This window comes from Staurois parvus, unplaced genomic scaffold (genome assembly GCF_062004578.1).
Source record: "Staurois parvus isolate SC_StPar_1 unplaced genomic scaffold, SC_StPar_1.0 ptg000303l, whole genome shotgun sequence".
In the NCBI taxonomy this organism is placed as follows: domain Eukaryota; kingdom Metazoa; phylum Chordata; class Amphibia; order Anura; family Ranidae; genus Staurois; species Staurois parvus.
Genome location: NW_028318099.1, coordinates 16730353 through 16874531, shown reverse-complemented (window position 1 = coordinate 16874531; position 144179 = coordinate 16730353). Strand labels below are relative to the sequence as shown.

Here is a 144179-nt window from a genome sequence, read left to right as displayed (position 1 = left end):
AACACCTGAATCCAATGATTTGGAGGGGCGTCCCAATACTTTTGGTGATATAGTGTAAGTATAAGGGGGGGGGGGGGCTGAGAGGGGAGCTGCACCGAGAAAGTTTTTTTTTTTACCTCAATGCATAGAATGCAGTAAGGAAAATAATCTTCTGCCTTTAAAACCATTTTAATGGCTTGTTCCCCCCAAATTAGTTAATAAATGCACTCAAAAGTGAAAAGAAGAAAAGGTGAATTTATTAATGTTTTGCATTTGAGCTTGTAAAACACTGGGTTCTGGATCCTGCAGACTATTTCTTCAGCCGCAAGTCTGTACCGAAGTAGAAATCTTCAGTTATGGAGCTGGAGGAAGTATCAGTGGACTTTTCATTGAGAATTACAGGTTCCTAGTGCTGCAATTACAGATGGGATCTCTGTGAATAGATAGCCATACAGAATTCAAAATTTAAACAAAAAGTCTACAGGAAGAAAAACCCAGCAATTCAGAGAAGTGGAACGCAGTGTGGGGGTGTGGAACTGGGGAACGACACTACCTTACACCCTAATTATGGGTGTAAAACAAATCATGCTGTGAAAGTTAGGCACAGTCACTAAACCCACAACAGTAAAATCAATCTAAATATACAGTAAAGCATGCTTGTTATACTCTCTGTGGAACTTAAGGGGCTAATCCTCTGCATTGTGTGAAAAGGATGTTTGATTCTGTCTTCTCTGATCCTCCCCTTCTTCCACAGTCCCCAATCAATCTGCTGAAATTACAGAGCCTTGGGGGCAAGCTGCACATGCTCGGTGTGTATTGCTAGAGAGTTTTGTTTTTCTTGGGAGAATGCATGTGAGCAGCACAGGGCCAATCAGCTCTGTCCAGACAGAGGGTCAGGATTATGCAGCCTCATAGGACAATCAGGGGAGAATTAAAATTCCTCCTACAAGCTTTAACCAGTGCTCAGCTGGACACTGATAGATGTCACAAGACTGCTCTAACTGCTGATAAAAAAAGGTATTTAGCAGTTTATATTTACTAAAATAATTACATTTCCATGTTCTGTGTACTGTGGGAGACCAGATATAGTGAATGCAGAGGTCATGGGTTTATTTTAGGCAGATATAAAAATGAACCAAATAATGCAATAATGCGTTTAATAAAAATGCTAAATATGTCTTTAAATATAGGTATTGTTAGTACCAGATTTCGATTTGGTATAGGCGTCTCATTTTCTGTGTAGCAGCAATTTGGACAGGGAATTTTGAAGTACACTTGAGCTGACAAAGAACATTGTAAAGCTGGCCATTCACACATAGACTTCTTTTGTTCAGCCTGCAGGCTGAATGCAAAAAGTCAAACAGTATCCTCCATCCATGCTAAATAGTGCAGGTGGGCAAATCTGTGGCTATTGTATTCTGACAGCTGGCACCGCCAGCTCCTCGGGAAGCCTGGAAACCGATCTGGCAGTTGCTGTGGCTGGCCATAGAGATTAGCAGAGGAAAGATGGCCTCATCTCTATGACCTAGGAGGCTGGGAGTGATGGCAGGTTCACAGACGATGTAAACAAGGCCATTTTTTTTTCGGAAAGCATTAATTAGATCAATGTGTTTTTTTTTATCTGATGCTTTCCATTGTAAAGGAGAGATGTGGGGTCTTATTCACCCCAGTTCTCCCCATAAAGAGGACCTGTCATTCTTTATAGTCATCACAAGGGATGCTCACATTTCTTGTGATTAACAATAAAAGTGATAAAAAAAAATTAAAAAATGGACAGTGTGAAAATAAAAAAATAGTAATAAAAAAAAATTTGCTCAGAGGCGAACGCATATGTAGATTACGCCCTCATATATAAACATTGTTTGCACCACACATGTGAGGTATCGCTGTGAATGTTATAGCAAAAGCAATAATTCTAGCACTAGACCTCCTCTGTAACTCTAAACTGGTAGCCTGTAAAAATGTTTAAAGCGTCGCTATAAACGTACATGTGACATAAATGTACAGATTTGAGTAGATAAGATGTGATCAGTAGCAATATGTAATCGTAACCGTAGTTGCATTCACATGTGACGTAAATGTACAGATTTGAGTAGATAAGATGTAGTTTCAGTCCTTGTCATTAAAGAAATATTCAGTCCTTGTCATTGGGGAAATGAGGTACTCAGACACCGAGGCTCATCAATTAGCCAGCTTCCTCTGGATGTGACACCTACTTTCTAATAAGGTTTTGTCACCTTCTGGTGAAACCAGTTTAAAGGAAATGGCTTCCAGACATTTCGGCTTCATGACAGCAGGGGGTCTCCGATCTGTCTGGGGAGCTAAAAGTGTCTACATACATCAAAGGGGTATGTTTAATCTCTCATAAAAGCTAAAATATTAGTTTCAGAGAGATGGAAATGCTTCCTTCTTATAGGGCATTCTGTGCGTCACACCGACACCTGAAAATTATATTTGTGACTTAGGTAGAAGGCCAGGAAAATGCAGGAAATGGTTAGGTGGCGCTGGATCGGGACAGCCGAACAGTGTTTGGTACTGTCGCAATCGGACTGATACGCTGGTTTGGGAAATCCAATCCTCGACTTGGTGTTTCAAGCCGGTCTTGGCTCGATTGAACTTGGGCAGGTCAGCACCCAGAACATCCTGTGGGCTGGGGCAGGAGCAGCCCCCAGGGTCAATTGGCCAAAGACTAATGTCCCGCCTACGTCCATATCCCTATAAATGGAGTACCCAGACATTGGGACATTGCGATTCGCATAGAGCTGGTTGATCGACCAACGGATTGCTGACTTTTCTGACTTGCTCCAGTCGCAGGGTAAATCCTGGTAAAGTTTTACTTCTGTCTTTTATTCCCTTTTTATTTTATAGTGAATAGTCATTTGTGTGTCTTCTTGTATTTTTTGTATTTCTGTAACTTTTTATATTTTGTACATATTTTATGCACTGCCCACTTTCGGGAAATTAAATCTTAAAATTAATTAGTGATTTCTGTGTATTTAAGCATGTGCTCATATCTTCGGAGAGATTAGATTGGAGAGATTAGATTGGATTAGATTAGATTGTATTGTATTTTAGTGCCTTTAAACGCTCGGTCAAGCTCATTGCCAATCTGTATGCAATTGCACTGTGTGTGGGCAGATTGCGTGCAGATTGTAAAAGGTAACAGATCGGCCAGACGGAGATCTGTGTGTGTGGGGTGTCTCAGCAGACCGTTCTGCGGATAAACTGCTGGGTGGTGGCAGGCTACCTTTTGTGGTGTGTCTGGTGTGGGGGGGTGTGGACAGTGGAAGAGTGATTAACACCGGGGTTCAAGCTGTAGGATACCTGGAGGGACCTTAGAAGGGTGTGTAATTACTAAGCTGGTCCTCAACTCTAATCAGTGCAGCAGATTGTATATAAGATTTGTATCTGCCAGTGTGTGGTCGACCAGCTGGATTGGAGCGGAGTCTCCATCTGGTGGTGGCCCAAATGTAGTGTGGGCTGTGGGAGTATATCACGGCTGATCTTATATACGGTTTTATATATGCAAAGTTAAGTCCCCTTTATTCCCTCATACCCCCTGTCTCGGCTGCACGTGTGCATCTCGGTTAGCTAGTCGCTGTGGGCGTGGCATGTGGGGGATCCGTGACAGTCTCCTATGGAGATTTTTAAGTACCGGAGTTTGGCACATTCCATGAGCATGGGCAATTTTAAAGCATGACATGTCAGGTATCTATTTTCTTGGCGTAACTTCATCCTTCATAGTTTAAAAAAAACATAATTTATAACCCAATTTTTGTAAATTAAAGTGTATTTTTTCCAAAAACATTGTGTTACAAAAACTGCTGCGCAAATACAGTGTGACATAAAAAATTGCAATGACTGCCATTTTATTCTCTAAGGTCTCTGCTACAAAACATATATAATGTTTGGGGGGTTCTAAATACATTTCTAGCAAAAAAAATACAGATTTTTATATGTAGGAGAAAAGTGTCAGAATAGGCCTGGCCTGTTTGTAAATTGATAGATAACTGTCTAAAACAGATAAATGATTAATGATTCATACTCTGAATGGTCTAAGTTTATTAGTGGTGTACCCCAAGGCTCAGTGTTGGGATCCTTACTTTTTAACCTAGTAATAAATGATATGGAGTTTGAAATTAAAAGTACCTTTTCAGTCTTTGCAGATGACACCAAGCTGTGCAGTGGAATAATGTCCATAAAGGATGTCTTCAATTTACAAGGCGATTGCAATGCACTGTTCAATTGGGCAGCTATGTGGAAAATAAGGTTTAATGTTGGTAAATGTACAGTTAATGTACTCACTAACTAAATAAATGTGTGCATCAGATGCAGGGCTGGTGCTAGACTATTTTGCGCCCTAGGCAAGACCAGCTACTTGCTCCTCCCCACAAAAAAAAATTAAAAATAAATGTTTTTAAAAACAGTAGATACAATTAATTCAACAAAACATGAAATTACTACATTTCTTTTAATTTACAAAAATGAGTGTCATAAGATAGCTCTGACAGATCCCAGGCTGGAATACCCCAGGCATTGGAGTAGATGTCACCCTGTCACAGCAGGCAGCCCAGCCCACACACACACAAAGAACAGGTGAACTGAGCAATCCCACACAGTGACAGAACCAACACACCACTACCAACACTGACACAGATCAGCAGGCCCAGCAGGCACTAGAAGAGCAGGCTGTGGGATCACTCACTGACACATTGTAGATGTGGTGGATGGCCGGCTGGGTCACACTCACACAAACACAAAACATTAGATTCAGACATTACCTTCCTCCGCTGATGAATGGGTTGAGAAGGGCTGGAACTCCACAGTGATCAGCAGCACTGAGTCTGAGAGGAACACTGGAAGGAGCAGTGGCTCAGATGCTACTCTGGCCACAGACACCTGGCATCCTTTCTTCCTCCCCCTCTACCGCCCCTCTCCTCATCTGAAGGATCATTCATGATGTGGTGGAGTCCCACACAAAGAGAGAGTGCCAGCCTGTGTTGTGCCCAGGCGCCCCTAGGTGGCAGTGTGCCCTAGGTGTCCACCTAGTTTGCTTAGTAGAGGCACCGGCCCTGATCATATGAACAACTTAGAGAGTCAAGCCAAGATGCAGATTCTAAAGTTAGCAAAATACTTGTATGTATTAAAAGAGTTATAGACTCCAGACAGAGAGAGACACCATTTTGCTCTTGTACAAATCATTAGTAAGACCTCATCTGCAATATAGTTTAGTATCTCTCGACCCTCCCTCTTAGATTGTAAGCTCTGACGAGCAGGACCCTCTGATCCCTCCTGTATTAAATTGTTTTGTAATCATACTGTCTGCCTTTATATTGTAAAGCACTGCATAAACTGTTGGCGCTATATAAATCCTGTATAATAATAATATTTTGCACGCTCAAGTTTTAGTAAATCCCCCCACAAAATGTCTTTATAGAATATGATGAATACAAACTAAACAGAAAAAGCTTTGGCTGGACATACACTTTAAAGTGGTTCTAAAGGCAAAAGGTGTTTTTTTTTTTTTTACCTAAATGCATTTTCTGCATTAAAGTAAAACACCTATAAATAGCAGCTCCCCCGCACCCCCTTCACCCCACATACTTGAGTCCAGTTTCAATCCGGCCCTGTCACATCTGCAGCAGCTCTTCTCTGCTCTTCCTGATCTCACAGGCTTTACTGATAGCAGAGGAAGCCATTAGCTCTTGCTGCTGTCAAATAAAATCCTGTGAGAAAGGAGAGGGGGTGGGGCCAAGCTGCACTGTGAGCAGGGGCGGACTGACAACTCATGGGGCCCCCCGGGCAATAAGGGATCATGGGGCCCCTGTGTCCTTGCCCAAACTCAAAAAAGCCTATAAAAAAGGTACCAGGGGCATCTCATGGGGCCCCCTACTGACCCCGGGCCCTCGGGTACTGCCCGTGTTTCCAAATGGTCAGTCCGCCCCTGACTGTGAGTGTCTATAGGTGCACACAGCCTGTCTCAGGATGGAGCCCTCATGAGTGCCCTGTAGCAAGCGGCTTGCTATGGGGCCACTCGCAGAAGAAGAGGAGAGTGCTGGCGAGGAACTCCAGAAGTGGAGGTTTGGGGCCGCTCTGTGCAAAACTTTGTACACAGCAGAGAAGTATAACATATTTATCATTTTGAATAAAAAAATTAGGTTTAGAACCGCTTTAAGTGGCATAACATTGATAGAAATCTGTTTGGAATAAGTTGACTACAAAACCAATATCCATTACATAGACACAATTCAAACTGCCTGCAGCTTTCTGTTGTTGGGATTTCTCCCTTAGAGTTCCTCATCCCTCCACAGTAGGTAGTCTGTTTCAAGAAGCCACACTGTCTGCTGGATTCTCAGTAATTCCTGATCCATCATAGGAAGTATGTTAGCCATATATTAACATTTTGGCACCTGTTTTAGCAGTTGAATTCAAGAAGAGCCATTGACAATCCATCTCTGGTTCTCATTGTGTACTCATTTCCATTGTGTACCTCATCTGTTCACCAGTTCATTCGCTGCTTTCATTTTGTGATGGTGAGAGCACCATCCCTGCAGTCCCATTACTACCCCCAGAGTTCACATTTCAAGCACACTGTTAGTTAATCTATATTGATCTGTCAGTCATATGAGACAAAGAGCAGGAAGCAACTCCCACATGATGTCATCTATGAATAGTTACAGTGATAACGGCAGTAAATACATGCAATGCATTTTTTTCATTCACAGTTGTTATCAGTAGGAAACAGGAGCTTTGCTCTAGGATGCAGCAGCAGGTCAGAGCTCATTTCACTTTTGATCCCGTACTGCATAATCTGCAGACTTTAAAGTGCACCTGTCATTGGTATAGAATAGCACATTGTGTCTGAAACATACGATGAATTCATGCTATACAACTGTGCGTTACAGCTGTACTCCTCTCACATTTGCGAAGTGCACAATACCAAATGGCCAGGGTTCTGTCAATTCTGTCAAAACAGTGAAGGAAATAAGTATTTGATCCCCTGCTGATTTTGAATGTTTGCCCACTCACAAAGAAATGATCAGTCTAAAAATCGAATGGTAGGTGTATTGTAACACTGAGAGACAGAATAGCAACAAAATTCAAAAGAAATGCATGTCTAACAAATTATGCACTGATTTGCATGTTCATGAGGGAAATAAGTATTTGATCCCCTATCATTCAGCAGGATTTCTGGCTACCAGGTGTCTATCATACAGGTAACAAGCTGCAATTAGAAGCAGTCTCCTAAAGGGAGTGCTGCTAATCTCATTTTGTTACCTGTATAAAAGACACCTGTCCATAGGAGCAATCAAACAATCAGATTCCAAACTCTCCACCATGGCAAAGACCAAAGAGCTGTGCAAGGATGTCAGGGACAAGATTGTAGAGCTACACAAGGCTGGACTGGGCTACAAAACTATCACCAAGCAGCTTGGTGAGAATGTGACAACAGTTGGTGCAATCATTCGCAAATGGAAGAAACCCAAAACAACTGTGATATTTTCTTTATGCATACATAAACAGTAACACGGTAGAGAAGTCTGACAATAAAACCCTGTGCAAGTTAAGGGCATAATGTGCTAGAATATGCCATTCATTCAGAGCAGTGCACATGTGCTGCTATTGTCACAGGTTTCTACAAACATGAATACCTCCTAAACGGTGCAGAATTCCTTGTACCTACAGGTAAGTTTTATTACAGGATTGCCTGTAGGTAAAAGAGACCAAGTGGTGTTTACTACCGCTTTAACCACTCGCCATCCAGAGGATTTACCCTCCTTCCTCACCAGGCCACTTTTTGTGATACGGTGCTGCGTTACTGCAACTGACAGTTGCGCGGTCATGCAACACTGCACCAAAATTAAAGTTATGTCCTATTTTTCCTACAAATGGAGCTTTCTTTCGGTGGTATTTGATCGCCTCTGCGGTTTTTATTTTTTGCACTGAAAATAAAAGAAGACCGACAATTTTGAAAAAAAAAACATTCAGTAAAAAAAATTTAAAATTTAAATTTTGTCATAAACTTAGACCAAAATGTATTCTGCTACATGTCTTTGCTGAAAAAAAAATCCCAATATGTGTAAATTAATTGGTTTATGTGAAAGTTATATAAAGTGATATATATACTGGATTTTTGTTTTTTTTATGATATTAATGGCGGCAATCGGCGATTTATAGCGGGACTATGGCAGGCATTCTGACACTGGGGGGAACTGACTGTTACTGACATCCCCAGTGACTCTAATACAGTGATCAGTGCTAATAAAAAGCACTGACACTGTACTAATGACACTGGGCAGGAAGGGGTTAACATCTGGGGTGATCAAAGGGTTAACTGTGTGCTGTGCTTTACTGTGTAAGCATGCTGCTTTGTATTGCTCTGCTATACAAAGCAGCATGCTGGAGCTGAAAGGGGGCAGATCTGTGTTGTTTACATACAGACCTCTCCCCCTGTCAGTGATACTCGGCAATCGCTAGGTGCCGGCTGGGAATCGCCGGCCGGGACCTGGTGATCGACAGCTGTAGCCACCAATGGCGGCGCGGGTAAGGCACGTGTACGCCTCTTACCTGGAAATACATAATCACGTATATATACACGTGACTTTGCGCAGCTTTGCCACCCTGTAGCAGTAGTTCTGCTTTATGGCGGTCGGGAAGCGGTTAAGTAGCACAACACACCCAGGGATTTCTGTGAGGATGGTGGCCTGTTTTCCATCAACAGTTTTAAAATTTCATATCAGCTTTGACAGTTCATGTCATTTTAAAAGTTGTTTTCAATCATCTTAAATTGGCAGCTTTCATTAAATAACAGGCGATCACGCCATTTAGGTGCCTCTTGCTAGAAGGTGACAACTGTTTCCCAATTTTGCTTTTGTCTACATTGTCGCATGTGCTCCTGATGGAGACTACCAGCGGTTGTGCCAACACACATTGTGCAGCCATGATCTATCATTGTCAGTGTATGTTTAAAAAGAAACAACTGTTCATGATATCCAGTGTTTTACAAAATGTCCAGTTAGGAAAAAGATCTCCTCTAGGGTTCAGGGAATGTCCAGTGATAAGAGGCACACAAGCTTTTGACAGAGGCCAGTGCACTAAGCGTTAAAGCCCAACTGCAGCCAAACCTTTTTTTTTTTTTTTTTTGAGTGAGCAAGGATTAGAACTCTAAATAATATATAAAGAAGCCAGTGTCCCTCTTCCCCTCCAATCTGACAGATGTCAGAAAAAGCAGGAAGGAAATCTTCCCAATCGGAACACACAGCAAAAAGACAATTTTCCGAACAGTAAACAGTGAATATAGTTTGGAAGCAGACAGGATTTCATTACTGGGAAGATTTGACCTCACTTCCTCTCCAGGTGACAGGTGTCAGACAAACAGGAAGTGAGGGGAAATCTAAACAGGGATACAGAAATATTTAAAAACTTGTATATGATTAGTGTGCAGGGAAGTTTTAAAAAGCACTCATGGGTATACCCACATGGAAGAAAAATATATTTGAAATATATTTTTAAAATATTCTTCGCAAATATATTGACATATATTTGAAATGCTACAATTTTGGCCATATTCAATATATTTCAATAAATATATATGTATACTGCATGTTGAAATGCGTTTTTATTACAAAATATATCAAGAATATTTTTTAAAATACATTTCAAATATACTGTATGTCTTTAAAAAGCCAAATCTACATTTTTGGAATGCATTTACAAATATCTGTAAAAATATGTTAAAATTACTTTTTTATATGTAAAAAAAAAAAATCAGAAGAATTTATTTAAAAAAAAAATATATATATTAGAAAATATATGAAAAATATTTTTCATATATTCTTATATAATTTATATATTCTTCAGATTTTTAACATATACAAAAGTAATTTTAACATATATTTTTATATATATTTATAAATGCATTCCAAAAATGTAGATTTGTAAATATTTTTCATATATTTTGTAATAAAAAAGTATATCAACATGCAATATATATATATTTATTGAAATATATTGAATATGGCTGAAATTGTAGCATTTCAAATATATGCCAATATCTTTGGGAAGAATATTTTAAAAATATATTTCAAATATATTTTCTTCCATATGGGTATGGCCTTTCAACACAAAACAGCTTCAGACCAGCAGCTGGAGAGGGTTTAGGGGAGCTAGGTACACACATTGAACACTTCCACTTGATGCTTTATTTACTAACCACCTTTTTTGTGAATTCTGTCCATTCACACTTGCAAATAAGGAGGTTTATGATCACAGGTGAGAGGCCCAGCAGGGATCACCCAGAGATTATCTGCAGGTGGCAGCCTTATTGAAAGCAATGGAAGGCTTACAGCTCCCCCAGCTAATTGCGGCCACTCACATGTCATCACTCGTAGAGAGTTTCCTTGCAAATGATTGGGTCTGGATGAAGATTGGGCTGATCATTCCCAGGTTATTGCTCCCTGAGCGATTGCATACAAGCTGCTGGAGCTCTCAGCCTCCCATTGCTTTCAGTGGAGTTTGTGCTCGCAGCTAATTGTAGGAAATTCCCGCAGTTTTTTGCATGTAATTCCTAACGCTAACTCCATTCATAAAGGTGAATGAGTCCATATTGTATCAAAAATGTTGTCTTGTAGGTGTAAGGTGTAGCGCAGGACACAGGACTTGTATTCTTAGACCAGGGGTTATATGCAGGCTAACGTCAGATGATTGGACACTGGCAAAAACAACATGCTAGGGCTCCCCTAGTGCACACTCATAGAACTCTTCCCACTACAGTTTTTTTTTTTAACAAGCATTAAAGAGTGATCAAGACACAGAGTGGAAGGGCCTGTGACCCGTACTGTAGTCTAAGGGAATTTACAAGTAAGCCAATGCTCTTATTCGTACAGAGCGGGACTTGTATTTATAAACCATGGGATGTCCTCAAGCAACAAACGTAAGGGTGGGCAACAATATAACAAATAAGAACTTCAAACATGCCCAAAATAAAAACACGAGGGTTGAAGAACCAAAAACACTCAGGTAACAGCTTGAAGCACCATGAAACCAAAGCACATATCAGCCAAGTTCTGAACAACCATGTAGTAGAACTTAGAGAATATGTGAACAGAAGGCCAGGTGGTGACCTTGTAAACCTGGGATACAGATGCTTTTTATTTTTGTCAGGAAAAAAATGTATTGAAACAAAAATTGAACATACAGAAAAAAAAGACCATACATACAAGACCAGATTACACAGTACAGTGTCTATACACAATACACTGAGACAGTCCAGTGATTGTCCATCCAGCTACCTATAAAAAAGTATAAGAGAGGGGCAGCAGAGTGGCTAATTGGTTAGCACTTCCGCCTGGCAGTACTGGGGCCGTTGGTTCGAATCCCAGCCACGTTCTCCCTGTGCCTACGTGGGTTTCCTCCGGGTACTCCGGTTTCCTCCTACACTCCAAAGACATGCTGGTAGGTGAATTGGCCCTAGTATGTGTATGTATGAATGTGAGTTAGAGGTCTTAGATTGTACACCCCTTGAGGGTTAGGGACTGATGTGAATGTACAATATATATATGTAAAGCGCTGCGTAAATTGACAGCGCTATATAAGTACCTGAATTAAATAAAAAAATAAGAGAGCAGTCCTGCAGTTCTGACTGAAAGCAAGCTATACAGAATATCAAACAAAAACCTATCCATAACCAGATCCATCGTTGCAAGGCCTGGAACTTCCAACCAGCTCCCCCATACTTTGTTAAACTTAATGAAGCATTGCCGATGTTGAAAAATAAGTCGCTCATACCTGAGAGTAATGCCCATATGTTCCACCCACTCTTTAAGAGTGGGAGGGGGAAGTACTCTTCCAATGGAGCAATATCACTTTACGGGCCTGCAACAAAGCTCTAGCAACAGCCTCCCCCATAAACTGATCTGTTATCACATCGATAATACCTAAGATACAGTGTTTAGGGGCCAGAGGAAGTGTAGTAAGAAAAACTTGGTCAATGGTATTAAGTACTGCCTCGCAATACCTATACAGTTTGGGGCAATGCCACAGCATATGGATCAGTGTACCATGATCCCTGCTACATTTAGGACAAAGCGGATTGGCGAGAAAGCCCATTTTGGACATTCGCACCTGAGTGTAGTGCACCCTCAGTAGGATATACAACTGAGATAGGGATACAGATGCTTGATGATGAAAAAGCCCATTAGATAGCAACAGCCCTTCTAGAATGAGCTCTGACGAGGAAGCCAGGGACCCTTTCCTTAAATTGTAGGCCCTGGAAAATAAATTGTCTGACTCACCTGGCAATGATGGATCAGGAAGCACAAAGTCCTTTACAAAGGCCTCCAGACAGAACAAAAAGGGATTCACCCTTGTGAACACGAGCCATGGCTGCTAGATAGACCCACGCAACCCTGACCACATCTAGGCAGCATATAGCAATTTCCTTGTCAATTTGTGGGGCAGGAGAGAGGGAAGGTAGGACAGTGACCTCCTTGAGGTGGAAAGAGACCACCTCAGCTAAAAAGGGAGGCTTTGGTCTCAAAACTACCTTGCCCCTGAGCAAAATTAAAAAATTCTTTACAAGAAAGACCTGCCAAATCAAAACATGCCTAACAGATGTAATGGCTAGAAGGAAGACAACCTTACATGAAAGGGTCTTCAAAGGAATATCTCTTATCATTTCAAAGGTGATGGGCAACTTCCTGAATAAAAGTCTTGATAAGGGATTATGATGCCAGAGACATCTGGAAAAGAATAAATAATGCAGGAATCTGTTCCTTGGGGAGGACTCTGGTCAAGACCAGACTGAACAAAAGCCAAAATACAAGCGAAAGAGACATAAAGGGGAGTTCAGGTTGATGTAAAAAAAAAATAAAAGTCAGGAGCTACAAAAACTGTAGCTGCTGACTTTTAAAATACAGCCACTTACCTGTCCCTCAGTCCAGCGGTGTCCTCACCATGGCTGGTTTCACCCGCAGTCTTCTGCCGGTGGGCACCCGGATGTGACAGCTTGCGGCTTCACAGCCGGGTGCCCACTGCGCATGTACGAGTAGCGCTGCGCTTTGTGAATGTTCCCATAGTCTTCTGGGACCGGTCACGTGTCCTAGAAGACTACAGGGAGGGAGGGGGAGGACAACTTCCACTTCCAATCGCCTAGGCGATCGCAGCGGAAGTGGGAGCGGGTACCTGTCAAATTCGGGTACCCGCTCCTCACAGGTGCCAATCCTTAACGAGGAGCAGGGGACAAAGGCTTAAAGTGGAACTTCCCTTTTTGGGTGGAGCTCCGCTTTAAGCCTTCTATGTGTGATGGCAAATCTTGCGGACATTGTATTTTCTTGTGAGTAAGGTGGGAATAACAGAGTCATAAATAGCCTCATCCTTTAGGACAGAGGTCTCCAAACTTTTTAAAGTGGGAAGTATAGTGGGAAGTATAGTTTACCATGATTGGTGTCAGTAGAAACAATAGTACCCCATCATGGGTATCAGTAGAAAGAATAGTACCCCACCACTGGTGTCAGTAGGAAGAATAGTGCCTTATAGTTGGTGTCAGTGGGAGGAATAGTGCACCAAGGGCCAGTTAAAGGCAAGCAAAGGACCACATCTGGGCCCTGCCTGCAGTTTGGAGACCACTGCTTTAGTACATGGGTTTCAGGATGCAACAGTGGGCCATCAGTCAGTAAGTCTGGTCTATTTGGAAGAAATCAAGGCTCAATCACCAGAAGTCTGCATATACCTGTGTACCATGTTCTTCTGGGCCAATTTGGTGCAATGTGATACACTGGAACCCTCTCCTCCCCTACCATGCGCAGCAGTCAAAGAAGGATCTTCATCAGAGAGAAGGCATAAACCAGTTTGATTTGAGGCCAAGGAATCACCAGAGCATCCACTGTAAAGGCTAAAGAATCCTTGGTCTTGATTATGAGTTTGTTCAGCTTGCTGTTGAACCCAGAGGCCAGGATGTCCACATATGGTTGTCCCCACTTTTGAAGGAGATCCTGTAAATCATTGCACCCACGATCATCAGATCGAGAGTGCAATGCAGGGCTCCTGCAGCCTGTCAGTGTATCTGTCTGCTTATACCTTGTATAGTCAGACAGTTACACTATGACAGGAAGACACAATGAACTACCTAGAGAACCCACTAGCTCCCTGGAAGTTCATTGAAAACTACAAGCTGTCAACCTCTGAGACTGTAAGTCTCATTCACAGATCTCTGTGAATGAATGATGTGGCAGTGTGGGTGGAGTCCCGCATGGGCCCTTTCTTTTCAAATTGTGACAGAGGGTGCGGGGAGAAAATCCCTGGTTCTGTGACACAATGATGGCGGGAGGCTGCAGGAGTGGGAAAAAAACGTATGGAACATGTAACACATTCCTATAGGGGAACTCTTCCTTTAAAAGAGGAACTGTATGTTTATTGAAAACTGAAATTGCAGGATACACTAATGGAATAGCCCATTTCTTTTTAAAATCCTTTTCCATAGGATATATCTCAACAAAAAGCTTAGAATTGAAAGCCCTCTCATGGCTGATCCAGTCCTCATAAAGTGCACAATCAATCTGTATCTGTATAGGAAACATTTTTTTTTCCCTTAGCCATGCTCTTAGTGCCCATGGAGGCTTGTTTTGGCTGTGGAGAGTTGGGTGTTGTTAAGCAAAGACTAGTGGGCACCATGTCAATTATTGTGTCCACAGTAAACAGCATTTGACATGAAGCCACTACTTGTACCTCATAAAATGCATGGAAAGGAAAATCCTCTGCGGTCTCTGCTATAAGATCCAGATTCCCAGTACATTCCTAGACATAGCATTTCTAACTTCTGGAAACTAAAGGTTCTAGAAGCTCTGAAAGTTTCCAAAGAATTCATAGTGGCAGAGAAAACTGCTTTTGTTGTACAGGATGAATGGTGTATGTCTGAGAGGGAGCTAGAGTCAGTTGAGGGACTGGTGTCACAATAGGACATTGCTTCAGGACAGTGGAACAGCTATCACCTTGAGAGGTGTTTTGAGTTTCGAGTAAGCAGCCCAAAAAATGCTTGGTATTTGTCCCTTTTGTCCCAACTCCCTTGCACCTGTTATTCCCCATTGCTAAGTGAAGGGATCCCCAGTAGGGTGCTAACAGAATGGAGTGTGGAATGGATGAGGTTTTTTGGCATGTCCAGATACAGGAGTGGCCTTAACCCAGGCGCTAACTAACTGTATTCTTGTGGCTGTGTCTCTGTAGAACATGGCAACAGAAGTGTAGCAATGTGCTGTGCACATTTTCAGTGGAAAAGGCAGGCAGGAATGTATCGGCCAGGAGCTATGACACACCTACCTCATCCTCCTGAGACTAACTCTAGATAGGAGAAAAAAGCCAAATATAAGTTGCCTGGGCCAAAGAACTTTAGAGACAAAACAGCAGGAGATAACACAATACAGTGAATTACTCCCAACTCCTGTGCCAGTAAAACTGTAGTGTACTGTGCACTGCAGATCATGTTATGAAAGGCCAGGACGTGGTGCCAACATACAGGGAAACCCTGTCTTTCCCTATGCACAATATTGGGCCTACCAGAGGTCCAGGTTTTGCCTGTTATGATGAGCATAAACAATATAAACATGAGCAGTTCTGTGCTTAGATTGGTAACATATCAAAAAATGTGTAAAGCAAAAGACCCCTTCAGGGTCTAGGAACCATACAAATAAACCACAACCTTGGACCTGTATAGCATGCTACAGCTAACTACACACATTGCACTTCGTACCAAGGAAAGCACCTAATGCAGGAAACAGTGACCATAGATGGTCCAGGTATGGTACCCAAGGCAATAAGCAGCCAGATCTTCATTGATGCATCAGAGAAAGAAAAGTCAGAATAGTTTCATAACTTAAGGACACTAACAAAAACTGGAAACTCATGGTGTGGGTGGGATTATATGAGTTTTCACTAGGGGTGGTTCTAGCAACCTTTTTTTTCTCTGCACCTGTGTCCAATCACCTTATGGTAACCTGCATATAACCATGGTGTCCGGTACTGTAAGAATAAAATAACTTCTTATTTATATATATATATATATATATAACTCTGATAAAAGTGAAGAAACGTGAGATGGCGAAAAAGCACTTTTTCATATACAGTATTGCTGAGGATCCCAAAAAGTGAAACGTGAGATGAAGAGAATGTCCTCTCACATATATTGCTGAAGGTGTCCCCACACTCCTATTTCCTGTTAGACAAAACATCCATCCACCACTAAGTGACATGGTTTAAGGAGCCTCTTACAGGACAATGAGGACCATCAAGATGTAAATGGTCAAACATGATTAGACACATCCTTTAAACTACAATTCTACAGGCACAAGGCTCGTCCTCCATACCGGCAGCATTAGAAGTTTGCAAAAAAATAAAAATGGTGCATACCTGTCCCTCAGCTGGAAACGCAGCCCTACAGCGCTCTACAGAACTCAGCACTTTTATTGGCCAGTCAGGCAGTGACATCAGGTTCTCTCGAGATAGTGGTTATAACCCGACTGACCGATAGAAGTGCTGAGCGGTGGTAAAGACTGAGCTGCGTAGCGCCTAGAGAATCACGGTTTAAAGGATATGTCTAAATGCTTTTGACCATTGACATTTTGATGATTCACATTTTCTGGTAAGAGGTTTCCTAAACAATGTTACTTGGTGGAGGATGTACGCTCTAACAGAAATTAGGAGTGCGGGGACACCTTATGCAATATATGCATTGTGAAAGGACTCTCTCTTCAACCCACGTTTTTTCACTTTTATTTATGATTTAATATATCACAGATTTTTCTTTTTGGTTTATGTTTTATTTAGCACTGCTTTTTGATATTCTTTATGTTTAGTTATTGGTATCACAATTGTTTATTGGCTGCTTTATCTTACACGTTTCTGAATACTTAAGTGCATATATGTCATATATATGCCATTAGTGAGACTTCCCATTACTTCCTGTCCTAGAGACTAAGAAATGAGAGGAAATGCTGTACATCATGCAAACACGTGTTCCCATTCGAACATTTCCCATCACCTTCTACTGACCACTTTAAAAATTTAGGTTTGCCATTTCTAAATTAAAAACAAAACAAAAAAAAAACATTTTGCCTCTCTTTCCCCCTTGTAGTCCCTACTGGCTGTAGGCCATGTTTTTTGCTTTTGGATATTCATCTTTTCTAGGTGTCTTCAAGTCAGTCACTAGCTGCCACAGGGCCCTCTCCATCTTTGTTTCTTCTCCAGGCTGGGCAGTCCTTACTGATACAGAGCTCCACTGATATCATAAAGTCACTGCCACTCCCTGCACCAGTACACCATGAATGAAGGGTGCATTGGTGATGTCTCCTTTAGAGTCCTTGGTCATCTGATTTAAGTGATTCTGGACTGCATTCATAGCAGAAGACCAAGGCTATTTTGAGACCAAAGTATTGCAATTGCCAGCTTTGACTGAAATAGGATTTTTACTTGCATATATAAAACGATTGCTGGAGTACAGTACAAGGGAGTGCCTCATTACAACTGGGTTATATGCAGCTTTCTTTAAATGATTGGTTATATGAAGGGACATCCCATTATGTAATGCCTCCTGCAACCAGCTAATCTCAGTTTTGTAGCAAGCAATAGAGAGATTAGAAAAGAGGGGATGGACCCATGTCTTGTACTATATTCCAGCAAATTGATTACTGGTTAGTCAAAAATCCTATTTTCCTAGTCGTACAGTAGAGGACATGGGCTCTTTGATCATTATGACAGATTACCAAAAGCAGTCCAACTGAAGGATGGGCAACACAGCAAACAATGTCCCCCAGGCCCTCAGAAACAAACAGGGGAAAAAGGCTCAACAGATTCAAAAAGCAGCACCTTACACCTAAAACATTGAGAGGCCTGAACATCTGAACCTCTTAAAGCAAGCCTGAACCCCTGGTACAACTTAAACGTGTGAACAGAGGCCCATGCCTTAGCCTTGCAGATCTGAGAAACATACAGTATGTCTGATGCTGAAAAGCCCAAGTAGCACTAACAGATCTGGTAGAGTATGCCTTTAACAGGGAAGAAACCATGCCCTTCAGATTATAAGCCTTGATGATAACTGCAGGAAGCACGACTGAGGCACTTGGAAAGATGGAACTGGGACTTCAGGCCATGTGTTTAGTCCAGACAACAAATGGCTGGCAGTCTGCCATAGAAGCCATTGCAGGTTGCATGGCAGGGCCCACCAAGGAAAAGAGCTTTACAGAGGGCCTCTAACCTTTTATCTACTGGGTCTTTGAACATGGGGTTATCTTCCAGGGGGACACTGAGGGTCTTGTTGAGCCAAGAAATGGTAGTGTCTAGCATAGAAAGCACCCACTTACATAGGAAGCATTCCTCAATAGGATACTGTTGTGTCAAACACGTCAAAGGAGTAAAAACCTTCTCTGGGTAAGTCCAGTCCCCATACAGGACACTCTATACCAGCAAGTGGACCGTGGGCGGGAATACCCTGGCTGGTTTAGGGTAAATAGGGAACCACATACTGGACACCTTAGGGTGAGCAGACTTAAGGATGTTCTAAAACCACATAAAAGTGTTCAGCATCAATAGGGGTATAGTTAAGCTATTCTTTACTTTAGATGAAATCTCTGATATGGGTGAGTTATCCTGATCAAATGCCTCAGAAGGCAGAGGATCCTCAGCTGTTACCTCCTCCTTGGGTACTTTAGCTCAAGGGCAAATTTAAAGACCAAAACTCTGCCCATAAAATTAGACATTGTGGCAGAAGATGATTCTCTAGCTAAGAAAGAGGAGGCTGGTGTGGCTGATGGGTCAGAGGAAGGCAGGGAGTGTGGGCAAAGGGTATGAGGACTCAGAACTATTATGCACAGTGGAGCTAAAACCTGCATGGTTCTGCCATGCTTGTGGTATTGGCCCTAAAGGGGTAATCACAACCACTGAAGCAGTGAAGAGAAGGGGAATGCCAAGCACTTATAAGCTGCAATAATCCGGGTATTGCAATAATTGCTGCTGTAAAGTGCCTGCAGCAAAGAGAAAAAGAACCAGCAACAGTTACCAGCACAAAATCAAGTAGCTTCATATAACTCACTCATAATGAATAAAGCCTGATTTTCTTTTTTTTGCCTTTTTTTTTTCTTTTTACAGCATGATATAGACAGAAAAAATAGCCAAGAGTTGGGCTTTAAAAGCAGACCTGAATTAGATCAAGAATTCCAGACTGTTTAATAAGAACTTCCCATTAAGAAGTCACAGGAGTCCTAATCAAACCAACTATCTTCTGATCTCTTGGTTGTAGCTAGTGCATGGAATGCTAGAGTAATTTTTCCAAGAATCCACTTTCATTTAGTTTACCAGAAGCAGTCACTGGTGTTGCAGTTTCCATTTGCGGCCAGGTCTGGGGGGGATTTCTCATTATTTGGCAGTACCTGATGGGAAATTCTATATACTATATGTCATCATTATACAGGATAATACGCACATTCCAGCACACTTCATGAAAGGACTCACAATCAGCATTCACGGCATGCATGAATTAGCAGAGAATGCATTCTGCATGAACAATTATCTGGCATTTATTGACCGTTTGACAAATGATTTAATGATTGCTGTAGAATGAGAGAAGAGCCATAAGCACTTGCTATTTATTACAAAGAAAGAAAGAAAAGACATTTATATAGTATAGCTGGATTGGAGGTTGATTCCGTGTATTCATGGCAAGTTAAAATAAAGAGCAATTAGCTTTAGGCTTCTTTTATACCTTATGTGCTTAAAAACTGATGGGGGGAAAAACAAAACACATATTTGACTTATATAGACTATTTTGAGCTTGTTGACACTATGAACATGGCTTCTTTTTTTTTTTCTCTAACGCAGGTCTCTGGAGTGACACAGACAAGAGAATAGTTTCCTATGGGCCCTGTTCACACTACTAGGACGGTGTGTTTTCTGTGCAGAAATAGGAATACTACATTTTGTATGTTGCGTTTTTCTGCACAGAAATAAAACCACATGGCCCCAGTGTTATGTGAATACAGCAAACAAAACAATTGTTTTCTTTGCGTTCCTGCAGAGATAGGTTCAGAAATGTGAACAAGGTCTAATGTATTCAGATAAAATATAACATCAGAGTCTATATTGCCATAGTTTTATGTTAACATGGTTACACTGTAACACACTGGATTCTCCAGGGCTGTTACATGAGCATGACAGATCGCTCTACAACCTTGCTTGAAGTAGCATCTTGGTACACCGGAGCCATGCTGAACCCACATTACAAGGCTAAATAAGAAGTGCTCTTTCCCTGTGGCAGAATACAAAATGTTCTACAAATCCAATGTAACAGTGCAAGGGCAAATGCAACCATTCAATAATATATAAAGCAGTATTTCACCTAAAACTGTAATATGCTGCAGCTTACTAACCTTTACATGTGGTGGCTGCATTAGTTTTTATAGGCTCCCTCCCTCTGTTTTCACCTGATGATCAGGCCAACACCAGCCAAGGGGAAAATGCAAATTGCGGTTGAGCATTTTCCCGTGGTCAGAACATTCCTATCCTGAACGCAATTCTTCAGCATTCAGGAGAGGGAGGTTTAACCTCACCTAAACATGGCAGCTCCTAAACAACTTTGCTAAAAGCCCATGTGTACATGGACACACAGACTTTTATGGAGTTGAGTTTAGCTTTGGCAAAAAAAATGCCAAAAAGCACCTAAACTCAAGTTTAGGAGCTGCTTGTGTACATGAGCATGCCTCCACAATGAATGAAGGAAAACATTTGCAGGAGAGCTTGTTATAAACACACACATCAGACTTAATGGCCAGATCACCAGGTGAAAATAAAGAAAGGAAAGCCTAAAAAAGAAGACTAATGCAGCCATCACATCTAAGAATTGGTAAACTATGTTTTGGGTTTAAAACTGCTTTAAGCCCTGTTTCACACTGATGTGGTGCAGAATTCGCACTGCATCAGAATCGCACCCAGTTCATGCGACCCGCTGCGGGTGTGTATGTTAACAACACCCCAAAAGCGGTCTGCAAAAGGCGGTGTGATGTGCAGAATCAGATCGCATCAGTGTGAATACCTATGCGATCCGATTCTAGTGCAGACCCAAAAAAGGGTTTTTGGTGCGGGTGCAGTGCGAACAGAGCCATACAAAATGTATGGCTCCAATTGCACTGCACTGCACACAAATCACGTGATTTGCACAGGAATGCAGTGCAGTTTCTGCGCGAATCACGTGCGATATACCGCACAGATGTGAACCCGGGCTAAAAGTTTACCCACACTCACAGCTATGTTAATCATCTTCATGGATTGCATAAATAAGGCAAAATAGAAGGGTGGAATTATTTTATATTCCCAGAAAATGGACTGCTTTTTTTTTTTTTTTTTTTATAAAAAAAGGTACAAAGATCTGCGGTGCTCTATTACGGAGTAAATGATCAGGCAGATGCATGTAACTATCTACAAGTGCTTCCATCCTAACTACTGCCAGTCTGTGATTCACCAGGCAGAGAAACAAACATTGAATTTAAAACCTCAAAAGAACTCAATGGCAGCCCCCACAGATATGCCTTTTCCGATAACTTGCCAATACTAAAGTGAACCTGGTGCAGCATTTTCTCCAGGAAAGATTTAGACACCATTCACATCTGAGCGTAGAGTTTTTGTGAAGTTTTCACATTTTTATGCACATTTGTGCGCAATTTGTTCAGATGTTTGAGCTTTTTGAGTTCTGGCATTTTTGTATTAGCCAATAAAGAAAAATTTCATCTGTCACATTAAATTGTTGCCATGTTTTGCCTTCCCAGAAAAATGCTCTTGGTTGGGCAGCAAAACACGCTAAAGCACACGAAACTGCATGATTTGTGCATTTCCATGTATTTCTATGGGAATGAAAAGGCGCCAAAAACACATCAATGTGCCTAAATGAAGCTACAAAAGTAACTCCAAAACTTTGAGTTTCAGGCATTCTGCGTCAGGCGACTTGGAGTGGAGGTGTAAACCATCTCCACAGAGTAATATTGATTTTTTCCTCCATGAGTGTTTTGGAGCTTCTCGCTACAAAATTCTCAGGTATGAATGAGGCTTAAAAGTCCAGCTCTCCTCCCATTCTGCACCTCCTCTCCCTCACTTTTTTTTTTTTAATAGGATTTACATGTATTCCTACCTTACATTCAACTATCTTCTGGTCCATTATATGATGCCAGGCATCAGTGCCATTCTCTGGTAAGGCAGGCCAACATGAAGACACACCCTCAGAGGGGTAAGGGAGGTGAAAGCCGCTGGCCATCATTCAACCAACCGTGAGGAGTCGGAGGTCCAGCACTGGAGAGGGGGTGAGTATTGCAACAGAAACTTCATTTTCATCTTAACAGATGCTGGATCTTTTTCCAAAAGCGAAGGTTCCTCAAGTACAGTATTTCAACCCTATTATGCTTGTAAGGGTTCCTATTCATCAAAGTCATACTATACTTTGTAGTAGTCAATCACATTCAACTGGACTTGTTCTGCAAGGTTGAAGTTCAGCGTAGCACCATGAAAGGGAATATAGGAGGCACTGCCTTCAAGACTAGCAAGAACAACTCATCTTTTAGAAGGTGTCTTTTTTAGCAGAAGGATGACCATTCGGGCTCATGTACACTGTAGCTGCTAAACTGAAGTTAAGGAGCAGTTGTGCGGTTTTTCAGTAGCCCCTGAACTCTCCTTTGTTTTCCTAGGTGTCCATGTACACATAGTCCTTTACAGGCAATTGACGTTACAGGCATTTTTTTTGAAAGCACAAAAATCACGTTCGGGAGGAGAGTTTACCGGCGTTTCAAATGCTTGTTTATGCGCGTATGCATTTAGACGTGTTTTTGGGCTGCTCCATATGCAGATGCTGTCCAGAGCCTTTTTTCTTCATCAAAAATGCATGTGCAGTGTTTTCTATGTATTCAAATGGACCTAGTACACCAGTGCAGTCAGTTCCAGGTTTCGCGTGCAGGAAAAAATGGTAGAATGTGCTGCATTATTTCTGCACAGAACTGTACTGGAACACATCAAAACAGCAAAAAAAAGCACAAGGAGTGTTGTGTGCACTCCAGAATGCATCTGAAGGCATATAGCACTATGTAGCTCCTCCCACAGTGGAATGTTTCACAAGCCACTTTTGCTACAGTTGCAACACCCATCAGAAAGTAGTGCTCTCTCTGCTTCTGCTCTCACAAAATGTCTGAAATGGTTAATTATTCATTATTTTTCATTACATTCTGGGCATTTGGGAGGGTCTCCTGAGGTGATCTTTTAAAAAGGCTTCTAAACGCAAAATGCACATAAACGTGGTAGCTAAAACGCGGCTAAACTGACGTTTTTAACCTACGTTTTCAAGCAGTCAGTTTCCAGCGTTTAGAAAAGTTTTTCAAACACTCCGTGTACATGAGACCTTAAAAACTCCTGGCAGGGTAAGAAATAGCCAGGCACAGATCATCCAAACAAATCTCACTAGCAGTAATGAGAAGTAGAAAGCATTGCAGGCCGCAGCTCTTTTGTACAAATACATTTTAATGCATTTAGTTAAAGACAAGGAGAAGTTTAGTGGTTTGCAAATTACAAACAAGTAATTCACAAGCTCATCTACCTGCAATCTAAACCAGTGAGAATGTACAATACAAACTACAGTATACAAAAAATACAAAATAAAAATAAGCAAACCAAAAGTTATAAGTTACAAAATTAGATATGCTAAAAGATTCAGAGATCTTTATATTATGTCCATTTATTTTCTACTGTTGTATACAAAACGGAGTTTACTGAACACCATAAGTATGCATAGTCAGACTGTGTGCAGTTACATGATATTCCTTACAAAGTCTTTCAGCGTTATTCAACAAGGTGCTGCAAAGCAAGTTACTATGTGCAAAGTGTAGACCCCCTGCAGCCAATCAGATTTTCTGCAGTAAGAACAGTGAAAGGTTTTGATTGGTTGCTGTGGCTTACATAATGCTACACATCATGCTACCTCATTAACTTACATAGTTAAATTGGTATTAAACCCAAAGGCAAACATTACATTGCAGCTTCTTAGATGTGATGGCTGCATTAGCTTTCTTTTTGAGGCTTACTTTATTTTATATTCACCTAGTGATCCTGCTAGCAAGTCTGTTTTTCCAACAAAACAAGCTATCCTGCAGATATAGTAGTTAGAGGGTTGAAACAAACCATTAACACAAGGTGCTTACAAATGATCAGCTTTTATTCATGTAAAACATTTATCCCAAAAGGAGCACAGCTGTTGCTGTAACTACATAATAAAGAGTTTACTAGAGTATGGCTTCAATTTCTTTAGTGTATTTAAGTCTGCTAGTATGTCAAACACTCCCCTCTCCCCAAACTGACAATGCTGTTGTCCTTCATTCAGTGTAGGCACTTTAATACAGGAGGTGTGTTACTGGCCAGATTTCTAGGTGAAAACAGAGGGGAAAAAAAATAAAATGCATGAGGCTACCACATCTAGTGTCTGGTAAGCTGCAATTTATTACTTTTTATCCAAATGTTGCTAGAGGACTTTTGTGAAATTTCTGTCCCTACTGTTAAACCCATAGGAGCCCTGCAGTAACCCCCTCATAACAATTTATGCAAAGTAGACATTAATAACATTCACATTTGTATTTGAATGTGATCATTGGCATCTGGGCCACTAAGTAGATTGGGACAATGTAGAATTTTTCAACCAATAAATGAGCTGTGTCTGATGCACAGGAAACTTTTAGGGTAGCAACTGTCTACTTGGATGTCAAACAGCACTGTTGATGCAATGATCCCACCAGTCCTGTGTACAGTGCAAACATCACAACAACATTTTGAGTGAAGTAGTATTTACAAATTATTTATTCATAATCAATACATTACCCTTTATTGATCATCTGAATGACAGCTCAAAGCAAATGTAGAAAATGAGCAAAAAAGGCCACTACTCTTGAGATCTAAAAAAAGAAGTATGGACAAACTGTTTTTTGGCTTTGCCTTTCTTTTGGATCACAGGAGTGTATTTACTAACAGCTGACAGGGTAGAGCCTCAACACATTCAGGAGGGATCCTGACAATGTTGTCGGATCCACCTGGCTGCCTGATTGACCACTGTTTTCTCCTTTCAGCAAATGGCTAAGAACTGGAGCCAGCTGTGACTGACTTCTTCCCAACCTGTCACTCATGTGAGTGTTAGAGGAGCAGAATAGGGTGCAGTGACTGACATTCACTATTCTCTGCTGCAAGCAAACCAGAAGTCATGTGATCTGTCAGCTCTCAGTGTTAGAGCTGGTTTGGGACAGCTGCAGTGTCATGTGGATGCTGCAGTCTGGAGGTGAGTATGTATGTTTTTTTTTATATTAACCCCATAATTATCCTTAACGCTAGGTTCACACATATGCAGGTTGTTTTTGATGCATTTCTGCATTGCATTTTGCGTCCCTGACCCTTTCCAAAAACCGCACCAGGTGAAAAAGGCAGAGATGTGATCCTGTCCCATAGGAAATCATGTTAAATGGACTGTACTGTGTTTTCGCAAAACGCTGCAGAAAACACTTAGGTGTGAACCTACAGTTGATGTATTTCTGACCAATGATCTGTAGAGGGCAGCATACAGTCAAAACTCCATTCCTTTGTATTTCTTTTTGAATTGAAGTGAAACTCTAGCCAAAATGACGGTTTTAGGTAGAGAAGGCTTGGAACATCTCAGGTTTTTATCGGTCTGCGTTTTCACTGGGGAGGATTTCTATTTATTTTTTTTTACTACTAGTAATGGCAGCTATCAGCGACTTAAAGTGGGACTGCGGCGGGCATTCTGACACTGGGTGGGAACTAACTGCCACTGACATCCCCAGTGACACTAATACAGTGATCAGTGCTAATAAGCACTGACACTGTACTAAGGACACTGGGCAGGAAGGGGTTAACATCTGGGGTGATCAAAGGGTTAACTGCATTTAGGGCTAGATTCACAACTATGCAGGTTGTGTTTGAGCTGTTTCTGCATTGTGTTTTTGCACCTGTGTTTGACGCGTTTTTGCTTTTTTAAAATCTTTCTTGTTGCTAGGCACATTTAAACCACAAAACGCATAAAAAAATGCAGCAGAAACGCACTACATGCTTTTCTGTAGCGTTTCCATTGAAGTCTATAGAGACAAAAACGCAACTTTTTGTGTTAAAAAAAGTCCCTGACCCTTTCCAAAAAATGCACCTGGTGAAAACGCGCAGATGTGAATGTGTCCCATAGGAAATCATGTTAAAATGGACTGCACTGCATTTCTGCAAAACGCTGCAGAAAACACTTAGGTGTGAACCTAGGGTTACTGTGTGCTGTGATTTACTGGGAGACAGGCTGCTTTGTATGTCTGCACAAAACAGCATGTCCATGTTGACAGGAGAGAGACCTGTGTCGTTTACACACAGGTCTTTCCCCTGACGATTTCCAAGTGCCGGCCGGGAATCGCCGGCTGGTTCAGTGATTGACATCCCTATCTGCCAATAGCGGCGCAGGCAGGGCAGCATGCGTGCCCCCTACCCGGAAATGCAAATCACATATAATGTGTGATTTTGTGCAGCCCTGTAGCAGTACTTATACAATGGGGTGGAGGGAAAGTGGTCAAAGAGGAATTATATACTGCCATCAAAATAAAGGGAGACAGTATATTTATGATACAATAAAAGACAAGCGGTTAGGAAGAGCCTTGGATTTGAGAGCTTACAACCTAAAAAATATACCACCACTGAACACACAAATCCCTCATAACGAGCTACTACATAAAGGGGAGCTTAGCGCTTATTTCTGTCTTCAAGATACAGACTAGTGTGGGGCTATTCGAAGGCTCATACACAGCCATGAAGATCACTGTACCTCCGATTGCATTCTTATGCCCCCAACCCCCTCAATTCTACTGCATCCCATAGTGCCTTACAAACATAGCCATATAAGCTGTGGGAGGTAATCCATTACTATTTAACAGTTTGACATTCCACTGAACAATGTAGTGTTATATATAATAATACTACATTACTCTGTGCACAGTGGGCATTAGGAGGGTACCACCAAAAGCTGACCTAGGTTAATGTTTTATATGGACTATGTCTACCCATAACCCACACTAGGGCAGCTGTTTCATACCTCAAATATTTTTTTATTCTGGTGGCAAGCTAAATTTTTGTATTGAAACGTAGCCAACAAATATACACCACTATGGTTCGAGTGTTCCTAAAGTACTCCTAATGTGTAACCTTAGCCAGGTATTGTATTGTGGGGAGGGGCAAGAATTTCAATTTTTCTTTAATTTCTGTGTCCCCAGTGAGATTTCCCTTCACTTCCTTGTGGTGACCACACAATCACTGGATGGGAAGTGAAGAACTGCCCAGCAGGGACATACACCATAATATTAATTTCCAATTCCTTCTTCAACTATTGCTGTCTTTTTACACACTGAAGAATGTCTCGACTTCCTATCCCCGACAAGAAATAAGTAGAAACCTCCCTAACATGAGCACAAACTGCAAAATATGCCTGACAGGAGAGTTCTTACTCTAGTCTGAGCCCTGGTTACATGGATACGTGAGTATTCAAGTGCGCTTTCAGGAGAAGTTGCTGTGCAATTGTACAGCAATTCTACACAGATGTGATTTTTGTTCTGGTTAATTTTGTGACATTAGAAATTGGTGTATCTCGCACAGAAATCACATTGCATTTGAACACCTATCAAGTCTATGGGGCTCAAAAACGTACCGCATCCCACAACACGCAGGACCCTTTTGGAAATCACAGTGTTTGGAACACATAGGTGTAAACGACTTCAATAGAAAGAAATGTTATCTCCTTTGGCATGCGAATTTATACGTTCTGAAACACATCAAATTTGCATCAGTGTGAACCAGGGTTAAAAAAGGAAATATTCTGGCTTGGGTTCCAGTTTAACAGCCATCTTATTATGTATCCAAGTTTAATACCTCTAAAGCTGGCCATACTAGGATCAAAATTTGGCAAGTCCCTGCTGTACTGGCCAGACTTCGGTGTACGGGCAGGGAGGTTGTACAGAAGTCATTCTACCAATTGACTTCTGTACAGCCGCCCTGTGGGATTTTCCCTGCTCAATCAGCTCTGCAGGGTACCGCCTGCAACACTGCTCAGTGTATTCTGACATCGGTAAGTCTTGCTGCTTTCAAAATACAGTATCTTAGTAGGGAAGATTCCTCCATCCACATTGAGTGTGTGGATTGGAGAATAGAGTCTTTTTTTTTTTTTTAATCCAACCAACAGGTTGAGAGGAAAAAAAAAAAAAAAAACTATCTACGGGGTGCCTAAGGCTGCCCATGCACTATACACTTTGTCTGTATAATCTCTTTTAGATCTACCATCATTTATGAAGTACAAGGGCCTATCTGACTAGATACAAATTGATTTCTTAGGTTAGTCTTCTTATTACATATTTTTTTTGTAAATCTAAAATAGGTTTGTACAAACAGATTGTATAGAGTATGGCCAGCTTTAGGCATTTGCACACATTACAAAGTGTTTGTAGAAAGACCAGCACTTGCTTTACAAGAGTCTCCCTTCTGTTCATTTATAGTTATAAGCTGTAAGAACAAAGGAAATATCTGGTTGCAATAAGCAGGAAAAGCCCTTATACCCTAATTGTGGCAATCTAGTCCAGCTCTGGTTACAAGGAACATAATGATCTAGTATGTTTATTCAGAATTGAAGCCATCAGGCTCATCCATCAAGAAAGGGCAGTAACTGAGTAACTAGTCACTGATAGGTCTTCATTTTACCAAGATCCTAGTGGTTTGCTATAGCTTTCTGGTCTTTGCCCTAAACAAAGTAAAATAAGTCTAATGAGGGATTTCTGCATCCTTTGCAGCAATACACATATAGCAGCACTCTGGAACTTGACAGTATGAAATCAAAACAGACCCTATAGAATCTGAATATCTAACTGTAGGCACTAAAGGAAAATCTGAATGTGTGATTCAGACCTCAAGGTTTCCTGATGTGAGTCTATGAGTGAAAAATTAACAAGCAATTTCACCCAGCTACATAGACTTGCTCCATTAGGCACTGGAACTTAATGGTCTAAGAGGCAAATCGAACATTTCCATGGCTCAGCACTACACTGAGGTCCATCGTGGTCCCATTTGCAGAGAACGTATTCTGAGCTTTTATGAGGAAACCAGTCACGGATCACAGTCTGCAATATCCTGCATAATACTTTTATCTGATACTCTATTTATGAATCACAACTGAGAGACCAATTAAAAGTGTTGGGAAAGAAAAGCGATCTCTCCAAGTACTAGAGAAGATCTATGTATTAAATATATAATTAAATCACAATAAAAATCAGAATACTGATAAAGTCCCCCACACATCAGTTATTGTATATATTATCTGGATCACACAGAATCAATATTCAACTACTGAAAAGTAACACTGCGATTGTGGAAAGTCAGTCGATGGAACAATCCTGTAGCCAGCATTGTGACCACTTGCAGGTTCCAGTGTCATACGAGAATCAATGTACTCGGGAAATACAGCATTAGCTAAATACTAACTTGTTAAGTGGAGGCTACCGTCACAAGGGTGTCATTTATGAGCACAGAGAAAGCCATTAACTGACAGAATTGTGTACTGAAATAGAACAGGGTTCTATCAGTTCATCAAGTCACGTAGGTAAGGATATACAGTCCTGGTGCTGAAATATCACAAGTGTTGTGTTATCGGTCTCTTCTAGTGATGATTGTGCAGTAACTGCTTTCCTTTGGTTTACAGCCATAAACGGTGCTGAAAGCGGCAGAGTTCATCATCTTTCTGCTTCTTGGCTGGTCCTGCCCTTTTCCTCATTGTAGTGGGTTATCAAATACGGTATCCGGAAGAATGGAAATCTTTAGCTTCTTCTCTGGCCAGCTGTACTCCTTTGGCAATTTCATCTGGGAAGTGAGAACATTAAAGGCAGTAAGCTACCATTTTAAAAGGTGAGGGAAAAAAATAAATCATAAAGCTTATGAGGTTTAAGTGTTACTACAGAACTCGTGCCCTATTATCCATGGTCAAAGTGCAATGTGTACCTTTATCTCTCTGATATGGTGTGCAGTCAATACAGCAAAGACATTGTCCTTGACAGACAGTTTCACATAAACAACCAGGTTGTACAGGCATTTGGTTCCTAGGGAAATCTTCACTGCAGGGATGCCTGTCCCCTTCCTGTCTCTGAACTTCCCCACTGTATTGATTAAAGTTATAGGTTCACCTTCTAACACACACACACAAAAATAAAATGCACATTATCTGCAAGTAAAAAAAAAATGTACATTTACTATTTTTTTTGTTTTAGGAGCCTGGAAATCATTGCACCCGTGATCAGCAGATTGCTGGTACCATACAGGACCCCTGCAGACTGTCAATGTAATCTGTCTGCTCTTACGATTAGGCAATATTATACCGACAGGAAGAACCAATTATCTGCCACAGCATTCAACAGAGCTGTGGTAGTTCCTTGAGAACATCAAGCCGACAGCCGCAAAGGAGGATGAAACTTGTAGTTTCCCATTCACAGCACTCTGTGAATAAATGATTGAGCCCCGCTTGGCCGCACTTCTTTTTTACAACTTTGAAAGCTAATGGGTGATGGGGACTGGGGTTGGATGAAGATCCTCAACTAGCTGTCACAACAGGAAATCAGGGGGTGTGGGAGCCAGTCCAACAGTAATATGCTACACCCTGAATATAGGTGTAAAATGCAACATGTTACAAAAGGTGAACTTATCCTTTAACAGGTTTAGGTTTTATGCAGAACAGCTGTACAGATGGTCTGTCAGGGATATGTTCCTTCTTTCTCCATGGAGAAAAATGCTTTCATTGGTTACAAGGCTTGTAACATAATCTATGAATGGGGGGGGGGTTCTGATCAGTCACAGGACTGTTTCCCTTGTTCACAAATCATTTTACAAGAAGTGTAATCTATAAAACCTTTTCTTAGTGGAGGAGGAGGAAGAATGAGGGGACCTATCCCTGTTGGACCTTCTGCACTGTTGTTTTGCCTAAAGACCTGGAGCTGTCAACTATTGAAGCGTCCAAAGTACAGAGACAAGGGGACAGGCATCCCTGAAATGAAGATTTCTCCAGGATCCAGCTGCCAGCACATGTGTAGGGCATACTTCATTACAGGTAAGTGATGTGACTAAAGCTGTAAGGATTGTTTTTCTAATTCTTTATTGTGGCAAATCTTGTCATAAACACAGGAATTTTTTTAAAACTAAACCTCAGCTTTAAAAACACAATTTATTGAGGGACACAAATCCAGATGCACTTTGGTTATACTTGTACCTACAGGAGGAATGCACACTGGCACACATGAAACAATTAAGCCAGCCCACGTACAGCTCATAGTGTAGTAGGATTAAAATCCACTGTTTATTTAATAAAAAGTCTAGAAGATAAAAACAGCATATGATAGTAAAACAAATATGGCAGATCACTGACTTCCAGTTTCTGCCCATGCACATGACAACACGTCCCCCACATATTTTGTCATGTGACTTCTTCCAAGAGGATTTTGAAACACTAGTTTTTAATCCTACTAACACTATAAATGGTGTTGTCCCCTACTATTCTCTTGAATAATCTGAGGGACACTGGGAACGTTTGGTGTGAGTTTGCAGCACAAGAAGTGAGCAAGTGTGTCCCTGTGTACTGAGCCTGTTTGGACCCTAGGAGAACTGTGGGTCGCAGATTCTGCCGAGAATCCATCTGCATAGGGTACCAGCACAATGGTGAATGTGGAATAGATTTGCACAGGCATATGTAGCACTATTTTGGAAGCAGTGTTTATAAATACTGTAAGCATAATTTTTTGTTTTACACAGGTTAATATGATATGCTACCCTATGCAGGTTGTAGTATTTTTGTTTTTTGCTGCAGATGCTTAGAATACCATAACAAAAAAGTGTAATATCTGGGGATTTTCGGCAAGGAGGGAGACATCTGAAGACAAGATAGATATCTGCATCGAGCCTGATTTGACCCATTGATACATAAAGGTCAAAATATGTGGTGAGGGTTTATTCACACTGGGGGCACAGAAACAAAGGGAAGATATACGATTTGAAGGAGGAGTCACATGTTGTGGGGACTATAATGTGTTTTGATTTTTTTACATTACACAGAATGTAAGACTAGTTGATTATATTGGGGACAGTGGTTATAGTAAATTTTAGCTTTAGGAAGAGCGTGCCGTATTCTGATTCATTCTCTTATATTGGGACAAATCTGCTCTGCACTTCCTAAAAATCAGTATTTTTTTTCTCAATATTTAAGGTCAGATTTTTTTTCTACCATCACCCAACCAGCTTCTGAACCTCTTCCCAATCCTTAGTAAGAGCAGCCACCATGGTAACATCTGCAAATTTAAGATTAGTATTCGTAGAGTGAATTGCAGTATAATCATAGGTGTACAAAGCATAGAACAGAGGACTCCACAATCAACCCTGTGATGAACCAGCACTTAGCATAAGAGTATAGAAAGAACGAGGGCCCACTTTAACAGTATATGGTTGGTTCGCATTAACTGAAGTGAGTGCATTCAGCCAATAACATTTAAACTCCGTTTTTGGAACCGAGCTGATGCTGGGGGTTTTACAAAGCCCATTAAGTTGGTCAGCACAAGTTTTATCTACTGTCCAGAAACTCCAGGACCAGTAGCCTTCTTTGGATGCACTGCATGTCTTACCTCACGTTATTTGAAATCAATGCTGGGGGTTTCAACAATCCTATCATTAGACCTTCTACATTGGGGCCAAAGTGCACTCTAGCTTCTCATGACATTACTGACTATGATGTCCAACACAGGGTAAAAAAGAGGCAACAACATTTGATGGCCAATCAAGGCAGATGCTCTACAGATAGGTCATCAGCATCTTGATAGCAAAACCACAGTGCCCTGCACATATGATTGGACATTACACCCATGCGGAATATAAGTTTTCATGCATGTAACAAGCCATCTAACTGTAGCATAAGAGGTAATTAACCTATTTTGTCATGATCTGACAGAATAAGATAACTGCCGACACAGGACAGAGGGCAGAACCAACCTGTTCAAACTGGGATTTGAGGAAGGATTCTAATTGCCTGGCAGTAGACTCTTTTAAAGGTGAGCATGTGCCTTCCACCTGACTAATGGCGTTCCTGTTAAAGTGGTACGCAGGTTGACTCACAGTGGAAACAATCCAATGTTTACTAAACATTTCCAGCACACTCATGTGGGGCCCATGATCCCTCAGGGTGCTTCAAGTCAGCACAGGGGAATGCTTCATATAGCAAAAGAAAGTCTTTGCAACTGGAGAAGCTCTAAAAGACACAATACAGGGGACAGCAGACTGATCCTCCAAATGCAGGTTAGTGAACACTGCACCAATAAGGTCCAAGACAACCTCCTGTTAATTCTGAGGTCAGGACCCAAGACTGCAATGCCTCAAAGAGGGTCTCTTTAGAAATAGACTGTTGGAACTCAGAATCGGATATTGTCGCAAGAACCAGTGGTCCAGTCTGATCTTAGGCCTCTGGAATGTCAGAGAGACTACACAGCGAGTGTGTTGAGAGCCTTTACATGAGTGAGCACATTTAGTTAAATAAATCCTTAGTGGATGCAGAGGTCCCTGGAGACAAGAGCAGGGGACTCGGTTTAACCCAACATGATTCAGGAAGACTCCAGTGAAAAAGACCTTGTAACACTAGGGCACCAGGTTCAAAATTACAGGAGCCAGTTCCCTCTGAGGAAGTATGGGCTGGGGTCAATCATAGCAATGGGACTGTTTTGCCTCTCTGTGCAGAGCTGCTGAGGCTGAGCAACAGTAATGCAATTAGGCCCAAAGTTCAGGGCAAGGTTTCAGGTACTAACAAAACCCAAGGCAGCTGGGACTGATGAGGGTCAGGCTGCTGCAGGTGACCGGGTTCACTGTAGGAGGGTCTGTGCAAACAGAATCTGCAGCGGGATTGTGCTTCCCCTAAGCTGAATGATGGGAGAAATAGTGAGAGCATATCACTCCAACCAGTGGATGAGGTCAGTGCTCAGCCCCTCAGTGTTAACCTTTACCATGATGAAACCTGTGGTAGCAGGAGATATGAAAGGATGCCCAATAGTGCAGCTAGAGGCAAGTTCACAGTACTGTACCCAGTCCGGTCTAAATCTCTAACTGAAACTGACAAGGTCCCAATTGGGGCTGTGCCACAGCTCTGTACTTGGAAAGGACTCTGCAGCCAACTTACCCAGTACACTCAGGTCTGGAAAGCACCACAATGCAGAACCCAGTGCCTGAATATCACATTCCAGGCTAAGCCTGCGCATCCAGTCCAGCAGTCTGGGCACAGCCTCCAAAGCCTAGCTGAGAAAACGCTCATCCAGATAGTTGCTATGTAGAGACCAGCTCAAGCATCAGTGTGGTTAGGAATCTTGATTGAAGACAATGAAAGAGGAAACCATGAATACAAAAATGAAGGAAAAAGGCTAACACAAAAACTGCCTAGACTTTTCTCAGCAGTGCTGGAGAAAAGACCTCCACCCTCACAAAATACTGGCAAAAAAAAAAAAAAAATTGGGTAGAGGAGAGGTTATACTATAAACTGTCTATATGTGTAGCCTCCACGCTAAATGAGTGTCCAAAAATAAAATGGTTCAAAAATGCAAAAAAATTATAAATCTGTGCACCACCTTATTTAAATGATGTACATAAAGTGTTAGATGACAAATAAACTACAATTAAAATACAAACAACAGCTGCCACCTTATATAAAAATCAAATTAATACTCTCATGTGAAATGTGTCCTTCACAGTAGCGCTGTAAATAAAAAAACAAATATGCACAAAAACATAAATCATTAAACAATTAGTGTTTCTTAATCAAATATGTCCATTATATCAATTGAATGCAGAATTAAGTGATCCATAAACTTGCCGCATTACATCAATATATCAAATACACTGCTCAAAAAAATTAAAGGAACACTTTTTAATCAGAGGAGTATAGCATCAAGTCAATTAAACTCCTGAGATATTGATCTGGTCCAGATAAGTAGCAGAGGGGGTTGTTAATTTCATTAACAGCAAAGCAGCTGAAACTGATTAACAGGTGCACTAGATGGGCAACAATGAGACAACCCCCAAAACAGGAATGATTTTACAGGTGGAGGCCACTGACATTTTTTTCCCTACTCTCCTTTTCTGACTGTTTTTCACTAGTTTTGCATTTGGCTAGGGTCAGTGTCACTACTGGTAGCATGAGGCGATACCTGGACCCTACAGAGGTTGCACAGGCAGTCCAACTCCTCTAGGATGGCACATCAATACGTGCCATTGCCAGAAGGTTTGCGGTGTCTCCCAGCACAGTCTCAACAGCATGGAGGAGATAGGCAGTTACTCTAGGAGAGCTTGACAGGGCCATAGAAGGTTCGTAACTCATCAGCAGGACCAGTATGTGCTCCTTTGTGCAAGGAGGAACAGGATGAGCACTGTCAGAGCCCTACAAAATGACCTCCAGCAGGACACTAGTGTGAATGTCTCTGACCAAACAGAAACAGACTTCATGAGGGTGGCCTGACGTCCTCTAGTGGGCCCTGTGCTCACTGCTCAGCACCATAGTGCTCGACTGGCATTTGCCATTGAACACCAGAATTGGGAGGTCCACCACTGGCACCTTGTGCTTTTCACAGATGAGAGCAGGTGCTCCCTGAGCACATGTGACAGACATGAAAGGGTCTGGGGAAGCCGTGGAAAACGTTACGCTGCCTGTAACATTGTTCAGCATTACCATTTTGGTTGTGGGTCAGTAATGGTCTGGGAAGGCATATCCATGGAGGGGCACACAGACCTCTGCAGGCTAGACAATGGCACCCTGACTGCCATTAGGTATCGGGATGAAATCCTTGGACCCATTGTCAGACCCTATGCTGGTGCAGTGGGTCCTGGGTTCCTCCTGGTGTACAAGGCCCAGGCCTATATGGTGAGAGTATGCAGGCAGTTCCTGTAGGATGAGGGAACTGATACCATTGTACAGCCCCCACACTTGCCTGATCTAAATCCAATAGAACACCTCTGGGATATCATGTTTCGGTCCATCTGACGCTACCAGGTTGCAACTGTCTAGGATCTTGGTGATGCTCTGGTCCAGATCTGGGAGGAAATACCCCAGGACACCACTTGTCATCTCATTAGGAGCATGTGCCGATGTTGTCAGGCATGCATACAAGCACGTGGGAGCCATACAAACTACTGAGTAACAGTTTGAGTTGCTGTAATGAAATTTCAGCAAAACGGACTAGCCTGCTGCATCATTTTTTCACTTTGATTTTCGGGGTGTCTTTGAATTCAGTCCTCTGTAGGTTGATAATTTTAATTTCCATCAAACAATGGGGCATCCTTTTGTTCTTAACTCATTGCCCAGTCCATAACATAGATATCCAGCATGATACTTTTTCCCCATTGAGATCTGATGTGTTTTCAAAGTGTTCCTTTAATTTTTTTTGAGCAGTGTATAAATATCAATATATCAAAAGTAACACAATAGTGTGGTCCGAATAGGCCAGGGGTGGTGAGCGTTATTACTAGATGACCATACCTGACGCTATTCCATAGATGTATATGAGGAGTGATTTTATTTATGCACTTTATGAGTGGCTTTTTAATTCTTAATAAAGTTTTGCATGTTGGTTTATTGCTAACTGTACCATTGGAGATTATTTATTTTTTCTCTTTCCATGGCTCTATGATGGTTTTATACTTCAGAGATCTTACGTGGAGTTTCATAAGCGATCATGCCAACCATGAGAGTGGGAGGCATGTATGTCTGATGAGTGAATTCCTAAAAGGGAGTTATTTCTCATGAGGACATGGTGGTGTTTTTTGGGATATAAAGCAGCAATTTTATGGCGACAATTGAAGCACTTAATTCTGCTCTCAATTGATATCATGTACTTATTTGATTAAGAATCTCAAATTGTTTAATGATTCATGTTTTTGTGAATATTTGTTTGTTTTTTTATTTACAGCGTTACTGTGAAGGACACATTTCACACGAGAGTATACTATAAACTGGCTTACAATATTTCTGTTTGCTAGTGTCCAATCTTCCTGTAGGTGGCAGTACAACCTGACTATAGGAATTCCTTTGTTCCTCAATGGCCGAGAAAGAAAATTAATTTAATTCAAACACAGTGCCCATTATTCTTGTCACATCCCGTGGTCAGCAAAATGTATATGAAAATTTATACCTCAGACACTGACAATCAAGAGTCCTTCCTAAACATTCTCCCTTTTACAGTATTGGAGAACAAAACCAAATATGTGATTGGCTGCTTTGGGGAAGCACAGACAGAAATCTGTTCCTTCAGACACCTTCATAACATGAATGCAAGAGTTTCAGCACCTATGCTCATAATCAATTATCTCCATGCCAACGCTTTTGTGTGTAACAGGAATCATTTGGCACCCCTTGGGACATTTCAGCACAGCAGTTAAGGGTAAGTGGAAAGGAAAGTGGGGGTTAGAAAGTGGGAACATGTAAACTGATAGCACAGGAAACAAACAGGACAGATAATTGAGATAAAACTGACAGTGTTGCATTTATCACACTAGCATATTAATGTAGTGTTTTATTAATGAAAACAATGTATATGGGGGAGGTTACACACTGGATCAGCATGCATGTCACGCAATTATTTTACAGTGTTATTCATTCTCTAGTTCCTAAAGCACTGTGCAGTTCGCCTTTAGGGTCAAAAAGCTCTGTTATAGGTTTGTAAAGAAATTTGCAATGAATGGATTCACATATTTGGAACACTTAATTTACTTTCACAGGGTGCTCATCTTCAATTGGCAACATGCATTTAACAGGTGCAGTGCAATTTCTGACCGCTAGAGGGAAGCACAGCAATTGTAAGTACATTTGTTCCCTCTCAGTGCATTATGAATCTATTCTGCATTGTCTTTGAAATCCCCACCATCCTCAGGACACATAAATCTGAGTGTTCTCAGATGGGAGTGGATGCCGTTGACACTCTAGTAAGACTCCTTAGAGCGTTCTGTAATTCAATTCATCACAGATCAGCAATGTTATTAATACCCTTAGCAGTAACATCATTTTTCTAAGTTATAATTTCTTTAATAGAGCAAATGAGGCTCTATTACATACCAGGCATCAAACCTTCCAGTGATATTACTACTTTGTTATGTATTCAGCTTGCAGGCTTTCGAGTCTTTAACATGGGTTAATAAATGAATAATTATGAATGCGTGACCCTGTTACTGAACAGGAGAAATGGCACACTCCAGCAAGTTCCCATGTTTGAAGAAAAGGCCTCCGGCTGCAGTGACTGCAGAAAGGCTGGCGGTTTAAAGAAGCCTTTCCTCCCCCTCACTTATACAAATGAGAGCTTACTTCCTCTGGAGAGCTTAAATCTTCTAAGTCTTCCAGCATCCTTTCCACCAGCTCCTCTGTCAACAAAATCTGAAGAGATAAAACAGTTTCAGCCTTTTATTCTCAGGTTTCTATATAATTGGCAACTATTTGATCTAACTTTCAGCAGCAAGGGAGGACGTAAACCTATCTGTGCAAAACTCGAAGATCGCCATAGTTTTTCTAGACTGTACCACTTGTAATTGAAAATTGTTCTTTGGATACATCACTGAGGATTCTTAGTGTTCCAACCAACGTGAAAGACCATACTGTAGCCTTCAGTAACCAGGAACGTAGAAAAAAAATCAAGTCTTGCTTCTTCTAAATTTGCCTAAAAATGCTGCAGGGTCTCATTTTACAACTCACAGCTATGATTAAAGTATACAGTCATGGCCGAAATTGTTGGCACCCTTGATATTTCTCCAGGAAATCATGTATTTCTCACGAAACGTATTGCATTAACACATGTTTTGCTATACACATGTTTATTCCCTTTGTGTGTATTGGGACAAAACAAAAAAAGGGAGGAAAGAAAGCAAATTCGACATAAGGTCACACAAACCTCCAAAAATGGGCTGGACAAAAGTATTGGCACCCTTTCACAACTGCGGATAAATAAGAATGTTACAAGCATGTGATGCTCCTGTAAACTCACCTGGGGCAAGTAACAGGTGTGGGCAATATAGAAATCACACCTGAAAGCAGATAAAAAGGAGAGACGTTCACTTAACCTTTGCATTGTGTGTCTGTCTGTGCCACACTAAGCATGGACAACAGAAAGAGGAGACGAGAACTGTCTGAGGACCTGAGAACCAAAATTGTGGCAAAATATCAACAATCTCAAGGTTACAAGTCCATCTCCAGAGAACTAGATTTGCCTTTGTCCACAGTGCGCAACATTATCAAGAAGTTTGCAACCCATGGCACTGTAGCTAATCTCCCTGGTCGTGGACGGATGAGGAAAATTGATGAAAGATTGCAACGCAGAATAGTCCGGATGGTGGATAAGCAGCCCCAAACATGTTCCAAAGACATTCAAGCTGTCCTGCAGGCTCAGGGAGCATCAGTGTCAGCGCGAACTATCCGTCGACATTTAAATGAAATGAAACGCTATGGCAGGAGACCCAGGAGGACCCCACTGCTGACACAGAGACATAAAAAAGCAAGACTACAGTTTGCCAAAATGTACTTGAGTAAGCCAAAAGCCTTCTGGGAAAACGTCTTGTGGACAGATGAGACCAAGATAGAGCTTTTCGGTAAAGCACATCATTCTACTGTTTACCGAAAACGGAATGAGGCCTACAAAGAACAAAACACAGTACCTACGGTAAAATATGGTGGAGGTTCAATGATGTTTTGGGGTTGTTTTGCTGCCTCTGGCACTGGGTGCCTTGACTGTGTGCAAGGCATCATGAAATCTGAGGATTACCAAAGGATTTTGGGTCGCACTGTAGGGCCCAGTGTCAGAAAGCTGGGTTTGCGTCCAAGATCCTGGGTCTTCCAGCAGGACAATGACCCCAAACATACGTCAAAAAGCACTCAGAAATGGATGGCAAAGAAGCGCTGGAGAGTTCTGAAGTGGCCAGCAATGAGCCCAGATCTAAATCCCATTGAACACCTGTGGAGAGATCTTAAAATTGCTGTTGGGAAAAGGTGTCCTTCCAATAAGAGAGACCTGGAGCTGTTTGCAAAGGAAGAGTGGTCCAAAATTCCGGGTGAGAGGTGTCAGAAGCTTATTGATGGTTATAGGAAGCGACTGATTTCAGTTATGTTTTCCAAAGGGTGTGCAACCAAATATTAAGTTAAGGGTGCCAATACTTTTGTCCAGCCCATTTTTGGGGTTTTGTGTGACATTATGTCATATTTGCTTTTCTGCCTCTGTTTTATATTTGTTCCAATACATACAAAGGGAATAAACATGTGTATAGCAAAACATGTGTTAATGCAATACCTTTTTTGTGTGAAATACTTGATTTTCAGGAAAAATATCAAGGGTGCCAACAATTTCGGCCATGACTGTATGTGACTCGTTATCTTGTAAAACGACCCATTCAATTTAAAATAGAAATGAAAGCAAAACATTTTTGTGTGTGTGTGTATATATATATATATATATATATATATATATATACACACACATACATATATATACATACATACATACACACACATATACATACACACATATACATGCATCCATCTATCACACACACTATATGAAAAGAGATAGATCATCTATTGTCTATCACAGGGGAGGTCGCGTGCTGTGCTGGATATGGAGGAGCACGTGACCTGCTCCCTTGTGATAATGCTTGGGTCTAGTAGCCAGTTGATAGGCTAGAGTATGGTCAAATGACCAGGGGAGTGATATCACCGACATTGACATCACTGATTTCACAGGCAGCTGCTGAACAGGAAGAACTGTGAGGGAGTAAAGGGAAGGAGAGTCTAAGAAGAGCCATTTCAGAGATGCTCTTTAACTTTGCCCAGCTTTGGGAAGATGGCAGTATCTCTTTAAAATAGACATGTTAACTGTGCAATACAACATATTAAATTCAAAACCAAACACGTTTTATATTGCAGCTTACAGATAATTAGATGTGATGGCTGCCTTAGTTTTTTTTAGGCCTTATTCTCTTTGTTTTCACTCAGTATTAGTGTGCCCCCACTGTGGATGAAGTCACAAGGGGGCCCCTTTGCACAGCAGCATTGTGAGGGCCATGTTAGATGTACTAGCAGATTCAGATACAATAACAAAATGAAACCAAACTCCAGCTCACATTTTATAAACCGTTACAGCAACACTTTTTCCTTTTAGGATAAAGGTTTCACATAATTAAAAGCTGATCAATGTAAGCAACCCCGTCGGTGGTAAATAATTTGTCTCATCCCTGCCACTGCTACATTTGAAAGAGAACTTTTTCTGTTGAAAAAAAAACAGACTTGCTGGCCAAATCTTCAGGTGAAAATAAAAAGGAAAGAAAAGTATAAAAAAAACGTAACGAATACAGCCAGCACATCTAAGAATTGGCAAGCTGCAATATAATAAATGTTTGCTTTTGGGATTAAAGTATCTGCAGGAACAGCGCTCATCTTTTTCAGAACAACACTCCAGCCATATAAATGTATGCATGTCACCTGCATGTAACATACCTTAAAGTGGTTGTATAGCTTGCTACAGCTAAAATAACTTTTAGGCAAAATGAAGCTTATATTTGATAGTGTGCTCAGTTTTTTTTTCATTTTCTTCAGCTTCTAAACTGCAGATCACGTGATCGATGTTGCTTCCACGGCAATGCACAGACCTGCTGGTGAGTGTGTGTGTATTGCTGGCTTATATACGTCATTATAGTTAATGACACTGCCACCAAGCTTCTGTGTTTCCATGGAAATGGAACGCAGTCAGTCCCGGCGGCATAATGTCACTTCCCCCTGAAGGGGGATGCGCTGTCAATCAAGGAAGGATGGGGGCGAGGGTATGTACTGACTACTGAAGATATAGCACGCCTGTATCTTCAGTGGGATGGCAGCAGCTCGTAAACTGACCACGCCAGCATGTAGCAGCTGCCATGCTAGCAGGGTCAGTTTGCTTGTAGGAGGAGCAGAGTGGGCAGGATCAACCAGGTAAATTAGTACATCGGCTGGCAGAAATATATCACTGATATAATAGATGACATTTAACTAACTTAAAGAGCCAGTGCTTTTTTTTTTTTCACAACCACTTTAATCTGCAGCTGGCTTTTGCTGTATTTGTTGTTCATCCTAGTAAAAAGAGCAAAATGAGCACAACATTTCCAGCAGCAAGGCATTTCCTGTTATGGAATCCAGTCATCCTAGAAGGCAACCTATGCTTGAATGACCCAATACTTCATTGACCCTAGAAGTTCTGTGCAGGCAGTGTGACATAGTCACTGCCTAAACTAGGTGGTGCCTGTCAGAGCAATACGCAGGTTTTTTTCTGCCTGCCCTCACCTGCTACACTAAACAGCAGCCAACTTGCTCTACTCTGTGCCATAGCCATGTGCACACAGATGAAAGTGAAGCCTTCATGCACTCTGACCCAATGCTTTGTATACAGATAACTGATCAGTGTACTGGGCAGAGCAGGCGAACCCTCCACTGTCAGAAGAGGTACAGGTAGAGGCTTCATTTCTCTTAACATCTAGTGAAACAATGGCTTACAAGGTGATTAATAGGATTCTAAGACACTGTTAGAATCATTAGACTGTTGAAACTGCTGCTACTAAAACTTTTTGCACACATCTATGAGCAGTTTAGCAGAGGCAGAGTGAGAAAAGCCTCTGCACACTGCTGACAGAAAAGGATTCACCTTCTCTACCTGACTACACTGGTTGGATGACAGATATGTGCAGTGTTACACAGTGAGCACATCACACCTCACCAGTTAAGAAGCAGCAATGCTGGTAAGTCTATACTACATTAGTGATGGTGGTGAGTTCTCCCCACCCCTGTCACTGCCACAGCACAGCCAGCTACACTGCCTACAACCAGTCCTCTGCATGGACGGAGAAGGAAAATTTAATTTTACAGTACATGCCTACAAGATACATGTAGAGAGCACTGCAAACACCTTACCAAATTAGTACTAAGAAGAGGAATTTTAAGGACTATTTGATGACATCAGAGATTTCTCCCCGAAGTTCAGCATTAGGATTGTGTAGTTTCTTCTATACATCTCCCTTTATTAAGTTGCCATGAGCAACTCATTACATGACACAGAACGTGATTAAATCTACTTTGGGATCCTTCTAGCTCTTTCAGCATGCTTTATGCCTACCCAGCTGGAAATGAGGTTAAAAACAAACTGAACTTACAGTCACAGCTCGACATGGAAGAAAGTGTCGGCTACTAATTCTCAATAAAAGAGAGTGCTATAGTAATAAATACAGTAGTACAATAAAATGAATTATCTGAATTTTGTAATATGATTAGATGATTGTAGGTATACTTTAACGTGAGAATTTAATCTATAAGGTTAGTAAGGGTGTTTGCTTACTTGCAGCCAAGGCCCGTGTGCTGCATATGGATGCTCTTCTGTAGCAAATGCTCCTTCGACCCCCGTAGAGACAAAAGTGATGGCCGTGTCCCCTGTAATACTTTTATAAGTAAAGTGTCGTCCGTGTAATAATCTACCCCTGGATGAAAACAGAAAAAGAAATCTAAGTAATATTTTCAAAAAATGCAAAAAAAAAAAAAAACACAAAAGCACACACACAACTAGACAAGAAAGAATTTTTGATGCAGGCTGAATATTCTTAGACCCTGGATTATAGGTTGCTACCTTCAGGTTAGAGAACATTAGTAAACAAACAGCATAATGAAGGCCAAGGAACTCACACTCAGGTCAGGGATAAATATGTGGAGAAGTTTAAAGCAGGGTTAGGTTATAAAAAAAAAAAATTCCAAGCTTAGAACATCTCACGGAGCACTGTTCAATCCATCATCCGAAAATGGAAACAGTATGGCACAACTGCAAACCTACCAAGACATGGCTGTCCACCTAACTTGACAGGCCGGGCAAGAAGAGCATTAATCAGAGAAGCAGCCAAGAGGCCCATGGTAACTCTGAAGGAGCTGCAGAGATCCACAGCTCAGGTGGGAGAATCTGTCCACAGGACAACTATTAGTTGTGCACTCCACAAATCTGGCCTTTATGGAAGAGTGGCAAGAAGTCATTGTTGAAAGAAAGCCATAAGTCATCCTGTTTGCAGTTTGTGAGAAGCCATGTAGGGGACATAGCAAATGTGGAAGACCAAAATTAAAGTTTTGCTTTTTGGCAAAAAAGTTCATGTGTGGCAGAAAACTAACACTGCACATCACTCTGAACACACCATCATGTTGTGGGGATGCTTTTCTTCAGCAGGGACAGGGAAGCTAGTCCGAGTTGATGGGAAGATGGATCGAGCCAAAAACAGGGAAATCTTAGAAGAAAGCCTGCTAGTCTGCAAAAGACATGAAATTGGGGCAGAGGTTCACCTTCCAGCAGGACAACAACCCTAAACATACAGCCAGAGCTACAATGGAATGGTTTAGATCAAAGCATATTCATGTGTTAGAATGACCCAGTCAAAGCCCAGACCTAAATCCAATTGAGAATCTGTAGCAGGACTTGAAAATTGCTGTTCACAGATGTTCTCCATCCAATCTGACAGAACTTGAGCTATTCTGCAAAGAAGAAAGGGCACAAATTTCCATTCTCTAGATGTGCAAAGCTGGTAGAGTCATACCCAAAAAGACTTGCAGCCGTAATTGCAGGGAAAGGTGGTTCTATAAAGTATTGACTCAAGAGGGGCTGAATACAAATACACGCCACACTTTTCAGATATTTATTTGTAAAAAATGATGAGAACCATTTATCATTCTCTGCCCACTTCACAATTATGTGCCACTTTGTGTTGGTAAAGCACATAAAATCTCAATAAAATACAGCACCTTGAAAAAATATTCATACCCCTTGAAATTTTCCACATTTTGTCATGTTACAACCAAAATCATAAAATGTTTACACCCCTGTCCTTCAACAGCATTGCCATTAAAGCCACTGATTGAGAAGCAGGATGGAATGGGAAGCCTTGGGAAAGCAGGTGTGGCGAAGTCAGGGGTCATCACCTAAGAGTTTCAGTATGCTTGCATACAAGATTCTTCTGGGTCAGTTTGGTGCAATACGAATATGACTTCTTCCTCTCCTCTATCTTGCAGAGCAGTCGAGGAACATTCCACACTGGAGAGAAGTTTATTATTAACCGGAACGGAGCCCATGGGGCCAGAGCTAGAAGATCCTTCATCTTGGCCATGAACAATAACTTCTTGTTGAACCTGGAGGCAAGGATGTTCACATCTGGGGTCCCCCATTTCTGACATAGTGGATTAAAGGTGTTAGGACCATTCTCGTTGATCCAGACAATGACAAGGAAATCTGTCTTCCAATTATCCACTCCCAGGATGCGAACAGCAGAGATTGCTGGGCAGTGCTTTTTTATCCTAGAGATGAACAGACTTACTTCATTCAAGGCTGGCTGACTCCTGGTTCGCCTTGGTGCATGATATAGTATGGATGCAAAGAAAAAGCCAAATAGTTTACAAATTGGAACGGTTTGTCTCCTACTACTGAGTGTAGAAAGCACCAAAGAGCTGGGTAAATGGTAATGTGGAGGTAGGCATTTTGAATGTCTACTGATGCCAAAAGGCAAGAAATGACCTTGCGGATTCCATGTGAAACTTGTGAATGTAAAATACTGGTTTAGGGATTTTAAGTTCAAGATAGGACAGAAACTCTTGTTGAATTTTGTTACCGTGAACCGGTTTGAATAGAATCCCTTAACCTCCCTGGCGGTATTCCCGAGTGTAGCTCGGGGTAAAGTTTCAGTACCAAAAGCGGTAACCCCGAGCTACACTCGGGCTTACCATGCGGCGTTGCACAGGGATTCCCTACAGCGCTTACCTTGTACTTCGCTCCCACGATGCATCCCCTGCAGCGTCCCCGGCCATCTCCTCCGGCCAATGCCGGCATCCGGCTTCCGTGTTCCGGTCCCTGTGATGTCGGGACGTACGGGCGCCGGAACCGGCGGCAAATTTTAAAAAAAGTCATTTTTTTAAATTTTCAAACGATTATTTCATAGCAAAACATTCCTGTATCAAAGCATTTCACATACATTTTGTCCCTACTGCTTTGTCCTGTGCCCTGTCTGCATTTTGACTGTTCTTTCTGCCTGGAAACCTGGAACCACGGCGTCCAAAAAGCGTCCCTTTAGGTCAAAATCGGCTTTAGACCGGCTAGAGAACAGCGATAGTAAATCAGAACTACTTGCAGAATTGAGTGATAATGATTCATGGGGGAAATTCGTCATCAGACACTGAAAACGATTTTGCGACTTTGCTCAGTGATGTGCGAACTTGGCGCTATATTTCAAATTTCAGTGTTTTTGGTTTGATTATATTATTGAATTAAATTTATTATTATATTATTTTTTATGAGTATTTATTAAATTATAATTTATGATTTCGTGTTTCAAGTTTTATAATATCCGGAATGTTTACTAGACTCTTGTTCGGACAGATTTCATGGAGTTATTCCTAAATTACAGGCCTACAATAAAAAAAATACATATTTCCATGCAAAAAAATGGTACCGCTTTGGTACAAAAAGTCCTGACAATCATACCGCCAGGGAGGTTAAACCTGTCCTCAAGATGGACTGGAGCAACCACTCCCTGATTTGTAAATCTGTATGTCCTGACTGGCAGATTCTGGTTTGTTTGAGAGAAGAAACCAAAGTAGGAGTCAAATTTTAAACTCTATTTTGTACCCTATTGAAACCACCGATTGTACACTTTATCGGACATCATAAGGATGCAAACTGACAGACATCATCTCACTCTTAGGAGTGAGGGCACCACTTCGTTGTGAAGACTTGGTGGGCATTGTGTGCCAAGTCTCACACTGAAAAAAAGCTGAATTTAGACTTTAAAAATGAAGCCTCGAGAAGAGTAATGTGGCATTCCGAGGAGGTAAAAGTCCCTGAAGAGGGGGGATATGGAGGTTACGACAGGTGGTAAAGCAGAAAGCAGTGTTTGCGAGTGTTTCGCCAGAGTTAATTCCTGAAAGTCAGGATTGTGTTGAGTTTTCTTTGCTCTAGTTCAATCAGCTGTGATTTGACAAACAGAAATTGCAGCATTTTCGGGATAAACCCAATTGTCATAAATTGCCCATTCTATTGTACATGAATAGGATATGTCCTTTTAGACCTGCAGGTGTCTTGGTAAACACTGGGGCTTGGCGAGAATGGGGAGAATCAAATGTGACTATTTAAAGGCTTTTGTGCACAGCAGAAATAAACATTTATACTGGCACGATACTGCATGAAGCCATAGCATCAGATGTATGAGAGGCTGAGGGTAAGAAATCGTCCGCTGCGATTGCCTTGCGCCTGGTTTTTACCATTGTGATCATCTTTTTCACTGAGGTTGCACCGATCCAGATGCTACTGTTGGAGTAGAATACATTGAAGAGGTTGATTGAAGAGTTAACTGAAGAATTTGGAGTAAATAAGAACTAATTAAGCATAGAAACTCTCCAATCCCCAAATTGCTTTCCAGTATCCAATCACCTGAAGGTAGCAACCCCTAACCCATAGACTGAGTATCCAGCATTTGTCATGTACAGTTAAGTATATTGACAATAACTTTACATATGATACAGTAAAAATTGTGAAGTTGACAATTTCAAAAAAGGTTCTGGCCGAAAAAGAGAGTGTTAAGTCTGTCTGCAAGCTTGTTCCAGGTCAGTGATTCACTAGGTAGTGGATCAGGATCACAGCTTTGCAGTTTGCCTCTCGGAAACAACAAACCGCAAAGGGAGCTTCCATTCTTCTATCTTTTCAAGTTCTCTTTAACCACTTGCCCTCCTGAGGATTTACCCCCCTTCCTGACCAGGCTATTTTTTGCATTACGGCGCTGCGTTACTTTAACTGACAATTGCGCAGTCATGTAATGCTGCACCCAAGTTAAATTTACGTCCTTTTTTTCCCATGAATTGGGCTTTCTTTCGGTGGTATTTGATCAAAAATGTATTCTGCTACATGTCTTTGCTAAAAAAAAAATCCCAATACGTGTTAATTAATTTGTTTATGTGAAAATTATAGCGTTTACAAATGGCGGTATAGATACTAGAATTTTTTTCTTTTTTCTAACTAGTAATGGCGGTGATCAGCGACTTATAGTGGGACTGCGGCGGGCATTCTGACTTGGTATCACTGACATCCCCAGTGACACCAACAGTGATCAGTGCTAAAAAAAAAAAAAAAAAAAAGCACTGACACTGTACTAATGGCACTGGGCAGGAAAGGGTTCATATCAGGGGCGATCAAAAGGTTGTGTGCAGGGAGTGTTTTACATAGGGGGCGGTGTGTATGGGCTTTACTGTAATCACACTGCTCTGAATGGCTGTGCTGTGCATCCAGAGCAGTGTGCCCAAGCTGACAGGGTAGAGGACTGTTCGTAAACAAAGCAGTCATCCTCCCAGTTGCAGATGCAGATGTAAGGAAACCACTTTTTTTTTTTTCAAAATCTTTGTTTTATTTAGTACAATCTGATGGTTATCAAATGCCACCAAAAGAAAGCCCGGTCTGTCTCAAAATAATAAAAAAAAAAGAAATATACATAAATTATTTTTGTTATACTGTTACTTGAAAACTAAAAATGACCTGTTCATCAAGGGGCAATACAGACTGGTATTCAACAGCGAAACACTTGTCCTTTGAACATTACTGATTGTGACCAGCAGAGGTCTTTCTATCTCCAAACAACAGAACCTAGCTAAACTGAAAAGGCACACAAAAACAAACTAAATTATTTTATTTTTTTTTCATCTATTTTTTTCAGGTATTTAACCACTTGCCCTCCAGAGGATTTACCCCCCTTCCTGACCAAGCCATTTTTTGCGATACGGCAGATGAAAATTCTGCAGTCATGCAACGCTGCACCCAAATGAAATTTATGTCCTTTTTTACCCCCCACAAATGGAGCTTTTTTTCGATGATATTTGATCACCTCTGGGGTTTTTTATTTTTTGCGCTATAAACAAAAAAATACCGACAACTTTGGAGGAAAAAAAACCCATATTTTTGCTTTTTGCTGTAAAACATCCAGTAAAAAATATATATATATATATATATATATAAATCTATATCTATATCTCAAGATTTCATCATAAATTTAGGCCAAACTGTATTCTGTTACATGTTCTGGCTACAAACCAAAAAAAAAAACCCAATACATCTAAATTAATTGGTTTACGTGAAAGTTATAATGCAAATTATATGCAGGACAAAAAAAAGTGATGCAGGGAATACTGGAATCATGCTGAATATGCTGTAAATGGGCAGCACAGTTGCTAAATGGTTAGCACTTCCGCCTGGCAGTACTAGGATCCTTGGTTCGAATCCCAGCCACGGCACCACCTGCCTGGAGTTTGCATGTTCTCCCTGTGCCTGCGTGTGTTTCCTCCAGGTACTCGGGTTTCCTCCTACACTCCAAAGACATGCTGGTAGGTTAATTGGATCCTGTCTAAATTGGCCCTAATTTGTGTATGTATGAATGTAAGTTAGAGACCTTAGATTGTACACCCCTTGAGGGTTAGGGACTGATGTGAATGTACAATATATATGTGTAAAGCGCTGCGTAAATTGATGGCGCTATATAACTACCTGAAATAAATACATCTACAAATGGCGGTGTATATATACTGCAATTTTTTTTTTTCTTTATATACTAGTAATGGCCACGATCAGTGACTTATAGCGGGATTATGGCAGGTATTTGATGCGGGGGGGGGGGGGGGGTGTCTGGAGGTGCAAGGTGAGACAATGCTAATGCTACAGTGTGAACATATCCATCAGCTCCCAATTTTAACAGTTTTGAGTAGCATTGACAAGCGTTCAGGAAGGGGTAAAATCGCAAACCAACTGCCAAATTTCAACGCCTGTGTGAAAGAGCCTTAAATAAAATTACCAAGCTGCATATTTTCAGTAAAATCACAGAAATTACCCAGTTTTCAAGTCACATTCCTGGCAAGTTTTTTCCACCCCTCCCTTCTACCTCTAAACACATCCTACTAGGCACTTTTATTTACTTTGAGCCAGATATATTTCATCAAAAGTTTCCCCTCCAGGTCCTTAACTACAACAGTTTGCAGGTGAAGGGGACTGCGAATCCAGTGGTACAATGAAAACCGAGATCACCAGTGCCCGTGTGACTGCTGGAAATTTATCCAGGAGAAGGGCTTGAAAAGGATAAGTTCACCTCTTAAAATAATAAATGCACTTTTTTTTGCAGGTAAAAAAAAAAAGTGCATTTGTCATTTTTTGTTTGTGGAGCCTCTAAATGCATTGCACCAGTAATCAGCAGATCACTGGTGCCATGCAGGTATCCTCGTGACCTGTCAGTATATCTGCTTGCTTATGCAAGCAGATACTTACTGACAGGAAAGCTTAATGAACTACCAATGGCACTGTGGAGCGCCGTGATAGTTAATTGAAAACTACAAGCCGATAGCTGCAAAGGCTGCTGGGACTTGTAGTTTTCCCATTCACAGAATACTGTGAATGAGTGACACAGCCGGGCGGGCAGAGCCCCACACGGCCACGTTTTTTTAAAATTGTGACAGCTAGCGGGGAGGAGAATATCCCCTGCTAGCTGTCAAAGGGAATCGCGGGTGCAGTCCGATCATAAGATGTTACACCCTGAATATGGGTGTAATATGTAACATGTTGCAAAAGGTGAACTTATCCTTTAAGGCTACACTAGTTTTATAAATGCCCCCAAATTTGTTTACTTAGCAGTTACTGACCAATGCACAGTGTATATTTCTACATGTGGTTAATTCCCTTCTTCCTCTATATGCTGACAATAGAACTTGCAAAGCAAATAAATCTCTCTATACAGCGGTGCTTCTCAACAAGGAGTGTGGTTTGGGTTTCTTTAGGGTGCTGTGAGCACTGGACCCAGTCTGCCTTGGATCAGCATCATGAGTTGCAATGGTGAATATGAGTCAGCTGCCAACACCAAAGCAACCAAAAGGTGGTCTAGGGCCAGGACGCACAACGGCCTTCGTTATTGTGTTGACAGCTAGCCTTTCCGCACCATAGCAATGCATTACGCTGATCCAGGGCCATCTCTATCATTCAGGAGAGAATAGAAAGCAGTTTCTTCCAGACCCACTGCACCTCCCGCCCTCTGTTTCTGTGCTGGAATCAAAACGTAGGGCTGTAATATGAAGAATAGATTGTTTGATTTTGGACGGAATGGGAGGACCTCTGATGCAAAGTGAATTTTCTCAAGGCTGTGCATCATCTCAGCCTTAGGTTTACCATTGATTTAACAATGTAACATTTACGTTTTTTACATTCTGAACTAAGCTGCCTCATGATTCTGCTTACTTTTAATGGGTGCCACAACTGGAAATAGGTCAAGAAAAGCTGCTCTTTGGTCTATGCCTTTATTTAGGTGTAACTAAACCCAAGAAGTAAAATGTAATATGTTGCAGTTCTATTTCAGGCTGTTTTTTTCCTGGTGACCCTGCCATGATATATTTATTAGATAAGTTCATTAACCCTTTCACGCCTAAGGGTAAAACAAATCTAAATGCCTAAGCACAATTTTGCAACATTGACATGTGTAAGAAAAACCGTAAATATCACAACTACTTTGTACATCCAGGTGAATTATACCGCTTTTTTTCAGGACAAATTGGGCTTTCATTTGGTGGTAAATGGTAATGGATATCTCCTAATTTTTTTTTTTATTATTATTATAAAAGGAAAACTGGCCCAAAATAGTAAAAAAAAAAATCTTTTTTTTTTTTTAATTTAGCTGTGTGTTTCTTGTTACTACCATAACCTACCACCAAAAAACAACCCAAAATAAATTCTCTACCGCTTGACGATCGCAGCGATACCATATATGTGTATGGTATTTGTGGTTTGTACCTGTAGTACAGCCCAGAAACAACAGTGCGCATTTTGTTTTTGTCTTTTTTTTTTTTTTGTTTACCTGAAACACACGGACATTGACACTGATACCAATTTTTTTTTTTTTTTGTTTTAATTCTGACCTTTGACCCTGACCCAAACACTTACCCTGGCACTGAACTAGATCAAACCTTGATCTAGGTATATTTTATTTTTTAATATTTATTTATTTTTACAAACATTTTTTTTTCTCTCTATGCGAGGAGTTAGAGATACAATGTATCTCTCTACTCCATTCATAGAGAGAAAAAACAAGGGGGCCAGGCTGCCCAGTGACTGATCACTGTGATAGCCAATCAGAGGCTATCACAGCGATCATGTGACCCCGGAATCGGGAGTCCCGGGTCCCAATCGTTACACTCAGTGACACCACGGTCTTTGTGCCGGGAGTGCACAGTGCGGCGCGCTCCCAGCACAAAGACAGGTACGCAAATATGCGGCCCAACGGAAAAAAGCCCAGTTCCGTGAGGCCGTATATTTGTGTGACGTCGGCGTCAAGAGATTAAGTTATATACACAAAGGGGCATATTTTGAAGCATTAAATGTGATGTTGACCAAACATTCACTGCAAGTGAATCATTCCCTGTAAGCTAAAAACACAAGCACCAGTCAATGTTTGGCGACTGTCACATTCACTGCTTTCTAAATATGATCCCAAGCATCATCCTTAAAGCAGAATTCCAGTCAAATCCTAACTATACCTAAATCTGCTCCCATCCCCATTCTAAGCCTATTCTAACTACTCTGTAAAAGGCAAGTTTTCTATACTTATTCTGAAGGCACTCCGGGCTTGCTACCATGATCTCTCCAATGGTCGTCAGTGAACAGCAGAGATGGCCAATAATGTCTGCAGAGCCTGGGCGATGATGTCACCCATGAGCTTACTATGGAGCATCCGTTGTTGGCTGTCCTTCCCCTACACTGAAGCCAGCGCTGGGAGCCAATTCTATGACTGGCCCGAAAAGTCCTCAGGATAGGCAAGTAGACACCTTTCCTTTACAGGGTAGCTAGAATAGGCTTCGAATAAGGTGTGACCAGGTTGAGGTAAAGTTAAGATCTGACTGAAATGCTACTGTAATTTGTGTTAAGTATATGACAAGCTCATTTTTGCCCCTTAATGGCATCTCCTTACCTCACACATTCTTACCTTAAACAAAGTGGAATGAGTGCGCCAGACTCCTGGTTAAACTTGAGATGGACGCTTTCCAGTTGTCGTGTACGTACTAACTCATGAGGAATTATGGCTGAGGAACTTTCACTTTCTAAACTGTCTTTACGACTCCTTAGAAAATAAAAAGAGGAGAAAGGACACGTTTAAACCTTGCTAAAGAATTATTTAGTACTATATCAGGCAATCATAAGGTAAAACCTAAGAGGAAAGGCTATTGAGCCCATGCACGGCTATGTCATTTAAGATTTATCTACCTAATCAAAGGCCATCTAAGGGATCAATAGATACCATCATGACCAATCGGTATACATGATTGTGAATTTGTACAGCACTATTACAGAGAAATTGGTACCTGCCCCAGTTGAGCTTACAACGTCCCTTCCAGCATTACAATTCACACACAACTATGGTCAATTTATACAGAAACCTATGGACTTGCAAAGCATTTTAGGAGAGAACTGCCTTAGCTTGTGTGGCTATACAGCAGCTAGGTTTACACTTCATTGTTTGGCTATTTCCAAGTGTAAGGAAGATTGAAACTGTTTATACATTGAAGGGCTTGAAGGATAAGCTCACCTTTTGGACAAAAATAAAAAATGCAAATTTTTTTTGCAGGTAAAAAATTTGCATTTATTATTTTTGTTCAAAGGAGACTGGAAAGCATTGCACCAGCGATCAGTAGATTGCTGATGCCATGCAGGTCTCCTGCAGACCTGTCAGAATATCTGCTTGCCATACGGGATGAATGAGCAAGCAGATATTCTGACAGGAAGCTCCAAATGAACTACCACGGGGTTCCATGGCGCTGTGGTAGTTCACTGAAAACTACAAGCTCAGGACTTGCAGTTCGTTCATTCACGGAAGTCCGTGAATGAATGACACGGCCATGTGGGCGGAGCCCCAGCCGGCCACGCTGTTTGCAAATCTGACAGATAGTATGAGGAAACTACTTCCCGTAATATCTGTCAGGGGGGTGGTGGGCACAGCTGCAGCTATGAGAACAGGTTACATGTTCCCAAAAGCGAACTTATCCTTTAAAATGTACGTGTAGCCATTTTTCAAGGTTTCTGATAGATGTGATATCTTGAGCTCTGTTAGAGAGATTTCTCCTCACTTCCTACCCTGGTGGCTCAGTTCTACTAGACAGGAAGTGAAGAAAACTCTCTGAACGCATCACACACAAAAAAAAAAAAAAAACTTTTTACTTTTGTTTGTAAGCTAAACTCCAGGGAAAACAAGAATTCCCCCTGCAACGGTTAAGTGCTCATTTATGTCTAGGGAAACCATTTTCTGAATTTTTAAATTTTTTTCTTAGTACAGTACAGGACACAGGCAAGATATCCCTAGACCCTGGGTTATAGGTTTATAAAGTTTGAGGACATGGCCACCGGGCACCTCCCCTATAACTAGGAATGCACCGAAATGTTGGCGGCCAAAATTTTGTCGAAAGGAAAAAGTGAGAAAATACATTGCTGATAATGATAGACCCAGCCCCAATGAGGAGCGGACTGTCTATTTGGCCAGGGGGTTTTGAGGGGGCTGTGTGTACTACAGATGGGGGGGAGGGCGGCAGAGAAGGCAGAATGAGGTGGTATTCAGTGTATACAGTGAGGGAGCCATGTATACAGACAGGCTCCCTCAATGGCTGCTGCTAAATGTAATTGTCAGTTTTAAATGCAATTACTGGCTTTTCTTTTTCATCACTATAGCTCCTAGAAGGAACTGTCATTTGCCCCCCTGATAAGTAAACAAACGGGCGGGGACACTGGATAATGTCACTGGGTGACCCTGCCCCTTTGTTTACTTTAACAGCCAGCGAATAACAGCTCCTTCTGGGAGCTATAGTGGAGGGGAAAAAAAAAAAAAGCCGGTAATTGAATTTAAAACCCAGCAATGACAATTAGCAGCAGCAAGGGAGGGGAGCCTGAGTGTATACACTGCTCCCTCACTGTATACACTGCTCCTCTCCTGCCTCCTACAAAGAGGACATGTCACTTACAGACCATCACACAGGGGACTACTGGTCCCCTATGTGATAGTAATAAAATCATAAGTTAACCACTTACCCTCCAGAGGATTTACACCCCTTCTTGACCAGGTAATTTTTTTGTGATACGGCGCTGCGTTACTTTAACTGACAATTGCACGGTCATGCTATGCTGTACATAAATTAAAATGTATGTCCTTTTTTTCTCACAAATAGAGCTTTCTTTCAGTGGTTTTTGATCAACTCTGCATTTTTTATTTTTGCGCTATAAATAAAAAAAAAAAAAAAGAACTTTGGGAGAAAAAAAAAAAAAAAAAAAACAAAAAACTATTTTTGACTTTTTGCTATAAAACATGTCCAGCAAAAAAAATTTCTTCATATTAGGCCAAAATATATTCTGCTATGTGTCTGTTGCAAAAAAACAAAAACAAAAAAAACAAGAAAAAAACCAATAAGTGTATAAGAATTGGTTTATGTGAAAGTTATAGCGCCTACCAATGGCAGTATACATACTGGAATTTTTATTTTTATTATACTAGTAATGACAATGTAGCGACTTACAGCGGGACTGCAGCGGGCATTCTGACACTGGGTGGGAACTGACTAGCTGCCACTGACATCCCCAGTGACACTAATACAGTGATCAGTGCTAATAAAAAGCACTCCAACTGTACTAATGGCACTGGGCAGGAAGGGGTTAAAATCTGGGACAATCAAATGGTTAACTGTGTGCAGTTTTACATTATGTGCTGTGTTTTACTACAGAGACATTCTGCTTTTATTTCTCTGCTGTGCGCTATAAACAAAAAGAGCAAAAAAATTTGAAAAAAAAAAATGTTTTTCTTTTTTCTAATTTTTCTCCTTCACTGATGTGTGTTGATGAGGCTGTACTGATAGGCAGCACTGATGGGCACAGATAATCAGTGTTAATCACTTCTCTGACAATTGCTGGTTATCAGCAGTACTTTTCTCACGCTGTGACAGAGTGAGAAAAGTGCAGCCGATAACCGGCAACTGTATTTACCCGGTGATCAGCTGTGTCATTGGACACAGTTGATCACGTGGTAAAAGGTTGCTGTGATTGGCCGTTTACGATATCACGTGATCAGCTGTATCCATAGGACACAGAGATCACCGGCGGCGTGTTCTGGAATGACGTCCATGGACGTCATTTCTTTGCTATAAGCAAGCATTTAACTGAATGAAATCGATTCATTCAGGTTTTCTTGTGATTAGCTGTGATTGGCCACGGCTAATCACATGACACAGATGGGCTGTGAATAGCCCAGCTTGTGCAAGTGATCCCTGTAACCATTCACAGCTAGACACACTTGTATACATTGGATGGCATGAAAGGAAGCCATCCATTGTTTACAACCGTCATGTGACCTGCTGTGATAGGCCACAGCAGGTCCCATGGTACTGGCAACGGGGCCAGTACTCAAATCTGTTATCGGCCGTGTCCGAGGTACACAGCTGGTTGACAGGTCTTGCCACAGAGCAGCCCTGTGGGCACACGCAAGGCACGATCCGGGAAGGATGTCATATGATGCCCTTCCGGATCGATGAGAGTCCCACCCGGCCGTCATTTTACTATTGGCTGGGTGGGAAGTAGTTAATAAACTAAGAGTTGCAGCAGTGTTCAATCAGTGGGACAAGACATTCCTGTCCCACTCCTGCAACAAGTCACTGTTCAGCCATTCACAGAGAACTATGTATTCTATGAACGCATACAAAGCTTTCTCTGATTGGCTGAAGGCACAGAGGCAGGTAAATTACGTCACACATTTCGTCATTCATAGAATACAAAGCTTCTTCTATATGGCTGAGCAGCACTCAGCCCAGCTCAATTTTGTTCTGGGAGCAGGACAGGAAGTTCTTGCCCTGCTGCTGGAACACAGCACTGTGTACTGTATGTAGCTGAGGACAGTGTTTATACAGCGCTCCCAGGTTTGGCAACAGTTAGGTACATCGTTTGTTTGGACTATTTCAGTGTTCCAATGAGTATATTGCTCTGCCATACTTGTGGCCTGCTCATAAGCATCCAAAGGAAGGCTTTCTGCATTGTCTGGGCTTAGTCAGCAGCATTAGAGTGCACCTAAAAGCTATTGCTTACATTAAAAAAATATTTCCTGTTTTTTCTTTACCAGTGACCTTGCAAAGGACATCCTACTTCAAAATTCACCATTGCTCAGTGCATTTGAGCTTCTACTAAAAAAAAAAAAAAAATCCACCTGTGCTGTTACGTGCCCACTCAACCAGATCTGTTGGATTATCCTGGGCCTTCAGGCACCAATCCTCTGTCGTTCGAGTCTGTAAGGCTGCCACCTGGTCCTCAGTTCATACTTTTTTCACCATTTTACCTGGCTGACCATTCATCTGTGGATGCCGTTTTCGGACCCAGGTTTCTAGCAGCAACACTCTGAACCTAAAGTTTAACCTGTTTGTTGGGCCTGTTGCCACAGTTCCTTTTGCCTGGTTCTTACCCACCCCGGTATTCATTGCTTGGGGGCATCCCATGGTACATGAATAGGCTGCCTGTATCTTGTACTGTACTGTACTCCAAGATATGGAATTTTGCGAGTCAAAATTCCTGTTTCCTTTACTGGCATTCTAAATTTGAATAACTGGCTCTATGTAAACTCCACCCACCAGTTTCATACATAAAGTGCTCAGGAGCTCTACACATAAGAGCAAGGTAAAAGAAAGCATTACACAAAGAACATATGTAGCATATAACATCTTGTAACATCAACAGATAGATGCACTTAGAGCAAGTAAAGAGGACTGTAAATCCGAAACGTACATGGTGAAAGAACAATCACATGCTGCATGACATATCAAACAACAAGTAACAATAACATTTGAACTACTGGAGGAATAAAAGATAAAGAGAGAAAACAGAAGGTGGGAAAAAAAAAAAAAAAGGAGGGGCGGAAATGGCCAGGAGTAGGCGAGGATAGGAGAGGGACCATGGAGGCTGCCCTTGGAGGTGCACCCATCAGTTTCTAAAACGGTTTCTGTTTGAAGTGACTTTCTCTAGATCTGTCTGCACAGGCTGAGTGGCTCCACCACCGTTGCTGACAATGCCTGACACAATTGCCTCTTTCAGTCTTTCACATTGCTACAGAGGAAAGCTGTGCCTGGTTCTGCTCATCACGGATTGATATGATTCTGTAAAAGGCTTCTGTAATAAAAAGGTGAAAAAAAAAAAAACAGAGCCAGTCTGTATTAGTGGTTGTCATATCCTAGTGAAGGTTCAAAAGTGCTTGTATAGTGTACAGATTAGCTATATCTGTTGCAAATGGCTCAGTGGTAAATACTTGGATCTTGCAGTGCTGTGGTCATTCCCACCAGGGTACCATCAGTTTGAAGTTCTGTGTTCATGTGGAATTCTTTCCACCAAGTTCTATGAGGTTGATGTAGCTGCCTCAGCAGATGTCAGTTTTGGTTGGAAAGTTTTGTAGGTGGCAGTCTGAGTTCTGCCAGGGTGCAGTTGCCCGTTTTGTTGTCAGTAATTCTGTTTATGGGCCCACCCATCCTCTTTCCGGCACTGCTTTTGGATGTCCCATCCGCCATTAAGTATGACCAAAAGAGGTAATGGAATTTTTTACTAGCTGTAAAATCCCTTTGAGTTCAATGAAGGATACAGCACCAGCACAGTCTTCTTTTGGTCTTTCAGTGTGTATGTCCATGCTTCTGGCTACTAACTGAATTTTTTGCAGCAAATTTGGGTTTGGCAACCTCCAGAGGGTCGCCCCCTGAGTGTGCCATTAGTTTAGTTGCACCTAGCACCCTGCTCCTGTAGGTGGTGACATCAGACTCATCTGTCATGAAGTATGGCTGTGTCCTTCAATGAACTCTGAGAAAAGTATTTCACGGGGAGTACAAAAAATCCCTTTTTTGCAGCTTGATTTTCCGTCATCTTGACATGCCCCTATGGGTGCAAAGAGACCTGTAAACCCCTTAAAGACATGCCCTGTTCGTGAACTGACAGAATGTGCAATCTGTGATGACTGGTTCACTCTATAAAGGATTTTCATTCCTCCCAAAATCTTTGCCAAACTGTCCAGTGGAAAAAGTTCCTTGAACAGTGGTCCATTACTGTAGATGATCCTGCAGTCTCAGTCTTAAACATCCCCAAAGGCCTCTTCCCAATGCAGCAGTGCGCTCACTCCTAAGAGTGGGGGGATGTCTGTTACAGGTTCTCTCTCAGGCTCACAGATGCCCCACACCTGTGGGTTACAAAATAAAACGTACCTCCTAACCACTCTCTCCTCTCAAGTCAACTAAAGACTGTTGAATGACAGCAAATGCCCTGAACCATCTCTGGTCCCAGGGAGTGGTTGTTCAAGTGCCCCCTGCAAGACAGGTTCAACAAATTTTACTGAAATCTGTTCACAGTACCAAAGCCTGGTGGGGGTATTCATCCTATTCTAGACTTAAAATCCAATAACAAATGCCTTCAAATTCCAAACGTTTGCTTGCAACTCACAAGGTCTAGAATTGCCTGATTGCAAACCATTACTTCCAGTCTTTTGCATAGCCCTTTGCTTTATCTTCCGCTTGCAGAATATACCCAACACCTCTTCATGCCCTTCTCAGAACTCCGGGCATCAAGATCATGGGTTATATCTTGACAACTTTCTCCTGAAGGACTCGTCTCCCTTGCAGCAGTTGTTAGATGTCCACAGAACAATTCAGATGCTCCAGGTTTTCAGATGGGTGATCAATTTCCAAAAAAATCTGCTCCCCTGCCCTCTCACAATAAGATTCTGCATGACAGTTATAGGCCTTCAAGGCTGTACCATTGGCACAATTTCAAGACCTCTCCATTGACCTGGAACAAGCATGCTTCTTCTCAACCTACCCATGCTCCTGGTCATCCAAGCAAGGTATTCCGTAACCTGGGGGATCTCCAGCCCAGCTTTAACAATAGGAAGTCTTTTCTTCCCTATCACTGGAAAGTGATAACAGGCACCAGTCCTTCAGGCTGGAAGGAAGTGTTCCAGTCCCTCAAGGTTACCTCTGGAAGCGAAGATCCCTTTAACATCCTGCTGCTCAGAGCAGTTTGGATGGCTCTGAAACACTGAACCACGCTTCTACAACACCCAGCTAGGGCACAGTTAGACAATGCCATGGCTGCGGCTTACTGTACATCAGCCATCAAGGGGTTACCATGAGTCTTGCAGCCTTGAACGAAAAACTAGATAATCTCATGGATGAAAACTCACTATGCAGCGATCTCTGCAGTCCACATCCCAGGAGTGGACAACTGGAAAATGGACTACCTCAGTCACTACAACCTGCATCTGGTGGGATGGGCCCCCTACCCAGACAACTTCAATATGACATATCAAACATCCTGATGCATCCAGATTTAACATCAAATTACTTCTGTTTGAAACGAGGACCAAAGATTCCCTGGTTCTGACCTCAAATAACTTAATTACCTCGTCGCCTTCCCTCCACTGCAAAGTCTGCCTTGTCTGCTTAAAAAGGAAAGACAAGAGAGGGAAATGGTGACTCTTCACATCAAACTAGCCCAGAAGAACTAACACACTCAGACTTCTTGCAGACGACTCTAGGCCTCTTTTTTGAAAGGCAAGATTTGCTGTCTCGGGGCCCTCTAATCCATCCTTATTTTCAGTCTCTGGCTTTAACGACATGGCTGTTGAAGCCCAAGTCTTGAGATATAGAGGGGGCTCTAAAGCGGTTGTTCCTGTCTTGTGGAAAGCAAGAAAAGACACTTCTAGGAAGATCTTCTATCATGCCTACAAATCCTTGTTCTGCCTGCTGCGACCACAGGCACTTCAACCCCATAGATTGCGGTGTACCTCAAATTCTGGCCTTCCTACACTCAGGCCTTGACCAGATCTTGGTCTGTGTCATTAAACCCACAACAGTATAATCAGTCTGTATATGCAGTAAAGCATGCTTGTTATACTCACTGTGGAACCTAAAGGGTTAAACCTCTGCATTGTGTAAAAAGGCCATTTGGTCCTGTTTTCTCTGCCCCTCCTCTTGTTCAAAAGTCCACCTGATAAGACAGACTGAACCCCTGGTCATATGCACATGCTCAGTTTAGAGTGTTTTGGTAAAGAGGTTTGTTTTTCTTGGGAGGGTGCATGCGATCAGCACGGGGCCAATCAGCACTGTCCAGAGAGAGGTTAGGGGTTTTGCATCCTCATAGAGCAGAAAGAAAACTCCTCCTACAAGCTTTAACCAGTGCTCTGCTTAAGTTACAAAACTGCTATATACTTCTGATGAGAACAGGTATTTAGCAGTTTATATTTAGTAAAAAGAATTGCATATCCATGTTCTGTGTACTGTGGGAGACTAGATAGTGAATGCAAGGTCCTGGGTTTAGGAACACTTTAAGCACTCTGAAAGGACAGATTTTGACCTTGTTCATTCTTTTTCAAAATCCTCTGGATTCGCTGAGCCTTGTGTTAAGAAAAAAAAAAAAAAAAGTGCATCTCGCAAAAAGACCCCGATGCAGCACCCTGTACACTCTATAAAACCCATCAGGGATACTTCCTTAGATAACTTCTCTTTCAAAGTATCCTTTTTGGTTGTCTTCACATCTGTCAGATGTGTCTTTGAGTTGGCATCTGTCTCTTGTATGGAGCTGTTCCTCATACTTCACAAAGACAAGGTTGTCTTTCTGCCCAAGACTATCTTTTCTTCTCAAGGTGGTATCAGCCATTCATCAACAGGATGTAGTATGAGCCATCAGAGTCTACCTCAAAGCTACATCTTCATTCGGAGAGACAGATTTAATTTTGTCCTGTCCTCAGGACTTTGTAAGGGACACCCTGCTTCCAAGTCCTGCTTCATAAAATGGAGAAAAAAAATCTGACCGCTAGAGCTTGCACTCTTAAGTAAAGATCTTCTCCTGAGCTTTTAGGTGTCCATTCCATGATATTGAAGGGGGTTTCCTGGGTGTTTCACCACCAAGCCTCTAAAAGCCAGCTGTTTAACCACTTGCCTACCGGGCACTTTTACCTCCTCCTTGCCCAGGCCAATTTTCAGCTTTCAGTGCTTCTGCACTTTGAATGACAATTGTGCGGTCATGCAACATTGTACCCATATGAAAGGTTTATCTTTTTTTCATACAAATAGAGCTTTCTTTTGGTGGTATTTAATAGCCACTGGGGGGTTTTATTTTTTGCACTATAAACAAAAAAAGCAAAAAAATTTGGAAAAAAAAAAAAAAAAGGTTTCTATTATAAGATTTTGCAAACAGGTAATTTTTCTCCTTCACTGATGAGCATTGATGAGGCTGCACTGATAGCCAGCACTGATAAGGCAACAGTGGTGGGCACTGATGTGGAGGCACTGATATGCAGCAATAATGGGCACTGACAGGCCAATGAACAAGGGCATGGAGTGATATCATCTTCTCTTTCAATATAGAGCAGTATATCTGTGAATTCATGACACCATCAATGAAATGCAACTCTCCGACACCAGCAGCACTCGTGCAGCTCCACAGAAGGACACTGCCACCACCATGTTTCACTGTAGATACCATGCATTTTTCTTTGTATGCCTCACCTTTGCGACGCCATACAGTTTTGAAGCCATCAGTTCCAAAAACATTTATCTTGGTCTCATCACTCCAGAGTAGAGCCCCCCAATGGTCTTCTTATTTTGAGGCATGGACCCTAGAAAATTCTAGGTAGGCTTTTTGTGGATGGGCTTTAGGAGAGGCTTCCTTCATGGACGACACCCATGCCATTCCTCTGCAGAATACGCCGTATTGTGTCAAGGGAAACTATCACCCCAGTTTGGCTTTCTACTTCTTTAGGTTCCTGCAGTGAACTTGATTGGCGATTTTCTTCAACCCTTCCCATGAGAATACTCCTGTCGAGGTTTTAACTTTGTGAACGGCCTGGACGTCTTTGTGAGATGGTTGCAATTCAATCTGTGGTAAATTTTTTTTCATCACTTTTGCTACAGTTTTCTGACTGATATGTAAAGGTTTGCTGATCTTCTTGTAGCCTTCACCTTTGTGTTAAGAAATTATATTTTTTCTCAGGCCTTGTGACATTTCTCTTCCATGGGGTGCCATTGCTGATAGCATGAAATGGGAAGGCGTTTTCTTTGTTAAGTAACACCCTTTTATAATCAACTGTCTGCTGGACACCTGTTTAATGAATAAGTAGACTGACCTGTAGTTGAATTCTTGTTAATTAGGATTTTGTTGTCTAAAATTTAGCTTTGCTCCTAAGACTTTCATTGGGGTGTACTCATTTTTGCAACATGATCTTGAATGAATTTGTTAGGAAAAATACATTTGTGTGTGCAAATTAACAAATCTTGTTTGCATTCAATGGCCTGTAGTTGTGGGAGTATTTTATAGTGTAGTGTCCCATAGAAAATTTTGATCCAGAAATGAAAGGAATGTTTTTCTGACCAATCTGTTGGGGTGTACTCATTTATGCTGAGCAGTGTGAGCGTGTTATATATCTATCTATCATGATGCTCTTAGAGATGGGACTCTTAGAATAGCTCAGAATGTCAGCTGCTTTTCAGAAAGTGTCCTTGGCTATAGTTTGGCTATATGGTCAGTTTAGCTCCAAGTAAAATGTTTAAATCATGCCACATAGATCTACTTTGAAAAGATATCCCATAAATAAATGTATGCATAAATGAATCTACTTACGGCGCTCGATCGTGGTTCATGCCATTCTGACGCTGCATACTGATTGGAGGTAGGATAGGTTTACTGTTGATTTCAAGGCCTCTTCGTAACGCCTCTCGGATTTGCTCGGTATCTAAAAAGAATACAAAGAATCAGTTACATTTTATGCACAGTATGCATTTGATGCCTAAACAAACATGAAGTCACAGCCTGTTTAATAAAACACAGTGGTATTTATACTGTATATAAAAACTGGAGGACAGGAAAAGGATCATGTGTTATGGGTGCCATAGATAGTTCGTTATCTCCTGACAAAAACAAGCAGAGGGTTATCTGGCCACCCTTGAATGAGCTGAAGTAGTACTAGACCTGTACTATATATCGACAATGAACCTCCACTCCCTTACATAGAAGATAGTGGGCTTGGTGCTGTGCACACAAGTTGGAAATTTCTTCTGTGTAATAATCTGACTGCCAGAGACATTTGTTAACATCCCCAAAAGGTCAGAAACTGTTCCCATTGAAGAAGCTTCCAGAATGAGGCTTCCTTGTTTAGCAAGTAATTTAAACTGAATAATTATGCCAAACTTTCTTTTCAGTTTTGGATAGTGCATGGAAGGGCTAGAACCCGTTATGTTTTTACTGCTATCTGGTGCTTCGTTAATGAGGTTTCTTCTCACTTCCTGTTTTAGTGACACTGTTTCTGACCAAAACAGATGGCATAAACCTTTTTCCCCCACTCAACAAGAATAAATGGTGGACATTCACTCTTGCTTTCTATCGCCCTGCTGTAGATTTTTTTTTTATCTAGTCTCATAAAAGTGCAAGAGAATCTTTCCAAAGTAGCCCCAGACAGCAGTAAAAACTTGCCAGGTGTTCCAATTTCTCCCCACTCTCTAAAACTAACACCTGACAAGCCTTTACATGGATTAAAAAAAAAAAAAAAAAAAAAAGCACAGAGGGAGAGAGAAAGAGCAAGAAAATAGGAGTCCAGAAGCCATCACATATTTGCTTTTGAAAACCAATTTTTCTAAAAAAAAAGCTACTGTTTTTACAGCAGCCAACACAGCAGCCAATTTTTGCCCCAAACTACAATACAAGGAAGATTCTGACTGGCTGCCACAAACAACCAGTAGTATCTTTTGCAGACATTTTTCTTTTGTGAACCTTAAATTAGAAGTCATCAACTGTATGTATAGTAAACAATCACTAGTATTAATTAGGGTGTAAGCAAACAAGGACCTTTGCCAGATAACCGTCTTGGTTGCGTTCCAATACATATACTCCTACTGTCTTCCTCATCTTCTGGTGGTCGACTCAAATCGTCCCATGCACATTTGGCACTGACTCCGCTGAGGTTCGACCCTTCCGTTTCAATCCCTTTATCAACCCTCTCCTGCTTGAAAATTTAAGAGAAAGAAAAACTCTTTTATAAATATATTCCTGAAAATCAGAGGCTTCATTGATTGTTATTTTGGGAAGCTCGCCACAGCTGACACAATCGTGAGAGGGAAAGAAAAAAAAAAAAAAAAAAGTACAAAAAAAGTGAATAACAATTGTTATTAAAAGTGTAAAACCTGCAGAGCGCATGCACACAGCTTTAGGGGGTCATAGAGCATCCAGAGCCTCCGTAAAAACATTCCCAGTACCCATAGCTGCACAACTATAAGATGTTGCTATATGCAGTTATGCAGGTTGCATAAAGCATCCACACATACATATGTTCCAAATGCACGCTTTCCGCATTCTGGCCATACACCTGTGTACGCAGATGCTTTATGCAACCCCCGTCACATAACTGCACACAGACATCTTCTGATTGATGTCTATGAGCAGCTGTACGCAGCAGCAGCTGGTCTTTAGAAAAGATTTACGGAAGTTCTGCATGCTATATGGCACACTTGTGCATGAACCAAAAAAATTAGAAAAAACAAGGCTACCGTTTCCTGTACTGACAAGAATATGAACACATTTCTAAAAACGCTTGGTATACAGAGATTCACCTGACACTTTCAGTGACAAAAGTATTTCATTACTCAACCTATAGTGCATTTTTAAAAAAAATTGTGTGGATTTAGTTTTAAAATGCTTTCAGCTGCTTACGCAGAATTTACATATACTAAACATCAATTTTAGACCATGCAACTTCCATCAACTTTTAACTTGTAATACAGGTTAACGGATACAGTGCCTTGAAAAAGTATTTGTACCCCTTGACATATTCTACATGTTGTCAAGTTACAACCAAAAACGTAAATGTATTTTACTGGCATTTTATGTAATGGACCAACACAAAGTGGCACATAATTGTGAAGCGGAAAGAAAATAATAAATGTTTTTTAAAATTGTTTACAAATAAATATGTGAAAAGTGTGGTGTGCATTTGTATTCGGCCCCCCAAGTCAATACTTTGTAGAACCACCTTTCGCTGCAATTACAGCTGCAAGTCTTTTTGTGGATGTGGCTACCAACTTTGCACATCTAGAGATTGAAATGTTTGCCCATTCTTCTTTGCAAAATAGCTCAAGTTCTGTCAGATTGGATGGAGAGCGTATGTGAACAGCAATTTTCAAGTCCTGCCACAGATTCTCAATTGCATTTATGTCTGGACTTTGACTGGGCCATTCTAACACATGAATATGCTTTGATCTAAACCATTCCATTGTTGCTCTGGCTGTATGTTTAGGGTCGTTGTCCTGCTGGAAGGTGAACCTCCGCCCCAGTCTCAAGTCTTTTGCAGACAGTTTTTCTTCTAAGATTGCCCTGTATTCGGCTCCATCCATCTTTCCATCAACTCTGACCAGTTTCCCTGTCCCTGCTGAAGAAAAGCATCCCCCCAACATGATGCTGCCACCACGTTTCACAGTGGGGATGGTGTGTTCAGGGTGATGTGCAGTGTTAGTTTTTTGCCACACATAGCGTTTGGCCTAAAAGCAAAAAAGTTCAATTTTGGTCTCATCTGACCAGAGCACCTTCTTCCACGTTTGCTGTGTCCCCCCACATGGCTACTCTCATACTGCAAACGAACTTCTTATGGCTTTTTTTTTTTCCCAACAATTGCTAATTGACACTTTTTCATAAAGGCCAGATTTGTGGAGTGCACAACTAATAGTTGTCCTGTGGATAGATTCTCCCACCTGAGCTGTGGATCTCTGCAGCTCCTCCAGAGTTACCATGGGCCTCTTGGTTTCTTCTCTGATTAATGCTCTCCTTGTCCGGCCTGTCAGGTTAGGTGGATGGTCATGTCTTGGTGGGTTTGCAGTTGTGCCATACTCTTTCCATTTTTAGATGATGGATTGAACAGTGCTCCGTGAGATGTTCAAAGCTTGGGATATTATTATTATTTTTTTTTTTTATAACCTAACCCTGCTTTAAACTTTTCCACAACTTTATCCCTGACCTGTCTGATGTGTTCCTTGGCCTTGTAATTGGTTACACTAGATTTTAGTTAGGGATATCAAAGTAAACAAGGTTGAATACAAATGCACTCCACACTTTTCAGATATTTGTAAAAAATGTTGACTAACATTTATCATTTTCCTTCCACTTAATTATATGCCACTTTGTGTTCGTCTATCACATAAAATCCCAATAAAATTCAAGTTTTTGGCTGTAACATGACAAAATGTGGAAAATTTCAAGGGGTATGAATACTTTTGCAAGGCACTTGAAGTGCATTTCTAATACACTTTAGAAAACATAAGTTAAACATTTAAAGCCTTTAGCGATTTGGATGAGGCAGAGAGCAATCAAAGGTACTTTTTTAGTTAAGAATACATACAAGAATTTTGTTTTTAAAATAGGAGTTTAGTGTTACTTGAAGCCACCACCATGCGATTCTGATAAATAAGGAGTTATCCACCATGCATTAAAGTGGCCCTGTCAGCAATATTTAATTTCAAGTCGAGCCTGCCCCTGCAATAAAGAAAGTAAATAGTTACCTCTCTATCCACCCATGCTGCTCCAATCAATGTGTACCTAAAATCTACACTTCTAGGAGTGAAGATATTCTGTGTCCTCAGCAACACTCAGTGGTTCCTTCCACTAACTCCCTACATCATTACAGGACACAGTGGTCAGTGAAAGGAACCAGTGGCACTGCAGTGGACACAGGAGGCTCCCAGAAATATTAGTTTGTTCACAGACCTCATCCTGCAACGCCTCGTTAGCAGCACAGGCCTTAGAAGCGGCAAGATGTTAAATATTTTTACAGGGGAAGAGCTTATCTGAATTTAATATTTCCTGACAGGGTCACTTTAATAAATGGTGAATAAATAAAAGGACCATTTGAGGGACAGATCAGTCTTTGTTGGGCAAAGAGACCTTTAGACATCTTGATATCGTACCACACCTGGCATTACAGACTTGGTAGCAGCACGAAATCCATTACGTATACATTAAATATTAATCAGTACATGTTATTAAGTACCTTTATAGAGCTTCACAAATCTGCTGTCAGTGGTTGGAGGACCTCTGCTTACACCATAGATACAAAAACACAGTAAATATTTTAATTTACACCACTATTACATTTTTGTGATCTTCATAAGTAGACATACCTGCAAATGAGGGTCAATTTCAAAAATAGTCTCTCCTCTTCTCATATCAGTTATTAACCAAGGTCCTCCCGCTCTGAATAAGGAAATACATTATATTAAAGTTACTTATTCATAATAAAGCAAAAAAAAAAAAAACTCCCTAAATTCTCTGAAACAAGCTGGTCTTGAAGAAAAAACTGGATCCCATCCATCTCTTCTGAAAGTGAGATGAGATGTTCTCAAGAGCCAAGCCTACCATTAAAAATGTTATCTGGTCCCAGGCCACCATAGGATCCCAGAGTTTTCTTGAAGACTGTCAAATGTTTCAGGATTTATGTTAATGCATTTGAACATAACATGTACTGTCTTTCCAATCTGCATGTAAGAGATCAGTTTTGTGCAAACATACGTATTCATGAATGAATACGTATGAATCTTCATACTTCGTATAACAAAAAAACTATGGATGGATGAATAAAAATGTAAAAAGCTTATATCAGACAGTTACTTGGAGATAAATCAAGGCAATAATGTAGTTGTGGCAGCAGCATGGCAGGACAGATTTTACTTTACTTTACTTGGGGGCTGCTTTAAACATGCATTCAGAAGCCATGAAAGTTGTGCTTCAGTGAAGATTTCCTGCTCTTATTAAAAAAGCAAGTGTAAATTAAAACAAACTTAAAAATTGGACTGACAGTCATTATACTACTCAATAAAATGGGTAATTAAGTTGTCATCCTCTATATACCTGACTGCACCAAAACCATAAAGATTCTATGGACCTTACCAATGAAAGTGCCAGGAAAAACTATCCCGGCCGTGCATAGCAACACAGAAAATCTCCAAGTCACTGTCCAAACGTATCAGAGATCGATTGTCTCTGACAGGTTACTATGGGCAACAAGTCATTCCTTGAGATCCTTCAATAGGAAAGACCAATTATATTCTGTTTTACTTTTTTTTTTTAAACTCTGTCTTCTGTTGCTTTAAGGCCTGGTTCACATCTATGCATTTTTTAGTGCTTTTTGTGTTTTGCAGAAATGCACTACAGTTAATTTAACATGGTTTCCTATGGGATATGTTCACAGCTATGTTTTATGGACTTTTTCCCTGAAGCAGATTGCAACACGCCTTAGGTGTGAAACAGGCTTAAATATACATTTCAAGAGCTGAAACAGAAAAAGGTAAGTGCTCAGAGAACATGCCCATGTTAAAGGGAGTAATTTTGATTCTGAATTTATCATTCTGTCATTCCTTCAGCTAACGAATTTGGTTTTACAGAAAGAGGAAACAAAAACCATGAGGATTAGATTAACCTTAAAAAATAAAAAAATGAAATCAAGATACAAAAAGGAGCCCAAAATTTAGGAAAAGGAGGAAATTTCATACAGAGCACACCAGAATATGAAAAACTGATAAAAACAACAGTTATACATTTTATGATTTTCATTTGTATTTGTAAGCTGATGGTTGCCAAGTAAAGCAGATAAGAAGCGCTTACTTTCCAGTGTCATCTGAGCACAACAAAGGAGGTTCATTCTCAAAATGGGTACAGAGATGTTCATTTCATAGATTAACTGTATGCAGTAAGTCACAATAACCAATCAGATCTCATTCTTTGCCCTGTGTATATACTTAATTACTGAAAGGTGACCTCTAAATGTTCTTTAGACTGCACTTAGCCCAGCAGGAAATTCAAAATACGGTTCTATAGTTTTAAAGTATGGTCAAATCTCCTACAAGTCTATACTGCGTTCCCTAATACACAGCTTGCAACAACCTATAGCAAGCAACCAGATGCCAGACCTTTAGAACAGTCAGTAGAACATCATATATGATAACTGATTGCTTGTTGCAGACTGCATTATATCTATTGCCTTGGTTATCAACTTGTATAATGTAGCTACTGAGCTCAAATGTGTAAGCCATGCTGCATTCCAAACATTTCACTCAGGGCTAACAGGAAGTGTGGGACAGATAAATGGGCTTGCTATAAACGTGTAGCATCAAGAGTGGTGTCTGTCCTTCCATTTATGAGTGTTAAATATTTTTTTTTAAATATCATTCTCAATATAATCAATTCTTAAATGAGAATCAGGCCTTGGCTGAAACCGTGGTGGACTTTCAGGATTAAAAGTTATGCAGGTGTTGATTTTTTTCCATTTAATTTTGGTGCAAGTACTGCACATTGAGGATACCCTTTATGAGCAGTTCATGTGCTGTACAATCCCAGGTCTTTGCAAGAATAGCGAAGCAGGACGAAAAAAAAAAAAAAAACTAAGATTTTAGCATTAAGTCAATATCAGCCTTAAAGAGCACCACATCCAAATTAAATCGAATAGAAAATTCCCCAAAAGGGAGGACACTGGAGTCTACTGGTGCGTAAGGGCAACAAACTAAAAATATTTTTTAGAATCTTTCACATACATGGATTTACATCTCTGTTAAAATAAATACCTTAAAGAATCCTTGTTTAATAACGTGGAGTCAGTATCACTTCGTGTGTGGGGCATCCTCATCCACCTTGTTGCTGCCCTGACACATTTCACTGGATGGAGCAGTTTCTCGGGAGGACTTCAAGGGAGTGAAAATCTAGAATGGTAATCAAATATAAGCAAGTATCTTTCATATACATACACAATCCTGGTTGCAGGTCATGTGTATAGGTGTACATCGATAGTTACTTTAGACATTTAGTTCTGTTTTACTCAGTAGAGTTGCAAACTCCCCTCCGCCGACTATCCCAAACAAAGAGAGGGGTGTCCAGCATTAAGAACCCTTTGGGGGCAAGTGCAGAGGCCTTTCATGAGACCGACAGGAAAAAGAGGACAGCAGCAAGGGATGAAACCCTAATCGTTTCAAGCTCATAAATGTCCATTTTGTTTTATGTCCTTTAGAAAAAAATCCTTAGTAATCACTTGAAGAAACCTTCAGAGTCTTATCCTCATGCTATAATAATTTTTGGAATTATATGCAAATGGAATTCCTTTTTCTTGCTTTTGAACATACTGGTCAATTTTGAAGCCTGAATATAGGTATAGATCCAGATATAAATTGAAACTTTGGAGAGGCATGCACACGTACATATTAAGAGTTTAACAGGGTTTAACAGTCTCTTGCCGCTCTCCTTTTTCCCAGTCAGTCTTATGTAAAGCCTCTGTGCGCGACCACACCACCCCACCCCTCCCTGCAGGTTCTTAGTGAAGGACGCCCCTTTATGTGGGAAAGTCAGTAGAGTGGGGTTTGCGACTCTAGTGAGTAATACAGAACTAAAAAAAGTATAAGTAACCCATAGACATGCAACAAGGATTGTGTATGTATATAAAAGATACTTGCTTTTATTTGTGATTACCATTCTAGATTATTACCCCCTTAAGTCTTCCTGAGGAAGTTGGTCCATCTCGCAAAATGCGTTCAAGCAGCAACAAGGTGGATGAGGAACCATCCAGAAACACTATTTGTGATATTGACAAAGGAAATTTTTATTGCATTCATTTTAACAGTGGTGAATATAGATAACATTTTTAAGTTTGTGTCCCTTACAAACCAGTAGAATTCCAGTGTCCTCCCTTTTTGGGATTTTCCTATATCTGACAGTACAATCTCCTTTAGGTTTATTAAAACTTACTGATGAGCTACCTAAACTATCCATTCTATTTGTATCCAATCCAGCAGGTCCTCGCACTACATAGTTGCTAGTAACAGGATTGTTTTTGATCTTCTGCCTGGTTCCTATGTATCGGGATCCTGTATATTATTTTCCTTTTGTTATATTGTGAAAAGAAAAAATTGAAAATCTGAAGATAATCAAAAAAAAAAGTAAAAAGGAGGATTGTATAATCAGATGTTAATGTGTACAGTAAGCTTTAGAACAGCATTATCACACAAAAAATTGTGGGTTCTGAATATTAACTGCAGACTTGCAAAACAATGTTACTTACACTGGTACAGTTCGAAGAAGGTCTAGTATGCCCTGCCCATTCCATTGCTGAGCTGCATGCAGTTCTTCAGTGCATACACCAACTATCTAAAAGAACAAACAATATAAAAAGGTTACACAAATGCAGGAACACCAAAACTGTCCACACACACCCCAACATCTGCAAACAAAGTTACCATGTTATAGAAGTGAGCTCCCACATGAGGTCTAATCAATCAAAACACTGTAGAAGTGAGTATCCATGTGAGAACAAACCATTCAAAGAGTGTAAAGGTGAGCTCAAACATGAAAATTATCCAGTCACAACATTGTAGAGGTGAACATCCACAGGCGAATAAAATAAAACCAACCAATCAGAATATTGTAGAATGAGGACCACACACTTCAAATGCTAGAGATGAGAACAAAATGCTGTAGTGGTGGGTTCCCATAGGATTAACACTTTACAAAAGTGTTAAAAGTGCTTGTTAGGGCCTGTGAGGATTACTTCAGTTTGAGATGCTTCAGAGATCATTCAGAATTCATGACAGGTAACATCTGACCTCCTCCTGACTTGCTTCAAATAGGTTTGGAATTGCTATAGACATGTATGGAAATGCAAAACTCACTCGAAGCAAACAAAAACCAGTCAAATGCAGGTACTAATCGTTTTCAGCATGTTGAAAGTCATCTATTTAACCAGAAAGCCTATTTAAAATGCCAGTAAATCAAAGCAGGCATTTGGTATATGTAAAAATAATATTTACTGTACTTGTGAGAGAATCATTTCAGGAGATTATCAAAAACCTTTGGGGCCCATTCAAATCCAACTATTGTGGTGCTTTAAACCATGTGCTGGAGAAGTGCCTTTTTTCCCCCCAGGCAGTGCATCACACAGTAATACTGTGCGTTAGAAAGTATTTTCTCAGAAGCAGCTCACTAATTTTTATGTACTTTCTGGTGCGCTGGCATGGGCTGCATTAACATAACACACTGGAATATGCACATCTGAATAGGCCCTTTCAATGAAGATGCTATAAAAAAAGAAGTACTACTTACAAAAACAAAGAAAATTTTTATGTCATTTCATTGCTGACATTCACAAGCAAAGCACTCTCGTCTGACCGCACTATTAATTTTGCTTCAGAGGCTGAAACCGGGAGGACCTCAACCATTCAAATTAGCTGTTAATAATAAGGCCACATTGTACTTTTTCAATTTAACAGGAATGAACAACACCGTGGGCACATTTGTCAAACAAAACATCTGACAGTAAATCCTGTACAGCACTTACTTGTAAAAAGGATACAATACCAAACGGCGTCTGCACTGGCTGCATTTGGGGGTCTTCTGTCAGAAGCATGTGCTGAATACGAGACTCACTGTTGTCCAGTGGACTGTGCCATGACACATGATCACCGCTGCAGAAGGTGTTCTCTGTAATCAGCCATATAACATGTAATCACAAAAAAACATCCACCAAGAGTTTGGCTATATATTCAGTCAGCTGTCCTGCCTTACTTAGCAGGGTTTTAAATGGACAACGTGTTGTTGCCTCTAGCAGCTAAGCTTATTTGCCCTATGGAGTATCAGTGAATGAGAACTGTTCTTTTTTCAAAACAAAGCTCAAAACAGTTCTTGGCTCTGTCATCAAGTACTACTAAACACACAGGTCAGGTTTTATCACATATTTTATGGGCCGGTAAGCATTTGCTGCCAAAAAGTTGTTACATCCCAACGGTTTTATGGTTGAGGGAGAGAAAATGTCTATGAGGCTTGAGAGTACCAGGTATACAGATAGTCCACTTGAGGATTTCTAAATAGTTGCATACAGCTAGCCCTTTCATGGGACAAGTTAATTAACCAAGCAATAAAACTCAGAGCCTGCAGTTTATAATACTTTCACCATGAATACAGGCAGCTACCGTCTCCACTATGAAACAATTAATTAGAAACAGAATGTATATACTTCATGCTCAACAAGAGTTTAAGTACTCAAAGGATGGTGTTAAAGACTTTCAATAGTTCCCAGTCACAGTTATCACATTCTTTTAAGTAACAAAGAGCCAGAAGAATCCAGCTTGCTCCAATAATCAGGAGGGTACGCCAATCAGTTGGTGTCCATCGAAAATGTGATGTGACTAGGAATGCAGGCTTCACATAAAGCCAGTTTAAAGAACAAACAGAGCTGAACAGCTGAGGTATAATTCCATAATACAGATAATATCCTGGCTCTGAGGGATGCAATGGTTGGATCTACTGATCTCTGTATGGACAGAGGCGGGATAAATAAAAAATGTGGCTCTTGTCAGAGGCTTCCTTGAATACTGCACTTGGGATTCAGGCTGAGATATTCCTGCTCCTGTAAGCTGCCAATGGAAGTAGTACCACAGATAAGAACACGATACTGTAAAAAGTTGCTTTTACAGCGTTTTCCTCTAAATGGCAGTTTTGTGTACATTTTTAAAGAAAAACAAGGGCATTCTTCATTTCCCTTTCCTGTTTTAAGCTGCACCATACGTGTATAAATGTCTGATAGAGAAAAAAGGTCTCAGTCACCTGAAATCAGGTTATAGATATAAATCAATGAGCTTTCAGCTATTGCTCTAACACAGCAGCATTTGGCAAAGTAAACCAAAATGCTTCCTATGCTGTCACCAGAGGGAGGGGGGGAGGGGGGCAGAGAGAGCGGGGGGGGGGGGGGAGAGGGGGGGGAGAGAGAGGGAGGGGGGGAGAGAGAGGGAGGGGGGCAGAGAGAGGGAGGGGGGCAGAGAGAGGGGGGGGAGAGAGGGAGGGGGTGGGGGGGAGAGAGGGAGGGGGTGGGGGGGGAGAGAGGGAGGGGGTGGGGAAGGGGGGGGAGAGAGGGAGGGGAGAGAGAGAGGGGGGGGAGAGGGGGGGAGAGAGGGGGGAGGGGTGGGGGGAGAGGGGGGGAGAGAGGGGGGAGGGGTGGGGGGAGAGGGAGGGGGTGGGGAAGGGGGGGGGGGAGAGAGGGAGGGGAGAGAGAGGGGGGGGGGAGAGGGGGGGAGAGAGGGGGGAGGGGGTGGGGAAGGGGGGAGAGAGGGAGGGGAGAGAGAGAGAGAGAGAGAGAGAGAGAGAGAGAGGGGGGAGAGAGGGGAAGGGGGGGAGAGAGGGGAAGGGGGGAGAGAGGGGGGAGGAGAGAGGGGAGGAGAGAGGGAGAGAGGGGGGGAGGAGAGGGGGGGAGGAGAGAGGGGGAGGAGAGGGGGGGAGGAGAGGGGGGGAGAGGGGGGGAGAGGGGGGGGGAGAGGGGGGGAGAGGGGGGGGGAGAGAGGGGGGGAGAGAGAGGGAGAAGAGAGAGAGGGAGGGGGGAGAGAGGGAGGGGAGGGGAGGAGGGAGAGAGCGAGGGGGGGAGAGAGCGAGGGGGGGGAGAGCGAGGGGGGAGAGAGCGAGGGGGGAGAGGGGGAGGAGAGGGGGAGAGGGGGAGGAGAGGGGGGAGAGGGGGAGGAGAGGGACGGGTGGGAGAGAGCGAGGGGGCAGATAAGGGGGGAGAGAGGGAGGGAGGGGGAGAGAGAGAGAGAGGGAGGGGGAGAGAGAGAGAGAGGGAGGGGAGAGAAAGAGGGAGGGGGGACACAAACTTTAATGGCATCCCAGTCTTAGTAGGGTTCGATATTGAGTTGGCCCACCCTTTGCAGTTATAACAGCTTCAACTCTTCTGGGAAGGCTGTCTACAAGGTTTAGAAGTGTGTCTATGGGAACGTTTGACTATTCTTCCAGAAGCGCATTTGTGAGGTCAGGAACTGATGTCGAACAAGAAGGCCTGGCTTGTAGTATCCGCTCTAATTCATCCCAAAGGTGTTCTATTGGCCTGAGGTCAGGACTCTGCAGGCCAGTCAAGTTCCTCCACCCCATACTCACTCATCCAAGTATTTGGGGACCTTGCTTTGTGCACTGGTGTGCAGTCATGTTCGAAACGGGAAGGGGCCATCCCAAACTGTTCCCACAAAGTTGGGAGCATGAAAATGTCTTGGTATGCTGATGCCTTAAGGAGTTCCCTTCACTGGAACTAAGGGGCCAAGCCCAACACCTAAAACACATCCCCACACCATAATCCCCCCTCCACCAAATTTGACACAGTCAAATTTGATGCAGTCAGGCAAGTACTGTTCTCCTGGTAAATGCCAAACCCAGACATGTCCATTGGATTGCAAGACAGTGAAGCGTGATTCGTCACTCCAGAGAACACGTCTCCACTGCTCTCGAGTCCAGTAGTGGCGTGCGAAAATTTGCATTGCACTTGGTGATGCAAGGATGGATATTGGATGCAGCTGTTTGGCCATGGAAACACATTCCATGAAGCTCTCTACGCTCTGTTTTTGTGCTAACCTTGTAGGCCACACAAAGTCTGAAGGACTTTAGCTTTTGACTATGCAGAGAATTGGCGAGTTCTGCGCACTATGCGTTCAGCATGTGCTGACCCCGCACTGTCATTTTATGTGTTGCTGTTTTCAGTTGCTTCTACTTTGTTATAATACCACTAACAGTTGACTGTGGAATATTTAGTAGCAAGGAAATTTCATGGATGGACTTATTGCACTGATGGCAACCTATCACAGTACCACGCTTGAATTCACAGAGCTTCTGAGAGCGACCCATTCTTTCACAAATGTTTGTAGAAGCAGTCTTCATGCCTAGGTGCTTGATTTTATACATCTGTGGCCATGGAGGTGATTGAAACACCTGAATCCAATGATTTGGAGGGGTGTCCAAATACTTCTGGTAATATAGTGTATATCAGTCGATCAATCAACCTTGCCTATAAACTAGTTTGTTTTTTTTTAATTTACCTGACTGAAAAACATATCTGGCAAGCCCCTGCATCAGCTCCGCAGGCCATGTTGGTGGTGCAGATTCTTCAGGTTCTCTTTTCAGCCTGAAGGAGAGTTCAAACCCAAATCCACTTGCTCCATCAACTCCTGTGTATCTATAAAAACAAGCATTGCAAATTAGAAAAAAATTACATATCCTCACTAGAAAATCTTGGACATGGAGACTTCAGTAGGAAGCATGTGACAGGTAATGTTTAACACACAATCAGGGGAATTCAGTAAAGCAGTAATGTCACTTTTCTGTTGGCATGGACCCTTTAATATGTCCTGCGCCCAATTCACGAGAGCCTTGACACTTTTTTGGTACAATTACGGACGCCTGCGCCAGATTCAAGTAGTTACTACATCCATTTTTTTTTAATTTGTTACTATGGCTGTGACATATTCTAAAACAATAATCACCAATTCATAGATAAGCAAACTAGCAGTAACCAAAACCAACTCAAACGTTTGCATATGGTGGGGATGGAAGTTGAGTTGCATGCTCATTAAATTATTAATATGTTTAAATGTGTTTTTAATTCATTTTACTTTACTGGTTGCTAGGATGAAGGTCACGCGCATCCTAGCAACCAACGCCGTGGGTTCTCACATAACTGAAGTGGGAGGAGCTTGATGGGAAACTCAGAGACTAGTCCCCTATAAGGTCTGCCTTGCCTGTGATTGACAGCATATGGCAGTATGCAGATTCCTAATCTGCCATTCAGTCAAACAGAAGCTTTGGAATTCATCCCGCCATCTGTTGTCAAAGAAGAGGCGTACCCAATGAGAAACTAGTCTAACAGAGTTGCCCCATCAGGTCCTGCCCATGTCATAACTCAAATCCATGGCTGCAAAACCTGTTTGGTAGGTGGAGCCTGACGGAGGAAATCTGAGACTAGTTCCCCATCAGGCCCGCCTAGCCTGTGATTCATGGCGCAGTGGCTGAGGAGGGAGCATACGGAGGAAGGAGGCCAGTATGGACACTGATTTCATTGCAGGCACTGAGAGATTCATGTACCTGGCTCTGGTTCTGAGTCGACCCTAGTCTGGGGAAAAGGCTTATCAGACCGGGGAAAAAAAAAAAAAGTTGCTCCAGTTGCTTTTTTTTTTTTTTTAACAAATAGCGTTATTAAAAAAAAGTTTAACCTTATGACAAACAACTAAATGTACATTTTGGTATACAGCAGCATCATTAGTAAAGGCAAGGTAGTTCACAGACTATAGACAGTAAACATAAAATCCACACAGTATTCACAGTTGGAGTATATACACAGGTCAGTAAATTTAAAAGACACCCCCAATCTACCAGGGAAGCATTAATGAGAACGGAGGTGAAGGAGATTTCCACTTGAGAATTATTTCCCGTCTGGCATAATACATAAAAGATAAACAGCTTAGTGTACTTGGGTATAGTCAGTATATCTGTAGAACCCAACGGTAAAATTAGAGGGTCCATGGTAAAGACAGTATATTGAGAGCATTAATAGTGTTCACTACTCCTTGCCAGTGTGGTTGTAACTTGGAACAAGACCAAAACATATGGAAGTAGGTACCTACATCTAGATCACAGCGGAGGAAGGTGTTTGACCTATTAGGATATATTACAGAAAATCGTTGTGGGGTATAGTAAATCCTATGGACAAATTTTAGCTGCAAAAACTGATCTCTTGCCAATATCATAGTGGGGGACAAAGTGACTGAGGAGGACTGTCTTCTACAAAGAGGGGAGATCAGTATTCCATCAAATTAATTCAAAATTTTAGGAGTGGATAGTGTGGACAGTTGTGAGTATAAAGCTGATGGTGGTTTAGGGAGGTCCTGACAAAAGGAGCATATTTTCAAAAGGGTCAATCTGGAGGGCATTTGGATTGGGAAATTGGGCCCATTTGCCATTTTTGCTATGATAAGCAAGGGCCACCATCTTCTACTCCAATAACTTTCGCTCCTTCCCTTAGTTTCTAAGGCACAGTCCTCCAAATTTTGCAAGGGTGGTCACAAAAACAATGAGCTTATAATAACTTTGCCAAGCTTCTACTGGCTCACAAATTAATTTAACTAGCTTCTAAACTACTAGCCTGCCCGCCATTGTTGAACTGTATGCAATACTGTGCATAACAAAAAGGGCCTGACAAACAAAAAGTTCACAATCCAACGATCACTAGCAGAAGTATTTACACAACTCTCTTTCCCCTCTAGTGACAATAAAGGCTACCAAGGACAGACCGCTATATGCTGTACAAGTATATATCCAATCCTAAAGCTCAAGAGGTATGAAAACAATCAATGTGTGTGACCACATTAGAAGTTTAAAAAAAAAGGAAAAAACAAAAAAAAGTAGAATACTCTGCCCTCAAATCCCATGCCACCACTACATCCATCAGGGACATACCAATCACATATGTATAAAAAGCTTTCTTAGAGCACTGCTATTTAGCATATACAGTGGCAGGTTTGCACAGCTGCCATAAGCACCATGTACGAGATTGCTTGTGTTTATACATGAATATAACCAGATTGGTCACTATTAGCTTCTCTATATTTACTCAGTTGTTTTCCGCAGTTCCCTAATGTGGGCAATTTGTAAGGGAATGCTGGTTTATTTTTTACCATAATTTTGTTTTCAGGACTGAAAGGGAAAAAAAAAATAATCAGGCAAATATTAAATATTTTGCATTTGCTTTGTTAGCCAGGAGAAGGAGCTTTTTACAAAAAAACAGTAGCCCAAGCTGAAATTTACACACAAAAATGCTTAAAGCATTCGTGTAGCCTTATCAGCACAAGGGACAACTATTATTCTGATGTTTCCCTTGTGCTGCTGGCTCTAGGATTCCTTGAGAGTGCCCAACTATGCCCACCCTTTCCACCCGCTCCATCACTCATAGAAGCTGCACTACAGTATCTACGAACGAAAGGTGATATATGAATGAAGGAGGCAGACCTTGTTAATTATTCTCCATTCAGAGATCTCTTCTCATTCACAGAAGCTGTAGTATGGCTTTTATGAATGGCAGAGCTGGGTGGAAAGGGCAGAGCTAGTCTAGCATTCTTCTTGATCGCCTGTCACAGCACCATCCGCTCTATTAAATTATGCTACACCGGAAGATTACTGCTGCGAAGGTAGGGGTGACCATGGGGTTGGAGAAAGGGGAAGATTTGAAGAAATACAACAGTCACCAGCACAAAGGATACATACACCTGATTAATAATAAATCAGGTCAAGTACACGGATTTCTTTTTTTTTTCCCCACTTGGGCTTTAACCCCTTTCACTGCCAGAGCCGTTTTGCTTTTTTTTTTTTTGTACAGGTTTAAAAAAATCATTTTTCAGAAAGCAGACACCCTAGAGAATAAAATATAGTTCCAATTTTTTAGGTCACATGATATTACTGCAAAGGTCTAGGAAATGCAAAATTTCAGTACAAAAAACACACCAAAGTAAATATTAGGGCAAATAAATACAATAAAATAAAGGCTATAGGCCACGCTTCAAAAAGCCTCTACAGCCAGGTCATCAATTTAATGTTCTGGAGGAGGTTTTGTGGTAGAATTATTGCTCTCACTCCGGCATGCACGGCGATGTGTAAAGTGTATCGCAATCAACGTTTTCATGTGTAGATGCCCATTGCAATACATCTCTCTGAGTGAAGTGACAGCGATGACCCAGAAGTGACAGCATACGCATCGTTTTCCCAGGTCACAATAAGAAGGCGAGGAGAGCATATATGTCCACTCTCTTCTCTCTGCACCCTCCCACACCAGCCATGTCGGCCCTGGTCCCGCAGATGGGCAAGAAAAGCCCAGATTACTTGATGGGAGTACGCGCACACGGGGGGCACATTACTGGGGGTTGTGGAAGCAATGGTGCGGCAGCGCTGCAGCTTGACTGCTTACACCTGACAGGCAGGAGTCTACCTGTCAGTTTTAGACACAATCCCGGTGACTGCAACCACTGGATTGTGTGTAAAACCCCCCACTATCAGGTCCATACGACGTACAGACCTGGCAAGGGTTAAAGTGATTGTAAAACAACATGTCATACTTACCTGCTCTGTGCAATGTGCAACATAGTAGCCAATATCCTTTTCTGGGGTTGTACGCTGGTGCTCCTGGCTCCTCCCCCCTGACAAGTGCCCACACAGAAAGCCACCTGCTATGGGGGTACTTGTCCGGACTCGCTCCTACGACTGCTGTGTGTGTCCACTGACACATTTGGTAGGGCACAGCCCTGCCCTTTCCTCACTGGCTGTGATTGACAGCAACAGGAGGCAATGGCTTCAGTTGCTGTCTGAGCCAACAAAAGAGGGAGAGCATTGAGAGAGCCCCTGCTCTCGTGCACCTCGCTGAATCGAGATTGCAGGTGGTTATTACTTCAATGCCGAGAATGCATTAAAAACGGTAGTAAAGTCTTTTTTTAAAAAAAGAAGAGAAATGGTCCATCTGTGGGTTTAAGTCTTAATGTACTAGTATGCATTGAATATTAGCATATTATGAAAACTTACCTGCAAACAGAGCTCTCCAGCGCTGCGCTGTCACTGCTCCCTCCAGGCATTGGTGTGCCATAATTTCACAGTCTTTCTTCAGGGTTCTTCATCTTTGGCCACTTGAATAGCCAGGCTGTGATGACGTCACTCCCACAAATGCAAGTCACATCTCCACAGCACACAGAGCAGGCGATAAATGTAGTCTGAGCTGCGCATGCACAGCTCAGATCATATTACCACTCACAGGCAGGGGAAATATTTATAATAGAAGGGACTAGTAAGGTCTCTTCTATTATAAAAATCCTGCCTGTCAGCAGATTTTGCATTAACTGGTTTTACTACCACTTAAAAAAAAAAAAAAAAAAAAAAAAAAAAAGGGTAAAAAAAAAACCTATCTGCAGAACCACTTTAAACTTATAATCAGCAATTATATCAATTGCCCTTAATAAAACAGTCTAAAGTTTAAATTTCAACTAAAGAAAGTTTCAAGATAGGAAGCCATAAGAGATATAAAACATTTAAAATCCAATAAGCTTATGTAATATATGTATCTAAATCATTACAGTTTCCCTTTAAAAACCTTCTGTCAAAAAGAAAAGAAAAAAATCCTGGCAACATAAATGTCCATAGTTTAATTCATGTGTTTCTCAGAGACTACTTGTGGCACTTTTTATCCACTTAGACAACAGTAATAAATCATATGGTCAATATGTAGCTTTATTGGAGAAAAATAATCATGAATTCTTGAAAACAGTCCATGGAAATCTGACCAACAAAACACTTTTTTTTTTTTTAAATCAAGCCACTAACAAAAGTCATTTTCCACACCTGAAATAATTTATCAACAAGCCCTATTGGCATTTTGAGGTGAATAATAAATTCCACTGGAAAAGCCATCACATGGTATGTGATGTGACAAAACCACATAACCCAGCTCATCAACAAAGCATCCCTAAAAAGGATTTTGCAAGATTTGTGACGAAGGAAGACAGCATTTCTAGCTTAGGCAAAAGCTGTAGTATCACCGCTGTCACCAATGTAACTGGTAACTAAATAAAAAAGAAAAGGAGTACAGGCCTAAAAGTATATTTAATAATAAAATACCTCTGATCAACAGAAAAACGTTCTTAGTGTATACACTGAGAAACTCTTCCTCTGAGATTAGGGCTTGTTGCTTTTTATAAAGCCAGTCTAGCTCTGTTGGTGGCCTCTGTGTTCCTGTGTTATTGATGGTGTTAACTAGCTCAAACAAATCACAATCTGAAACCAAATACACTGTAGGAAAAGGTTTCCATATGTTAGCTATTTCTTCAGGGGAGGTCTACCTCCAGCACACAAGACAGCGGCTCTCCAGTGTTGCCCCCTCCCTACCCCTCTGTTCCTGGTTTATTGATGAAATACTCTCACATGTTAAAGGCCAACTCTCCTGCAGCAACACCCTCAACAATGCAGAATATAATGCTCACCATAAAAACTCCCCCATACCTCTAAGATGCTAGAAGCATTTTGTCAGCCACACATCATGTTATTAGGTTCGGAAAATGCAAACTTTAGGTCATGTGTATTTTTGATGCATTCTGAAGGACCCCATTTAACAGGTAGATGTGTAAAAGTAGCAGAAAATGTTGCATACACCATCTTGTTCCCAACACACTTTTGAATCAACTGGTTCAAATCAAACAGATTTATTGTATATTGACACAGCAAAACAAATTTAAGTTTATTGGCAAAGTCCTTTACTTGGGACTACATCACAAGACAAAAATGGCCTTTTCATAAGGCCCGAATAACTAACCCAGAACAGGAAATAACTTCATGCAGCTGCTGGCAAAACATGCAATTAAAGGTGGCGCCGTTGGCGGCCCGAACACCCATGTGGTAAAACTTTGCTTACGTTGATCTGAACACCAGGTAGCAGCTTTTCAAAACTGAGCAATCGAAGCTTGATGATTAATAATTCAGGAGTCACAGACACGCCCTGTAGAAAAAAAAATGGTGGAATTTTCCCTTTCAGACCATAAGCTTGAGAAATAAGTTTATGAATCTATTGGGAAATTGTAGATATGGAAGCTGCATGACCCTTCAAGAACCTCAAAGAAGGAATCAGACTGCCGAATTGCAGTAGCCGACTTCAGGTAACACCACGCATCACATCAAAAATGTAAAGAGCCTTGTCCCCCGGCATGTGACGAGTACTGATCACTCTTACCATTAGCTTTTGCACCGTTTCGGCTTCCTTTCGCCTCTCTAATAACTTTTAGGAAAGAAAGCCCGGCGGCTACTGATGTTCCAGCGTCATGGATTTACATGACACCAGCGACCGTCCCAAATCAAAGTGCATGTGCGCACAGCGCCATTGGTGAATGATGTACACACCTCCAGTGGTGCTTGGCAACGAGTACACAAATTGCAGGACTTTGTTTACCCGCTGGGACCTGATGTAAAAACATTTAAATGTGCCCTCACACATTGGATCACCCACACACTGATGTAATGGTTTTTGGATATTTGTGACCATTACCTATTTCTGCAACATTACCATAAATTTAGACTTTATGGATGGCTATTTTGACAAACCCAATTATGAGGTGTTTAGGTAGTTATGTGATTTTCAATTTTATTTTATTTTTTATTTGATTTTATTTGGCTGGCTTATGAGGTCATTATGTCAGGAGAGAGTCAAATCTCACTGACTGGTAGACGTTGAATTAAATAAATATTCTTCTGTTCTGCACTGAACGTATCACAAGCCTGATGAAGGGGTCCTGTGATGCTCAAAAAATGTGACCTTTTGCAACTATGATGTGATCATTTGAATAAAGCTTTGGACCGGTTCTTGAGACCCTCAGTGTTCTGGTTAACACTTCTCACTTTGTAAAAACTCTGAGTCTCGAGGTACAAGATGGGACAACATCCAACTGCCAAAAAACTCAGTAAGGGCCTGCAAATGTCCCCTCATCTGAGCAAGTGCGGCCACTTCATCGTGAAGAGGATTTGTCCCCCAGCTTAGAGGGCTTTGGAGTCCATGGATTCTTGTAGAAGTGGGAATCAGGATTTGCACTTCGAGTCCGAGGCCTGAAATTGGCAAAAAATGCTTCTTGGAAATAGAAGCAGAAGCAAGTTTTTGAACCATAGGCTTTGCTTTCTTTTTAAGGGGTGTTAATACCCAGTCACTTTCTCAATGTAACCATCCAGGACAGAAGAAACATTGCCCATGAAAAGGTAAATGTAAGTGATGCACCGATACATCAGCTGACACTAGGGTTATCAGCATTTTGCCGATAGCAAAAAAAAAAAAAAATATCAACTGACTATTTCAGTTTTCGGCTAAGTGCATCCTGAATTTTCGGTTTCGGTCCAGAATTTTAATTTCTGGTACACCACTAGTAAATGTTCCATATGCTTCTTGCAGTGTAATTCTACAGACCAACACTACAGCCATAACATCCTGTATAGACAACACCCCTAGCCGAGAAAGGTGCTATACAGGGTCCTTCAAGGCGTCCACCCAGAAGCTAAGAGCATATGGGAAACCCTCCAGGTTTTTGTCATATCTGTATCACCACAAGTAGGATCCCTCGCTCTCATTCTGGAACAAGCCCAGACCATTAAACTTCGGCACATATTTACAGCTGCAAAAGCCAGCTATAAGGCTACTCCCACCAGACCAAACGAGGCTTTTAATAAGTTTCTAGACATTTGTCCAAGGCATCTTAAAACATTAAGACCTTGTCCCCTGGACATGTGGGGGTTTTCTCGAGATAAGAATCTGCTGGATCCACAGAAAGCATACTCCATTTTTTGTGAACTCACTTTCATAGGTTATTGCTAACCACACCATTTTGGCAAAACACACACCTTGTCGGAGTAAGCCCAGTCTGTACAAAATATTCTTTAAATGAGGAAAAAGGGTGTTGTGATGCATGACACAATCAAAATCCCATAACCTATGGAGTACAGGACATGGGAAGTGCTGACTTAAAATCAGCTCAGACAACTTTCGCAAGAAAACTAACAAAGGCCTTTTGGGTTTGAGGTAAACCCTGAACCCGGGGTTTTTCAGGAGTAGAGATTCTTTGGATGAAGATTCTACTGTGTCACCTTTTACTGGAATTATCATTCTCCTCTATCTCGTTCTCCACTGGTTCTTGTTCCATTAGTAGGAATGGGCGAGGTGAGAAAGAACACTTCAGCTTGCAACCAAGACAGTCCAAGCTGGCAAGCATTCCTAAGAGCCGCTGTTGTAAACCATAGATAGCAGATGAGAATTCCTCCCTTTTCACAAAAGGAACTGGAGGAAGGTCGTGGACGAACAAATATGTAAAGGGAGTGTCAAAACAACACAGAACCAGCTGACCCCCAACACTGCAAAGGCAGCTACAACCAGGTTCCTTCCTTTCCAGTAAAGGGGTTTTGGGACTCCCAAGCTCCTAAATCCCCACATATTTGTCGTTGCTAAGACATTGCCGGCCAACAGGTACTTTGGAACCCATGCTGCTTAAAGCAGCAGTCCCAGTCAGCTGAAGCAATGTGTATTATATATACCAGCAAGTTGGTTATGTGTAATCATTAGGTAACTGTTTAGTTGCCCCTTTAAGTATAGTTTCGGTGACCTGCAGTCTCACAACGCTAGGTACTCTGCTGCTGCCCCATGTAAAAGAACAGGGTCCTGCAAGATGGTTGCCATATTATTATTATACAGGATTTATATAGTGCCAACAGTTTTCTCAGCGCTTTACAATATAAAGAGAGACAATACAGCAACAATACAGTTCAATACAAGAGGGATTAGGAGGGCCTGATCCTTGGAGCTTACAATCATATACGAGTTTCACCCCCTATATGTGACTTAATCATGCGCTCACAGCATACTGTGCTGAAACAGCGCATGGGGCAGAGAAAACATTTCACCCTCATACTTAGCATGCCGGCAGCTTCCCAGATCTTCCCTAAACACTCTTACTGCTACATAACACTCAATCTACCCTGGAAACTTAATACAGTGATATTTTGAGCCCTAAAAAGATAAAGAATGAATGTGCAAATAGCTGAAGGGAACTCACAAACAGTCATAGTCCTGGAAGGGGGTGTACGAGAATAATAAACAGAAGAGGGAGAGAGGTACTAGCAAATTTAGCAGCCAGGGCACTCACCACTCCTTCTCCAGAACCCCCTCAGAGGTTGCAGTCTTCACCCAACACGGCCCCCTATGGCCCCACAGCCATCATCCTATGCCTTAAAGGTCTTCAGAGACTTAAATTTACTAGCTGGGGATAACTGCCCTGGACATGTGTAGCACCCTACCAGTCTGCAAGGCACTATATCATTGTGCAGGATCCCTTTCTGCAGGATCCAGTGCTGACCGGCAACCTTACAGGCCCATCCCTATGTGTAGTGAGGGGTCCAGGCACCATCCCGCTTTGTGTAGAGAAGCCATAGGCAAGGGATGCAAAGCAAGAAGAGAAAAGCAAAGCCTCTGAGTGTAGACTGTAAAAGGTATTTAATGGTGAACATAATTAAAACCACTCACATGTAGATGGTAAAAAGTGGGCTCATAAGAGGTTAACAATGCACAACCTCTCGTAGTAATCTGGACTAGAGAACAGGAATGCTGGCTGGACAGCAGGGAGCGCAGAAGAGGTGTCAGAGTAGAGCCTGTAGTGCAAGCCTGGCAAGTCTGTGTGAACTCCGGCTGAACAGTAGAGAGCGCTGGAGTAATGTGAGATGAAGCCTGGAGATGAAAGCCTGGCAAGTCCCTGTATACTCCGGAGCAGCGGTGATGGCATGTGACGTCATAGGCATGCAACACGTTTCTGAGCATGTGCAAGATCCGAGGACCGGCGCGCTCCTTTCTCAAGCATAGGATGCGAAGCAGCCAAGTCTTCGAACCCCTGGTAGGACAGTTGAGAAACTAGCTGATTCTGTGCAGAGACTGCGATAAAGTATGACCATTATTTAAGACACTAGGAAAAAAACAAACTTTAACCAAAAGGGGAGAGGTTATGCCTAGGAGGGGACTTTCTATCCATCTATCTAGCCACTATACAAAGCCAAATAACTTCTAAGGTTCAAAATGTTTCTGGGCTACGCTAGTTAACGTTCTCCAGTGTGGCATTAAGTGGGTTTGGATATCGCTGAGCATCTAAGACAACACCCATGTGTACTACCACCTTTAAATAATTCAGCCAAGCTCAGGGTGAAGATAATGAAATGGTTGGATCCTCTGAATTGTTAAACACTAAGGAAAGTAGATAATCCCCCATACCCTCAGAAAACATAAGTGTGCACCAGAGGTGGCAAAACAAAAGATCTAAACAAGCTTTCTGCACTTTAGATTTCCTAGCACTCCTAACGCTAAAAAACAGTAGTCTGGCACCTACAACAATCCAACTCATAAGAAAACAGGCATAGAACATACCGGGGTACCTTGAAAACAGATGGTTTAACACCTTATTCTATGTCTGATCTCTAGTCCAACAATGTCACATTTTGTTTGCGAAAATCATCCAATGTGAATACTCTAAAAGACTTTGTGATCCAGCATTGTGCTTAATACGCGCTTGGCAAATTAAAGTGTTACTAAACCCAGGACCCTGAATTCACTATATCTGGTCTCCCACAGTACAGAGAACATGGAAATGCAATTATTTTAGTAAATATAAACTTCTAAATACCTTTACTCATCAGCAATGTATAGCAGTCTTGTGACTTCTATCAGTGTCCAGCAGAGCATTGGTTAAAGCTTGTAGGAGTTTTCATTCTCCCCTTATTATCTTATAAGGCTACATGACCTCTGACCCTCTGTCTGGACAGTGATGATTGGCCCTGTGCTGATCACATGCACCCTCCCAAGAAAAGAAAACAACTCTCTAGCAATATGCACCAAACTGAGCATGTGCAGCTTTCCATCCAAGGCTCTATTCTATCAGCAGAGGGATTGGGGACAGTAGAAGGGGAGGAGCAGAGAAGGCAGGATCAAACATCCTGTTATTCACAAATAAATATCTATAGACAACTGAAAAAAATAGTGTTGTGCTGTCAGGAAAACTTCTAATTCAATACAATGTATATTGTGATTTATGTACTATATTGAATTAGAAGTTTTCCTGACAGCACAGCACTTTTTTCAACACTCTAAAAGACTTGAAAGGCAAAAAAAAAACATTCATGAGATTCCTGGGTGTTTTTTTTACCACCACCTTGTATGCTTCAATTTAAATCTTCCAACAGTTGTCTTATGCTGTATTACCTATACGGGAAGAGATTTTTTTTTGTCAGATTAATTAAAAAAAATAAAAACATAAAAATTCAGGCTCCATGAACACTAGCGGTTTTTAAGCTCCTAGAAGCTAAATAATGTTATACTATGTGTCCATGCACACCATTTTAGTGCTAGTAGCGTTTTTCAAGCTTTGGCATTTAGCCCCTGGTCACATCGGGTGCAACTTGGCTTGCAATCTGCATGCCCTGCAACTTGAAAATTGTATGCCTAGTCGCACACTTTTGTCTGCTATTTGAGCAGTCATGTCGGTGCGTTTCCGACTTGGTCGGAGCCGCACTGATTTCTTAAGTAGTGCATGCACTACTTTTGTTGTGATTTGTATAGACATCTGTGTCAGATGTCTTTCATATCGCAATGAAATCGGCAGGTCACCCGATTTTGAAATCATGTATAAGTCGCACAATTTCAAAAATTGGCTTTGATGTGACCAGGTTGTTAGAAGCAGAAAAAAAAATGTTTTTGTAGTTTTTGGAAATGCTTTTCCAGTGGAAAAGAAAAACGTTGAATGCTAAAACGCTTCTAACAGATTTTTTTCGCCTACATGTACTGTAAAAAATGTTAATAAAACGCCAACGCTCCTAAATGCTACAAAAAAAACAAACAAAAATACACTAGTGTGCGCGGAGCCTCAAAGTAGAAGTAACCCCAGAGGGAAGCATATCAGTAGCTGGGAGACTGATCTATATTATCGAGTACACGTGTAGAAAACACATATTAGAAGCAGCATGCAACTGTATTATACTGTGCTTTCAATACCCTTTCAATAACACAATGTTTATTATACAGAGCAGCAGCCGAGGATTGTCAGGACAGGCGGTTTAAACAGGTCACTACTCTTGAACTGGTCTGCTGGAACATATACTGTTATTTTTCCCTTTTTTGTATTTTAATATAAAAAACACACAGCAGGAGGCATGAGGCAATATGTTGCAGATATAGCAATAGGCTTTCAAAAAATTGCAGAAGAAAAAAAAAAAAAAAAAAAAAAGAAAGAAGATGGTGTTCTCCACAACTAACCAGGACACACAGACTGCAATGAACACCCGACAGAGGTTTTAATCATTCCCTGCCGTAACCATGACACAAAAAAGTTTTGGCTGGAGATACATTTAGGGGCTTATTTAGAATTTGTTTCCCCCACAAAAGATTATACATTTTTAACATAAGAAAAATGTACGAATCATGTGTGAAAACATTTTTAAATAAACTGTTTAAATAAAAATATCCTAACAAAGTAATGCAGATAAAGTCTAACTCCAGGAATTACAAAAAAAAAAAAAAAAAAAACTACCTCCTGCCACCCCATATGAAATCCAGAGTGGACGTTAGGAACACAACTTTCTGATGGGATTAACTGGCATTTCCCTGTACTTGTAAAAAAATGTATAACCTTTATCTCTTTTGAAATGTTACAATTGTTTTAAGGTCATTTGTATTTCCCTTAATATTGTATGTATGGCCATTTTAACTGCAAGTGGTGCTTAGGGAACTTTTTATGATTGTTAGGTATAATATAAAATAACTTCCAAGTCAGTATATAGAAATTATTATTTTCATCAAACAAAATAAAAAAAGCAGCGCTAACAGGTACTAAATTATAGGGCTCCTGAAGAGCGAGATGTACATTGAGTAGTACATAGCCTGTGTGAATAAAAGACCTAGGAGTAGCCAATTCCTCTCATACAATCCCCTGCAGAGCCTCAAAACACTATCCAACACTTGGCAGACCAGCAGATGGATCCGCTGACATGGCTGCATTGCTGCCAACTTGAGGGGAACATGTACAAGGAGCCCAAACACAGTCCAGAAACTACAAGGGAGGCCAGATGATAATCAAGCTATGTGATCTGGAAAAGCAGCAAATGTAATTTAATAATAGAAATATATTTCTGTTTTCATGAAAATAATGATAGAACATAGCATACACAATTATAGTAGTCATTCACAGTAACAGATGATATTAATGAAAGCAAATTTAAAATGTTTAAGGTTTTTTTAGTTAATATCCCCTAGTATGACCTAAGCCAGTTTACTGCCCACCTGCATAATAAATCTGCACCAAAATTAAGAAAAAAAATACATTTATATACAGGACATAGGATGGCAGTTCCTAAAAAACAGATTTACAAAATGTTTACTTACTGACAAATCAGTTACCGTTCTGGCATCACTTTTTGTTTGTGTTTTGTAAAATCACACGTAGTGTGTAAATTATTTCATTTATGCTTAATCTGAACATTTGTTTACATTAAAGTGTTCCTAAAATTGAAATGTTGGAAATAGGTTTGACTAATTGAACTAAATTACCAAGACAATGGGAAAGATCCCTCCAGATGTCATACCACAAAACAGCCACATGGATAGAGAGGAATGTGCACAATCCAATGAAGGGACCAAATGCAAAAAGATATGTAAACAGCCAGAACAGAATAACAAAACATGAGCCCTACATGGAGGATGAAGAGCACTGCCTTAGATCTATCATTACAATATGATTTACTCATAAAAGCACTTCACATCATTTACTTATGGAGGAAATTTATAGCTGAAATTATAATAGAAACACACGAGTGATTCCATACCTTTCAGTAATGTTGACGTTACTGTACATAGTCCCCTTGCAGTGAGAAAACTAGAAAGGTCTATCCCTCTCATATCCGGTTTACAAGACCAGTGGCTGATATGCCCAATTTCCCCCTGGGCACCAGTCTTGTACATTCCCCACTGCAGTCTTTTGTAAAGCAAGCAGTAATGAAAGTATGTCGCTGCTCAGTGGGCAGACTGGTAGTCTCAGGCTGCTCAGTATAATCTGCCCTCTGTGTAGCATAGTTAAAGCAGTCCTTCACCTGCCTGCAGCACTCTCCAGCTGTCCATTTCAACTGCCCCACCAACCCCCATGCTATCGTTTTTTGTTTTGTTTTTTTCCTTTTGTTTTTTTAGTTCAAAACACTTGTCCAGCCCCTCCTGGAATTTGCATAGGCAAATGACGTGGTGCCTTCTGGGACGAATGACATACAACCCCATTGAGTGAGGAGGGGGCAGGTCTAACGGCACCTGCACTTGGAAGAGCCGGCAGCTGTCACAGGGAACATGGAAGCGACAGACCCATGCAGCAGAGAGGAGGCTCCCTGCAGCTCAACGCTGGATCCACAGACTTAGCGAGTATGTTTACTGTGCTGAATAAAGGTAAGCAGAAGGGGGAAAAAGCTAAAGTTTCTCTTTAAGATTGTTGGGCCAGGAGGTTCCAGGTGTGTTCCACCTCCTAAAACTTAACACTTTCACTGATAGACCAGGAGTCTCAGTCCCTGCTGGTTGTGCAAATCTCATCACATTCATATGTAATACTGGGGGGAGAACGTACAGTGTAGTCGCACACAAAAAGGGAAAGGAAAAAAAAGAGGGTGCCATAATGTGGGTGGTGTCCTATAGGTAGAACACTACTGATCAGCCACATACACATCCATGGTCCTGCCTACGCAAGACTCTAATTCCCAGGACATGATGGGATTTGTAGTCTCAGTGAGCAGTGACAAACACAAACAGGAAGTGATATCACCGCTTTTGAGATACCTCCTCCCAGAGCTCGAGAATCGAAGAAAAAGCTGCATTAGAAATGTCAGATTTTGAAAATGGTGAGTTGTAAACAAAGTGTGCACTTTTAATAAAAATCACATTAACAGTTTTGCTTAACTATCAACACATAGCTATTATACAGATTTTAATACCATTTCGGAGTTCTTTAACATTTGTGTGCAAGCTCAGTGGCAAAAATACTCCAAAAAAAAAAAAATTTAGACATGTGTGGTGTTAAGGGTGATATAAAAAATGAAAGACAATAGTATGTCTGTGGCAGGTGTATAAAACAAGCCATATATGATACAATTTTTTTTCCTGCAACTACACTGTGAATGAATGATGCGGCTGTGTGGGTAAAGCCCTGCATAGCCATGCCGTTTCTGAATTGTGACAGTGGGTGCGGGAAGAAGGGGGGAGGGAGAATCAGGTCAGGGTGTCGGCAGGTACTTTACTCCCTGAATATGGGTGTAGCATGTAAAATATTGCTAAAGGTGAACATATCCTTTAAACTTAAAGGCTTGCCTTTAGCATTGAGATTTTGAGTTGCTATCAAGGATGCCATCTGTAGAGTGGATTGTGGAGTGGAAGGCAAATAGGCACTTTGTTAGGGAAATGATACATTGCATGGGAACATTCCCCAGAACTTAGTGGATGTGATGGAATTTCACTTTGCAAAGAATACCCAATCACGGCTGGATGATGGAAATGCAGCCAAGCTTCCCCATATTCACTAAGTTCTGGGGAAAAATTCCCATGCAAAGTCGCTTGAAATCAAACAGTCCATTTTCTAAATCAACCCCCATGTCTGCAAGATTTTCTTCCACAATCCAAAAACAAGCTAGCAAGTTAGTTTCTCTTTAAACTGGCCTTGTGTATCCATATGACTGTGGTAGGGGTCTTCAATTGCTCCTTCAAAGACAGAAAAAAACTCATCCTCATATAATTCTTGATAGTTTCCACCACAGATTGCCACTACTACTCTAGAGAGGAGCACTTTTGGAAAGTATTTGAGTTTTTGCACTACTATCAAATTACAAATCATAACATGTACTGCTCAAGAAGAAATCATGCTTGTAAAAGCTGGATAAACCAGAGCCAAATATAACCCAGACTCACAGATCGTCACATATAAACTTCAGCAGTTAGCATGCTTCTCTGCAGGTAGCCAGAATTAGATTTTGGTTCCACAGACATCTATGGAGATTTCATCAGTAACCGGATGCCTGAAAAGTGCCAAGATGGCAGAGAAAGCCCGAAAAGACCTTTGGTATAGGAGAACAGAAAAGAAATGCTGCCCCCGATATATACAGCTTTACAACCTGGAGCATTTTTTGAACGCTGCAGAAAGTGTATGCCTTTCCTTAAAGCTGATCTCCACCTTTACATAGTTCATCTGGGCCAGCTTGGCTCAAGCGAACTATGTCCCTCACTAAGCTGTAAGGCTACTGGATGTGTGGTATAAACCAGAGATGCACTGATACCCATTTTTTTAATGGCGAATAAGAGTACTGATACTTTCAGTCAAGCACTCGCCGATACTGAGTACCAATACTTTGCGGAGCGATTTGCGTCACTAAAAAAAAAAAATGCATAAATGCAAACTGCACCGCAAAGAAGAGAATGCGATTTCAACAGGAAGCAAACATTGAGAGATGAGGTGTGCAACTAAGAGACATAATTCCCAAACAAAATGCTTCTGTCAAGTTTGACGCTTTCCATCTCTGCAGAAGTTCCTCCATACACAGACAGGTTGTAAGAGTTTACTAAACAAATGTTTGCAGAGTCCTACCCGGCTTAATAATTGTGTGACAACATTCCAAAGCTTCACTCCACAACTCGAAGAGGTCATCCAACCCACCAGGATGTCAACTGACTATTCAAAACCCTTTACCAAAAAGTGGACAAATAAAAGGATGACAGTGGTGTAAATGTCACTGAAACACATAGAAAAAAAAAAAACAAACAACAAAAAAAACTTACTCATGTACTCTGTTGTCTCCATACAAATCACTCAGCCCAAAACTCACGTAATGCCAGTGCTCAGGAACACCAAGTGATGAATTGCCAAGGTTTCTGTACATGCTCACATAATCTAGGGGGTCAGGTCCACCCAACCTAAAAAGGAAAATAAAAGATAGATCAATTAAATGTATACCTTGTGGCAGGCGACCCAAATTATAAATTTCTGTTTTAGGCACACTGTGGTACATTGCACAACTCAAGTGATTCTTTATATCCTTGGAACCCAATAGAAAAAGCTCTGTAAGCGAACAGCCAGGTTCTCCAAACCACCAATTCCACTAGGAGGGACATCTATACTGTTCCTCCAAGTTTCATCCTAGAGCAATCAAAAGTGAATCATTTTGAATTATTTTTATTTCATGGCATTACAGTACCAGTCATGTAAAGGCATCGGCCACCTAGGAGTTGTGTGCACTACAGACAAATTGGTGCACAGTTCAGGGATACCTATGCAACCAATTTTAAGCAGTTCCAAAGTGAAACAAATTCACACCAAGAGGCGGATATTACTGGGTTAGAGTACCCATTGTAATCATGTACAGCCCCATGCTACACATTTACAGTTAAATGCATAATCCTGTTCCTGCATGATCAGACTTAAGAGGCAAAACAAACAAGGCAACCTACAAAAACTATTACACAACCTAAAGTAGTAGTAGTGTTTTCTTATACTTTATTATTGCTTAATCATCATAATAATGTTAATCTGTAGTGACAAAGAAGAGAGCACTTCAATTTCAAGCCCTAACAACAGTTGTCACAAATAGATTAAACAAGGTTATTACCTAACACTTAACAAAAAAGCTGGTCACATGATACATCAGACATCAGTCTTTGCCTTTAATAACTTACATCATACCCATAGTACCCTGTATGAGCAGGACCTCTATATTCACTAGCTACTGTCTTTCAGTATGGAGGCTTCTGTCAGTGTCTTTGGCTTCCTAGAATTCCAGAATGTGAAATGTCTGTGCCCCTCCAGCTGTGGCTCTTTCTTCTGACTCTCAAGTCACTAGACACAGCATTATTGTAGAGGGTGGAAGGAACAGCAGCACATAGAGGGGAACACAAACATCTGACACTCCCAGAAGTTCTGAATGCCACACTGTTGGAGGCTGATGTACTAGAATGAAAGGGAGGTAAGAGACACAGGCCACCAGAGGAGAGTATAGGGGCTCTTATCAAAACCTCTGAGGGCCACACCCTGATATGCATAACCACGCCCATCAACATTACGCATGATATCATCACAGCCATTTTGTGGGCCTGAAACACTTCCCTGCTGTCCACAGTGGTTCTCATCCATGTAATATACACCCTGCTGGCTCTTCCTGGTGTTCCCCTGGTCACCTGCTGGAGACTTATTGATACGCCTTTTAATGTCTTTTAAAATGTGAGTGCATATTTATTGTTTTTCATTTCACCAACATGTTTTAATAAATGCTACACTTAGGTAGTGGCGCTTTTCTCTCCTTTTTTTCTGTTTATACAATACTGTAAGGAGCGCTGTGTTTTCTGTGCATTCTATACACATCATATCTGTTCATTTTATTTGACAATGGTTTTTTGCTTTAAAAAGGAGAAGTACAGCCAAAGCTCTTTTTGTTGTACATCCCCTGTGGAGAAGTGCAGTTCATTTTGCACTCCTGTGACCCATTTTAAGCTGACAGCGGGCTGAAGCCCTCTGTCAGCTGACGTCACACAGCTGGCCCAAGCTGGGGAATTATCCCGACTTTAAAGTTGGGATTCACCCCAGAGTCTGAAGGAGCACCTGGCTAAGCCTCTTCGCGATCCGCCGAGAGCCTGAGCCAGCCACTCCCTCCACAGCCCAGCGCTCCAACGAGCGTGGGGGGGGGAGAAGACAGTGGTGACTGACAGCCACCAGTCTCTGCCCAAAAAGGCTGTGAGAACTCAGCGGTCGTTGTGATCACCGAGTTCTCACCCTTAGAGCCGGCAGGGGACCAATGCTGCATCCACCTAGGTAAGTATGAAGTATTAAAAAAAAACAAAACACACTTCTTTGAGACTGAGCGTCTCTAGTAGCAAATCTACAGAATGCTAAAGGAAGATGAAAGCCATTACTGGTGGCCACATACAGCGAGAAATCAAACATGTGCACATGGTCCTTTATTCTGATGACGTCTGCAAACACAGCAACCAACTTAAAGGCTCATTCACATTATCACTGTTGTGGTGCATTTCCCAACACAGAGATGAGGGAAACAGCCTTATGTCCTATGGCTTCAATTCACACCAACAGGCTGCTTTGGCGTGCACTGAAAAAGATGTAGCATTTATTCACAGTACGTTCCAACATGCTGCAGCACTTGGTAAAAGCACCGAGTTAAAGAAAAAAGGCGCATCACTGAAATACAATTATATTTAAACTAAGCTGCAGGCAAAAGGCTAAATACACTATTGGTATATAAAGTGTGTGGACTGTTTAAGTTACATCAGAAGACTGAACTGTTACAAAATATTTGGCAGGTTAGTCACTTGTTTCCAACCCTCCGATTTCACAATGATGAGGAACAACACACTTTGCTCTCTTTGCCTGTCAGTGAGCAATTAGTGTTAGACTGACAGCACCAAACTCAGTAACATAATAATATGTATCTTGACAGGTACCTGCTCCCACTTCCACTCGGATCACCTAGGCAACCCGAACAGAAGTTTTCCTTCGCCCCTCCCTCCCTGCAGTCTTCTGAAGACTGCGAGACCAATTACAACATGCAGCGTGGCTCGAACATGAGCAGTGGGCACCCTGTTGTGAACCCGCAAGCTGTCACAGCTGGATGCCCATAGTTAAGACGACGGTCCCTTGCACCCCTCAGGTGAGGACACCGCTGGATCTGGGGAAAGGTAAGCGTCTGTTTATGAAAAGTCAGCAGCTATAGTTTTTGTAGCTGCTGACTTCATTTCTACAAAAATGACTGGAGCTTCGCTTTAAATGTTAAAAAAAAAAAACCTTCTGCCTTTAGAACCACTTTAACCTCTTCGGTCCGCCCATTCTACATCGATGGCAGACAGGAAGCAGTGCCGATGTTCCTGAATGTCAGCCCTCATCGATGGCTCGTGCGCGGCTCACGTGATGTTTTACCATGTGACTGCTGTGACCAATCACAGAGTCACATAGTAAACAATTAAACTGAAAATAGAGATCACTTCTCTCTTATCTCAGTGAGAGCGCAGACAGAAGCGATCCTGCAGTGTGAGTGTACAGCAGCCTGTCAGGCCACTTGTGCAATCACGCACTGCCTTGCCAGCCACCACAGTGTCCCAGTTTAGTGTCCCAGATCACTGCCCCACAATGCCCATAATAAATAATGCAACCAGTCCCTATCACCTGTCCCAGTGCACACAAGACACCGCCATACCTGAAACCAACACCGTGATCACCGCCATGCCCCACACCAGAATCCTGACCACCCCCATACCAGCGTCCTGACCACCCCCATGACCCACACCAGCATCCTGATCACCGCCATGCCCCACACCAGCATCCTGACCACCGCCATATCAGCTTCCTGACCACCGCCATGCCAGCTTCCTGACCACCGCCATGCCAGCGTCCTGACCACCGCCATGCCAGCGTCCTGACCACCGCCATGCCAGCGTCCTGACCACCGCCATGCCAGCGTCCTGACCACCGCCATGCCAGCGTCCTGACCACCGCCATGCCAGCGTCCTGACCACCGCCATGCCAGCGTCCTGACCACCGCCATGCCAGCGTCCTGATCACCCCCATGACCCACACCAGCATCCTGATCACCGCCATTCCCTATACCAGCATCCTGATCACAGCCAAACCCCATACCAGCATCCTGATCACCCCCCTACCCCAAAACAGCATCCTGGCTACTGCCATACCGGCGTCCTGATCACCGCCATACATGAGGCTAATGTCCTGATCATCATCATACCCCATACCAGCGTCATATTCACTGCCATATGCCATACCAGCGTCTGGTATTTTAGGATATCAACAGATCAATTTTCAAATATATATCCCATAGTTTGTAGACTCTATAGCTTTCACACAGACTAAATATTATAAACTGCTTTGGGTTATTGTTATCCCAAAAATGTAGCAGAATACATTTTGGCCTAAATTTAAGAAGAAAAATTATCTAGTTTCAAAATTTTATAACAAAAAAATGTTTTTTTTTTTAATTTTCTGTATTTTTTCCATTTATATAGCAAAAAATAAAAAACCCAGTGGTGATCAAATACCACCAAAGGAAAGTTCGGTCTAAAACAGAATAAAAATTTCATATGGCTACAGTGTTGCATGACTGAGTAATTGTCACTCAAAGTGTGATCGTGCTGAAAGCTGAAAATTGGCCTGGACTGGACTGGAAGGGGATGAAAGCATCCGGACTTGAAGTGGATAAAATATAGGGCTGGATCACACCAGAATGCAAAGAAAAACGTAAAGAGAAGACAAAGTTCATTTTCTGTTTTTAACTACACTCATTGAGAAACATTCATTTTTATTGCCATTATGTTTGGAAGGCATTTCTGCATGTATCCAAACACATCTGGCTTGAACAAGCCCTTAGACATTGTTTCTGTTTCAGAATCTCCAGGAAGTGAAGTAGCATATCAAAATGGTAACATATCAAATAAATTACATTTAAACAAGGACATTCTAGAGAGGTCCATACAAGTGTGCATTTTATGAACTGAAATTGTACAACAGGTGATATGACTACTATATGGCTACATCCACATTCCGATCACTTGACAGGCAGTTTAAACCACGTTTTAACAGCATTTTTCCGGGACAAATGCGCTGCAAATGCACATTTTTGGTTATGGGGGTTCCCAGTCACCATGGAGGTCCCCGGTTGGTTTGAGGTGGTCCCCAGTCACCACAGGGCTCCCTGGCTGGTGCGGGGTGGTCCCCAGTCACCACAAGGGTCCTCGATTGGTGCGGGGTGGTCCCCAGTCACCACAAGGGTCCTCGATTGGTGCGGGGTGGTCCCCAGTCACTAAGGGGGTCCTCAGTTGGTGCGGGGAGGTCCCCAGTCACCACGGGGGTCCTCGGTTGGTCCCCAATCTCTACGGGGGTCCTCGGTGCAGGGTGGTCCCGTCTCCACGGGGGTTCTCTGTTGGTGCGGGGTGGTCCCAAGTCACCACGGGGCTCCCCGGCTGGTGCGGGATGGTCCCCAGTCACTATTGGGGTCCTCGGTTGGTCCCCAATCACTATGGGGGTCCTCGGTTGATGCGGGGTGGTCCCCGGTCTCCACGGGGGTCCTCGGTTGGTGCGGGGTGGTCCCCGGTCACCACGGGGGTCCTCGGTTGGTGCGGGGTGGTCCCCGGTCACCACAGGGGTCCTCGGTTGGTGCGAAGTGGTCCCCAGTCTCCACGGGGGTCCTCGGTTAGTGCGAGGTGGTCCCCGGTCACTACGGGGGTCCTCAGTAACCATACTTACCAGCACACAATCAGAACTCTCCTGCAGAATGAGGTCCCACTGCCCCAACCCATCCCAGCCATTGTAAAGTTGCCTCTGCAGCCGTAAAGTGCGGAGTCCGGGTGTAGTGAGTACAGAGGATCCCGCAGTATGAAGGGCTCACAGAGCGGCTCCCGGTCCTGGAAAGGACACGATATACACACACAGGACAGAGAGGAGGGCAGTGTGGCCTTACCAGTATTTGACTATAGCGGTGACCTGGAGGGGGTTGGGCTGCTCCGGGTACAGCCGCCGACACTCGCCGTAGATGGCATGCAGCCCCGGGGGGAAGATGGACGGGAAGGCCTGGGGTCCGCTGCTAGGCCTCATCTCTTCCATGCCCTCCACACTCGCAGTGTTCACACACTCAGCGGACACCCCGGCCGCCTCTGCTAGGAAAAGTCCGGTCCTCCTCACACGAAGTCGGCGGAGCGCCCCCTCCCTGCCTGCCTCCTTCCCAGCAGCCTCTAGGAGAAATCTCTGGAGAAGCGGCCACACAGCTCGCTCCTGGAGTTAGATGGTGTTCTAGCAGACGAGTCCCATTGGTTTCTGAGTCAACCAATGGATGATGCCCGTAACCACAGGCTTCGTCTCTCAGCAACTCAGTGGCTAGGGTCTCACCCAATCATTGTAAGGATACAAGATGTCGTCAGTAGTGAGCCCTGCCATATTGTTGGTTTGATACATTTAGTTTTGTTTTTGTTACAGATTGCTAGTTTTTCCAAGTCCTCTAGACTTTTGTGATATATAATAAAAGGAGAATCACAATTTCTAACTAGAATTATTAATACCTTGTCATCCAGTCCTCGTCATCTCTTCTCTACTTTTAATTCTACTTTCTCCACCTCCACCCAGTAACTCACTCACTGCTCACGAGATTGCAAATCATTTCAAAAACAAGATTGATGCAATTTGTAAGGGCATCTCCACTGCAAAGACATCCATCCCACTTAGCATACCTTATACTGAACCTCCCTCGGTACTTTCCTCTTTTGACCTTGCTACTTATCGAAGAGGTCACTAAGGTTTTCTCAGAAGCCCGTCTCACCACCTGCCCCCTGGATCCTGTCCTTTCACAACTCCTACGGTCACCCTCTTCTGTCCTATGCTCCCTCACTCACATCTTCAATCTCTCCCTCTCTACTGGTGCCTTTCCCTCCCCTCTAAAGCATGCACACATCACTCCCATACTTAAAAAGCCCTCCCTGGACCCCACCAACCTAAACAACCTCAGACCCATCTCCCTGCTGCCGTTTACTTCTAAACTCCTAGAACACTTAGTCTACAAGCGCCTGAGCTCCCACCTCACCGACAACAACCTTCCTGACCCTTTACAGTCTGGCTTTTGCTCACTACACTCCACAAAAACTGCCCTACTAAAACTCAGTAATGATCTACTAACTGCTAAAACCAATGGCCACTACGCCGTACTCTTACTACTTGACCTCTCTGATACTGTTGACCATCCTCTCCTCCTCAAAAAACTCTACTCTCTTGGCCTCCGAGACTCTGTTCTCTCCTGGTTCTCCTTCTACCTATCGCAGCGCTCCTTCTGCGTTACCTATAACTCTGTCTCCTCCTCTCCACTTCCTTTTCCTGTAGGGGTCCCAAAAGGTTCTCTCCTTGGACCCCTTCTCTTCTCCATCTACACCTCCTCCCTTGGTCACCCCCATGGCTTTAAGTACCATCTCTATCATGATGACCAGAGCTGCTGTTAGAAACCATGGGGCCCCATACAGCCAATCTGATAGCCCCCCCCAAAAAAAAAAGTTTAGTGTGCTTCAGTTTTAATGAACACAGTGGGTGATTGGTATTGATCACTCATTGTGCTCTTGCATATTTACAGGACCCTTTCCCCACTCTCCAACCTGAAGGATCCTATTGTGTGCTTGCAACTGTTGGTGGAAGAGGAGGGAAGCCAGCAGCACTGCAGGGCTGGGGGCACACAGGGGGGCCTGGGCAGCAGGGGGAAATGCATGGTGCACAGGGAGGGTGACGGGTTTACCGGGGGGGGGGGGAATTACTGTAACGATCCTCTGTATTGCTCTCTCTGCAGCAGCTGAATGCCAGTGGGAGGGAGAGGAGAAAAAGCCAACTTTCAGCTGCTGCAAAGAGAGCCATACAGGGGATCGGTTCCAGTAATTGCCCCCCATGCCAATCACCCTCCCTGCACACATTCAATTCATCCAGCTGCCTGGGCCCCCCTGCTGGCCTGGGCCCCTTACAAGAGGACCAGTGGTACCTCCTTATCCATGGCCCTGCTAATGGCACACAAATCTATCTTTCTACTCCTCACGTCACCGCTTCAGTCTCCTTTTGCATTACTAACCTACTAACTGACATGTCAGCATGGATGTCACTCCACTTCCTCAAACTAAATAGTTCCAAAATGGAGTTCATACTATATACTATTCCCTCCAGCCCATGCCCCCACCCCTGACTTCTCCAACAAGATCAATAATACAACCATCAGTCCCTCCCCTGATGCCAGGGTGCTAGGTGTAATCCTAGACTCCCATCTATCCTTTCAGCCCCAAATCCAATCACTGTCCAAATCTTGTAGACTTCAACTCCGCAACATCTCCAAGATACGCCCGTTCTTAACTTTTGAAACCACTAAGCAACTTATTCACTCCCTTGTTATCTCTCGCCTTGACTATTGTAACTCCCTCCTCATTGGCCTACCTCATCACAGGCTATCCCCTCTTCAGTATATCATGAATGCTGCTGCCAGACTCATCCACCTTACTAACCTTTCCATATCTGCCATCCCTCTCTGCCAATCCCTCTACTGGCTTCCTATTGCCCAACGAATAAAATTCAAAACATTATTAACAATAACCATTTATAACTCTGTCCCAAATTACATCACCAATCTTGTCTCCAAATATCACCCAAACCATTCTCTCTGCTCCTCCCACGACCTCCTGCTGTCTATCTCCCTTGTCTCCTTCTCCCATGCTCATCTCCAGGACTTCTCCAGAGGTTCCCCATCCTCTGGAACTGTCTACCCCAATCTATCCGACTATCGCCTACACTGCTGATCAGGGGTGGACTGACAACTCATGGGGCCCCCGGGCAATAGGGGATCATGGGGCCCCTGTGTCCTTGCCCAAACTCAAAAAAGCCTATGAAAAAGGTACCAGGGGCATCTCATGGGGCCCCCTACTGACCCAGGGCCCTCGGGCAGTGCCCGAGTTTCCAAATGGTCAGTCCGCCCCTGCTGCTGACTTTTAGGCGATCTCTGAACATCTATCTCTTCAGGGCAGCCTATCCTGCCTTCAGCTAATAACAGAATCCTCTATTCCTCCTATCAGTTCATCCCCCACAGTTATTACCTTTTGTACCACCAGCCCCTCCCTCTTAGATTATAAGCTCCAAGGAGCAGGGACCTCCTAACCCTCTTGTATTGAACTGTATAGTTGCTGTATTGTCTCCCTTTATATTGTAAAGTGCTGAGCAAACTGTAGGCGCTATATAAATCCTGTATAATAATAGTAATAATTGAAAGTAACAAAGGACTCTTTGGGCCACATGCACACTTATGCAGGCACTTTTTAATGACACATGGTAAAATAACATGCTCTGTATGCCCAGAACACGTCAATTCGCTGCACTCACGTGCGACAGGTAAAAATGGAACATGCTGCATTGAGAATCTATTCACACCATTGGGCTGTGTAATGCAGGCCATAGATGGGTCGTTTATCAGCCGAATTTTCATCCCCATGAAAAATCGTCCGATATTCACACCATTAGTGAGGCCAGACCGTTGGCAGTTTTTCGCGGATCCCCTTATTTATTTTTATCGGTCATACTGGAAAATCCATGAAAAACTGCCGTTTTTCGTGGACATTGGTGGCAGCATCGGCAAAGGGACCGACCAATTTTTTGTTTATTGGCCAAAAATTTGGCCGATAAACGGCCCGTCTATGGCCTGCCTTAGTCAACACAGGCCTAACACAATAACAAGCGAAAGCCATTGTTTCTCATGCAGGAGCCCAGTTCACAACAATTTACTGCACTGATGTGAACTGGGTGAATATGGAACATGCAACAATTAAATGCAGTGCATCACACTGCAACATGCGTGACACTAAACACAACTATTCTTAGAAATTGGACAGAGAATTTTATAGTGTACGGCCAGCCTTATTCTCCAAAAATAATCCATATACACATCCAATACTTATTGGCTTTGTAATCTATTTTTCATGAAATTATTTCTGTGTTTAACATTCCCTCACAAACTGTGTTGAGAGAGAAAGGAATACATTCACAATGTACAACAAAAAGAAAAAAAATGTATATATACACACTGTTTAAAACAATTAAAAGACCGCTTTTTTTTATCAGAGTATAGCATCCTGTTAAACTCCTGGGATATTGATCTGGTCAGTTTAGTAGCAGAGGGGGTTGTTAAACAGTTTCAGCTGCTTTGGTGTTAATGAAATTAACAACAGGTGCACTATATGGGCAACAATGAGACGACCCCCAAAACAGGAATGGTTGTACAGGTGGAGGCCAATGACAATTTTTTCCCTACTCATCCTTTCTGACTGTTTTTCACTAATTTAGCATTTGGCTAGGGTCAGTGTCACTACTGGTAGCATGAGGCGATACCTGGACCCTACAGAGGTTGTACAGGCAGTCCAATTTCTCCACGATGGAACATCTATACATGCCAAAAGGTTTGCTGTGTCTCCCAGCACAGTCTCAAGAGCATGAAGGAGATTCCAGGCGACAGGCAGTTATGCTAGGAGAGCTGGACAGGGTCATAGAAGGTCCTTAACCTATCAGCAGGACCGATATCTGCTCCTTTGTGCAAGGAGGAACAGGATGAGCACTGCCAAAGCCCTACAAAACGACCTCCAGCAGGCCACTGGTGTGAATGTCTCTGGCCAAACAACCAGAAACAGACTTCATGAGGATGGCCTGAGGGCCCGATGTCCTCTAGTGGGCCCTGTGCTCACTGCCCAGCACCATAGAGCTTGATTGGCATTTGCCATTGAACACTAGAATTGACAGGTCCACCACTGGAGCCCTGTGCTTTTCACAGATGAGAGCAGGTTCACCCTGAGCACATGTGACAGACATGAAAAGGTCTGGAAAAGCCATAGAAAATGTTATGCTGCATGTAACATCATTCAGCATTACTGTTTTGGTGGTGGGTAAGTGATGGTCGAGGTAAGCATTTAACCCACGCAATGTTGGCACAGCCCCACTGCACAGTCATGAAAAAAAAATTCCTGGATTTCTGCTTTAAATAATGTATTATAATTTCCCTAAACCCATTATATTTTAGTCAACTAAAATGTACTGGAGATTTTAGTTGACTAAAATACAACTAAAACTAAAACAATTCAGATGACTAACATACAACTAAAACCAGGGCTTTTTTTCTCAGAATTAAGTGCAGGAACTCTGCCCTCTAACTCACTCCTTGTCTCTGTCCCCTAAGCACCTCTGAGCACCATCCATTGTTTTCACTCCTACTCACCTCCTAGTACCACCCCATTAGACCCCCCCTGCCACCCACAACAATGGACCCACAACAAAATACCACCCCAGAAACATTAGACGCTCTGCAGCAACAACAAATGTCCCAGCAACCAGCATTAATAGACCCTCCAGCAGCCAGCAACAAAAGACCTCACCCTCAACAGTAGATCCCTCTCAGCAACAATTAACCCCCAGCAACATAAGACCCCCCACCAGCAACAATATACCCCGTGCAAAAAAAGGATCCCCTCCATTGACAATAGATCCCCCAGCATCCAATATCAATAGACCTTCCAGCACACCCCAGCACCCCTTGCCATTACATACTGTACATTCAGTGCTGGAGGTGCCGAAACTCTGTTTTCCTGCTTTCCCACTGAAAAAAAGACCTGTCTAAAACTAAAATGGCAGTTTAGTCAAAAAACTCACTAAAACTAAATCGAAATTTGATCTCAAAATTAACACTGGTGCCACGCTGTTGATGTCAGCGGGGTGAATAGGGGCCCATCATTAGTGTCAAAGGGAGGAACAGTGCCCCATTGTTTGAGTCAGAAGGAGGAATATTTCCCCATTATCGGTGTCAATGGGAGGAATAATGCCCCATGGTTAGTATCAGTGGGAGAAATAGTACCCTATCATTGGTGTTGTTGGGAGGAATAGTGCCCAATCTTTGGTATTAGTGGGAAAAATAGTGTACCGTCATTGGTGTCAATGGGTGGAATAGTGCCCTATCATTGGCGTCAATGGGTGGAATAGTGTCTCATAACTGTTGTCAGTGTGAGAAATAGTGCCCCATTGTTGGTGTCAATGGGAGGAATAGTGCCCTATTGTTGGTGTCAGTGGAATAGTACCACATTCATAGTATTAAAAAGAGGAATAGTACCCCATTGTTGGTTTTATTGGGAGGAACAGTGCCCCATCATTTACGTTGGTGGGAGAAATAATGCCCCATCGTTAGTGTCAGTGGGAGAAATAGTGTTCCATTGTTGTTGTTGGTGGGAGCAATAATGCCCCCTCGTTAGTGTCAGTGGGAGGAATAGTGCCCTATTCTTGGTGTCAGTAGAATAGTACCCCATCCTTAGTATTAATAGAAGGAATAGTGCCTCATTGTTTGTGTTAATGGGAGGACTAGCATAACAATTAGTGTTAATTTAAAAAAAATAGTGTTCCCTCATTGGTGTCCCTATTGCTGGGTTCAGGGAAAGGAACGGTGCACCATTGTTGATGTCAAGGAGAGGAATACCGCTTATGATTGGGGTCAGTGAGAACAGTGCCCCATCGTTGATGTCAGTGGGCGGAACAGTGCCCCATCGTTGATGTCAGTGGGCGGAACAGTGCCCTATCGTTGATGTCAGTGGGAAGAACAGTGCCCAATCGTTGATGTCAGTGGGAAGAACAGTGCCCCATCGTTGATGTCAGTGGGAAGAACAGTGCCCTATCAATGTCAGTGGGAAGACCAGTGCCCCATCGTTGATGTCAGTGGGAAGAACAGTGCCCCATCGTTGATGTCAGTAGGAGGAACAGTGCCCCATCGTTGATGTCAGTGGGAAGAACAGTGACCCATCGTTGATGTCAGTGGGAGGAACAGTGCCCCATTGTCGATGTCAGTAGGAGGAACAGTGCCCCATCGGTGATGTCAGCGGGAGGAACAGTGCCCCATCGTTGATGTCAGTGGGAAGAACAGTGCCCCATCTTTGATGTCAGTGGGAGGAACAGTACCCCATCGCTGATGTCAGTGGGAGGAACAGTACCCCATCGTTGATGTCAGTGGGAAGAACAGTGCCCCATCGTAGATGTCAGTGGGAGGAATAGTGCCCCACCTTTACTGTCAATAGGAGGAATAGTGCCTCATCATTGATGTCAGTGGGAAGAACAGTGTCCCATCGTTGATGTCAGTGGGAGGAATACTGCCCTATGATTGGGGTCAGTGGGAGGAATACCACCCTATGGTTGGGGTCAGTGGGAGGAATACCACCCTATGATTGGGGTCAGTGGGAGGAATAACGCCCCATCGTTGATGTCAGTGGGAGGAACAGTGCCCCATCGTTGATGTCAGTGGGAAGAACAGTGCCCCATCGTTGATGAAAGTGGGAGGAATAACACCCTATGATTGGGGTCAGTGGGAGGAATACCGCCCTATCATTGGGTCAGTGGGAGGAATAACGCCCCATCGTTGATGTCAGTGGGAAGAACAGTGCCCCATCATTGATGTCAGTGGGAGGAATACCACCCTATGATTGGAGTCAGTGGGAGGAATACCGCCCTATGATGGGGTCAGTGGGAGGAATACCGCCCTATCATTGGGGTCAGTGGGAGGAATAACGCCCCATCGTTGATGTCAGTGGGAGGAACAGTGCCCCATCATTGATGTCAGTGGGAGGAATACCACCCTATGATTGGGGTCAGTGGGAGGAATACCGCCCTATGATGGGGTCAGTGGGAGGAATACCGCCCTATCATTGGGGTCAGTGGGAGGAATACCACCCTATCATTGGGGTCAGTGGGAGGAATACCGCCCTATGATGGGGTCAGTGGGAGGAATACCGCCCTATGATGGGGTCAGTGGGAGGAACAGTGCCCCATCGTTGATGTCAGTGGGAATAACAGTGCCCCACCGTTGATGCCAGTGGGAAGAACAGTGCCCCATCATTGGGGGTAATGGCAGGAATGTTACTCTCACTGGCTGCAGTTTGGAAGCCATAGATAAATTTTGATTTTTGACTGTATCTGCCAGATCAATAGAATGTACCAGTGGAGAGCTACAAATAGGGTTGCCACCTCATCCATTTAAACCCGAACACATTAATTACACAGTTCTGAGGCTGAAGGCAGATAAGGCACTAAGTGAGTTTAATGACCACCTTAAGCAGCCCCAGAACCTGTGTAATTAATGTGTTCGGTTTTAAAGGGATGAGGTGTTAGCCGTAGCTACAAGTCATATCCAGAGTAGACTGACCAATGTAGATCTCTGAGCCTGGAGCTGCCATTGGGTAGGGACATAGCTATATACTGTATGACATCACACTTTCCATGTTTCTGGAATCTTGCTCAGTCTCAGTTGTCTTCTCTCATCTATATCCTGTCCACTCCCCCATGCTGTAATTTGCGCAAGTGCACACATGTCCGGGCTTCACGCATGCGCAGAGACAGCTGAGCGCCGTCCCGGCTATTAGATGTCCGCGCAGGCGCAGTAGCAGCTGTAGCCGGCCCGTCATCTCCTGGACAGGAGGAAGCCGCCATGGAGTCATACGATGTGATCGCAAACCAGCCCGTGGTGATTGATAACGTGAGTAGGGCTGCACACCGCAAACATTTGCACACAGCTTCCTTCCTCCAGCCGGGCCCGGGATTTGTACAGTAAACGAGGGCGGAGGTGGCGCTGACATTAATTTTCCCTTTGTCATTATTGCAACCGCGCCCTCCTGCCACACTGACAGCACTGCTATGGGGTCCAGCAGCGGGGCGAGCGGACAGGCTGTGCACAGCTACCGTACTGGGACACGGGGGGCCGCCATGGACTCGGCCTGTTTATTATTTCTCTCTGTAGGGTGTTTGGGGGCCATAAAGCTGTGAGCAGTCAACCTAACGTGATTCTGCCACAGAACACGCCCTGTGGGCCTAGTAGGCGTGGTAGACTGCGGATGTGTGCATTTCTATTGGGTGAGCTCGCTGCCACTCATGTGGAGGAGAAGAGGCGGGGATGGTTGGCGTCACCTGTCCGCACCCAGAGTTGTGATTGGATCATAGATTGATTGGCAGCTGCGGGTTGAGTTCTGTGTGGAGCTCATGTGAAGGGGCGGGTTTGTTGCCTGGGTGTGGAGTGATGGGGAGAGGCAGTCCTGTTATGTGGGTTAGGTTGGCAATAGACTGGGCAGGATGTGAGCATACAGTGGAGTGTGGCGGCTGGCATTACACTGAGGGGGAGGGGAAGGGGAAGAGTGAAGTGAACTCTCCAATGTATGGCTGCTGCTGGATGAAACTAGGTGCAAGGCAGGCCCAAAAGGCGCAAAGCGGGCTGCAGATAGGTGCTAAGTGGGCGCGGGGATAAGAAGGGTGAGGTGTCTATACAGGACGTGTATGGCTGCCCTATAGTGACAGACAGGACAAGAAATCTCTCCCTGTACAGTGCATTGAACACCTCTCTCTGAAAATGCCTGCTGCCTGGCTCTCTGCCTTCAGAACGTTCAGTCACAGACTTCTAACAAGCATGCAGTGCAGTCAGGAGCAGTAAACACATGGCCGGGGCTCTAATCTTTCCCCACTCCATCCACAAAGAGGCCAGAGGTTCTGTAATAGGGGGCGGTAAAACATCACAGTTGTGCGGATGAGGGTGTATACATGCTGTGACTGTGAGGCTTTGCGGCAGGAATTGTACCCCCTGTCATGCTTGGCGGGTAGTACCACTTGCGGCCCATTTAAGTGAAAGGGGCTGCACTGCAGCCAGACAATTGTCTGGTATTTAGGGGGTTAAAGCAAGCAGCAAAGAGGTGATACGCCTCCTCACCGCCTGTCTATTAGGCTCTGAAGAGCGATCTGAATACGGATCGTACTTCAAAAAGCAAAGCGGGTGTAAACAAGGCCTTAGGTGTAAGGACATGGCTGGCTTTCACCTGCTTTTCTATCTGAAGAGCGATCCACATTCGGATCCTTCCGTCAGAGAGCATTTGACAGGCAGAGATGAAGCGTTTGTATAATTTCAAGCAAAGCTTTGCAGCAGCCCCAGCTACTGTTTCTGCAAGCAAAAGGGTGGTTAAAAAAAAGGGTGCAGCTCAGTTGCAGGGATTTACAGTGGGAACAAGCGTGCAGTCGGATGGATCAATACAGACAGTGAGGAGCAGTAAACGCACAACAGGGGTCTAACCATTCACAAGTCTATCCAAAAGTCAAGTAAAACTTGTGGCGCAATGATTGCTTTGGATTTACGTTTTCTTTATAATCTGATAGGATGACTTTGCTGTGTGAGACTGACTGCTGATATCTGTTCAAATTCTTTCTAGCCATGTCTCAGCCATTCAGAGGGATCCATCAGTGAACGTACTACAAGTCCCATCTGTCACCGCAGCAGGGCAGTGACACCACCACACTTAGGTCTCATTCACAGAGCTAGAATGTAAAGGCTAAGTTTTCCTTCTGAGCATTTTTTTTGCAGGTTAAAAAAAGTGCATTTATAATTTTCTTTCTGAGGAGCGTGCAGAGCATTGCACCCTTGATCAGCGGGCTTCTGCAGACTGTCTTCCTGTACCTCATATGGGCAGACAGCTAGCAAAGGGCAGGAAGAATCAGTGGATTATGAGAGCTCTCACCAGCGCCACCTGCACTTCATCAAGAACTACATGTCATCAGCTGCAATGCCTAGTGGTACTTGTAGGCATCCCTTCACAGGAAACTACTTACCCTCTTGATGACTTACCACCCTTCCTGACCAGGCCATTTTTTGCGTTACAGCGCTGCGTTACTTTCACTGACAAATGCACGGTCATGCAATGCTGCACCCAAATTGAATTTACATTCTTTTTTCCCCATGAATGGAGCTTTCTTTCGGTGGTATTTGATTGCCTATGCGTTTTTTTTTTTTTTTTTTTTTTTTTTGTGCTATAAAAAAAAGACCGACAATTTTGAGTAAAAAAACAATATTTTTGACTTTTTGCTATAAAACATGTCCAGTAAAAATTTAAAAAAAAAATCAAATTTCCTTATAAATTTAGGCCAAAATGTATTCTGCTACATGTCTTTGCTAAAAAAAATCCCAATATGTGTAAATAAATTGGTTTACGTGAAATTTATAGCGTTTACAAATGGCGGTATATATACTTGGATTTTTTTTCTTACTAGTAATGACGATCAGCGACTTCTGCGAAACTGCGGCAGGCATTCTGACACGGGGGAATTGACTTGGTGTCACTGACATCCCCAGTGACACCAGTACAGTGATCAGTGCCCTGTGATTGACGGCCGCGCGCGTGCCCCCCTACCTGGAAATGCGAAATCACGTATATATACGTGATTTTGCGCACCCGTGCAGTTAATGATTTAGCCATGTGAGTACTATTTTTGTAGTTGTTACAGCGGGTGCAGGGAGAAGATCCCCTGCCCACTGTCATTGTGGGGGCTGCAGCTGCTGGAACATGTTCCAACCTAAAAAGGTGATCGTATCCTTTAAGTGAAGTTCCATATGAGGTCCATGTTTTGTCTGCACAGGGATGCACGGGTGTTTCGTGCATCTGCATGCAGGCAGTCCCATTCATGTCAATTGGGACACAATGGCTGCTCCCAATTTGGCAGTTGTGCGGGGGGCAGTCAATTTGCAGTTCATTTCTTATTTTTACTTCTCCCCAGCCTCCTGTGTGAATGAGCCCTAACACAGCTATGAGAATCTGAGGTCTTTAAATCCTATTCACACTGCTCACATACTAAAATGTGCAGACTGCATTCAGTTCTGCCGGGCAATGAATGGGGACAGTGCAGGGCGCTGAAATGCTGTTGACTGGTTTCCTTTCTTTATTAGACATGCACACTAAATTCGGGTCTCCCCTCAGCAGCTTGGTGACCTGCGGTGCCATCCAGTGCACTGTAGAATAAAGCTGCATTTCTCTATTTTTCTACATCACACCAGCTTTGTGAATAGGGCACATAGAGTACAATTTTTGTCCATGTTCCTTTGCTGTGGCTGGTGTTGACCCTGCATGGAAAAATTGTAAGGCCCCTTTCACACGGACATTCCGATCAGAACCTCCATTCTCCTGTATGGAGCGGCGGGTGTAAATGGACGTCTGTGTACACCCGCCGACATCTGATCTGCCAGATAGAGACAGATGGGGATCCGTTCCCCTTCCATCCATCAGATTGGATGGAAATGGACAGGCGGTCCGTTTCCATCCGACTGCCCATAGAGGACAGCAGGCTGTGTGCGTGTTTGCTTGTGCACAAGTGGAGAGGACACGGACCTGTCATGCGCTTGCTCAGCGAGGATCATCAGACAGATACCCCACTGACAGGTCCGCCCTGTGTGAAAGCGGTCCTAGTCACAGCGCATAATGTGAATGAGTCCTAACAGCTACTATCCACAGCAGACTTTGACAGCCATCAGTGGCAATGTGCAGATTATTACCAAAGGGCACGTCTGTCAGTGCAGGACTGCAGATCTACAGGCCAAACATTCACAAAACAAAAGGGGTGATTTACTAAAACTGGAGAGTGCAAAATCTGTTGCAGCTCTGCATAGAAACCAATCCACTTCCAGGATTATTTTTTTTCTTCCTTGAACAAGCTGAAGTTAGAAGCTGATTGATTTTTATGCACAGCCACACCGGATTTTGCATTCTCCGGTTTTGGTAAATCGGCCCCTTTATTTTGTTAATGTCCGGCCAGGGATTGGACATTCTGGGAATAGGTTTAGCTTTACTGTCCAGGTATGGTTTTGTCTCCTATATTCTGAGGTATTAGTCATGGTGACTATTCGACAAAGAAGCCCTCAGCTGCTTAAAAACTCTAGGCTACATTCACTCCTAAGCCTTTTGTAGCTCAAAGCTCAAAAACATTCAGCAAGCAAAACGCCATTCATTTCAGTGGTCCCTAAAATAAATTGAATAACTCAAGCGCTAAGTATGGTGAGAGGAAAACATAAAATTACAATTAAATACTGTAGCCGCTAGTGCACACAACACTTGTCTCAGTGGAGCAAATTATACAATCATAATGTGAAGTGAAAAAAATGCTGCGCTACATGAAACAATGGCACAATCCATTAATTAACCAAAAAACAAAGTGACAAAATATATATATTTTAGAAGATAAATAGTAGAAAACCTATTAATATTAAAATAAAAATATAAATCTATATATAATATATAAAATACAGTGGGGCAAAAAAGTATTTAGTCAGCCACCAATTGTTCACGTTCTCCCACTTAAAAAGATGTGAGAGGCCTGTAATTGGCATCATAGGTAGACCTCAACTATGAGAGACAAAATGAGAAAACAAATCCAGACAATCACATTGGCTGATTTGGAAAGAATTTATTTGCAAATTATGGTGGAAAATAAGTATTTGGTCGCCTACAAACAAGCAAGTTTTCTGGCTCTCACAGACCTGTACCTTCCTCTTTAAGAGGCTCCTCTGTCCTGCACTCGTTACCTGTATCAATGGCACCTGTTTGAACTTGTTATCAGTATAAAAGACACCTGTCCACAACCTCAAACAGTCACACTCCAAACTCCACTATGGTGAAGACCAAAGAGCTGTCGAAGGACACCAGAAACAAAATTGTAGACCTGCACCAAGCTGGGAAGACTGAATCTGCAATAGGCAAGCAGCTTGGTGTGAACAAATCAACTGTGGGAGCAATAATTAGAAAATGGAAGACATACAAGACCACTGATAATCTCCCTCGATCTGGGGCTCCACACAAGATCTCACCCCGTGGGGTCAAAATGATCACAAGAACGGTGAGCAAAAATCCCAGGACCACACGGGGGGACCTAGTGAATGACCTGCAGAGAGCTTGGACCAACGTAACAAAGGCTACCATCAGTAACACACTATGCCGCCAGGAACTCAGATCCTGCAGTGCCAGACGTGTCCCCCTGCTTAAGCCAGTACATGTCTGGGCCCGTCTGAAGTTTGCTAGAGAGCAGTTGGATGATCCAGAAGAGGATTGGGAGAATGTCATATGGTCAGATGAAACCAAAATAGAACAGTTTGGTAGAAACACAACTCGTCGTGTTTTGGAGGAGAGAGAATGCTGAGTTGCATCCAAAGAACACCATACCTACTGTGAAGCATGGGGGTGGCAACATCATGCTTTGGGGCTGTTTCTTCGCAAATGGACCAGGACGACTGATCCATGTACAGGACAGAATGAATGGGGCCATGTATCATTAGATTTTGAGTGCATCAGCAAGGGCATTGAAGATGAAACGTGGCTGGGTCTTCCAACATAACAATGTTCCCAAACATACCGCCCGGGCAACGAAGGAGTGGCTTCGTAAGAAGCATTTCAAGGTCCTGGAGTGGCCTAGCCAGTCTCCAGATCTCAACCCCATAGAAAACCTTTGGAGGGAGTTGAAAGTCCGTGTTGCCCAGCGACAGCCCCAAAACATCACTGCTCTAGAGGAGATCTGCATGGAGGAATGGGCCAACATACCAGCAACAGTGTGTGCCAATCTTGTGAAGACTTACAGGAAACGTTTGACCTCTGTCATTGCCAACAAAGGATATATAACAAAGTATTGAGATGAACTTTTGATATTGACCAAATACCTATTTTCCACCATAATTTGCAAATAAATTCTTACCAAATCAGCCAATGTGATTGTCTGGATTTTTTTTCTCATTTTGTCTCTCATAGTTGAGGTCTACCTATGATGCCAATTACAGGCCTCTCATCTTTTTAAGTGGGAGAACTTGCACAATTGGTGGCTGACTAAATACTTTTTTGCCCCACTGTATATATAAACAAAAACCACACAAAAAATAAAGAATATTTTTAAGTATGAATCAAATAAACATTCAAAAAATCAAGTTCAATCAATAAAGTGTTTATTCCGTGAACCTTCCTTAGGATAATGAAAAGTAAGTGCATCCGTCATCAATTGTCGTGCAGAGACATCCTCTACCATAAATCTGCTCACCTTACGCAGTGTGACCTTACATTATATAATGTTACGGTTTAACTTCACTTTTGGTCCCATATGGACTCAGAAGATCAGCTTGCTGAATGAAGACTCCAAATTAACCACCTCCCGTCCGGCCATTGTATATAAACGGCCGGACGGTGGCAATGCAGGGGTGGGTGGCCGTTTATAAATGGCCTCCCTGCCCCCTGCTTGTGCGCGCTATCTGGGAGCGCGCAGCACCGCGAATCCGGTGCCCACTGTGTCCTCCGGACACAGTGGAACACCGAACGTCATACAGGACCTCTGTGCAAGGTCCCGATCATGTGATCACTGATTGGCCAATCAGTGATCACATGCAGAGTAGTAAGCAAGATGTCACTTCTGACATCATTGCTTACTATGTGTGAAATCTGTGAATGATCACAGAGGTCACATGGTACAAGGCTATTCGCAACAGCCTTGTACCATGTGACAAGCTGTGACCAATCACAGCTCACACAGTATTTCTCAATGGCTGGAAGAATGCAGCCAGAGAGAAGGAGAAATGATTGCTTTTACAGCCTTCATGGGTGTAAAAGCAATCAATGTAAAAAAAAAAAAAAAATCTTCATGGTGACACTGTACTGCTAAGGTGACATTATGTAAAAAAAAAAAAAACAAATAATAATATTAAAAATTTAAATAAAAATGTAAAACATTTTTTTAGAAAATATAATTTTTGGTTATAAACTAATTTGGGTTTTTTTTTTTTACCAAAAAGATAACTGAATAAATTTTGGCCAAGATTTATGATGAAATATTATTTATTTGCAAAATTTTATAAGAAAAACACTTTTTTTTTCAAACATTTTTGGACTTTTTCATTTATATAGCAAAAAAAATAAAAATCCCAGTGGTGAATAAATACCACCAAAATAAATCTTTATCTGTCTCAAAAAAATGCTAAAAAATTTATATGGGTACAATGTTGCATGACTGCGCAATTGTCATTCAAAGTGGTATAGTGCTGAAAGCTGAAAATTGGCCTGGATAGGAAGGGGGTAAAAGTTCCTGGACTTGAAGTGGTTAAGCTCCCTCCTGATGAGCGTATTTGTATCAGCTGTATTCCTCATTAAAAAGAACTCAACGTAGTGCTTTATCCTTTTAAAACTTTTATTCATCAATTAAACATATGAAATACTCATGTTCCTGAGGTGTGTATTGCACCAGGTATGATGAAGATCCAGTGCTGTGCTGATTAAACACTAGATGGCAGTAGCATCTCAGCAGCAGAATCCTGTACATGCTCAAAACAGACACCATCCGACACTCTTCCTCGCCGCGTTTCGGCACTAGTCACGTGACTTTATCAAGGGGATAAAGTGTGCGGATGACATCACGATATTGCCATTCATCAGGATAGCGGCCTGTAGTACTCTACAAACATCTCTTGGAATGACATTACAGCAGGCAATAGCACTCATTGAGCGTACTTTGTCTTGCATTACATTACGGATGGTGTCTGTTTTGAGCATGTACAGGACTCTGCTACTGAGATGATACTGCCATCTTGTGTTTAATCAGTGTATCACTGGATCTTCATCATACCTGGTGCAAAATACACCTCCGGAACATGAGTGTATTTCTTGTGTTTAATTGATGAATAAAAGGATAAAGCGCTATGTTGAGTTCTTTTTAATGAGAAATACGGCTGATACAAAGACGCTCATCAGGAGGGAGCTTACTTTGGAGTCTTCATTCAGCAAGCTGATCTTCTGAGTCCATATGGGACCAAAAGTGCAGTTAGACCGTAACATTGTATAATGTGAGGTCACACTGCGCGAGGTGAGCAGATATATGGTGGAGGATGTCTTTGCACAGGAATTGATGACAGCTGCACATATTTATCGTTATCCAAAGGAGGGTTCACTGAATGAACACTTTATTGATTGACTTTTATTTGATTCATAAAAATATTCTTTATTTTTTGTATTGTTGTTTTTGTTTTTTATATATATATATTTTTTATATATACTTATATTTTTATTTTGATTTTAATATTAATATTTTTCTGCTATTTTTTCTTCTAATATATATGTATTTTTTCACTTTGTTTTTTGGTTAATTAATGGATTGTGCCATTGTTTCATGTAGCGCAGCATTTTTTCACTACACATTATGATTGTATAATTTGCTCCACTGAGACATGAGTTGTATGCACTAGCGGCTACAGTATTTAATTGTAATTTTTTGTTTTCATTTCACCATAGTTAGCGCTTGAGTTATTCAATTAATTTTTTTCAATATATTTTTTATTTTAATGTTAATATTTTTCTTCCAATTAATATATAAATTATAGATATATATAATTTTTTTTAAAAATTTTTCTCTTCTAATAAAAAAAAGTATATATTTATTTTTTTATTAGAAGAGAAAATAGTAATATAATATATGTGTGTGTGTGTGTGTGTGTATAATTTTTTTTTTTTTTTTAATATTTTCTCTTCTAATAAAAAAATATATTTTTATTTTTTTTATTAGCAGAGGAAATAGTAATATTAAAAAAATTATATATAATTTTTTAAATTAATATTTTCTCTTCTAATAAAAAAAAATTGTGTGTATGTATGTATGTATGTGTATATATATATATATATATATATATATATATATATATATATAATATATATTAATATTATAATTAAAAAAATATATAAAAACCACACAAAAAATGAAGAATATTTTTAAGTATGAATCAAACAAAAGTCATTCAAAAAATAAAGTTCAATCAATAGAGTGTTCATTCAGTGAACCCTCCTTAGGATAACGATAAATATGTGCGTCTGTCATAAATTCCCGTGCAAAGACATCATCCACCATATATCTGCTCACCTCACGCTGTGTGACCTCACATTATACAATGTTACGGTCTAACTGCACTTTTGGTCCCATATGGACTCAGAAGATCAGCTTGCTGAATGAAGACTCCAAAGTAAGTTCCCTCCTGATGAGCATCTTTGTATTCCTCATTAAAAAGAACTCAACATAGTGCTTTATGCTTTTATTCATCAATTAAACATAAGAAATACACTCACGTTCTGGAGGTGTATTTTGCACCAGGTATGATGAAGATCCGGTGATACACTGATTAAACACAAGATGGCAGTATCATCTCAGCAGAAGAGTCCTGTACAAGCTCAAAACAGACACCATCCGTAATGTATTACAAGACAAAGCACGGGCCCACTCAATGAATGCTATTGCCTGCTGTAATGTCATTCCAAGAGACGTTTGTAGAGTACTACAGGCCGCTATCCCGATGAATGGCAACGTCGTGACATCATCTGCACATTTTATCCCTTTTATAGTCACGTGACTAGTGATGAAACGCGTTGAGGAGGAGTGTGCGGATGACGTCACGACGTTGCTATTCATCAGGATAGCGGCCTGTAGTACTCTACAAATGGCTCTTGGAACGACATTACAGCAGGCAATAGCATTTATTGAGTGGGCCTGTGCTTTGTCTTACAATACATTACGGATGGTGTCTGGTTTGAGCATGTACAGGACTCTGCTACTGAGATGATACTGCCATCTTGTGTTTAATCAGTGTATCACTGGATCTTCATCATACCTGGTGCAAAATACACCTCTGGAAAATGAGTGTATTTCTTATGTTTAATTGATGAATAAAAGTTTTAAAAGGATAAAGTACTATGTTGAGTTCTTTTTAATGAGGAATACGGCTGATACAAAGACGCTCATCAGGAGGGAGCTCACTTTGGAGTCTTCATTCAGCAAGCTGATCTTCTGAGTCCATATGGGACCAAAAGTGCAGTTAGATCGCAACATTGTATAATGTGAGGTCACACTGCGTGAGGTGAGCAGATATATGGTGGAGGATGTCTTTGCACAGGAATTGGTGACAGATGCACATATTTTCGTTATCCTAAGAAGGGTTCACTGAATGAATACTTTATTGATTAAAGTCGATTTTTTTGAATGACGTTTGTTTGATTCATACTTAAAAATATTCTTTATTTTTTGTGTGGTTTTTGTTTTTTATATATATATTTTTTATATATACTTATATTTTTATTATTAATATTTTTCTACTATTTTTATATATATATATATATATATATATATATTATACATACATACATACAGTGGGGATCGAAAGTTTGGGCACCCCAGCTAAAAATTTGTATTAATGTGCATAAAGAAGCCAAGGAAAGATGGAAAAATCTCCAAAAGGCATCAAATTACAGATTAGACATTCTTACATTTTGTCAACAAAAGTTAGATTTTATTTCCATCATTTACACTTTCAAAATAATCGAAAACAAAAAAATGGCGTCTGCAAAAGTTTGGGCACCCTGCAGAGTTAATATCTTGTACTGCCCCCTTTGGCAAGTATCACAGCTTGTAAATGCTTTTTGTAGCCAGCCAAGAGTCTTTCAATTCTTGTTTGAGGTATCTTTGCCCATTCTTCCTTACAAAAGTCTTCCAGTTCTTTGAGATTTCTGGGCTGTTTGTCACGCACTGCTCTTTTAAGATCTATCCATAGATTTTCAATTATGTTGAGGTCAGGAGATTGTGAAGGCCATGGCAAAACCTTCAGTTTACGCCTCTTGATGTAATCCCCCGTGGATTTTGAGGTGTGTTTAGGATCATTATCCATTTGTAGAAGCCATCCTCTCTTTAACTTCAGCTTTTTCACAGATGGCATCAAGTTACCATCCAAAATTTGCTGAAATTTTATTGAATCCATTTTTCCTTCTACTCGTGAGATGTTCCCTGTGCCACTGGCTGCAACACAACCCCAAAGCATGATTGATCCAACCCCATGCTTAACAGTTGGACAGAGGTTCTTTTCATTAAATTCTGTGCTCCTTCTTCTCCAAACGTACCTTTGCTCATTCTGGCCAAAAAGTTCAATTTTAACCTCATCGGTCCACAGAACTTGTTTCCAAAATGCATCAGGCTTGTCTATATGTTCATTTGCAAAGTTCAAACGATGATTTTTGTGGTGAGGACGTAGAAGAGGTTTTCTTCTGATGACTCTTCCATGAAGACCATATTTGTACAAGTATCTCTTTATAGTGGAATAGTGTACCACAACTCCAGTGTCTGCCAGATCTTTCTGGAGGGATCGTGCAGTCAAACGTGGGTTTTGAATTGTTTTTCTCACAATCCTGCGAGCTGTTCGGTCTGATATTTTTCTTGGTCTTCCAGATCTTGCTTTAACTTCCACTGTTCCTGATGACTGCCATTTCTTAATTACATTCCGAACAGAGGATATTGACATCTGAAAACACTTTGCTATCTTCTTATAGCCTTCTCCAGCTTTGTGAGCGTCAACTATTTTCAGTTTCAGTTTTCTAGACAACTGCTTAGAAGAACCCATGGTGCTGATTGTTGGGGCAAGGTCAGATGAGTCTGGGCATTTAAACCTTTGAGATTGACATCACCTGGTCTTCCCAGACGATGATTGAGAACAATCCATGACACTGGCAGGTCTCAGCTTGGCAAAGGGGGCAGTGCATGCTATAAATTCTGCAGGGTGCCCAAACTTTTGCAGACGCCATTTTTTTGTTTTCTGTTATTTTGAAAGTGTAAATGATGGAAATAAAATCTAACTTTTGTTGACATATTATAAGAATGTCTAATCTGTAATTTGATGCCTTTTGGAGATTTTTCCATCTTTCCTTGGCTTTTTTATGCACATTAATACAAATTTTTAGCTGGGGTGCCCAAACTTTCGATCCCCACTGTGTGTATGTATATGTATGTATGTATATATATGTATATATATATATATATATATATATATATATATATATATATATATATATATATATATATATAAATTTTTTTTTTTTTCTTTTTTCAATTTGTTTTTTGGTTAATTAATGGATTGTGCCATTGTTTCATGTAGCGCAGCATTTTTTTACTTCACATTTCAGTGGTCCCTGTTTACATGAGTGTGAACAGGGGCCATTGAAATGAATGTGATTTTGCTTGTTGAGCATCTTCTAGCTTTGAGGTTCAAAACACTCATGTGTGAATGCAGCCTAACCCTGGGTTCACACTTATGCGCACTTCAGTGCAATTTCCAGTGTGCTGAAATGCAATACAATCTATTTACCATGGTTTCCTATATATCTAGTTCACATGTGCGTTTTGAGCTGTTGTGTGCTTTGTAAAGGGTCAGGGACTTTTTTTTCCCCACAGCAGATTGCATTTTGCGTGTAATCGACTTTAATGAACTCACACCAGAAATGCAAAAGTTGCGTTTTTGATCCGTTTTTGTTTTTTGCTAATAGGATAGTATGAGAGTTCTGTTCTTGTAGTGTGACTTTGATGCAACTTGAGTGCCGGAGAGTGTAAAGTCACATCAAAGTCACACTGCATGAACAGAACTGTCACACTTTCCTTGTTATACATACATACAGTGGGGATCGAAAGTTTGGGCACCCCAGCTAAAAATTTGTATTAATGTGCATAAAGAAGCCAAGGAAAGATGGAAAAATCTCCAAAAGGCATCAAATTACAGATTAGACATTCTTACATTTTGTCAACAAAAGTTAGATTTTATTTCCATCATTTACACTTTCAAAATAATCGAAAACAAAAAAATGGCGTCTGCAAAAGTTTGGATCAAAGTCACACTGCATGAACAGAACTGTCACACTTTCCTGTTAGCCAACCCCCCCCCCCCCCAAAACACATAAAAAGAGCATCACAAATGCAAAACGCGCTGGAAAATCCATCAACTGAAAGTTGCATAGATTTGAACTTTGCCTAAGTCCTGCAGGGTCTGAGATTATTTATACAATTTCTAGGAATAGGGCTCTGAGAGCTTCTTCCTTTTGCTTTAGTTTTAGTGGGGATGTGTCTTGGTGATGGTGGTTACTGGAAGACTATGGAGCATGGAGGTCATGATTGAGCAGAGGAATCTACCACTGGGGGACAGGTGTTGTGCTCGTTTTGTAGATGTAGTGAATAGGTCTTGGGCCTTTTTTACACTAGTGTTGTCCTCTTCATTAGATTGCTTTTCAGAAGGCATTTGGCAGGCGGTGCCGAGGAATTATATCACCTTCTCACTACCTGTTTTCACCCTTTAAACTTAAAGTGATACTAAAGGTTATTATTATTTTTTTAGTTAAAGTAAAAAAGAGGTTGTCTCCTCTTTGGGAGTCCCTTGCCAGCTCTTTCTTCTCCTTCCTCCTCTGGGTGCCTAGTTAACAACAAGCCGGGTACTAAGGGGGCACACGTGTGTTTCCATAGACACACAAAGCCTGGTAAGCCATGCCTACATTGCCTATGGCTCCCATTGCTCTCAGTGTCTCCTGTAAGACCAGGAAGTGAGAGTAGTGCTGCAGCCAGGACAGCACTGGATTGGTAAGAAGAGTCAGGTATGTGTTTAGGGATGGGGGTGGGTAGGGTATGTAGTGTTTTCTTTTTACCATAATCCAAAGAATGCATTAAGATAAAAAAAAAAATTTGGCTTTAAAACCACGTTCACCCCTTGAACTCCACGCCACAACCACATGCTTTGCATGCAGCTGTGGGTCACCCCCATTCAGTTAAATGGGTCACATTCAGCGGGTCGAACTGCCCACCGAATGTGACAGCATGGATCATTTTTGCTGTGCCAAGGCCAAGACAAATGTATGCCCCTTTCAGCTGCTTTTGCAGCCTAAGATCGAGTAGTATTGTAAACCAGGCCTACTGATCGCAGGTGCAACGCTCTGCAGGCTGCTTAAAAGAAAATAAATGCTCATTTTTTTACCTGCAAAAAAATGTGCACTTATTATTTTTTTTACAAAAGGTGAACTAATCCTTTAAAACCAGAGTTTAGAGTCACTTTAACAATCTTTATAAAAAATGAAAACCAGAGAACCTTTAACTCTTTGCTGGAACTGTGAACGCCTATGGATTAGAAATGTAAAAGTGTTGTGTTAGAATTCCATTGTTCATTTTTAGTCGCCTCCTGTACATCTTCTGGCATTTTACATTGTATGGGTACATTATTGTATTTACTGTTATTATAGTGTAACTTTTTTCTCATTAGGGCTCTGGAGTCATTAAAGCTGGCTTTGCTGGTGATCAGATCCCAAAGTATTGCTTTCCTAACTAGTAAGTACTTCTTTATGGATGAACCAGCATGCGGCTGCTGTACAGGGTGACGTTTGTAACCTTTTGTTGTATTTCTTCTTAGTGTGGGGCGGCCAAAGCATATTCGGGTTATGGCTGGTGCCTTGGAAGGAGATTTATTTATTGGACCAAAGGCAGAGGTGAATTATTTTGACCACTCTTTGTAATGGAACTGCTGAATATTTCTTGAAGTGTTCAAACTGTAAGATATTCCTTCGTTATACTGACGTACATTAACGTTCTAGGAACACAGAGGCTTACTATCTATCCGATACCCCATGGAACACGGCATTGTAAAGGACTGGAATGACATGGAACGCATCTGGCAGTATGTCTATTCAAAAGATCAGCTGCAGACTTTTTCAGAAGAGGTATGGAGGCGTTATCCTTAAACGCTTTGTTATCTATGTAACAAAATAACATACTTTTTAGTAGTCTTCATATGCTGTGTAGTTCCGTTTGCTTGCATTGGGGTTCCAATTTTGTGGCTGTGTCATATGTGAGTGTCTGACACAGACACCCCTCTATTTTTAGTATATTGACCCCAGTGAAGGTGTTTTCCCGAATCTTGTTGGCATTGAACAGCTTTTTTTTTTTTTTCTCCATCTGTGTCCAATTGGAGGGATTTTACTTTTCTTCCTGTCCCATAGCCAAAACAGGGAGTGAGAGGAATTCCTACAAGTTAAGGGAATCCCTTGGGGGTCACCAGAACTAGTGTCCCCATTGGAAAATAAATTCCCCTCTATTACTTTTCTGGGGACAACCAAAAATTTGTGGGTTTTTTTTTTCCTTTTAACCGCCTCCTGTCCACCATATAAGGTAATGACGGGCGTGCGGCGGTTCTCTTGTTCTGGGAGAACATCATATGACGTCCTTCCACTCTAACTGCACATGCGCACCCTCAGGGGCTTGGCGACTGGTGGTGCACTGTGTCTCTGGGACTCTGTCATGTGATCAGCTGTGTCCAATAACAGTTGATCACATGTAAATAGGAAATGCCGGTTATCAGCAGTCCTCTCCTCCTGCTGACAGCTCGTGAGGAGAGGAAAGCCTGTAATCGGGGACATCTACACTGGTCATCAGTGCAGCCCTGTCAGTGCCCATCAATGCCACCTGTAAGTGCCCATCATTGCCATATACCAGTGCCCATCAATGCCACAAATTGGTGCCTACCAGTACACATCAATGCCACATATCAGTGCCCATCAGAGCTGCCTATCAGTGCCACCTAACAGTTCCAATCAGTGCCATATATGAGTGCTGCCTTTCAATGCCCACAAGTGATGCCTATCAGTGCCGCCTCTCAGTGCCCATCACTGCAGCCTCAGCGCACATCAGTGAAGGAGAAAAATTACTTATTTACAATATTTTATAACAGAAACAAAGAACATTTTTTTCAAAATGTTCAGTCTTTTTTACTTTGTTTAGCAAAAATAAAAACCCCAGTGGTGATTAAATACCACCAAAAGAAAGCTCTAGCTCAAGAAAATGACAGTTTTGTTTGGGTACAGTGTTTCATGACTGCGCAATTGTCATTCAAAGTGCTAGAGAGCTGAAAGCTGAAAATTGGCCTGGGCAGGAAGTGGGTAAAAGTGCCCGGTAGGCAAGTGGTTAATTTCACTTTCTATGCTAATGGTAAACAGAACAAAGAGGATGGCTCTCCCTATCAGTGATACAAAGCAATAAAAAAACTGACAGGTGTTCTATTCCCTCTTCACTCTTCCCAAAATTAAAAGAACAAAAGGTTTTCCTTTTAGTTATTTTGGTTGTAAAGGCTTAAGGTTTATATCTTAATACATTTTCTACGTAAGGTAAAAAAAAAACAAAACACTTTTTGTGTTCAGCCCCTATAAATACCTGTTACATTAGAATGTTTTCCCACAAGATTCAAACAATTGTCACCCAGGAATCACAATTTTTTTTCAATTCGAAAAGATGTGTGGATCTTGGATGAAAACCTTTCTAAATAGACCCCATAAGTTGTCACATAAACAGCACCTCTTTGCCCTCTTCTGATATAATGCAGTTTCAAAGCTGATTCCTGACATGAAAGCTGAAAATCACTTTGCCTATTTGGGCTTTATACATTGGAAACCCTGCATGCCCTGTATTGATGGCCTGTGGAGGTACACTGCGTGTACAGAATAATAAAACTACAATATACTAAGCAAATACTGGTTCTTAACTCTTTTGATTGATAAAAAAGAAAACACTAACATTCAGTATAAATCTTCTTTAAATGATATTTAATTCTGTTCCACAGCATCCAGTATTGCTAACAGAAGCTCCCTTAAATCCCCGGAAAAATCGCGAGCGAGCGGCAGAGGTTTTCTTTGAAACTTTTAATGTTCCAGCTCTGTTCATCTCCATGCAAGCTGTGCTGAGTCTGTAAGTGCCTCATTGTGTGTGTGTGTATATGTATATATATATATATATATATATATATATATATATATATATATTATAGTTATCTGCACTCATGTTTTATGGTCATCCTCTTATTGACTCCCGGTTTCTTTTTTTAAAAGTGAAGTTGCTTTTTAACTCTTATCTGCAAAAAAATGTTGGCTGCTGGAGTCTGCTTGGATGCTGTAGACCACCCACAAGCATAATTGTTTCACACATTGGTACATGAGGCTTAAATGTCTCTTTGATATGTCCGTGCTAAATCCTTGGTGTGTTCCTGGTGTTTTCACTGTAACAGCTGCACACCTGGGATTCATTTATTCTGCACTATGAACCATCTTGACTAATTAATAAGTGTAGTCTGGTGTGACTAAAGACTTGTGTGTATGGATGCCTGGGCCTTCTGTTCTGCTGAAACTTTGTACACTGAGTTCATTAAACTATAGAGGCAGCTGGTCTTGCTGTGCGCAGATCCATTTCTGCAGTCTGCTTAAAGAGATCTGAAAGCAGATGGGGTTCAAGTACACCAAGGATGCCAAGGATCCAAGGATGCCTACAGCATGCTATATTTAATACAGAGGTATCTTGGTTTTCTTTACTGGTAGATATGTCACCATAGAGAGCTGCTCATGTACAGTGAATACACTGCACAATAAGGGCTTATTCTGAATGAGCCCTATGTGCGTTCACAGTGCTTTTTTCATATTTAATTAAAAATAGCCAGTGCTCTGGTAGCTTTTAGTTCCACAAAGACTTTATTGAGATAAGGCAAATACAAAATAGGGCTCAGAAGACCATGGCAAACATTACAACAAAGAAAAAAGGAGATTTCAAAAATACCGTACATTAAGAAACTTGTGTTTTTAAAATTGTAAATTACACTAGTTGTCATGCACAGTGAGCTTTAAACATGTCTCTCAATACACAGTACCATGTAGCTCTTTTTAAAAAAGGGACATGGACTTCTTTCACTGTGTTTATGCGTATAAGGGACCTAACCTCCGATCCTTCACATCACAGTCCGTTATTACATCAGTGTTCTCAGTTCCCCTGCATATCATATCGTCCCTCCCTTCACATTGCAGTCCTTCGTCCCCCTTCACATTCTTGTCCTCGGACCCCCTTTTTATAACCCCCCTCCCCACTTCAAATTGCTGTTCTCAGCCCTCCTTCATATCATCCCCCTTCACGTTCCTTTTCTCACCCCCTTTATAGCACCCCTCCTTCACATTGCAGTCCCCAGCCCTCCTTCACATTCCTGTCCACACCCCCTTTATTGAACCCTCTTTCACATTGCAATCCTCAGTCCCCCTTCACATTCTTGTCCTCACCCCCTTGATAGAACCCCCCCCTTCACTCTGCAATCCCCAGCCCCCCTTCACATTCTTATCATTCCCTTTTATAGCACCCCATTTACATTCCTGTCCTCACCCCCTTTATAGCACTCCCATTCACATTCCTGTTCTCACCCCCTTTATAGAACCCCCTCTTCACTCTGTAGTCCCCAGCCCACCTTCACATTCCTGTCCACATCCCCTTTATAGAACCCCCGCCTTCACTGCAGTCCCCAGCCCCCTTCGCATTCTTGTCCTCGGCCCCTTTGTAGAACCCCCCCCCCCCCCCCTTCTTAACACTCACTTTACATTCCTGTCCTTACTTGCCCCTTTTTATATAACCCCCTTCACATCATCCCCGGCTTCCCCCATACTTCATAGTAGTGACAGACCCCACTTCCCTGTCCTACTTTACAGTGCAGAGGGTGGAAAGTACAGAAGATCTAGAGCTGACATCGGAAGAGCAGCACAGTGATGGACAGGGCGGGAGCTGCCGCAGTTAACTGATTTCTAGGATTGCCCTGCATCATAACAACCAGTCATTTAACTGGGCCAGCTACCGCCCTCCGTTCATTGTTCTGCTTCTGTATGTCAGCTTTGCAAAGAAGACAGTGCCAGCGGCAGCTGGGGGGGGGGAGCCAGCTCCTAAATGGCGGGTCTGGGAGGTACAGTGACCCGGTCCTCATTTGGACCACGGTCCGCCATTTAGAGGGCTGATATAGGGGGTACTGTAATCTTAAACTAAAATAAAAAACCGCTCATGAAAAGGAAATCTTCAAATAATGTCAGCCTAAAAAGGTGACCATATGCAGAGGAACTAGTAATTTGGCCAGCCAACTCCACTGAGGGAGCCTGGCTGGAGGAATTGGGGGGTCTGGGGGAGAGGGTGTGAGAGGGAGTGGAGGACGAGAAGCAGCAGAATGAAGGATGGGGGGAAGAAGAGGCAGGGACATTAGGGAGGGTAGGGGAGGAAAACAAAAGAGGTGAGGAGGGTAGCAGCAAGGGGAAGGAAAAAGGTGCCCCATTTACATTTTGGTGCCCTTGCCTCCTGGCATGAGTTGAGTAAGACAAGCTCTGGTAACTTCTAATCTTCTTGGTTTACAAGTTTCTGACACTCATACAAGTGGCCAAATACTGGACTACAGCCCCCTTCATCTGCCTCTTTGCTACCCTTTTGGCATCCAGATTGAAATGTGACTTAGCTTTTGTTGTTCAGTGGAGGAACTGTAATATACAAGCTTTAAATAGATAATAAGGGTGTTTTGTGGCTCAGGTTTATAATCAACCTGCTTTTCCTTCATCCAGCTATGCCACCGGGAGAACAACGGGGGTGGTTCTGGACTCTGGAGATGGAGTAACACATGCAGTGCCAATTTATGAGGGCTTTGCCATGCCTCATTCCATCATGAGGATCGACATTGCTGGCCGAGATGTCTCCCGCTTCCTCCGGCTTTACTTGCGGAAAGAGGGCTACGACTTTCATACCTCAGCTGAGTTTGAAATAGTCAAAACTATCAAAGAGGTTTGTACTGGCTTTTTCCAGAGTGTAGAAAAATGTGACAGGTTGAGTATGGGTTTGGAGCACAGTTAAAAGTGCCATGAGCTTCATAGGGTGGATGGACATACATGCTTGATCTGAATATATTCCTGCAGGGGGGCATCCTCTTAAAATCAGACTTTTGGCTTGGCTAGATGATTGTGTTATTGGGCAGATTTTCAGAAATATTCAGAGTTGGCCATGTGCAGTCAGATCATGCTTCAGCTTTCATTTGCTAACTTATGAGTATTTTCCACTTGTACAGCCTTCTCTTCTGTGCTAAAATTGCTTGTTTTTATTTCACTGCACACTGTGAGCTTCACACAGCGTGCATTAGAAGCTGCATCAAGTTGGACAGAGCCCGCCCCATTACCTGGCTGAAGGACATCCAGCATAATCTAGCTTTTTCCTCCCCAGCCTGAATGTCCCTTTCATTCTTTGGATTTCAGTCTTTGAAACTCAACATCACATATGGGCATTACCTAGGATGCTCTTCATGCAAATACAGCCTATCCAGGAGTACCACTCTCCAGACAGAGACCGCTTTATGAAGACCTTTTTGATATTTGCATAACTCATCCCAAGGACCAGCCCACTGTATGCATCAGGGCTGAGGGCATTTGAGAGGAGTACTAAGGCAAGGTGTTCTGATGAGTTCAGCCTTGATTTGCCTGCAGAGACCCAACAATGATGTCACTGTTATTAAAATAGAGGATTAAGTCTCGGTTCACACTGCGGTGCGTGGAACTGCATGCAATTTGTATAGGAATCGCACCACATTCCTGTTTAATGCACATGCGATTCTTTGTGGTGCGATTTGTATTGTTCCACACAAAAGAGGTGCTGTTTTTGGGGTGACGTTAACCTAACATCGACGTTCACTGCACATTGCATGAACACAGTGCGATTGTGATGCTGTGCGGGAAATGCACAGGAATCCCAAACCACATCAATATGAACCGAGTCTTAATGTAAGTATAAAAATTATTTTTTTTTTAAATTTAATTCGCATATTGATATTGGGGAAGATGGACAAAGTAAGGCAAAAAATAAGCAGAATAAAGTTCAGCTGTACGCATTAGGCTAAATGAACATCTCAGCATGTTACAAAAAATTCTACTTATATTTTTTATGCAGTTTTCAGTAAGTACATCTTCCATAGACATGAATAACAACTGTGTGGGGAAAAAGAAATGTGAATTTCTCCCTAATGGTTAATAGACAGGCCTGTCATTTAGGGAATTTAATACCCTTTTATGGGGTAAATTAAAAATGCCCCCCCCCCCCCTTTTTTTCAAGGATACTTGACTTTTTTTTTTTATTTTATTTTGTTATATAATCAATAATATCTATTTGATGTGTTTTGATCCTTTTTCTGCTATACTTAGTATCGTATATTGCTTAGTGTTTGGCTAATTATATGCATTATATGGCCTTTCACCATGCCATGAAATTTAATTTAAGGCTACCATTTTTTCAAGGGTAAATCCACTTTTCCAACACATGTTATATTGCTAAGTAGCCACTACCTCTTCTGTTCATTGAATCTGTATAGTGATGGACTAAGCTCAAGTGTCTTTCTTGTAAACGGGATCCTTGTGAACAGGCCGTGTTCATGATCTAGCACATTACCAGATGCCAGAACTGTAATGGCTTTGTTAAAGATCCATTTTAATCATAAAAATGTTTCATTTGAACTGATATAGGGTAAGCAGCCTGCTGGCATTTTTCTTAGGCAGCTAGCAGTCTTAGAGGAATCTGTAGTGAAGTGTTTCTTACATTGCATTAGTAGTTCACTGATGTATTATTCTTTTGCTTGGGTTGTGTTTTTTATCAGTACATTTGTTATACCCATGGTACCTATTTTTTATAGTCTGAATCTTTTAGCCAAATGTTTATGAACGATTGTTCTTTTTTTGGTTTTGTGTAGCGTGCGTGTTACCTGTCTATCAATCCACAAAAAGATGAGACACTGGAGACAGAGAAGGCCCAGTATTACTTGCCTGATGGAAGCACAATTGAGGTATGTCCCCAAACAACTAGAGACATGTCAGCCATCATTCGTTGACTTTTGCAGGTTGGAAATGTGAACGTACTGTTCATAATGTCTAGAAAATACACACACACATACACACACACACACATACACACACATACACATACACACACACACACACATACACACACACACACACACACACTTACACAACATGTATTCTTAGAGTGCTTCTAAAGCTTAAATATTGTAATATATTCCCTACAGTAAGGTGGAAAATGTTTAGGTAGTAATATGGCCCCTCACCTTTCCTTTAAGCTTACATGAGCTTGATCTCTCACCAGCCCTGTTCCTGCCTATAGTGGCTCTCTCCTCTCACTTTTTGGATTCACAGGCCATTGGCTCCCGCAGTTGTCAATCTAGTTCTGTGACGTAGGAGCGGGGGAAACAGGGGCAGGGCCCGAGCCGCACTGTCTGTGTCTATGGATGCAGGCAGCATGACTCTGGATCGTGCCTGCAGGTGGCTTGCTTTGGGTGCATACTCAGAAAAGGAGGAGCTAGGAGCACCATTGAGAAACCTGAGAAGTGGAGGTTTGGGCTACATTGGCTTGCACAGCAAACTATGTATAGAAACCAAAGTTTTTAAGATATTAACATACACTGGTAAGATAGATAGATAGATAGATATATATATATATATATATATATATATATATATATATATATATATATATATATATATATAGTACATCTAGATAGTAAGGGCTAATTGGCATGGCTGTACAATGTACAGTTTGAGCATGTTTATCTGCCTGTAAGCCACAGGTGCTGCACACAGTTGCTCCATAGATCGGCTAAATGCAGGTATACGCTGGTACTCGCATAGAGATAAAAAACCATTTGTATGACCCCAAGCAGCAATGTGCATGGGCCCTCAGCGTTTTGTCCCAGCTAAATGTGCAAAGTTCTGTTCTTTTTTTTGTTTTTTTTCTCTTTTTTTTTTAATAGTTGTTTATTCTTCCCTCTGGAAGAAAGGCAAGCCTTTCATATGACGTTTATGTGCCTCTTGACTCTTTCATTAGATGTCTTTATAACTTAATAAAAATCTGTTAAAGATGACATAATATCACAGTAGGGTATTTGTTTCAGAACTACATAGACATCCTAACACAGTCCTTTATACAGATCACAAGGCATACTGGAATATCTATGCTCAGTGACTCACCATTGTGTATGATCACTGGGTGTGGTAGACAAGTGGTGCCAGCATTTATGAATGTGTCAGATGTTGCACCTTCTGTTGTCTGTTAATTTTACAGATGTTTCTTCTTCTATGTAGATTGGCCCAGCCCGATTCCGAGCACCTGAGCTGCTGTTCCGGCCAGATCTTATTGGAGAAGAGTGTGAAGGAATTCATGAGGTGTTAGTATTTGCCATCCAGAAATCAGACATGGACCTAAGGCGGACTTTGTTCTCCAACATAGTGCTCTCTGGAGGATCCACCTTATTTAAAGGTGCTGACAAATGTGATATTTGTTTTTTTTCTTACTGCTTTAGAAAGCTTGGATGCATCTCACAATTTGCACTGGAATAGTTGAATCATATAGTGTATATGTAAGTAAATTAATTGATCACTGAAGTTATCCTTTAAAGTATTTTCACCCAACATTTCAGTGTTGGATTGGATTTGATGTACGAAAATATAGAGACCATATTACTTGCTGTGGTTGCTTCACAATACAATTGGCTCTTCTTATGTAGCAGTGTCCTTTTGAAGTTGATCAGCAGAGGCCCTGATGTAAGTAGAAAAGGTGTCACAACCGCACCCCCTATTGTCTAGTCATTTCTCGTTTATGAATATAGGCAGCAGTGGAGGCTGGTCACTACACAGAGCTAATTCCAAGGTTAACATTAGTCTTTTAGGGGAATTCACACAAGAACAGACAGCTGCCGGAGCATTTTACTTCTCTTCACAACTTCAATAGGTGGCAGTGTAGCTCCTCCTTTTTTTTTTTTTTTTTTTTTTTTTTTTTTGCATTCTGAATAGGATACAGGAAATTGTTTTTTGTATGTCTCTGTGGTTTTTCAGTGCAGTAAAACGCCTGTCACTGCTCTATGTATGAATTAGCCCTTTTAAATACTTTTTATTCTTAAAAGTCTTTTATTTTAGTTTTTACTACGTTTAAACGTAAATATGTCCTCAAACGTTCAATCCCCTTCTCAAGTTTTCCATGCTAAATAGACCCAGCACAACCTTTTTCTATCTTATGGCTTCCTGGGTGCAGTCAGCCAGCCTAACGCAGAGACCCTACCTAATCCATAATTCCTGCATAGTAACATACTGAAGGCAGTGTACTAACAGGGGACAATGGATAGTTAGAACCTGGCTAGTGTTAGCCAGCCTAACACAGACTTTACAGCGTCTGACTTTCCTGCATAGAAATTCAGAGAAGGCATTGTACTACAGAAGGAAATGGGGGATTGGGATCTTGTTACTGTCAGCCATTTTAACACAGACTCTACATCACTGGCCTTTTTCCATAGTAACACATGGAGGACAGCGTTCTGCAAGAAAGGATGGGTGGTGAGACCTTGGTACTGTCAGCCAGCCTATTACTCCTAATATAATTTGAGTTTCCTTGCATAGTAACACACGAGTGACAGCATTCTAAGGGGACGGTTGGGTAGTTGGGACCTTGGTACTGGAGTCGGCCTAACACAGACCTTACAAACAGTGCTGCCTGAATTGTCTAAGTTTGTAGGGTGTTCATACGCAGTGTTTTTGATTTGGAATTCACATTTACTGTGTGTGATGAACTTGGCATTAGCATTGAATGTCACTGAGATAGCTTACTTTTATCCACTGAACTCAGACTGCTCTATAAATTTGTGTTCCAGGTTTCGGGGACCGACTTCTGAGCGAAGTAAAGAAATTGGCACCGAAAGATGTAAAAATAAGGGTATGATTTTTTTTTTTTCTTCATGTATTTGTTAGTTTTTGTCTCCATTGTTTGGTTCATAGTGGAGAAGTGTTAGCACCTCAATGAGATTTTTCTGTTTTACTTGTTTGTTGTCTATGTCCACTTTGGGTATGTTCTGCTCATTTCCCGTGTGCTTGTTTGGATGGGAAGTGAGGGGAAGTCTCCCTTTTGGTTTTTAAATCTTCCCCACTCTGTGCAAAAAGGCAAGACCATGTTATTGTTACAACTCAGGCCCCTATCAGACAGGGCAGATCTGTCAGCGTGATCCGCCTGCTCAGCTGGGGAACATTCCGCTGATCCCCGCTGGGCAGGCAGATGACAGGTCTCAGAGCGGACACAGACACTTGCCCGCTGATTTCAATGGGATGGTCAGATGGAAACTGATCGTCTGTCCGTTTCCATCCGATACGATCCACTGGATGCATGGGGAACATATCCCCATCCGTCTGTTTTTGCCGTACAGGATCGGATGCCGGTGGGTGTCAGTGGAGTATTGTTCGCCGGTTCATAGAAGTCTATGGATAGACCAATCGGGTCCGCTTGAAAAACGGACAGGCGGACCCCATCGGTCAACTCATGTGAAAGGGGCCTTATTCTTCCTTGGGGAAGACAACCATACATCTGGGTTCTATTTCCTGTCTATAGAGGAAATGTTACTCCTGCACAAGGAGCTGCGTCTGTATTCTAAGTTTATTATTTCTAGGAGGTAGACATGATGGACCTAACAGATCTCCCTAACTGCCTGTGTGGTTAATTGGACAGGAAACTCTACAACAATTATAAAGAAAGAAACAAGAGAAATCCATACATATATGGCCAGATTAACTCTTCCCTTGCTTTAAGAAAAACATTTTTTTTTCCTGCTATTTGTGACTTTGTCCCCAGTTCTTTTAACAATGACTATACAGGAAGAAAGATAAAATCTCATGTGATTACAATTAAAACATTAATCGTAATAAAAGTGCAGTACGTAATATATCAACAACAAATAATCAAGTAAAAAATCCACTATAAATCGTGAATGAATAGTGGATGTTTTAATTTAATTCATTGTTTACTTTATGTTGATTGTTGTTGCTATTTTAAGGCACTGCACTTTTATCACTGGTATACTTTTTTTGTATTCGTACTTTAACCCCTTGACGCCGATCGCACGCAAATATGCTCCCTCTCGGTGTCTCGGCCTTGACGCCAAGCGGTAGCATATTTGCGTGCAATTAAAAAATACATATGTGCTGAGAGCGCGCGCCCTGCACACTACCAGCACATATGTCTGCTACTCCCGGAAAGGTCCCAATCTCCCCTTTCAATCAGGACCTTTTCCGATCATGTGATTCCCGGGATGGCGAATCATGGTGGTCACATGACCCTAAAACCCCTCCCCGCCTCCCGGCTTCTGAAACTATTAAAGGGTCGGGAGGCGCCAGCGCCAAGAGGTTAAAGATTTTTTGTATGCTTACCTATTGCTAGCAGCCTTCTATTTATTATTGTTTTAGTGTTAACTTATTAAATTTATCTTTTAAATTTTTCACAGTTAAAACATGGCAGAATCCCTATCTCTTTTCTGCCCTTTTCAAATTAAGTAAAAAAAAATGCAAAAAACTTACTGTTGGAGTCCGACTTTGAGAACAAGGCTTGGTTATCGAAACTCTGCAGCATGGGTTTATCAACCAGATGGGTTTTTCAGATGAGAGTTAAATAAAGCAGAAAAGGTGGAAGTTTAGCAAACCATAACTATTTGTAAAGTGGATATCAACAAGGGTTTTAGTAATATAGAATGTAATCGATTGCTAGGAATAGATGGGTCCTGATAGTAAATGTACATACATCAAGGGGTATCCGTGACTAGTTGATAATTTATTATTTGCTTTTTAAAAGCTGCTTTTTTTAATGTGATTTTATTTTTGTTTAGATATCTGCTCCTCAAGAACGATTATATTCAACATGGATTGGGTAGGTAACCTTTTTAAGAAAAAAAAAAAAATGTTACCTCATTATATACTCAGTTTAAATTGCTCGGGTTTTGTGATTGGTTTTCTTTGAGCCTGACTTCACCATTTTAATTGCATACCACAGACATAAAAATGATTAAAAGAGATGGCCTAATTGAATTGTTGCTCAGATACTGCTACCCCTGAAACTATACATCAGTTGTGTGCAGATGTAGTCATTGCTGACTTGTATTTCTGTCCCTTGGATTTAGAATATCAGTGCATATGATTTCTGCTTTTGATATACAGAAGTACTGTCAGGTAGAATTTTAAACAATCTAGTAAACCATGTAAAGTATGAAGAAATACAAACGGCCACCATTATCAGGAACATTGGCAGGTGCTACACTTGCTGGCTTAAGGCCTGGTTCACACTACGTGCGTTTAAGTTGCGTTTTTTCTGCATCCAAAATGCACAGAAAGTAGGTTATATGGTTGTTGGTGTCATAGTTCACTTCAGTGCTTGCAGTTCCAGTGCGTTCGGGGTGCAGAAAAAAAAGTAAAACAGACTGCATTTTTTTTTCTGCACAGAACTCTACTGGAACGCGGTAAAACGCATAAAAAATGCACTGGAATGCACCAAAAACACACTGGAACGCACATGTCTCTATTTCAATTGAAGAAAAAGGGGGGAAAATGACCTGGAATGCATCAAAAACATACCGGCACACGCCCAAAACTTGTAAAAAATGCACATTCAAAAACGTGTCCAGAACGCATCTGGACTGTGTATAGTGTGAACCGGCCCTAAAATAACGAATTTTTATTCATTTTGAAAGCCTAACTGAATGTTTAATCTTTTCCCACCTGGACACATATATGCAGCTGCTGAGCAGGCGGGCTTTAATGCCAAGTGACCACATATATGCATCCATAGGGAACAGCTTTTCTGTGATGAGTGCTGGCTCACTGTGCAGTCTTGACACAGTAATGGAGCTATGTTATGGGCAGCACTCGTTGCATACTGTCGAACTGGAGCTTCCGATCATGTGACCACCGTGAAAGCCAGTCATATATCACAAGATTGGAAAGCCCACCTCTGCCTCCCAGCATTTTAATCCTGAGAAGGGCCTGGGCAGGGGAAGGTTAAAGCGGTCATATGGGTGACTTTACCACTGGTGACATGTTGCCAGTAAGAGAGTCTTCCAGTTACCTCTCGGGAATCTCGCCCTTGCTGGCCCCGAATTTGCCAAATCTTGCTCACTAGCGAGGGGAAGCAAAGGAGCAACATCTAGCTGTCCTGTCTAGCATAGGACTTATTCCATAAAGACTAGTAAGTGGCCTCTTAGCAATCCTGACACTGGGGAGTTTCCAGTAAGGCTGCATTGACACCTGAGTGCAGTTTTTTTTATGCCATGTAACAGCATAGGGCAGCCCAGTCATTTGAACGGACTGGCCTACATACAACAAAGGCGATGAAGTAGCTCGTACCTTTTTTTGGCACTGAGACAAACGTGTTTTGCTGCGGGACTGCAAGTGCAATGGACATTTTTAAGTTTTTTTATTTTTGTGTGTATTTCCAGAAATGCATGCAGAAACGCACGTTTCTGTCTGTGCTCCCAGTATGCTTATGTCTGAATGCGCCCTAAGTATCTGGATTACTTATGTGACATTTGCCCAAATCGGCTAAAGGCTTTCCAGGTGCATGAAGACAAGTGTGCGTCTTTACAGTTCCTTTTGTTAAGAAAGCAGCAGCAACTTGTGTATGCATGCCTACCTCTTACCAGTATGCTGCAGAGAAGGACCCTTCTCTTTTGAGTGGAAGCAATGGACTTTCCACAGAAGTTCAACATGTGTCAGTGTTAGACCTTTCCAGTCAGCAGGGAGCACGAGGTCAGATTCAGCAGTTATGGTTTCTGTCTTCTGCAGAGAGACCTCTGTTTCCTCACAGAGAACAAATGTTCTTCTTTGCAGCATGCTGGCAAGGGATAGGCATTTTTTGGCATCTGTGGCTGCTTTCTGAAGAAAATAAAAACTTCTAAAGCTGGCTATACACTGCATACATTTTAGACAAACATTTGCTCAGTGGATGACCCAGCTGACCACCTCCTGACGTCCCTTGACTGCAAAAAGTCAAAGGAGCCAGACAAAACATTGTCAGCCGAAAAGCAGCTGTATCCATTTAGAAGCAACACAGGGGAAGGAGACCTGTAAGTGAAGGTCTTCTCTCCAGCTAGACAGGGCTGTGTTGAGGGGCAGAGCTATGTAAATCAGAAGTGAATGGACATAAAGTACCGATCCTTTGGCAGGTAATACAGCTCTCATACATGCATTACATCTGCTTATTTAACTATTTGCCTAGAGTTTAGCTTTAAACACAGCTATCATATCCCCTGCAATGCCAGTTGAAAATGATTTATATGTTCATACTGTCTAAGCAACATCTGGAAAACCAACTAACTGTCTGATAATATTATAAGTACTTTGATTCCATTTCACACACATTTTACCTTTTTCAGTGGATCTATTTTGGCTTCTTTGGACACCTTTAAGAAAATGTGGGTCTCCAAGAAGGAATATGAAGAAGATGGACCCAGAGCTATCCATCGGAAAACTTTCTAACGTCCCAAAAGACCAAGTCTCTGTATCAGTCCACTTCAGTTTAAAACTCGCTTTTTGAGTATGAGAGTGTGGTCGGGAGGTGGCTGGTGGGTGGGTGTGAATGTATGTGTCTGTATGCGCTCTCCAGCATGCCAAGAAGTCGTCAAACAAGGGCAGAAGATCTGTAGAGGGCAACTGAAAAAAACCCATCGGAAAGGAAAGCCTTTATCCCATTCCTATTTATGTGTTATGTTGCACCAGGGTCTGTAAATGGTCTGTTGCGAAAATATTTTATCGCATTATAGCCTATTTATCCTTAACAGATTACCTTACATAAAGTGTATAAAAAAAAAAAAAAAAAATACAAAAAAAAACAGCTGGCAGTACATTATGAACTGTTCACTGACGTATGTGACCCCCCGCACTTATTCGCCACACGGGCCTTTCAGAATTACGTTTACTTGAGTCAACAAAGAAAACACGTTTCTTGAAACTATAGTATGTCATACTAGTTTAACAACATAGTTTTTGGAAATGTTTCTATTGCATGATAATAAAAAGAACAGTATAGTTATATAGTTAGACATCTGGAATATTTGACTTCTTTTTGTTAGAGTATTTCTGTGACAAAGCCTGTCTGCAGGTCAGTGTAGGTTCCAGGACATTCATCTATAGAATTTATCATTCAGGTTACCCGTAATGTCTATTTGGTGTTCATATTTATATACAGAAACTAAGGGGACTAGGCAAACCTATTGTTTTGGTTCTTTGTATACTTGGGAGGAGAGGCCAATTAGGTAACCCTGTTCATTCATTCTTGGGTACTTGTTTACCTGGGAGAAGGAGCCCACTAAGCAACCCTGTTCTACCATCCATGGGTCTTTGCATACCTGGGAGAAGGAGCAAAGTTGGTAAATCTGTCTCCATTCTTGGGTGCTTTATACCTAGGAGAAGGAGCCAACTAAGAAACCCTGTTCCGCCATCCATGGGTCTTTGTATACCTGGGAGAAGGAGCCAAGTTGGTAAATCTGTCTCCATTCTTGGGTGCTTTATACCTAGGAGAAAGAGCCAAGTAGGTAATCCTTGGCTCCCCATCCTTGGCTCACTGTATACCTTGGAGAGGGAGCCAACTAAGGTAACCCAGGATCACCATCCTTGGCTCACTGTATACCTTGAAGAAGACGCCAACTAGATAGCCCTGTCTCTCCATCCCTATGTGCTTGTATACCTGGGAAAAGAAAACAACTAGGGGCAACTTGGTAATCCTGTCCGCCATCTTTGGGTTCTTATATACTTGGGAAGATGAGCTAAGTGTCACACTCCTGACTTTATCATTTTGTCTTTTTTTTTTTTTTTTGCTTGCCCTACAAAGCAAATGGCATTGAATACCACTATAAATTGAAGCAAAACTATAAAAAGTCTAACATTTCTGTCTTGGTATATGTTTGTCTACTTTTGTATTATTTGTTCACTTGAGTTGTCTGCTGAAGTTTTTTCCTTTTTTTTTTTTTTATTATACAAATGTTAAGTTTGGCACATAGAGAGGATGCCTTAAAGGTTTTTCCCCACTTTAAATTTGTTTAGGACACATGTTTATTGTATGGGAGCCACATCTGTGGTGCGACTCTAATATAGCTTTATACCCTCCTAGGGAAGAGGTAGAACAGCATTATACAGGCACGATTTGCATGGCTTGGATCCCAGCTTCCTCCCTTGCCAGCATGTATCTGCTCCATAGAAGTGTCACCCATTGGGGTTCTTAGTAGAACATTTTGTGAGTGCTTAACAGCTCATATTTGTAAGTGCTCCTGAATCATGTCCAAAACGACCCCTGAGGATTGTTAAACATCAGCCCTTTGATGTTTTGGGAAATCCTTTTCTGAAGCAGAACTCCATCCAAGTGTGTATTGGGGAAGAGGTCTTTAGCTATTATGTAAATATTGCTTATATCTGACACCTCAGTTATTGTGAGTGGTACACTGATATTGTGTCACTCAAATTTCCATTTCAAACGTATTTTTTAGAAAAATGGTAAAATCTTTTACTCAAAAGCATAATAAATCATGTTTAGGTAATCTAGGCTGCAGTAAACTGAAATCTGATTGGCTCATATGAGTCTGCTCACTTTGAATATCATTCTTGGCTGTTGCACTGTCTTAGTGCATAAATCTTATATACTTGAAGAAGTAAATGTCCCCATACACTTTCCGCACAAGGGGACAAGAGGGTTTTTGCTTTGCAGATGGCAAGTAATAGCTACACTTTTATTCCACCAATAATCACTTGCATGGAGTTCAGGAAAATCTGCCTTCAGCACAATAGTTACTTGGTCCTCATCAGATAAGAAATGACCCTTTTCCCATTGATAAACAAAGTGCTGCTACATCAGAGGCTGAAAACATTGGTTCAAATCTGTCCCTTTGTCTATTTTACAGCTGCATATGATTTGTATTTTGTATTTATTAACTACTGCTTTAATACTTCAACACTAAATGATAACTTCAACTCGCCTGTATAGTGGACTAGTTTATGGATTGTTTACAGTGGCGTTATTATACTGGCATACTAATCGGGTAATTGATGACATTGTAACACTAAACCGTGTTTTTAATTTGTTAACCGCTTATACAGGACTTTGCGTCTATTATTCCACATTACAACCTATGCTTTGGAAGTAAGGATATCATCTGCATACAAAGGTTATGTTCCAATATCTATTACGGAGTTGCAATATTATATGCATTGTTTGGGGCCATACAGGGTATCCTTCCGCAGGCAATGATTTAATGAAACGAGGTGTACAGTATATGTTGCTATGCACACTCAGTGTATACCAGCCTTTCTCAACCAGGATTTCAGGGGTTCCATGAGCTGTGAACAATAGCACATTGATCTACTACCAACGACAACCATAGTTTTTACAGTTAAAACATGTTTTATGTCAATTTTAATTCTAAGATTGTCACTGAAAAATGTATTAAGTATCGAGCAGGAGGATGTGAAATGTATCTTTTCTTCTGAAGATGTAGATATATTTGTTTTTATCGGAAGTTCTCTGAGACTTGAAACATTTCAGGAGTTCCTGCAGTGGAAAAAGGTAGAGAAGTTGGTGTAACACCTGCACTACAGCTCTGCAATGACCGGATGTGAATACTGCACTGTCATAGCCAAATATACTGCAGTTATGTTTTGTTTTTGTGTTGAATGAGTCTTTTTGGGATACAGCAGAGAGCATGTTAGTTATATGTAATGGTCTGTATCCCATTCCCTGCAGCTTCTTGCTAAAATCTTCCCTTCAGTACCTCCTTAGTGGCCATCGTCTGGCACTGTGAGTTAACAGCCGCTGCTAGTCTGAAAAGTTGCGTCGTTTACTTACCCTCTTCTGCCTTCTCCACCACTCATAGCATATGAAGGGCAATATCCAGAAACTGTGAAAGAGGCACTGAAGGGTTGCTATGCATCTTAGGCTGCAGGTGATAGGATACGCACAACTAAGGCTCCTATCACATGGGGCAGACTCAGTTATGATCAGTGGGATGAGGGTGGATGACAGGTACCTATCTGCTCAGACCGAGCCTGCTCAGCTCTATGGGTGGTCATCTGCTCTCTGTTTACTCCCAGCTGCCCTCTGATCCACCTAGACTGAGGGGGACAGATTCCCCTCTGCAGTTTTTTTTTCTTTTAGTGGAGTGGATGGGAGGTAATCAGGTATACACCTGCTGGTCCATAGGGGTGAATGGCGGGTCCAATCAGGTCAACCTGAAAAATCAACAGTCAGACGTTTTGTGTGAAAGGGGCCTAATGTGCTTGGTACTGTCTAGACTCGTACACATACTTCATTTGTCTAGTTGCCCTATGAGATTAGGCTTGACCAGGACTGGTATTATGAGAGGCTAAATGGAGGCCAGAGACAAAACTACTATCCCACAAACGACTCTAAATTTTACCATAGTTCCTTACATATAAGGAGCATGAGTAATATGCTCAGTATCGCAGACTCTTGAACTAGGAAAACAATAGTAGGGCTTGGGTATTGCCATGTTTTGTACCTCCTCTGCTCCTTGCTAAATAAAGGGCCCATTCAAATCAGAGTCCTAAAGTCCATGCGTATACTTTTAATTTTTGAATGGGAATTTATAACTGTTGTGTGTTCCGTTGGAACCCTTAACTATGGTTGGAAAATGGTAGAATGATCAATGTAGATATCATTGCCTCTAGCAGAAGAGTTGATTTATTTAGTGAGCAAGCTGCATGCTGTCTTTTTAGCGGACCAAGTAAATTAAACAAGAACTGTACTCAAAATGGATTTTGGTTGGACTAGTGCATGTTTTGTTCTTCTCTGGTTTTTACTGGGCCCATCTCCCATGGCTGTGGTAACTAAGGGCTCATTCACACTTGACTGATTTCTAACATTTGCCAAACGCCCCTATAGCATTTGACAGGCATTCGGCAAGAGTTTTTAACGTTCCTCAAACGCCCTATGAACATTTTGATAGGCATTTGCCAAACGTTAAAACGGCACTACAAATGCCTACAATGAAGTTTAATGGTATTAACTGCCAGGCATTTGCAGAGCATCACCATAGACTTGAATGGGAGGCTTCAACTCCTCCTGACTCGACATGAGGCGTCAATTTTGCAGCAACACTAACGCTTCAGTGTGAACAGCACTGTGTGCTGCCATGTGTAGAATTTTCATAGGCGTTTGAGGAGCGTTAAAAACGCTTCCCAAACGCCTGTTATCAAAGCTAGTGTGAACTTAGCCTAAAAGTTTACTTTTTTCAGCTGAGCTTCCTGAGTCACCTAGTTAAGAGAGATCACTATACTCTACATTACTGGTTTTTAACCTGAGCCCTCTTTTGTTTTCTTTATCAGAATGGTCCCTAGTTTTTAGCCAGTGATAGATCTATGGATGGTTTGGAAACAGTACAAAGTTTAACTGTGTTTGGGCTCTTGTGACATAGAATTTATTTTTTTGTTTAACAAATGTTGGCTCCTATAAAAGGAGTACTCACAATAAAGTGCAGGAATTATGCTCAACTCTGATCCTCTGCACCCTGTAACAGTGCCTTCATTCACATCTCCTCCACAGGTTACTTGTTCATGCAGTAACTGGCAGCACAGACAACGTGCTGTTAAAGGACAATGGGGGCTGCAGTTGAGTACTATTGCAGTAGAACACGATACAGGATTTGTCTGATATATGCTCCTGTGGATGACCAATAAGAATGTATGTAGCATTCCCTTTTAACAGGTGATCCCTAAGGTCCTGGGAATGCATTGTGACCCCTAAGGTCCTGGGAATGCATTGGAAAACTGAACCCTGCATCACTCCACCTAAAAAGGAAAGTTCTGCTTTAGGACAAGTTTAATTTTATTGTCATTAACTGCCTGGTATTTCTTTTTATCATGGCATTCTGAATATCAAGTGCATGCCATCTATGTCTATGGGAGAAGCTGATGCTGTAGTTTTATTCTGGAATACTAGCAATTGTTTAAACATAGGGCTCTTTATGCTGCATGGCTTAAGAATTCTATGCGTGTAACAAACCGTATTCATGACGTTAAGGGCTGCGTACATCAAAAATGAATCCGCTCAGTACCATTAGCCCAGGGTATTCAGTATATTGGTGGACAAGTAATGGCTGTGAGTGGGTTTGTAAAGAAACTTAGGGCAGAATGACTGTGCCTCCTTATCACCCACTCCTTCAACAAGGTATACTCAATACTACACTCCCTCAACAAGGTATACTCAATACTACACTCCCTCAACAAGGTATACTCAATACTACACTCCCTCATGGCCGTGTCCAACCTGAATAGGCTTCTTTGTTAGAGTGTGCATGGCTGAACACCATCACTGCTTGCTAATCCTGCCATGTGACAGTATTTGTGCTTGGTGATTGGCCACTCAGGCCAAACACTGTTAAAGGGGAGGAATTACATGCACCTCCTATATCTGGGAGCCCTGCTCTGATAGAGTGAGTAGGCAGCGCAGGTCTGTAAGTGACTTGGTGGGGAGTGGGCAACCAGAGGCACTTACTTTAGGATGCTCACAAGCCTTGAAAAGATGTAATGATCCAGTGTAATGGTTAACCTTAGAAATGGTTTTTAAACTTCTCAACATTTGTGTGAAGAGGCTCTTGAGGTATAGGCCTGCTCCCCAGGAAATATTCATCCTATTCTTGTCTTTTGATAAGCCTAGGTGTTGACATTTATTCTACACTTAAGTAAGCAGTGACAAGTGGTAT

The 144179-nt window shown here is 41.9% G+C and overlaps 2 protein-coding genes and 1 long non-coding RNA gene across 4 annotated transcripts; 1 reads left to right on the top strand and 2 right to left on the bottom strand.

Annotated features, from left to right (window-relative positions):
* Positions 1 to 214: 214 nt before the first annotated feature.
* LOC149457829 (uncharacterized) lies at positions 215 to 6517 on the bottom strand. The gene is made up of 3 exons (XR_016313561.1): positions 6390 to 6517; positions 4129 to 4232; positions 215 to 391 (listed from the first exon to the last, which is right to left on the bottom strand). It is a non-coding gene; the product is annotated as an uncharacterized LOC149457829 (long non-coding RNA).
* Positions 6518 to 23491: 16974 nt separating this feature from the next.
* On the bottom strand, positions 23492 to 100417 carry SUFU (SUFU negative regulator of hedgehog signaling). Of its 2 annotated transcripts, none has more exons than XM_089683302.1 (12): positions 100080 to 100417; positions 94387 to 94521; positions 77045 to 77181; positions 73537 to 73679; positions 72265 to 72350; positions 68345 to 68417; positions 65028 to 65184; positions 63807 to 63918; positions 53125 to 53259; positions 43449 to 43587; positions 38414 to 38482; positions 23492 to 29913 (listed from the first exon to the last, which is right to left on the bottom strand). In XM_089683302.1, the coding sequence occupies exons 1-12, from the start codon at positions 100220 to 100222 to the stop codon at positions 29824 to 29826; spliced, it is 1419 nt and encodes a 472-aa protein (XP_089539428.1). In that variant the 5' UTR covers positions 100223 to 100417; the 3' UTR covers positions 23492 to 29823. The 2 variants fall into 2 exon arrangements, with proteins under 2 accessions (XP_089539428.1, XP_089539429.1); XM_089683303.1 differs by having other exon boundaries at positions 65028 to 65181.
* Positions 100418 to 108529: 8112 nt separating this feature from the next.
* On the top strand, positions 108530 to 140554 carry ACTR1A (actin related protein 1A). The gene is made up of 11 exons (XM_089683301.1): positions 108530 to 108671; positions 123060 to 123124; positions 123207 to 123282; positions 123388 to 123513; positions 125406 to 125530; positions 128188 to 128404; positions 130350 to 130442; positions 131755 to 131929; positions 133314 to 133375; positions 135309 to 135349; positions 137847 to 140554. The coding sequence occupies exons 1-11, from the start codon at positions 108624 to 108626 to the stop codon at positions 137947 to 137949; spliced, it is 1131 nt and encodes a 376-aa protein (XP_089539427.1). The 5' UTR covers positions 108530 to 108623; the 3' UTR covers positions 137950 to 140554.
* The last annotated feature ends 3625 nt before the right edge of the window (positions 140555 to 144179 follow it).

What these genes read in the sequence shown, in the direction of transcription:
- SUFU (XM_089683302.1), bottom strand. Translation starts at nt 100,222, where the DNA reads ATGGAAGAGATGAGGCCTAGCAGCGGACCCCAGGCCTTCCCGTCCATC. An exon ending in CTCATTCCACTTTGTTTAAG is followed by an intron (nt 43,588 to 53,124) that starts GTAAGAATGTGT and finishes GTTTTCATCCAG; the next exon opens with GGGTAGATTATTACACGGAC. An exon ending in CACACGGGCCTTGGCTGCAA is followed by an intron (nt 38,483 to 43,448) that starts GTAAGCAAACAC and finishes TTATCTCTTCAG; the next exon opens with ATTTTGTTGACAGAGGAGCT.
- ACTR1A (XM_089683301.1), top strand. Translation starts at nt 108,624, where the DNA reads ATGGAGTCATACGATGTGATCGCAAACCAGCCCGTGGTGATTGATAAC. An exon ending in TGCAGACTTTTTCAGAAGAG is followed by an intron (nt 123,514 to 125,405) that starts GTATGGAGGCGT and finishes TCTGTTCCACAG; the next exon opens with CATCCAGTATTGCTAACAGA. An exon ending in TTATATTCAACATGGATTGG is followed by an intron (nt 135,350 to 137,846) that starts GTAGGTAACCTT and finishes TACCTTTTTCAG; the next exon opens with TGGATCTATTTTGGCTTCTT.